This window comes from Pseudoliparis swirei, chromosome 16, assembly GCF_029220125.1.
Source record: "Pseudoliparis swirei isolate HS2019 ecotype Mariana Trench chromosome 16, NWPU_hadal_v1, whole genome shotgun sequence".
NCBI classification, from domain to species: Eukaryota; Metazoa; Chordata; class Actinopteri; order Perciformes; family Liparidae; genus Pseudoliparis; species Pseudoliparis swirei.
In genome coordinates, this window is record NC_079403.1 from 17,745,418 (window position 1) to 17,888,689 (window position 143,272).

The 143,272-nt window shown below is 44.2% G+C and overlaps 5 protein-coding genes and 1 non-coding gene across 9 annotated transcripts in view; 4 read left to right on the forward strand and 2 right to left on the reverse strand.

The window, feature by feature from the left end:
- Nucleotides 1-35,383: 35,383 nt before the first annotated feature.
- Nucleotides 35,384-38,135, forward strand: fzd8a (frizzled class receptor 8a). Its single transcript, XM_056433411.1, has one exon. It carries the CDS (start codon nt 35,774-35,776, stop codon nt 37,517-37,519), a length of 1,746 nt encoding a protein of 581 aa, XP_056289386.1. The 5' UTR covers nt 35,384-35,773; the 3' UTR covers nt 37,520-38,135.
- A 6,088-nt stretch (nt 38,136-44,223) lies between these two features.
- Nucleotides 44,224-47,826, reverse strand: gjd4 (gap junction protein delta 4). The gene is made up of 2 exons (XM_056433412.1): nt 47,509-47,826; nt 44,224-47,386 (listed from the first exon to the last, which is right to left on the reverse strand). Exons 1-2 carry the CDS (start codon nt 47,570-47,572, stop codon nt 46,188-46,190), a joined length of 1,263 nt encoding a protein of 420 aa, XP_056289387.1. The 5' UTR covers nt 47,573-47,826; the 3' UTR covers nt 44,224-46,187.
- Nucleotides 47,827-54,392: 6,566 nt separating this feature from the next.
- ccny (cyclin Y) lies at nt 54,393-97,647 on the reverse strand. Of its 4 annotated transcripts, XM_056433413.1 has the most exons (12): nt 96,907-97,647; nt 66,014-66,088; nt 64,033-64,053; nt 63,010-63,044; nt 62,892-62,915; nt 62,193-62,293; nt 62,041-62,076; nt 61,558-61,615; nt 61,242-61,361; nt 57,977-58,143; nt 56,278-56,440; nt 54,393-55,901 (listed from the first exon to the last, which is right to left on the reverse strand). In XM_056433413.1, the coding sequence occupies exons 1-12, from the start codon at nt 97,058-97,060 to the stop codon at nt 55,785-55,787; spliced, it is 1,071 nt and encodes a 356-aa protein (XP_056289388.1). In that variant the 5' UTR covers nt 97,061-97,647; the 3' UTR covers nt 54,393-55,784. The 4 variants fall into 4 exon arrangements, with proteins under 4 accessions (XP_056289388.1, XP_056289390.1, XP_056289389.1 ...); XM_056433415.1 differs by lacking the exon at nt 62,892-62,915; XM_056433414.1 differs by lacking the exon at nt 64,033-64,053 and having other exon boundaries at nt 96,907-97,646.
- A 9,775-nt stretch (nt 97,648-107,422) lies between these two features.
- On the forward strand, nt 107,423-119,480 carry cul2 (cullin 2). The gene is made up of 21 exons (XM_056434533.1): nt 107,423-107,576; nt 108,747-108,883; nt 109,156-109,258; nt 109,379-109,473; nt 112,796-112,901; nt 113,446-113,528; nt 113,845-113,941; nt 114,170-114,280; nt 115,374-115,536; nt 115,661-115,785; nt 115,880-115,987; nt 116,114-116,173; nt 116,269-116,397; nt 116,515-116,601; nt 116,689-116,841; nt 117,025-117,102; nt 117,216-117,282; nt 117,441-117,643; nt 117,718-117,819; nt 117,912-118,028; nt 118,692-119,480. The coding sequence occupies exons 2-21, from the start codon at nt 108,765-108,767 to the stop codon at nt 118,821-118,823; spliced, it is 2,238 nt and encodes a 745-aa protein (XP_056290508.1). The 5' UTR covers nt 107,423-107,576; nt 108,747-108,764; the 3' UTR covers nt 118,824-119,480.
- Nucleotides 119,481-121,151: 1,671 nt separating this feature from the next.
- On the forward strand, nt 121,152-121,223 carry trnaw-cca (transfer RNA tryptophan (anticodon CCA)). The gene has a single exon. It is a non-coding gene; the product is annotated as a tRNA-Trp (tRNA).
- A 3,932-nt stretch (nt 121,224-125,155) lies between these two features.
- Nucleotides 125,156-143,272, forward strand: part of pard3aa (par-3 family cell polarity regulator alpha, a) — a 337,003-nt gene continuing 318,886 nt past the window's right edge. The window contains exon 1 of the mRNA XM_056433473.1: nt 125,156-125,661. Within this exon, the coding sequence (XP_056289448.1) occupies nt 125,542-125,661 (120 nt within the window). The 5' untranslated portion in view covers nt 125,156-125,541. The remainder of the gene's footprint in view (nt 125,662-143,272) is intronic.

Sequence of the window (143,272 nt, forward strand, 5' to 3'; positions counted from 1 at the left end):
CATGTCCTGAGGCTAGCTAGCTAGCTAGCTGGTGCAATTACAGTGCTGTCTCTGAGCATCGGGTATTATATGTGAGAGGGTTTGGCCTGGTTTCTCTTCGCCCCAGTTAAAGTTCCCTTTTCGCTCTGCCTGATTCGACAAAAGCAGTTCTCTCCTGTGAATCTTATCAGCCCCACATTACTGAGGTTTCACCGAGGCTCTCATCGGACAGACGCAGAGCTTGTATGTGTGGCGTTACTCAACGTCGCTGGGGAAAACAGCGCATCACATGCCCCTTGATTGACCATTAAAGTTGCACGTTCCTATTTTAACAAGGAGAGACCATATCCCGCTTTGACAAAAAAGGACCTTTCTATACCAACAGATGCAGCTCTGTTCATTATCTATGGAGGAATGTCATGAATCAGATCTATGAAAATGCGATTTGCCCAACGCTGTCACACACTCCAGGACACTCCACGAACCAATTAAACCAAATTGACAGGATTGTTCAAACCGGTCTGATTTGTCAAGCCCACACACACACACACTGTCCTTCCCCACTCACACTCTGCATGAGATTATTTTAAAAGCGATACTGACATTGTTTGGATCATTCACAAAGTGCCCGTGTTTGCTTTTTCAGTGTAAGACATTAATATGAACCAAGGCTGTGTCAAAGCTTTGCTGTGGTTTATTTATAATCAATAAAAGAGAAATGTTCATGACTTTTCTGAATTTTCACAGTCAGCATGCTGAATTTAATTGCTAGTTTTGTTTTTCTTTAGCATTGTTTAATATTCAATCATCTTAGCATATGATGTAATTAATTTGTTTGTATATTACATGAATGAGTAACATGTCAACCTTTAGCCTATTGCACCCATATGTTCATGAATATATGACTGGATCACATGCTTCTGTTGGGGATATGCATTTTTAATGGCATGTCAATGCTCATTGGTTTTACATACCCACTGGGGTGCGAATTAACTTTTCAAATTAAACTTGCTTTCTGGGTTTTTTGGGTTGAGAATATTTAAGTATGCTATTGGATCTCCGCGCTGACGGGGCCTGAAGAGATTATTTTTCCAAGAGCACAACCTCAGGGCGAGATGTTTATTGAAAATTAAATGAAACGGACCCGTGCTTAAGGAGTCAAAACAGCCTCCAACACATTACGAATTAAGTAGATACATATTTGAATCTGCTGTTGCACTCTGAAGGGGTTTCATAACACATTGATCCATATACAGCGAGACAATGAAGTTATTGTTTTGACAAAGGAATTTCACTTTCTATTTAGATCTTCTCTCAAAACAAGCTCACAAATCACCTCTGTCAAAGAAAAACAGAGATATGCTACCTCACGACCTTTCACAAGATTACAGCGTGATGAGAGAATACGATGATTTGTCTCTTTAAAAACAACTCTTAAGCAATATTTCAATGCCAGTCAACTTTTCCAGTCAGACAAATCCCAGAGCATCTCCACACAAAGTAACATCAGCCTCTGCTTCACAGACGCGGGATTTCAGCTGCGGTCAGCTGTGTTTTCCACAGTCTGCAGCAGCTAATAAGACTATTTCAGCCTTCTACCTGCAACTGATGGCTGAGATGCACTTCTCAATAATGCATTAGACAGGTTGGCTAGCACCCCTGGGTCCCTCCCCCTCTCTTTCTCACTCTCTCTCCCCCTCTTCACATACTGTACAGCTGAATACAGTGATGATGCTGCCTCTGCAGCCTGACTCAAAGGTGGGTAAGGCATATTGATTTGTGGACAGAAAGCACCACTTCTCATCTTCTCCAGGCCAGGCTGCAAAATGGATTTGTAGTGAAGAGGGTGGTGGTGTTTGTGGTGGTGGTGGTAATAATACAAAAAAAACCAGGGGGTAGATGAAGAGGGCAGAGAAGGGGGTGTGAGGGTGTTGGGAGGCGGCCTTAAGGAGACACAGAGAGGGAAACAAACTGGAAAAACAACAGAGGCACCGGTGCTTTGTTACCCTTTCAGCTGCGGTGACATCACTGTGCATTTCCCCCGGAGGACGGAACAGAGAGAGGGAGGAGGAGTGGGGAGGAGGAGGAGGAGGAGGGCAGAAAAATAGCAAAGTTGAGAAGTGGATATTGCTCTATGGAGCTACTTCCGTGGTCTTCTTCACCTCTTGGGGCATTCTGCAACGGAGAGAGTTTTAACCCACGACGTTTGTGATGTGTGGCTATTTGAGCCAGAGGAATTGTTTCTGCTTGTCTGACATTGTCACCAACCAAGAACCTGAGAGCTCAGTGCTTTGCAACTTAAGAAAAGACATTTAAATACACATTAATTATCTCAAATTCAGTCAACACAACCAAATGCAAAAAAAAGTTATAAAGACAACACATCCAAAAAAGCACATGACTGAGATTTCTGATGTTTCAACATTCTGATCTTGCTGTACACGTTGTGTATGTTACGTTATAGCAAGTGTATATCACAAACAGTCAAGGAGTGAGCCACAAATAATGAATTTCTGTTAATGTAACAGTATCAACTTTATTTTGAAACTTCTGTGCAACTTGTATTTGCTTGTCTTTTCTTTTGCAGCACATTTCTGAATCAGGTTGCTTTCAATGCATTTGTTGTCTTTATTTTCAGTTGATTGTGTTTTCTGTATATAATACAGAACCGATTGAAGCTAATGCAATGTTTTTTAAATGACGTAGTCTAAAATCTGCTAATTCTTTCATGTAAATCTGGTTTAACATCAAATGTACATGCTCTACTTTTGTAAAAAATATTAAAAAAGTCTGAAAAACAGTCATGCCAGTAGAGTGAACCAGAGCGGAGCCGAGATAAAGAGCATTGTCTCCTCATTTGTCTCTGTCCACCGGTGGCTGCCTAAGTGGACGCGCCATTGATAGCTACACAATGCTCCCCTTCCCACGCAACAAAGGCTCCCTCAACCAGATGGCAAATTAGTGCCAATTGTCTAAAAACAATGTGGACGACTGATGACAGACGCTCAGGGCGCACGGTGGAGACAGCAGCAGACCGTTGTTTGGACAGAAGATATTTTTTTTTTCATTCAGACTTCCCCTTGCTCCGCACTCCGAGCGAGAGGCGACCGGGAGTCATTATTCAGTACTCCGGGGGCCGGCCCGTTTAACACACCTCCGCCAAGTTCAATCTGCTGCATTAGACACACGGACTCGTGATTTCTCTTTAAGCGAGTTAGTGGAAAACAGATGAGGTGCTGCGGATGCGCTCGCTCGAGAACAGTTTTGACAGCTTTTTTTTTGGTGTGTGCATAATCTGTCCACGCCTCCGGTCATTAAAGTAGCACCATCCTCAGGGCACGATATTATATTATCAGGCTGACAACTGCCGGTATTAGTTCGCTCTTCACTTGCTTTTTAACTCGTGTTTTATTTTTATTTTTTATTTGAACATTTCCTCGCTCTCCGTCTCGCCACGTGTCGCACTTCGCTGGAATAAAGCAGCGTGTAGTTTCAGGCCTTTTCTAGAGGTCTCCTCGGTGTTAATGACTTCAGCAGTGGAGCTAGTGACACATTGCTGACACACTGGACAATTCCCACATTCGCGAGGAAAAGCTGGCAGAAGTGGATTTCGATGATGAATTGGACCGCTTGCCCAGTGGCGTCTGGCTTTGAGAAAATGAAATCTGTCAATTACTAATGTCCCGTAGAAGTTTCCAGGGTCTTTTTTTCTTCTTTTTTTGCCCCCTAGTAAATTAAAATGTGAAAATGCATGTGTTTGGATTGGTCAGCTAGTACAATGGCCCAAGTAGAGTAGGATGAGGTAGTGGTGTTCAGGATTCTATTTAGAGGGGAACAAAAATTGGAGCTCTGCTGGAAACCACTAAATGAAGAGGCCACAGCTTCTGTTCAAACAAGCATAACAAACCAAGACTTTTTTTAGCCTCGCTGGCGAGCTGTCCAGAGGACACGCGCTTCAGAGCGGACAGCTGCGGTATTTACCAGAACCACAATCTATTACCATTAGATGATGAATCTGAAATAGAAAACAATGCCAAGAATAACGACCATAAAATAGAACAAGATCACCCCATTACAGCATAGCTTGCATTGAGAGCATGCAATTATTATGTTGTATTATATATGGCGTGCTGTTAGTGTAACTGAAGAGAGGAACATTTTTAAAAGCCAAATAGGACAAATTGGCAATCATAGAGGACTGGTAGGTTTAGTTATTATTGTTCCATAAGAGAGTTGTTTGATCTCGCTCCCCGACTGACTTCACCACCAATGACTTGGACTGGAGCCTTTTGACTTGAAAATACTTGATTCTTTCCCTCATGCCCAAAAGACTAGACACTATGTTATTTAAAAACTGTACCCCCAATCAGTCAATACCCTTCATTTCCTGAATCAACGTTAACGTTGTTCATTCTCAGCAAGTCAACACTGAATTACCTATACTTCCACTTTGTTTGAACCAAACAATGAATTGAGACTTGTGACTTAAAACAATGTATCCTCTTTCATGTCAGTCCATCCAATAGTTCTCCAGAGTTAAAATGGAAAAGTCACGAGATCTCAAAGTCACGACGAAGTCTCTATGGTTTTATCTTCTGGGAACCATGAATGTCTACAAAGTTCGGAGTATTACCAAACTCATTTGAATGTATCCCCTAGGAAACTTGAATGTTGACAGCAATCTCTCCAATCACTATCAAGACATCACACTCTGAATCCAAGTGCTAAAGGGACCAACAATATTAGGATCCATCCTCTGGGGACCCCAGAACATGTGATGGAAATGAAGCCAGTAATGCTGTTAGCGTGGCTAAAAAGGACAAAACACCTGAAAGGCGCCTGAATGAGGTCACTTTAGCTCCATGCTCAGACTTTATGAGACCAAATATTCAATGAACTCTCGGAGTTCCACTTTTACGTTTAACGTACTGTATGTTCTCGAGGGGTGGGAGCGCAATCGTGTCTTCTCCTCGGCCTAACTGAGAAACTCTAAAGGTGCGTTCACACCAAAAGCGATGCGATTTTTCTCGGCGCCCAAAACGCGCGAGTTTACTCGCTCGACCATTTGCCGTGTTCACGCCATAAGCGTCCAGACGCTCCGCAAGGGGCGGGACATCTGTGTCTCGTCTCCGTAAAGACCGTTATCATCTCCTTCACCCACCACGGAATAACTAACCACTAGTTCTGCTTTATACTTGTTGTGGACGTCCCACACACTAACGCCCTCGTGTTTGGGTTCATGACATTAATATCATGTATATATATATATATTAATACATGACATCACCCGTTGGCTCACTCAGCTCGGTCACTTTCACCGATGAAGTTACTGTTACGTCTGGAAGACTTCCGCTTCCAGCGCTACGAGAGCGGAACATCTCAACGCTGTTATTGTGTTCATAACATTATAATATATGTTATTGTGTTCATAACATTATTGTCCGTCTTGTTCTGATTCAACAGCGGCGGGACAGCGATGACGCGCGTAGCAACTCAAGAGCTGATTGGCCAGAGTTGCGAGATTACCGCCTCAAAGTTGAAATATTTCAACTAGGGGCAAAAATTGCGCCGCTCAAAACGCGCCGCTGTAAACGCGTCGTCCACATCGCGTCGCCCGGAAAAATTTCACATCTATCGCAGCCACACGCGTCTGTACGTTGACTTTTCATGGGATTCGGTCGCGCGAAAAAAATCGCATCGCTTTTGGTGTGAACGCACCGTAAGCCTGAAAAATATCAAATCACCTCCCCTTTCATGTGAACCAGAGGCATGCTCCCAATTCAACATAAACACTGTGAATCAAACACCTGTTAGTGACGATGCAAGATGTTCAAAGAGGCTCTGAACTTTAACGTTTCCCCTCTTCGCTCCTTTTAGAGCACTGATTTATAGCCTGACTTCATATAAAACGTGATAAATAGTGGGGATGTCGGTACAGGGAGGGCGTCCTGTGTCTGAATCAACAGTGAGAAAAGCAAACCTCCGGGGGATGACGGAGGAGTCGACGTGTTCAAGCATGTCGACTTAAAAGCAGGTACAAGGAGCCCCTCAGCGTGTCCCGGCGCTCCAGTTCCTGCCATTTGTTCTCCGTCTCTGAGATAAAAACCAAGCTGAAAGCACCGGATGTTGGCTGTAGACAGCGACCTTCGTCTTGGACACGTTTGTCAGCAATTATCGTCTGAGTTCTTGCTTGGAGAACATGTGATGGTATCCCTGCTTCCCCTCCGTTTCCTCTTTCCCCTCTGTTGTTTGTTTTACTTTACCTCGGCCTCACTGACTTCACCTGTAAAGAAAATCAGCCAGTCATACGAGACTCCCTCCCTGCCCTGGCTGCTGCTTCTTCTTTGCGGTTCTGTCTGTCATTTGGCCTTCGAATCATCATTTGGAAATCTACCCCGCAATTAAGTCATTTTCCAGGAATTTGGCTGCGCCGTCTCGAAACGCAAGACGGAGCCGGTCTGGTCGGGGCCGCGCAAAGCCAGGGCTGGAGTGTATTTACTCTCCTCTTCCTCCTAAGTGTCATTTGTCATGTTCTTGGCAGACAAAATGCAGCTCCGGAGGAGACAAGCGAAGGCCTCCTCCGCACTAGAAAAAAGAAAAATAGAAAAGCGCCGTCATCACTCTCGGGAGCCGCAGCAGTGTAAATAAATAGCTCACCTGTCCCAACACTTCCATTAGACGTGGCGAGGCTAAATCCCCCCGCTCGGAATCAAGCGGCGGCGATCGGTTTAACAACAGCGGCGGCCCTCCCCTGTCATCCCGCCTGACATCTGTGATGATAACAGAGTTAATGCTAAATCCTCCCCGCCTCATCTCCCCACTCTCTTTACACGCAGATTAATTTCAGCTTTGGTTTGACAGATACACAGATCGTCGAAACCTGCCCCGCTATACAAGGTTACTGAGTCAAGGCTGGCATCACGAATGTGCATGCACCTCTGTGTGTGTCTGTGTGTGTGTCTGTGTCTGTGTGTGTGTGTTTCTGTGTGTCTCTTTGTGTCTGTGTGTCTGATTGTCATCCTCCTCCACACTGTCTGCCAAAACCACTTCCTTAAACATGCAGGCATAATTCTGCCATTGCTGGAGGGGAAATAGTCAAGGCCGGCAGGCAAGCGATTCGGAGAGAGAGAGAGAGAGAGAGAGAGAGAGGATAAATAGTCCCGGTTATATGTCCAGGTGTGGCTGTCTCCACCACACACCTGTACCGAAGGCATATTTAGAAATATGCAGACAAACCCAGTGTTCGCTGGCATTTATGGAGCAGGGTGTAATTTTAAGAACACAAAGCCACAGGAGCCGTGGCTGGTGGATGTGGTTTGAGGTGCTCCTGTGTTTTGGCAGAGATTCTTGCTAAGTGGAAAAACACATGTCAACTAGCCCTTTTTCTGGAATCTTGCACCTCGTTCCATTTTCTCACCAACGTCGGTTTCAATTCCAAAACCAGACTGTCACCGTGAGCGTGCAGGGTTTGTGTGCGTCTGGTAACCGTGGAGGTGATTTGGGTCGTTTTTGGACACCGTTTGGTTGCGATAGAGTTGGATTATTCAAATAACAAAATGAAATCTGATGACAGACATCTCAATAACTAAATCCAATGGGACAACAGACACGAGCTGCACACTAGTGCACCTGGGATGTTGATGATTGTACCTCATTGCACTGGAAATCTGTGTTGATACAACTAACCAAAAATCTGTCGATCCCATCTGGTCTCAGCCGTTATTTATATATATTCAATTACAAAGCTCAGTCAGTTCCTGCTTTCAAGAACATTAACCACCAAGGATCGAGAATGCAACCTAAGCAAATTCACTTTCCAGATCCTTCCGTTGTCAACAAAGTGAAATACACCCTTGCTGTTTTTTCCTCTTTTTATTTTCATTGCATTCCCAGGTGGCATTAATTAACTAAAGAAACTATAACCACAACTATGAAAATGAGACGTAAATCCAGGTATAATTTACTTCCGTAAGTACTTACTCATAATTATAGCAACAAATCTTTTTCCTAAGACAGTAAACACTATGTACACCATGTCATTGAGTAGGGACAAACCCTTCCCATAAGCGGAGGACGTCAGGTGACAAACCTGTGATAGCATTTGTGTATATGGAAAACAACACTAACGTATTAGTTGTGTCTGCTCCTGTCACTGTGTGTCGCACACACGTGCATCAATTCCTTCCGGCAACTGCATGAGGTGAAAGCGTGTCCCGCCCACGAAACGACACGGAGGCCCCCGATGTACGAGGGAACCGACAGGCTGGCAGGAAGAGATAGAAGATACCGTCCTCAAAGTAAAGAAGTCGGCCTCCCCATCCCATCCGTCACCGACGCCAACCTGCCGCTGTCTCCTCCGACTGCGGATTGTCTCGGTACCCTCTGCCTTCCTCCGTTTGTGTGAGCGAGCCAGATTTCTTAGTTGCTTTGCATCACCAGGAAGCACATGGGAAAGGCTCAGTTTGACAAAGAAGGTGACATAACAGATTGCACATGTAGGACGGCGCACAGTGACAAGCGAATGGGATGTGAGGCGAAGGGGACAGGTGCAGTTTGTTCCCGTTTGGCCCCTGGTTCACCAACATGGTCGGCTGTTGGGGCTGCAGCAGTGGCCGTGACATGTTCATCAATGGAGGGAATCGGGGTACTTCAACCCGATTCTCTGAGTCATCATACATGTGACGAATACTTTTCATTTATATAATTATCGCCAATGTCCATTGTGAATGAATGTCCATAAATCATCTTAGAAATTGTAGAAAAGCAAAACTTCTCACTTAAGAAGTCCCCTGTTTAATAGCTAAGTTGGCACACTAAATGGTGCTTATTCTACCAAAATGTTAATAAATACGCTTTGCAACGCCTTAATTCCTGTGTAAAGCCCCTAAATTATGGTAACTATAGTTGCAAACATTAGAGCATAATTATCCTCCTATAGAAAAGGAGTGGAAAAAAAAGCCATACATATGGATATTAATATAATAGAGAGAGGGGGTCAGACTTTGACCATCCTATACTGTTCTTACTCAATGGCAACGATCCGGTCAAGACTTCTGCTACACATTTATCAAACCAAATCTTCTCTTACACAGAACATGAGCGATTCGGTTTTCATTAGTTTCTTTACTGTTTTCTCTCACGCAGTCCAGGTTTTCTGCTTCCTGACTAAACGGAGCAAAGCATTCCGGCACTTCTACCGTGCAGCTGTAGTCCAACATTAACAAAGCCTTCCGAAGCATACATCACCCTTCCATGGAATTCAATCTTTCCCGGAGGTTAGTTCTCCCCCAACCAAGACTGGAAGTAGCATCTGTCAATAAAGTAGAAATGAAGGCTTGATTATACAGCTGGCTGGCCGGCAGCCATCTCTTCGAAGACAGGAGAGGAGAAAGAGTGAAAGAGAAGACGAGGGAGAAAAGTAAGAATTTGGTTGTTTTACTTCGGCCGGGCCCTTCCTCGCCCGCGTGCAGCAGCTGTAAACGCAGCAGTCAAAACAAACCTGGGATGCCAAGGGCTATTCTGCTTTTGTGCACACGCCCCGACTCCACCTATGCACACAAACACAAACCTGTGCGGTATTTCTTTACCGACTTCTTCACTCCTGCGTGTGAGCTTCATGAGATCGCTCGGCCTGTGGCAGAGTGCAACCCTCGCTGGCTCAGTGAGCGTTGCACCGCAGATTGAACTTTCTCATGTGGGATCCAAACACAAATAATCCCTTCGTGAACAGTCGTGTTTGGTTTGAGAGCCGATGGCTACAGCATAAGTTCCTGGAATTTGAAAAATAAAGGGGCGGTCGTGGAGCTCCGTTCATATATATACACTACCGTTGAAAAGTTTGGGGTCACTTAGAAATGTCTTTATTTTTCAAAGAAAAGCACTGTTTTTTCAATAAAGATAACATGAATCAAAAATACACACTATACATTGTTAATGACTATTCTAGGTGGAAACGTCTGGTTTCTAATGAAATATCTCCATAGGTGTATAGAGGCCCATTTCCATCAACGATCACTCCAGTGTTCTAATGGTACATTGTGTTTGCTAATCGCCTTAGAAGACTAATATCTGATGAGAAAACCCTTGTGCAATTATGTTAGCACAGCTGAAAACAGTTATGCTGGTGATATAAGCTATACAACTGGCCTTCCTTTGAGCTTGAAGAACAAAATTAATACTTCAAATATTAATCATTATTTCTAACCTTGTCAATGTCTTGACTATATTTTCTATTCAATTTTCAATTAATTTGATAAATAAAACTGAGTTTTCATGGAAGACATGAAATTGTCTGGATGACCCCAAACTTTTGAAAGCCACGTTGGGTCAGTGGCTCACTTCAGACCTGCCTCATGATGAAGTTTCAGAGCAAAGCAGTAACTAAGAGATGATGCACGAAGCAGAGCCCGGCTGTAAGACGCATCTAAATACACACAAACAGCTTTAGAGGAGACAAGACAGGTGGGGTTTTGTGCTGAAATGACTCTTTTTATTCTCTCATGGGGGCTGCTTGAAGGCTTGCCAAGCCGACCGTTCGAAAGCTAAGTGTGTGTGTGTTTGTATGTGTGAGTGTGTGTGTGCGTGTGCTCCTCACCCCGTGGAGTCAACTGCGCAAGCCGCACGAAGCGCCTTCGGAATCCCACCTTGCTAAATAAACGGGCCGATTGAAAAACAACTCACAGGCCTAGTTCCACTCAGGACCTACACCTAAACTTTTCCAGTGCTTCCCCCCCCTCTCAACTCCACTTCACCCCCACCAACCTCCTTTCTCTCCCCTCCTCTCGAACCTCCTTTCTTCTTTTTCACATGCTTTTACAGTGAGGTACGCTGAAAGCTCTCTTTGTTGCCACGGTCTGTGGCGTTTGAATGGTACCAAACAAGCGCCCAAGTGCACCGAGCCCCCAAGACGGCCACTGAATAGAATTCTTCTTCTGACTTCTCCCTGGCCGAGCGACAATGAGTGGGACCACTCCTTTCTAGTCAAGCCCGCACTAATGGCTAAGACAATATTTGCAGGAATGAGGGGGATTTAATTTGCATTCAGGCTGTCTCCATTTCTATTCACAGGACTTGGGCCCTGCTCAGTTCAACTGTGCCGCAGCCTCTGAATGTACGAATTCGGCCGATTTCACTTTGATTTTTTTTTTTAACCCCCCCTCCACTGACACTGAACCCCCCCAACCTAGTCTTTTTTCTTCTTTTTTGGAAGGGGGGGCGGGGTCTTTGTAACACAATTTACTGCCTTGTGCTTGGTTTTTCTGATTCAAAACGGAAAAGGAGAATAGAGGGTGTGAGAACGGGAACAGGTGTGTGTCACAAATTCACACGGGTAAACTCAAATGCAGAAGAAACGTCCGACTCTGGGTTTGAGGAACAAATGTTTTCACTTGAAACCAGACTGGTCATGGGACTAATGATGAAAAATAGCCTCTTGGCTAACTCTGGCACATTTACTGCAATGTTTTTATCAATGTGCACTGTCCCTTATTAAATAAACCATTTTTTTAAAATTAAAAAATGAGCGAATTGACACAAGGGGCAAACCACACAACAATCTGGCAGGAAACAAATCAAAGACTGGGAGAATATATAAGGTGGGGAAACACAGGTGTGGGACATCAGGGATCAGCGAGACGGGAGTGGCTGGGGCAGGTGACGGGAATGACACAATCAGGAGAGGCTGAGGGCAGGTGCAGGGAATGACCAATTCCTGGGGAGACGGACACAACATTAACAGGGTGTTACAGTCAGTGCGTTTACATGATGGTATAATTCGAATCTTGCTTTAGTCGGACTATGCTATCTTTTGGGGGATCTGCTGTTATCCCAATATACATGGCAGTGAGTAATTCGAATCATTGGCCGAAAGCATGTCATATCCGATACGATAGGTGGCGCTGTTTTCATTACAACTCGTGGTGATACAGCCATTTCCGCTTGACCTCTTCACCACCACCAACAACAACATTTCGAGAAAGATGGCGAACAGAGAGCGAGGCGAAGCTACATCCCTCTACTATTCTTCCATGGTGTTAATAGGAGTACAGCGAATGCAAATGGCGCTATTGGCTGAGTTGATAACGGAGAGAAGACGCCGTCACCGAAGGTACACGGAGAATTTAATTTATCGTCTCTTTCGACTTCCGGGTCAGGACATGGGAGGGAGGGAGGGCGGAGGAGGGCGGCGGGATCTCGAGCATGCGCAAAGACGCAAAGTCCAGTTCCGAATCGAATTCAGAGTTACATGCCGCGAGAGTCGAATTATCAACTGGATCGGACCGAGCTATCCAGGGGTGTTAATCGGACCGAAGTCGGACCGCACATAGTCCGACTAAGGTGTTTACATGAAACGGATAATTCTATTTCAGTCCGACTAAGCCAATAATTCGATTGCATGTAAACGCACTGAGTGTGGGTCAGAAAACGGAGGGTATGGTTTTGGGGATATTGCGGCAAAAATAATTGAACATTGTGACCGTCGTGATTTGTTTTCTTAAATAATCTCGTCTCCCTTGTCACACTAATTGCATTGCTTTCCAGATTATCCTCAGGTGCAATCAGAGTCCTCCTGATCTTGAAGGGTCCACATGAAAGTGAGACTAGAAATTTGTCGATGAAACATCCTCCAGGATTAACTATTTAAGATGTTTTATCTTCAACTGATATTAGAAAAGCTATTGTTACAGGTTCAAAATGAGCTGCGGGCTAGGAAAATAATTCCTTGGCCGCCGCCTGATTAAATAAAGTAATTAGCAGAGTCATTTTAAAAGGAAGGTGCTTTAGATTACAAAAGAAAATACAACAGGCAAAAACAGTCCATAATGCTGACTGACAGCAGAGAGAGAAGTAATGTGGTAAAACACCAAACTGTGTTTTTACTCCAGGCTTTTTTGAAAGTCTTTTTAATCAGCACACACACACACACACATATTAAGCTACACACACACACAGTGCTAATTATCACGCCTGCGTTTCTTTTTTACCCATTTGATGCTGAAAATGAAAATGTTCCTGAGGATTGTTCACATAGAAATCACCTTGGAAAATGCCTGTCGCATCAATTGCCGCCGTATAAGTGACTTTCTTGGGAGGGTTTTGTCGGCCGGCAAGAAGCTCAGCGCGGTAACAAAAGGACGTCGGAGCGCGGCGTCAAGTTGGGTATTAAAATGGAATTCAGCCGCGAGCCATCCATCTACCGGCAGACAGTCGGATCGTTTGCATACTTAAGACGACAGTGAAATCTATATTTGGGATGCTGTGGCTGTGAAGCAGTGATCTGCCGCTTGTTTATTTTGCTCCGCTGGGAGTAAACTCAACAAACGAGCTGGACATAAAATGAGATTATCTGCATCCAGGTGGTTTTAGTATGAACGGAAAACCTTGAAACTTATTACTTCCTTTTTAATTCAGATCTTAAAAATCATAGTTTGACTTTTTGCGTGAAACGCTCCAATTGGCATTCTTGCTGAGAGTGAGATGAATAAATCGAGACCATTTCTACTCGATAAATATGATAGCAGTTAGCTTAGCTTAGCATAAATACTTTAAACATCTCTTCTGGCTCGCCTCTAAAAAACACAACTTGTAACACGGACAGTAATATTTTCATTTACGAGCTTAAGAGGAAGTGGCAGGTGGATTTTAGACAAAGCCAGACGAGCTGTTCCCCCCAGCTTGCAGTATTAATGCTAAGTTAAGCTAACAGTCTCCTGGCTGCTGGTTCGTATCAAACAGACAGACGTGATAGTGGTATCAATCTTATCATCTACTCTTGTTCAAATAAATAAAGTATATTTCCCTAAATGTCAAACTACTTGCTTTAACATGAGCTCTACCCACGAGAGAGAAACATGGAGATCCTGGCTGTGGGGGTTTGTTCACAAACACCATCTTTCACAGGGCGGTGTAACTTTGACTCTAATGTGTCCTCTGAGGTCGCTAACATCGATCCTGCCTTTTTCTAAAGCAGGAACTGCAAAATGCTGTTGTTTTAAAGACATCTTTCAGCAGGAAAAATGGATGAAGCCTCCGTCGAGAGGTTTGCGCCTCTGGGAACGTGAGATGGTAAACAGACGTTTGACAGCGCTGTTCACACACCGCAATAAAGCAGTCTGTGTTCGCGTATTCTCTTTGAGTTGTCTAAGCAGGGCTCGACGTGGGGAGCGCTCGCATTTTGCCTGAAATGTGTGTGTTTTAGTCATAAATATTCAGTTGACAAAATGAATGATAACAGGGGTGGATACACATAACAAGGTGGGGTTGGGTCTGACCCCGTGGATGACCTCCTCTCTTAATTATTCACTATCAGTTACTGGTATTGTTTTTTAAATTATCATTATTATGGTTTCATTTTATTTCGCTTTTCATTATGTCACGTATTAGTCACCTGCTCCCAGGAAGGAAGTGCATGTGGTGTGTGTGTGTGTGTGTGTGTGTTTGTGTTAAGACAAAAGGTCCTTCCTCTCTCGACTCCACAATGGACTCTTAATCATTACTCCTCTCCAAATTGCCGCGATGGAACTTTTGATCAGCGTCCAAGGAAAAAAAGAGAGGTGGAGAATGTCGGGTGGGCTTTGGAGTTGGAGGAGCAGCGAGGACATAACAAGCACCAAACTCCGGTAATGAAAGAAGCTTCTTTTTTAACTCAAATCCACCGCTTTCCACATTCTGCTCTGCGGGGTCAGCAGAGAGGTGGAAAAGAGAGAGCATCTGGTTGACAGAATGCTGTGCCACACACACACACACAGACACACACGTACCATCACCACTCACCTTCACATAGTAATGAGGAAAAAAAAAGCTATGTACATCTTACAGTAAAAACGGGGAAAGGTTGAGAGAGTTGGGGTTGGTGCATTGGGATAGAGGAGCTGGAAAGAGTTGACTTAAGCTGAGGGAGAGCAAGTTTTGAAATGGGCATTGTACGAGGCAGAGGATGGGGGAGACGCTCACTCATATTAAATGAGCGCCTCCCGAGCATGTTTTTTTGTTGTTGCCCTTGCCAGGTCTCAGATTGAGGGGCACCAGCTCCAACACAATATTTTTTCGCCCGCGGTCATATTGACTCCAGCCAGGCTGTTGGGTCTGATATGACTGCAGGCTATGTGTGGGCCTGGCTGCCTCGCTGCTCGGCTGGTTTCTCCGTGGACAGAGAAGAGGGGGGGGGGACCCTTCGAGTGTGTTTAGTTTTCCACAGGGCAGATATACTCGCGCTCCCATCTACCAAATTAACGAGATGAAGTGCCGACGATAACGATTCTGACAGCACGTCTGTCTATCTGCCTCGTGAGAAGGAGCCGCTCGCTTCTGTACGTCAAGGAATTCCAATGAGCCCAGTCCGAGGACTGTTTTCATTGGTAATTGCATTCCCAGAAGCCGGGTTAATGAATCTGAATTGCTGAAATCTTTACTCCTGATGAGTTGATGTGTCGGCTGGGCATTGGCTCGTTACACCGGTAAAAGTTGGAGCCCCGGGGAAAAAAAGTAAGCAATAAAAACAGGAAATCTGTCACAGTACACATTCCTGTTCTCCCTTATATCATTCTGTAGAGGGCTTGCCACAGGTGACGTACCCTTATGTTAGAGCTATACTTATCGAATGACAGGTGTCCACCCTCACTGTTATAAAATTCTGCAAGAACTCCCGAGTGCAGCTCTTTTGATTCATGACTCTGCTCTGAGAATGTGCTCGACGCTTTACAGCTTCCTGTCAATTCAATTTCGGAGGTGAATTATGATGACTGTTCTTTAAACAGCATATTCCTGCAAAGATCCTGCGTCTGTCTTTCTCTTCTCTCGCGTCTCCGTCTTTTCTCAGCACGACAGGCTGACAGGTTCCTGATTTTTAATCACAAGCTTTGATTTAACTGATTTGACCACAGAAAAACACACACACACACACACGTCCAAGTTGCAATGAGTAAATGTAAACCGAGATGTTTAGAATTGCAAATGGTGCATTCGGTCATTCAAAGGGAGCCTGTGTTTACTTGCATCAGGTTCCAAACCAGCCAGTGGCCAATCAGATAAGGGACTACCCCCACTCATTTGCTTCCTGCTCTCACAAACACACACACACACACAAACACAGCGGATTCCCAGCTAAAGAGGAAACATTAGCACCCCGCTGGTGTCTATTTCCCTCGGCACCTGACGATGTTCTCATCCAGAAAAGTGCTTTTGTTCTTGCCCCACGTGCATTGGTGGAGCCCCTCAGTGTGCCCTTATGATCTCAAATGTTTCATAGGGGATTATCAAAATGAGGATATGTCAACAAATGGGACGCGCTGCCATCTCTGCTGGGGGTGAGAGTGACTCTTGAGAAAGACATTTGTGACAAGTACAAACATTGTGGTTTCAGGAGTGACATGAGTCCATATCCTCCATGCGTATGCACACGAGTACATTTAACACACAGTTCCCTTAGTAAGAGAGTTGAACTCAGTATGTCCATTTTATTTCCTATCTTTTTTGGTTTGGGGCAGTGGATTGGTATTTTTTTCAGGCTCTTGAAAACAATCAATTATTTTAGTGAAAATCATTAAACTGTGAAGCAGCTGGCGTTACATAACACATCTCATCATAATGTCCATTTAGTAGCCCATATCTTCCTTAACAGCTAATAATTTTTCGACTATTGTCTTCAAGGTCAAGAATGAACTTTTCATATCAATTTATAAGTCAACATGTATGAAAAGTCCTTATAGTGCTCAGTGAAAAGGAGATTTGAACACCTACATACACATCTTTACCAATAGGAAATCAGATTCAGCAGATACACATTTTTGAATGCACACTCTACGTGCAATGTGCAAGTGTCAACACATTTGATACATCCACATTTCACACAAGGCGATGCACAGGCTTCTTATGACTCCTCGTTCGTCCTGGGATATGCCCGTTAAATGCAGCTGCAGCCTTTTATCACGCTGCCAAGTTCTGGAAGAACGACAGCGAGATCACGTCTGAAACTGAAAGGATTCCTCCAGTGCCTCCGTGTCTCAAATCAGCTCAAAGAACGGAATGCTGTGAAGGGGGTGGGATACAACATGACGAACAGCTGTCCAAGGCAACGCCATCCAATCCAACCGAAATAAATAATGTGACAAGTTTAATGCTTTTGGCATTCATTTGTCAGAGGGGTGGATTTATCCAGGGTTTTGAACTTGTTTTACTCAAGTTTGAGTATTTGACATTATTAAAGCATCACTGAGCTCCAAGAGCCCTTCGTCGAGGCAACAATGAGCGCTTGTTCTCCAGCTGTCAGAGCCCAGTTTAACTCCTGGTATGGTATGTATTAGAAATGTGTGATTTTCCACAAAGTATACACTCAGTGCGTTTACATGATGGTATAATTTGAATCTTGCTTTAGTCGGACTATGCTATCTTTTGGGGGATCTGCTGTTATCCCAATATACAGGACTGTCTCAGAAAATTAGAATATTGTGATAAAGTTCTTTATTTTCTGTAATGCAATTAAAAAAACAAAAATGTCATGCATTCTGGATTCATTACAAATCAACTGAAATATTGCAAGCCTTTTATTCCTTTAATATTGCTGATTATGGCTTACAGCTTAAGAAAACTCAAATATCCTATTTCTAAATATTAGAATATCATGAAAAAGTATACTAGTAGGGTATTAAACAAATCACTTGAATCGTCTAATTAACTCGAAACACCTGGAAACACATTTTCAAATGTTTGATTTTGTTTTGCTGTTATAAATCTTTTTTTTTACTTGGTCTGAGGAAATATTCAAATTTTATGAGATAGGATTTTAGAGTTTTCTTAAGCTGTAAGCCATAATCAGCAATATTAAAAGAATAAAAGGCTTGCAATATTTCAGTTGATTTGTAATGAATCCAGAATGCATGACATTTTTGTTTTTTTAATTGCATTACAGAAAATAAAGAACTTTATCACAATATTCTAATTTTCTGAGACAGTCCTGTACATGGCAGTGAGTAATTCGAATCATTGGCCGAAAGCATGTCATATCCGATACGATAGGTGGCGCTGTTTTCATTACAACTCGTGGTGATACAGCCATTTCCGCTTGACCTCTTCACCACTACCAACAACAACAACAACATCAACATTTCGGGAAAGATGGCGAACAGAGAGCAAGGCGACGCTACATCCGCTACATCCCTCTACTATTCTTGCATGATGTTAATAGTGACATTATCGTCTCTTTCGACTCTTTCGACTTCCGGGTCACGACATGGGAGGGAGGGGGGAGGAGGGCGGCGGCATCTCAAGCATGCGCAAAGACGCAAAGTCCAGTTCCTAATCCAATTCACCGTTACATGCCGCGATAGTCGAATTATCAACCGGATCGGATCGAGTTATCCAGGGGTGTTAATCGGATCGTAGTCGGACCGCACATAGTCGAACAAAGGTGTTTACATGAAACGGATAATTAGATGTCAGTCCGACTAAGCCAGTTAGTCGAATGCATGTAAACACGGTCACGGTATCCTAAACAAGTTAACGAGCTGCCGCGGTGAACACGTGAGTCCTTCAGAACAACAGCGTGCTGCTGCAGTCCTGGGCTGTCAACAGGTGGGGTTGCTGAGCAGCAGACGGGTGCACTTCATTTTATTGCAGTGCAACGGGATACCTTTACTTTGTATCTTTAAAATGAATGGTGAATTAATCAGTTTGAACACAGTTATGATCACACATCATTATGGATTCACAAAGCAGCTTTCGCTCTCGATGAGACCGAAGAAACAGACACGCTGGAGCTCCACCTCTGTGGTTTCTAAGACATGGGTTTCACACCTATGATGTGGATATCTGTCTTTTATAAGTCATGTTTCTAGAGTGTCGAGCAAGAGGCCACCAGCGTCTATTGTGCGCGTGTGGGAGTGAAGGTTGGCCGGGGTGGTCCCGGCCCTGAGACAACAGCTCAATGTCCCGGTCTTTGTGCGAATGGCCTCGCTGAATTAGCCTCTGCCACCTCTCACTGCCCCCTCTGCTCCGCCGCATTACCATGAAGAGATTTCCATTGTTGCGCCGCAAAATGTAACAATTTCATTACGACGCTACTGCAAGACTCACAACCCGGCCCCCGGCAAAGGCGGCGTCGGTGGCGAGGAAGACGGCGTCCAGGGGTGCCAGGATGCAGCGGTGGCCGGAGCAGGTTACCTCTGAAGCCTCCAATTAGACCCGATTGGATTGCGAGTCATCCCTTCAATTACCTCGGCTAATCGGGTTTCCCGCTGTCAGACAACTGTGTGAAAAATATATTAATAAATACCGCATTCGAGGTGTGAGGCTCTGTTGTTTCACACTGGGGGAAAAAAGCTCAACAAAAATACCAATTAAAGGGGAAGCCTGGGCATCAGATTCAACAGGAGAGAAAGAGAAAGAAAAGAGGGAAGCAACATGACATGAGACAAAGACACAACTAAAAAGGTAAAGGAATGTAGGATTTGCCTTCCCTACGATTGAATATTTCACGAAGCACATGGTTGAAAGGTAACACAATGCTCAGGCATTGACATTCCTATTAATTTTTAACAAGCTGAGCAGGGTATTCAGCGGTTTTGCATATAGAACCGGGATGAGGCATGAAATCAAGGAATTAAAAAATTAATCAAACGTCCAATTGGACATGTCGCAGCATTCAGATAATGTGTGTGTTAGACTGCAGATACATTACAGCGTTTATCAACGAGCATTAAACAACGGCTGTTGTTTGGAGGGATGTTAGCCCCTGCTGTTTGTGTGTGTGTGTGTGTGTGTGTGTCCAGCGACCAATGAACCAGAAGATATCCTAGTGACCTCGACTTCGACACCATCCCTCCCCTGGCTGCAGGTTTAGTTTTTTACAAACGCCTGTGTCCTGACGCTGCGAAGGGAAATGCCTCAAGCAGATGCAATGAGATACCTCGGTGTGCTGTCACAAACAAGCAGGTCAGCCAGAGATGATTCAACAGGCGGGAGAGAAATAGAAAGCTCCAGGAAGTTGAGAGTTGTTCCTTTACAAAAAGAAGAGAAATTCAACACACTTTTAACTCGATTGGATAGTTTTCAGGACGCTTCTGCTGCAAATTGTGTGAAACGTCCTCTTCGATTTCTATGCATCGCTGATTCAGAGAAAGTCAGGGCAGTCATGCATTTATCAACTATTGTATGTAGACATGGAGGCTAAACGCGTGCAGCACAGCCCTTTTCAATCAAATCAAATCTTCACGCAGCGTGGCAGGAAACTTTGGCCCTCGCCACCGAGGGAGAATGTCTTATCCTGATAATTGAAATGGGATATAGAGATTGCGTTGCCACAGGGCGGAAGTGCTCCCATTGCTTAAACTTCTCAGAGCTGCAATGGGCTCGATGAGCCAGGCAGATGCAGTCGGACTGCGTTTGATCCTCGTGGAAATGGGAGTAAATCGGGCACATCCATGAAGCGCTGAAATCCCATTCAAGCCTTCAGCGCTCGGGAACATGCGAGCTTGGACGGACATGTGTACGTAGCGGTTCATGAGAAAGGGCGGCTTTAATTGAACTGAAGCCTTATAATGGAAAGGGCCCGAGAACCAAGGAGATTTTCTTTGGATTCTGTAAATGTGTAGAAATTTATATATATTTTTTAATATCTATTTGCCGGCTTCATTTGGGAGGCAAGAATAGCCGAAGTTATCGCTGCACCGGGCAGTGCAGGAGGAGTTGTGCAGAAGGTTCTTTACGTAGGTCGCACAAAGATCTGCGCTCTGTGTAAACTTTGCGTTGGAGAGTTGGCAGCGCGATCCGTTCATACGGGGCGGCAACATCGGCATGACAACGCGTGATGTTTGCAGTGTCAACCGGAGCGCTTCGTTAACACTCCTGCTGATCGTATGTTTGCACTGGCAGTCAAACAATCAGGAAGAGGGATAAGGAAAAGGTGCTCCTGAAATAAACTTTGCCTGATTGTGTTTTTTCAAAACTAATTTACACATTAAAGTCTCTTGGGGAGTTCAACTGGGGTGGTCAACTTTTTTTTATATTAAGTGCCATTTTTAGATGTTCTTGTTTATGAGCGTGCCGTATCACTGTCCAGACACCACATATACAGTATGTCCGACGGATCTGTGGAAATCCACATCATTTTTTTAATAAAAAGATATTTCTCCCATAATCATGACATTGTAATCATATATAAGAGCTGATGTTTGGCAGGTTTTTGATTTGCCACGTTCATCATCTTGGTTGAGCTTGTAAGCATGCTCACATTCTCTGATTAGCTCTAAACCTCACAGGGTCCATTGGGCCTGGCTGTGTCTGATGCCTCCTGCCTGGTGAGCCGACCCCCTGCCACGGCCCTGCTAATCCCCCCCCCCCCCCCCCCACCTCCTCTCTACCTCTTTCTGTTTCATGGATTTCATGCCTATTATGAACTATTCATAAACTCTGTAATACCCATTGAATGTGTTGTAACTCTGTAATGATTCCTTCTGTACACATGACATCTATTGCATCTGTCCATCCTGGAGAGGGATCCTCCTCTGGTGCTCTCCTGAAGGTGTATTCCTTTTTCTCTGTGAAAGGTTTTTTTCTACTTCTTGGGAGTTTTTCCTGATCCGATGTGAGGTCCTGGGACAGGGATGTCGTATATGTGTACAGATTGTAAAGCCCTCTAAGACCAATTGGTAATTTGTGATATTGGGCTATAAAATAAACTGAATTAAATTGAATTAAACACAGCTACACAAGTGACGCTGAGGTCGACTGGAACATCTTTCGTGTTGCAGGTATCTGGTCAGAATCCAAAGAAAGAAATTTGACCTGATTATAAAAGTAAGGGATGGCCCATTCACCCCAATGGAGACATGAATGTTTGAACTTCTTGGCAATCAATACAGTATTTGTTGAGATATTTCAGCCTGGGCCAAAGAGGTGGACCGACCAACCGATCAACATTGCCAATCCCTTCAGGTGAAAGAATAAATAGTGAGCATGCAGCTGTCGGGTGGTGCAACATTGGATAAAGTGCGCATCCGTGGATGTTAGCCAGAGGCAACTGGATGTTTTCCTGACTTTTATGTTCCAGCGTGGAGGTGCAGACAGCTAGGATGTCAAAATCTGGATGAGGAAATTATGTTTATATATGCATGGTATGATGTAGCCATTCAATGAAAATAAAGTAGTGCATAAGCGGGAGCTCCTTTGCTCACGCTGCCCACTTTCGAGTCCGCAAAACCTTTTGAGTGCCCATTTTTGTTTTCCCTTGATATTAATCCATGTTACACCGAAAGTGAGATCTCATGTTTGATGAGGCGACAGTGTCAACGCAGCATCTGTTTGCCACTCAGGCCGGTGTTCACTCGTGATGCGGCTGCCTAATGAGGCGTGGAGGTCAGCTTGTAGGTTATGGGAACCGGGGCCGTGGTCAGACCCTGGAACCATGGACAAACAGGAGGATGTATACAACAGGTGAGATTTGATACCGGCCCCATTCACTCCCAAAGACCAGGAGAGAAGACACTACAGAGGCATGGAAACCAAATCTTTGACCCTGATGTCACTTCCTCTTTACTTAAAAGTTTCAAATTACCCTTACTTCTTATGTAAACCCCCGAGTAGCTAAACTGCTCTGGAATGATCCAACCCAAACCATTACTCCCGACTGTATCTGTTGGTTTCCTGAGAAGGAGACTTGTTATTTCCCTTCCTGTCATGCCTCGCTTTCCCATATAAACACCGATGAGGAGGGAGAGAAAATATTACAGCTTAAAAGCAGTTAATGTCTCCATTCACTTAAGCAAAACCTACATCTTCTGTCAGTTTGTGCTCTCGGCTGCAGCTCTGCCTGCTCTGGATCCCTGCCTCAGTGTCAGATTAGGAGCGAGCTGTTCATGAATATACAGCCGGTTACCCTCATTTCGTAACATTAGTCCCTGTTTGGCTTAGAGCCAGTACAGTAGGGGTAAATAGAGTAAATACTGACAGGCCTTGCAGATGCTAATGTACTTAGCGTTAGCGGTAAACAAAATGAGATTACTGGGGAGGGAAGGCAAACTCAGAATTTGATTTACTCAGGCTTAGCGTAAACAGCTTGTCAAACTCCTTCTCTGCTGCAATAAAAAGGCTGCAGAATGTGTGTTTGACTAACAAGCACAGAAAGTGTTTCTTGCTATTCATGAAAAATTACAGTGGCAATTGTCACTGTAATTGGGAGTCACTGGAAAGAGGAAATGGAAATGATAGTTCACTTTTGTTGTTGTTCTCCTTCAAATTGTTGTTGTTGTGTTTTTGAGGCGTACGAGTTTGGGATCAATCTGTTCAGTTATTATGATAATGGAATATGAATCAGCATAATGCTGAACGAAAATGGAGAAACACGTTTAGCATATAGGAGCGTACAGCAGGGAGAGATCACCTCAGTGTTAGGCGCCGTGTCTCTGCAACATTAACATAATCCACAGAATAATCCAGAGGCGGCCTCTCCATAACAAAGCAGATAACAAGCGCAAGACACCACTTCCTTATTGGAATAAAACTCAGCTATATGACTTGGAACCAGTTTTTTATTGTGATTAATAGGATTTTCCAAGTTAAAATTTTTCATTTCTTTCCATACTTTCCCACTTTTTTTCTTCTCTCTTTTTTTTGTTCTGATGACTACGCATTCATATTATTTCTTCCCTCTAGTCGCCAGGAGAAAGTTGTCAGCGTTCCTCCAAAAAATTGGCAGACTAATTGCATGTCAATAATTCAATGCTTAATTTTAATAACCAGGAGAGTTCATTCATTCTCCGTCTATGCTGCCTGACGATGTGATAAATAGGGATGAAAGATAAAGCTTGCAGAGGGGAGAGGGGGAGAGCGGAGAAGGACGAGTGATAAAAGGCAAGGGGATAGATAATGTAAGGATATTCTATTCTCTTCCTCCCTCCACCCTTCCCAGATGGCAGAGAGGTCTCGCAGACTGCTGAGTCGGCAGTTTGGAGGAGCGTGTGGCCTTCCGGGGCACATGCCGAGCAGGAGGGGGAAGAAGTGGAGGTGGAAGAGGGACGGCATTTCTGAGAGCCGCCAGTCAGGATATTCTCATTTTAAAAGATGCTTTTATTGCACTTCATCCTAACTATTGATTGAGACATACCATAAGACAGTCCAGCAGGCAACACGGTGTGGGAAAAATATCATCAAAAGATTACACTCAGGAAATCCACTGTTGATTTTGCATAACCACTGTTGATTTTGCAGGCTGCAACCTTTGTTTGTATGAAAAGCTGAAGGTATTCTAGATGCTTTATTATGAATATGAACAGTAAACACACACACCCTCCCCCTCCCTCATGGATTGGAAGAAGATCAAGGCATCACAGACCACTCCTCACAATGGAAGCACTTCCTCCAGGCCTAATGGCCTCTGAGCCTCAGCTTTTGTCCCCTGATTAGCCAGCCTATTCAGGGATCAGCCCCCTAATTGCGTAGCCTGTTTAGCTATCCAGCATTACAGTACGAATTAATGAGACACAATTACTGCACCCAGGAAATATCCCGTCCCTGCGACCAACCCGATCTGCAGAAGAACTTTCGCTGAATAAAACCTCCTTGAGTCTAGAATTCAGCCTACTGTCATAAAAAAAGTGTAAGCAAGGTTTTTTTTCCCTTCCTCGCAGGAGAAAAAAAAATACATGTATTTATTCGAAGCGGTCTCATAATTAGGCCCTAGAGTGAATGAGTGATTGAGGGAGAGCAGGGGAGGAGATGGGAGAAAGAGGGGAGAGAGGGGTGGGGGTGGGAGAGAAGAGCGGCATTCAATAGCAAAAAGGCCCACAGATACAAAAGGCAGAAGAATGACAGGCACAAGAGGGAAACCTGCTCCGAGAAATGAGGAGGAGGGAGACTGGAAGGATGGATGAGGGGGTGGCGGGGGGGGAGTCAGATTCAAACCTACGGTTTAGCTACAGATAGCATTTCATCACTGTGGCTTTGTGGGGAGGCTGAAATGTGGAAGCAGCCCGAGGTGAGCAGCCCAGTCGGTGCTAATGGTGCTCGGTGACACTTTAAAGAACCTTTTGAGATGGGACAGCAGGCTTGGGAGTCCCATCCACGTGGGAGGAGAGTTATTGCTTGGAGCCAACACAGGATCCGCGGCCACAAACGAGACCGTATAGTCCTCACATGTTATACAATTCTGACACACTCTCGAGCAGTTTTGAATAGGTCACAATTTTCTGTGGCTATTTCCATTAAGCTGGATGGGTTGGGGGTTGTTTCTCAATACTGAGGCTGATAGAATGGAGTTGCAGTTGTCAGTCCTCGTGGTCTGCTGTTCATTGAGGAAACACAAGACAGGCTGCCAATCCGTCACATCGCTGACACAAACAGAGAGATGCACATTTCCCTCTGGGAAAATTAAGGAGTGACTGATCTACAAACTAAATATGTTTGCACAGCACAAAGAGAATCCAGGACAAGATGTGACTGCAGCAGACATCTGAAGGGAAGGAGTGGAAGTATAGGTGAACATAATGAACCCTTGTGTAAAATGTTGCTTTGGGGAATAATAACATTGTCAATAGTTTGAGGAGAAGATCGATACCACTCTCATGTCTGTTGGCAAAATATGAAGCCACAGCTGGTTAGCTTAGCTTAGCATAAACACGGGCACAGTCAGCCTGGTTCTGTCCAACGGTAACAAGAATAACCTAAGACTTGTCCAGATCAAGTCATCCGTGTTTAGATGTGCGGGATGCTTCATCATGTTAAAAATACTCCACTTAGCCTATTTCTCTCCATGAGCCCCCGCGGGGAAATGTGTAGGCCCTACTCTGCATTTGACTCATCCAAACGACTTAAGAGAAATGGACCAACTCCACTGCTGAGGTCTTGAATCAAGAGCGCTGCCAGGAGCATTCCCAAAACCTAACGTTCATGTATTTTGGGGATGGGAGGAAACTAGAAAATCCCAGAAACACAGGTTAGGACATAACGGGAGACCCAAAGGTCTCAGTCGTGAGACAGCAGAGCTGTAAAGGGGGCCGTGTCTGCTGTAGCTCTTCAGCTCTCGGACAAGAGTGGACCAGTTCGCCAGATGAGATAAGGCTGAAAGGTTGACAATTTCTGGCAGCAATTAACATGGACGTCTCAGTCACTCATCAACATTCCGTCTGCGGCACTTCGCTGAGAGGTCCTAATCAAACACAAAGCTGATTGATTCCTCGCACGGAGTCACGTGGCCCACACATGCCGTTTGTGAGTGAGCGAGCGTTCGGGGTGGGGGGGAGCTTGTCAAGTCCTTCTGTGGTTTGTAATCTCTGAATTTGCCCAAGATTAGCCGCCAAAAAGAGGATTACTACTTTCCTGGGGAATATTTTTCAACACACGCCGTAGTCATTTCAGGAATGTTCAGTGGGGCTTTGGGAGCATTGTGTTTACTCATCTGTCAGTCTGTTTTCCCCTCTCCGTCGCTGATTGAAACAAGCCACACACCTCACACTCCCTGAGCACTCATTGCGGCTGAGTCTGGTGGTGTTGACTGTGCAAACGCTAATACATTAGCCTCGGTGTTATCTGCACTGGGAGCCTGTCCGTCTCAGGCCTCGCTCGGAGCGGTTTACCTGAATGGCCTCTATTTCCTGGTGACCCCCCCCCCCCCCCCCTTAGAGCAGGTCGCAGCCTGAAGCCATCCCACCCTGGATCTTGGCCCTCCTCGGGTTTCCCCCTGCTCTCAGAAAAAAAGGAGGGAGAAGAAGAGTGACAGAGAGTTGTAAAAAAGAAAGAAAGAAAGAGGTCAGAAGCTCAGGTGAGTTTAGCGTGTAGCCTGTCAATCAGACATCATACGGCGTAGCTCAGGGGAGGCTCTCTCAGCCACCGCAGTGGCCCCTCTCCTCAACCTCTGGTGCTCCGTTCACCTTCATAGGTCTTTCACGGCACATTAAAAAGTACTCTCATTCAACCAGAGTTTTAGTTTCTCACATTTTCCCTTCCCTTTTTCCCGTAATAGTGGGAATCTATAACAGTTTCCATGCAGCCATTATTTGGCATCAAGCATTGTGATACATAGCCGGAAACTGACACACACACACCTGAAGACTTTGTATGTATATATATATATATATATATATATAACTTAGTAGACTTATGACAATACCAGAGGATGCTGTGTTGATTTTGACAATGTTTGCATGTCAAATATAAGACACCGCGAGATGACAGTCAGAGAAAACACAGATTAACAAAACCCATTAGTTAAAATAGCAGTAAATGCTAACTAGCAGGTCAGTGTAAAGGCACACTAAGAATGTGGTCTCAGCCCTCTTGTTTATCCTGCCTGATTGCACAATTAGTTTAGCAGCCTACTAAGCACACTTGCATTGTCTGCAGATGCCAATCTTAATGGTGTCATTGGCTGATAAAGACGTCTTCAGTCTACATGGAGGCTGGAGAGTCGAAGCGTTATTACGTGGCGCCTTACCTGCCTGATGCAATCAGTGAAAATAAAGTGCCCTCAAAGGGGCTCAGTGAAGTCTGCGAACCTCATTTCAGCAACACGATGATTTCAATTGATCCAATTATGTCGGAGGCGGAGGAGAGTGTCAGGAGGGCACCTTTATCTTGCCGTACTGTTGCACATTGCACAGTTACATCGGGAATGGACGGAAAGACACCACCATTGAATCAGATGGAAACAACATTTATTGCGTGAATGCATTTCTTGTGGCGAAAGGTGATCGGGGGGGGGGGGTGGTAACAGATAAGGTCACGTGTGTGTCACCACTGTAAAAAGTTATTTATCTTTAATGAGTTGTCTGGTTGAATAAAAGAAAAATGCAAACCCAGTGTGAAGAGTTGAAACTGACTGCTAATGAGCGGTAGAGGACGCCCAGGGTAGCTCACCAGGGGCGTCGCTCCGCCTCTCTGATGTGCACAGTGAGAGCGATCGCGGTGGGTTTGATCGGAGCCCGCCAAGAACAAGACGCAAACTCCACAATGTCGTTGGTGTTTTACACATCTGCTAACTCGCAGCCTCTCTGTCTCTTACCCTCTGGATACGGTTTCCCACTTCCGTACCATGTCGGTTTTTTCCGCCTCTTGCGGTGTCTCTCTCTCTCTCATTCCATTCTGTCTGGCGGTCATCCTTGCCTCGCCATCTGTTTCACAGAGCGCCACACACAGACGCGGTGGGAGGTAAGGAGGGAGACAGTGCTAAAGAGGGGATAAGTGAGGAAGGGAAACATGAAGGGTGTACAGCACATGATTCCACGGACATTTCAAAAGTCTCCGTGGCTTGTTTTTCTTTGTGTTGGCGAGAGTAAGAAGACACGATCTGCTCTCAAATCCGTCTGTTAAATATGAAGCTAAAGACAGCGGCTTGTTAGCCTAGCTTAGCATCAGAGGTAACTTGTTTACTCTGTGACGGGGCACATTTTATTATCGAAATGGTTTCTTCTGTTTCAAAACAAACTGTACATTTGTGGATGTATTGATCTGTTCTGTGGCCTGTAAACGTGCTTTGTTTTACCTTTTGGTTTGATTCTTACAATGTTACAAACAATTATGCATAACCCATATCAGACTGGACTTATACCAGTACCAAGGCTGTCTTAACTTTAGCCACCCACATGTCTTTTTAAACCAGCACCTTTTATCCGCATCACAAGATTAGCCGTCGTTGCTACCTCCAGGACGTAATGCTGGCTAACCAAACGGGATGCTTGTTCGTCCGCTCTGGTTTCATGTTTGACGCTAAATCCTCGGGTTTACTACCAAACGTACGTGTGTGGCCTAGTGCGGACACCACGGATGCGTAGTAGTTCAGTTTATACTGGCCCACTTTGAGGACCTGTTCCACACGTGCCCAGTAGATCTCTACACTACCACCCTAGCATAGAGGCTAGGAGGACAGGTCCGGACATGTCCGTATCGTCGTAGCTACGCACCGAGCCGATGAGTCCACTCTGTGACGACAACATTTACAGGCAACTTATTACTCTGTGATAGAACTGAATGATAATCCTCAGAGTCCCATCTGACAATGCAAGGAGTATAGTAATAAGTATAGTGATGAGGGAGTTCACTAGCAGGACTCGCTGCCTCCTTTTTTCCTATGGAAACAATGCGACCCCTCCGCAGTCTCGTCAGAACCGGCAGAGGCAGCCGGGCCGACCTCTCCACGGCATCCCACCGCTGTGTGCGCTACAACAACGACGAGCAGCGGAGCACGAAGGAATTACTATCTTCAGGATCCAAAGACAAGTGTTCCACCCCATGTGTTGGAACCAGATGGCAGGTCTACCTGTTTAAGTGCCGTCCATGTGTCGTTCCAGGCACGCAGGCCTCATCTCCGGTTACACATGGGGGTTAAAAAAATCAGTTCCCGGTATTATATGGGCTAGTGTGTGTGTGTGTGTGTGTGTGTGTGTGTGTGTAAGTGTGTTTCCTGAGTTGGAGAAATCTCTGTAGGCTCACTTACCTTTCTGGACGGAGAGAACAAGTCGCATGCTGTTTTACAAGAGGGGAGATAAATCTTACGGGAGTGTCAAGTAGCAGGCGTCATAGCAGCCAAAAGCAGACCTCTGCTGGCTGGACAGATTCTTGTGGCATCGGATGGCTGAAAACGCCAAACAATCACACGATAACAGATACACGCGCACTTTTCTTGGCTCGGGGACGGCAGCCAACAGTTCCTTGGCTGCAGGAGAGATTCTCCTCACGGAGGCCATGTTGCTTTTTAATGAGCTCCGTAAGCAAATAGTGGATCTGCTTTTCTCCAGATTTCCACCATAAATGATGGGTCTGTGTCGTTATGCAACAGGTTTGCATCGCTGCTTAGCAACTTCTATTCAGTTTCACTGATTATATACATTTTTCAAACTAAATTTCTACTCGTAGGATTAAAACCGCATAATTATGCTCTGAACAATGCAAGGTTTTATCAGCACTAAAGAGCCGGTCTCACCAAATTATAGGAGTTTCACCCCTCAGCCACGCAGATATAGTTTGAATTTGCCAAGATCGGGAGATATTTATCAATCTCCAATATTTTTGCTGCCGCCCAATGTGACAAATGGCCGTGAGCCCGGTAACATCGAATTACAATAGATTGGAGTGAAGGGGATTCATCCAGATATTTACTTTCTTGTACCACACTGCCTTCTCACGAGCACCTTTATTTTCAACTAAAATGGTCACATATGCAGTTTTTTTCTAAGCACGAGAAAACCTGCTAAAAACAAAGACTCCTTCCTCATTGCCAGTAGACCAGTAGGCCTTTAGTTTATTTGTTCTAGTGTGTTACATTCGGCCAACATCGTAAAGAAGGGTTATTAGTAAACACTGAAAATTGTTCACTGGTTACTCTTCTTTTTTTATCTTCCACTTATTCAGTCTCTTTTTCGAACCCTCAAACCAGAGTTGGTGAATATTGGTTAGTTTTATTTGGTTTCTGCCCAGTTTGGACGACGTGTCAGCAAGGTCAAAGTATTGTTTTGTATGTGAACAAATTGTCATAATTCTTCAAGCCTGTGTTGATTTTGTATATTATTCTTATACTTAAAACATGAAAAGGGGCTTAAAGTAGCACGTTCACCAGGGTGTCATGTTGCCACCACTTCCAATCTGAGCTGATAAATATCCATGACTTCTGCGGAGTCATTTGTCCCCGGGATGAATGCCCATTGTAACCTTTTCCACTGAAAACAAAAGCCAAACGTCAGAGGGGGTTTTGTCTCGTGGGAGAGGGGCTTTAGTGGCCTGAACCTAAAGATACGACAGGAAAATACTTTAGTATCCTTTTAAAATAGTGACAGTTGTTATACTTGCAAGAAATTATTGAAGATGCAAATACCTTTTGCTGCTGAGCAAATGAATAGAGGAAACCCTGCAGACAGGTTACTTTATTTTAGTTACGCAGAAGTGTCCAGCATCAGTAACATCAATGCAATGTTAAGAAAGCAATCAATACTGAATCATGTCAACAACCTCAGTTCTCTCCCTTTCCTCTCACTAATGCTGTTCTGCTGACAACATCGTTGTATTCTGAAAAATAAGGCTGGAGGTTAAAATAGGCAACGGCATCTCTCTCGGAGAGATGTCGTTGCCCCCCCTCCCCCACATCTCATTCTGTGCCAGCTGTTTGGAGCCAGAGGAGTAGGGCTCCTCAAGGCTTAGGGGGTCGAGAGGGTTCCTTGTGAACAAAGTGTTGTCTTCTGATGGAAAAACCCAATCATCAGTCAGAGCGATGCAGTGTCAAACCTGTTGAATGTTAAAGCTCTTTTTTTGCCTAATTAACCTCTATCCACTCTCACTGTGGATCTCCTCGTGTGGTTCCTCCCTTGGAGCTCCCGTCGGTGATGACAGACCGGGTATTGGAGACACAAGGGTCAAATAATCGACGACCAGCGCTGGTTCCTCTCTCTCCTTTTCTGAAGCCTACTGCAGGCTTGTTGTGGTTATCTTTTGGGTCTTTTCTCATCTTGTTTCTGTAACTCCAGGATATTATCTAGCCTTCTCCTCATAAAAGGGGTCTGTAAGGCCTCCTGAATCTCGCATCAATGTCACTATGTGGTTGGTTTTGACACCATCTCCATAAAGTTTATTTTCCTAAACAACAATGGATTTTTTTCAGATGATCCAATGGCGTTTTAATGAGAATATAGTATGAAGAACTTTTCTTTGAACAGTGATACAATGTTAATCTTTGAGTAAACACCCATGGGTTATTGCCAACAATACTGCAGTAATTTAAGATAGTATATGTCATTAAAAAAAGAGTGCTAAAAAAAAAAGGGGGAATTAACAACCGAGCAATTTAAAAGTTATTAATGAACTAGTAAGTAAGCAGCTACAAGTTATAAACCTCTTAGTGTATTTTCAGAAAACAGGACCACTTTTAATTTGGTAGTAGTGCTTTGTAAATTGTCTCCAGCAGAAACATCATGCTATCAGTAAAGCTGCTTTGTGCTGCTTCAAGACGAGACTTCATTGTCTCACTTGGTTTTCATAGTTCTTACTATACATGCAAAGACACACACACAGGTCCTCCCTGGACCCACAGAGAGGGACAGCAGCTGTAAGGAAGGATTTACAGGGGCCGCCTGTCCTCCCAGCAGTAGGCTGATTGGAGGGGCTGGCTGTGTTTGTTAAGGTAATGGGCCCTAGGTGAGCTAATTCACAGGGTACACGCTCCACGCTCTGCCACCTCAGGAGAACCCTGGTGGAAAAGGAGTTTGCCAGCGGGGGCTGGGGCTCGTGAGGGAGGAGGTTTCCGGCTCCCCCGAAAATCCCCTCAGCTTTGCTCCATCTCCTCCAGCTCCACCTGAAAGTGATTACCAGGCCAGCCGTGAGCAAACAAGCCTCATATGGAGTGTCTATAGTGGGGCTGAGGCTGGGAGCCTGGGGAGCCCTCCTCCACCTCTTTGGAGAGGAGAGGCCTGAGCAAACACGGCTAATGAAGTCTTAACAAGCGGCCGCGGGTTAGCGCGAGCCCGCTAAATGCCACCGAGGCTCTTGGAATTGTGTCCAGCAGATTGGTTAAATCTCCTCGAAGCTTTCTCTTCACAAGATAAAGTCGCATTAGCATATCTCAGTCTCGCCTTCTCGGAGGTAAGTCCGGGATCTGGCAGTCACACTTGATGGGCCTTCCGCTTTCTTCAGTCGGGAGCACTTGATTCTCGACAGACAGAATGGTGCTTTAAATTGAACACATTGACTCGGGATCCCGACTTGATTCCGGGTTTTATTCATCGGTCACAGAGTGTTTCCTTCAGGCTCACAAGCATGCGGCTCTGCGTTGCAAACAGGAGACGAGAGGATTTCCTCTTCGTGAACCACTTTTCGGGCCCTCGCCTCACCCTCCCTCTGAAGCTCTCCCGCAGGTTAACCACCACCTTGACCTCACTCCCTTCTTACTGTGTCCTTTTCTCACTCAATGCTGAACAACGGGGGTTTGTTATCGAGAAAAATAGCACACCGTCCACCCTGTGCACAAACAGACACTCGCTCCAACTCCACGGCGCTGGCCGTAGCCAAACTCTTTTCTCCTAATCAAAAGCAAACAGCCATTAACAGAGCTCCTTCCTTGTTATCTCACACCGGCGACTCACTTAATCAATCTGGGTTCCCATGATGCCCAGATCGCTGCGGGGCCATTTAATTCGCTCTGTGTTTCGAGGTTGTTTCATGTGATAAAGAGCTGGCTCCGCTCCAAACGCAATACAAATAAACTTCAGCACCAGCACAACGTTGCATTGTGTCTCGGCCGGGACACTGAGAGGAAGATGCCTGCACTGCAAGACCACACATTGGCCTCAAGGCAGTTCTGTGTGTGTGTGTGTGTGTGTGTGTGTGACTCGAGTTTTGGACAGATGTGGCGGTCACATGGTTGGCTTTCTGTACAGTGTGCTGATAGAGAGAGCTGCGTGATGATAGAGTTGTCATTCTCACGGCAAGGAAATATCAGTGGTACATGTTTTGTGAGTTTATTGAGTGTTTTTGGAATGACAAAATAACTTGTTTTAATGTCACAGAGAGATTATTATGTTTAACCCATTCAGCGTTCACCCTCTGGGTTTAAATAATGAGCATAAATATTATTATTATTGTGGAATATTTCAAGCAAAGTTTAGTTATAGTTAGTTAGTTTCATGTATGAAAGCATTTTAGCATGTGTGTTATAAATATTCAGGTCATAGTACCAATACCAAGGACACGTAATTATAAAGTTACACTCAAAGAAATGACTCATTGGATGAACTCAATTAAATTGTTGGCAGGTTTTCCATCCAATAATTATATGCAACTCCAACTCAAATTTAGCACATCAGTGCAATACAATGTAATTAAGTTAGTCCAACTCATTTGTATCAAATACATCTAAAATAAAATAACAATATTCATTAAATTAAATTAATTTGTGTTTGTCCAACTCAATATATAAACTAACTAACTAACTAAGAAAATATGCAAACTTCACACAGAAGGAAAGCACCGACTGGGAATTGAACCCAGACCTTTGGCTTTGAGGCGACGGTGCTAGCCACTACACCACCATGCAGCCCTGAAAGTGTCTTCACCTTGTAAACAACTGATTTTCAGCTGGCGCATGCGCAAAGGGTAGTCCTCAATGAAACACATTTATTTTGAGTTGATATGCACACCATCTAACCTAAATAAATCTAATAAATGAAAGAACTCATACATTTTGTGTTCCACCCATTAAATATAAATATCTATTTTTGTAATTGATTTATTTAAATGTATCAAACAATATTTAAATGTGTCACCTCGAAGAAGGGCTTGAATCGTTTTTGTGAGTGTAACCTAAATAAATCTAATAAATGAAAGTATTCATACATTTTGTGTTACACCCATTCAAAATAAATATCTTCGTTTTATAATTGATTTATTTAAATGTATCAAACAATATTTAAATGTGTCACCTCTAAGAAGGGCTTGAATCGTTTTTTTGAGTGTACAGACGTTGATGAATGATCAATATCAGACATTAAAAAAACACTACGATGAGATGTCAAATAACAGATAGAGATCTCCACACGCGCAGTGTGAGCATGTCACGGCTGATATGAGCGCTGTGCCGCAGTCTCTCCCCGCGCCGCGCCACTCGCGCAATTACGCCTCCCGCGGAGCTCTGTGCGAGCGTTAAACGAAACATTAGCACCTCATTTCAAAAATAAAACGGGCCTTTCACAAGGACAGACAGCTCCCTGGGTAGTCTTATCATGCGCAAATTAGCCAATTTACCAAACGGCTCTCTCTCTCTCTCTCTCACACACACACACACACAGAAAGACTGAGACCACAATAAAGTAAGTTGCAAGACGGTCAGTCGCAGAACAGCATTGTGACAGCAGCTTGTGACTCCTAACAGCTCCTCTGGTCTTTCTAATGACTTTATAGTTTTATGATTATATGATCTTATCAATGGCACGTTGGCTATTTGAAATAGGTTGTGGATGGTATTGATTGCAGAGTTATTACAGTTGATTTTAGAGACGCCTTGGCTTTGGACTGGACATATTATCATAAACACGCTGCCTATAACCTATTATCTGCGCTTTTATGAAAAAAGTGCTGTGTGGTCAGAAACATGCATAAGAGTAGTTATGTTGAGCTCTCCGTGTAGTTTGTTTGATGTCGCATCAGCTGAAGGTGACAGTTTGCTTTCTGCGCACCACCCACAGCAGCACGCCGCCACTGACACACTACAGTGTGGTCGTAGTGTGGCAAATACATCTTTTCAGAGTATATAACAATCGATCCACTGCTGGAAAGCACCGCCCTCCCCCTCCCGCCGCTCTGTGATTGGAGGAGCGGCTGTGGGGGGTGGTGGCTTGCGCTGCGTCTGGTTTATATCCACACCGCTTGGTCTCCCAGCCGTTGATTTGTATGGGAACCAGGTCTAAGGTGGGACAAGCCGACTGGATGTAGTCGCTGTGTTTTGGAGAAAGAAACAAGGCCCACATTTTCATGTTGACAGCAATCGGACAGCCGCAGCACGTGGGTTGTTCTGTGTTGTTGTTTCTTTATTAACTGACTGTCTGAGTGAGGATACTGAAAGCAGTTTCCACAAGAAGGTGGATTCTCCTCTCAGCCATCTTGACTGCTCGCCGCCCTGAAGGCTGCCTCCTCCTCCTCCTCCTCCTCCTCCTCCTCCTCCTCAGCTGAAAGTAAACACGGCTTGCACATTGCTTGCAACTCCGTGCAAGACCCCGAAGAAGCGTGATGGGCTCGCTGCGCAGCGTCTAAACGGAGCGGAGGCGAAAGCAGACGGCGGAGAGGATTTATCGGCACCAGAGCAGCAGAAGAGGGGGGGACACGACGCGCCGGAGGGATGGACCTGATTGGGATTTACCTGCTTCTCTCGCTCGCTCTCCTGCCCCGATCCAGCTGCACTACGGCCAAGGAGATCACATGCCAGGAGATAGCCGTGCCCCTGTGCAAGGGGATCGGCTACAACTACACCTACATGCCCAACCAGTTCAACCACGACACGCAGGACGAGGCTGGACTGGAGGTGCACCAGTTCTGGCCTCTGGTTGAGATCCAGTGTTCGCCGGACCTGAAGTTCTTCCTGTGCAGCATGTACACACCGATCTGCCTGGAGGACTATAAAAAACCTCTGCCGCCGTGCCGGAGCGTGTGTGAGAGAGCCCGAGCCGGCTGCGCTCCCCTCATGAGGCAGTACGGCTTCCCGTGGCCGGACAGGATGAAATGCGACCTGCTGCCGGTTCAAGGCAACCCCGACATGCTGTGCATGGACTACAACAGAACCGACTCCACCACGGTGTCCCCGGTGCTCTCCAAACCCACCAACCACCCCGCCAAGGGTTACAATCCCTCTAAAAACAAGCCGAGCCGAACCGGCGCGCCTGGGAAATACAAGCCGCCCGCCGCCCCGTGCGAGCCGGGCTGCAAGTGTTTGGAGCCGATGGTGTCAGTGAACACGAACCGCCACCCGCTCTACAACCGGGTCAAGACGGGACAGATCACCAACTGCGCCATGCCGTGCCACAACCCGTACTTTACGCACGACGAGAGAGCGTTCACCGCCTTTTGGATAGGACTGTGGTCCGTGTTGTGCTTCGTGTCGACTTTCGCCACCGTCGCCACTTTCCTCATCGACATGGAGCGGTTCAAGTATCCGGAGCGACCCATCATCTTCCTCTCCGCCTGTTACATGTTCGTGTCGGTCGGCTACATCGTGCGACTTATCGCCGGACACGAGAAAGTGGCGTGCAACCGGGAGTTCGACCTGGAGCACATCCACTACGAGACCACCGGCCCCGCGCTCTGCACCGTTGTCTTCCTCCTCATTTACTTTTTCGGCATGGCCAGCTCCATCTGGTGGGTCATCCTGTCTTTGACCTGGTTCCTCGCGGCCGGCATGAAGTGGGGCAACGAGGCGATCGCCAGCTACTCCCAGTACTTCCACCTGGCCGCCTGGCTCATCCCCAGCATGAAGTCCATCGCGGTGCTGGCGCTGAGCTCCGTGGACGGGGACTCCGTGGCCGGCATCTGCTACGTGGGGAACCAGAACCTGGACAACCTGCGGGGCTTCGTGCTGGCCCCGCTTGTGATTTATTTGTTCATCGGCACCATGTTCCTCCTGGCCGGGTTCGTGTCCCTGTTCAGGATCCGCAGCGTCATCAAGCAAGGGGGCACCAAAACGGACAAGCTGGAGAAGCTGATGATCCGGATAGGGATCTTCACGGTGCTCTACACGGTGCCGGCCACCATCATCGTCGCCTGCTACTTTTACGAGCAGCACAACCGGCAGAGCTGGGAGATCACGCACAACTGCTCCAACTGCCTGCTGGAGCGGGACCGCAGCAGCCCGGACTACGCCGTGTTTATGCTCAAGTACTTCATGTGCCTTCTGGTGGGCATCACGTCCGGCGTGTGGATCTGGTCCGGCAAAACTTTGGACTCGTGGAGGACTTTTTGCACCCGCTGCTGCTGGGGCAGCAAAGGCACCAGCGGCTCCATGTACAGCGACGTGAGCACCGGACTGACGTGGAGGTCGGGCACGGCCAGCTCCGTGTCCTGCCCCAAGCAAATGCCATTGTCGCAGGTTTGAATGTGAGTCTGTGTGTGTGTGTGTGTGTGTGTGGGGGGGGGGGGGGGGGCAGTTTATGAGGACTGCTAATTGTTTGGGAGATAACCCATCACTCCCTGTCTTAAGCAATTTGCATAGTCATGAACTGCTGCTGCTGAGGTGACCCCCCCCCCCCCCACTCACTCATTCCCCCAAAACATCCACACACCTCTGTGCTGACAGTGTACCTGCATTCAGGTGTGATTCCTCCCTGTTAGTGTGGATTAGGGGGACACACCTGTGGCGTAGAGAGAGACCGGGTTGCTCCTCACTAGCTGTACACAAAGAGTATTTGGGTCCTCGATGTTGTTCTACACAGTGCCAGATGACATTGTGTCAGCCAATCATGTCAAAGATGGTTTAAATTAAGCCTTAATAGTGCCCAAGTGTTTTTTTAATTTTACGGGTCGTTTATTTTGTAATTTTTCAGAAATGTATTTATATAAAAGTTCTGTAAGAAAAAAAAGCTGTACATTTGTGTATAAAAGAAAACTTTATAAGCTATTGTAAATTTGTACAAAGTGTAGATGTCTCGTTTTGTGAGAAAAACAAATACGAGCTTTATTTTGACAATAAAAATGTTTTTGATCAATCGCAACTGCCTGTGAACTTTTGCAGTGTTTGTTCACCCTGATTTGCAAAAAGAAGGTTGTCCAAGCACATATTTAATCTCTTTGTGGTGGGGTCCTCGTGTTGACGGTGGCAAGCAGCAATGGAAGCTTTTTGAGAGTATCCCCCCCCCCCCTCCCCTGGCTAAAAAGGAAGCCCTTTTTTAACCATCAGAGACCGGTAATTAGAGGCAGGGGTTGAGTTGGAGCATCTCCATAATTGTTGAAGTCCTCTTCACATGCCTGCCGAAGCCCGCTTTTCTTAATTTAGCAAAAGAGGGAGTGGGTGAATGGGGATATAAATGCAGGGAAGGGGCTCTTTTCATCTGCAGAAACTTTGATCTTTCTTTTTTAACAGCCGAGTATAAAGGTGGTGTGTATTAGGAGTGTCTGTCTGATGTGCCAAGGTTCCCTCTAAACGTCCCCATTTGGATGCTTTGATGGACGTCCTGCAATTCAAAGAGCATTTTGGGACCCCCTTCGCTTTCCTGGGTTTATCAGAGCTGAAACCTGCCAGAGCCCCTGCGTCTTGTGTTTGGGGTGATGTTTTTTTCTTCTTCTTCTTCTTCTCTTTTTTCCGCAGGGGCCTGAATTGAAACATCTTCTCCCTCGGATCAAGCTGTGTCAGCGAGTGCAGGGGCCTTGACATGAATGATATTGAAATAGCAATGAAAGCCCCACAGGTGGTCTGTTCACATGGTCTCACATCTTAGGGCCCCCTAATCGAGGCATTTTCTCTCTTTTTTTGTTGTTGCTACAAATGTATCTGGTTTGGTCCCAATTAACCCAATGCGCTGGCATAAGATGATACACTGTAACCCGGGGAAGAAATGCCTTTGATTTGTAGGTCAATGGTGACAGTGGGCTTTGTAGTGACTGCTTGGTTCCCGCTTTATTCCTTTACACTCAGACTGTAGACGTGGACCTCCACACACACACACGCACACACACAGCTTCTGTTGCTTCTGTTAGTAGTGTAAAACAGCCATATAAATCTTGCATCAGCGCTGTCAGCAAAAAGACACCTGGCAGTAAAGATGGGAGTCGTAACAAAACTTTTCTCCCAGATCAAAAAGAGCGGCTCCTTGAGCATTTCGCTTCCGTGTGGCTCATCAGAGTGTGTGTGTAAAGTTGGTACAGATCAAGTTTGTGAGTTTAACTCTTCGGCTTTGACAAAAGAAAAATGTCAATATTGCTCTGCTCTCTGTTTGGGAGAGATGTAGCACGCAAGTTCGTGCTCTGAATCATTCGTGGTCACAGTTCCATCAAATAGTCACGGTAGCTTGGGAGGTTCTTTTTTTCTGGTGTTTACCTCAGAAACCTCAGTGAGCGGGAGCAGCTCCAGCTGCCACTGGCTCCCACTGCCAGCCGCCCAGCAGTGGCATCGATGTGCAGCCCCCCCCCTAGTGGTGGAAGCAGAACTGCACACCTCCTCGCGCCTCCTGGTTTTGCTCTTCATTCTGAGTGTTTAGAGGAGGTCTCGGCTCCCAAACTAACACAGGAAGTGTATGCTGAAAAGCTGAAGTTACAATACTCGTGTACTCACACACCACGAGGACATGTTCACGTGCTAGTGGGATTCAGTGTGTAATGTGGCGGCGAAGGCCGAACTGGGAAATGCAACAGAGTGTGAGCATCCAGAGTCATCATATTTGTGGAGTTTTAGAAAACAAGACCCAAAACAAATTGTTAAACAAAACTTCTAAACAAAATCAAATCTTATATATGAGTTACATAAAAACAATAATTAAAAACTATACTGTAGACAAGTATCACTTAAAATTACACATTTATGAATAGTGTCCCGAACAGCACGTATTGATGTCATAACAGTAAAATAAATGTATTATAAGCTACTTGAGTCAGGGCTTTTTGTGTGCAAAAAAAAAGAGTCCTGACTTTAACACTCAGGAGTCGCTGCAGTCAGACTTTAAACTGGACTAAAAGTTACTTTTGGCTTCTTTATCACCCCATTTTGATGAGATTTTTATGACCAAAGTTGGAGTTTAGGACCACTCTTCAGGCCACTTATTAGACATTTTTAAACTGACATTCTCCACGAAACACATCGCCCGGACTCCCCAACGACCCGGCTCCACAAAGCAACTGTCCAGCGTCTCAAAGCAGCGTGTCCTGGCTTGTAGTTAACAGGTAACAACCCGTTTCCTCCGCAGGGGCCACCGACCCAGTTCACTGCAGTGTATAGGAGAAAGTATGCGAGTGGCATTAAGGTGACTTTCACACGGACAGGGTCCGTAGTGCGGCTGGGTAATAGTGCAGGTCTCGATTTTATAGTTTAGTTTAACTCGGTATAGTATTTCATGGATCTGATCTTGTCAGGGCTTGTTCATGGCCCGGATATAAACAACTGTTTTCACTGCAGGCCACATCGGAGCCAAGTTGGGAGACCCTTTCTAAACAAATCTATTGACAGATAAACCCATCTGACCCGAGCACGAATCCAGAAGACGACCTTCCACGCAGCTGATTGAATCGTCTCCGTATACAGATGTTCAAGCCTCGTCCGTGGGGTCAGGAGGAATGTTCTGACATGCTCGAACATCTAATATTGATGTGAGGCAGACACAGAGGGGAGTGGAGAGTACGATTGGCAGGCCATGCCTGATGCTACTATTGATCCTTACGATACATCTGGGAGAAGGTTGGTTTTTATTTCATTTCTGAATGCACGAGAGGAGGCACCACAGATGTGGACAGCATCACGTCCCCTGCATGAGACACTTTTGTATTAAAGATTGCGACAGACAATTTTATCAGGCCATATTTGGTGTTTCTAATGTGTCTGACAACAGAAGTTACACAAACGTGACCTACAAATGATGTTCAGAATACAATGTGCCCTCAAATTTGATGTCTCTTTGACAGTTTCCTGTAGCTGTGGAAATTTATACATTTAAAGCCCCCTCATGTGATTACGTTGGGATTCATAAATACGCCTGTTACAATCATTCTTCTTTATTTTCCAGATGACATCAGTGGAAGAAGAACATTAGCACTAAAGTTTCCGTGAGTGCGTGACTCCATGCGTGAAGCATAACAGTGACCGTTGGTCTCTGTGACCCACTTCCATTCCCGTTGGAGCTTGTGACCTCCAGCTCAGGCACATTATACCCAGTTGGCCACTTGAGACGGCAGATGTTGGAAAATAGAGGGGTTTAGGGCTCCGTGGTTACGGTTTCTAAGGGGACTCCGACGTCATCGATGCTGTTGCTGTTTGGTAAAAAATAAAATAAAATGTCGTGTTTTTTAACCAATAAACGCTTCGCTTTAGCAGCTACGATGGAGCCTCACGGGAGATATCGGCAGTGGCCGGCTCCCCGTTGGCACAGCAACAATGCCCCTGTGGTTTAGTAGTCCTTACAGTGCACCCCTGCTGCCTCTTCCAATCCAAAGACCCCACACCCACACACACACACACAGAACACTGTGTTCCCTCAGTTCTTCACTGACTGACTGACATTAACACAAAAGGGAAAACTTCTTTCATCTGAAGCGCAGAGTGTTTGCCAGATTCCCTCTGGGCTAGGGTCGCATTGGATGGAGGGGGGTGTGTGGGGGGGGGGGGGGGCTTAAACCAACAAACGTCCCCACATTCATCATTGAAAACGGGTCTGACGTGTCTGTTCTGATAATAAATAAATAGCAGCAGAACAATCGGAGGATGCGCGAGAGCGATGCTGCTGTTTATAGTAATACCTCGACGCACACACACACACTCTGTAGCAGCGTGCCATGTGTTAAGTCACACACAATGTAATCATGATTTTAGCAATATCCTCGCAGTCACAGAGGTCAACACTCTTTTCAAAAATGCAACCATTTGATGTTATTCAGCAATGTATGGAAACGTTTGCTGAGAGTCACATGTAATAAAGGTATTAGAGGGCAAATCTTTTAGCATTATTGCCTCCATCATGTCGGTATGAGCCAAACTGAGTATAATATTGTTCGGCAAAGACATCATAATGTTATTAAAATATACATTTCATTGACAGTGTACCATTTTACAGGCAAATAAGTCTGATGAAACACTATACCAAACTCACTAACTTAACTTAACGCCCTTTAAGGCACATTTGAAATGTGTGATGTTGGGCAATATAAAATAAACTGAATTGAATTGAACTCAAGACATTTAGACATTTCCCCCATCAAGCAGCTCGTTTCATACTGCTCATCTTCCGGAACACAACTATATTAAACGCAACACTCCGTTCGGTCCACTAGAGGGAGCCATTATCGCACATCTCCGACTGGACAATATCATATCGAATTTATCAGGACGCAGTCATTTTCACATGTTGTCCCTGTAAAGACGAATGTAAGACTAATGTAATTTTTCTTTCACTGCATTTGTTGGATCATTGGAAGTTATTTGGCCACTACTGTGTGTCCCTGAGTTGGACCTTCATGCGGTAGGGTCAGGGCCCAGAGTGGTCCCATATGGCTGTCCTTCATCCTCTGGAAGAGCAAGAGTCCCATCCAAGCCAGACCCTCTCCAAGACACGTACAGTCAGTAAGACATGAGCATTTCTTTAGAGTAGAAGACAATCTACGTCTTGCAGAGAAGAGCATGAAGGCCATCGGGCTAAGCAAACACTCCCTGCTCATTCAGGAAGTTTTTATATCCAAATGAAAGAATAGATGCCAGAAGGTTTGAATCACAGGCTGAAAGTAGAGCAGAATCCATCTTCACTGAAAAAGGGGCCGTGATCGCCTCCCTGGAAAGTGAAAATTAATCTTTGGGGATTTATCTCGCTGCATCTCACATATAAATCGCACTTTATGTGCACGTCGCACACCTTATCAAATTAATTCAGACACGTTTCGAATAATGGGAACAGAGTCGTACAGCTGTAAGGGAAGATTAACTTTCTGTGAAGGTGGAAATAAAAAAAGACATGTTTGCTGCAGGCAAGTTCTGTGCACAATAAAAAGGTATTAGAAGATATTCCGAGGTAAAGCTTTTTGTCAACGCAGTTTTCCTTTTAGAAATGTTTAATGTGGGTTTTAAAGGCTGTGTTTGTTGTTGAAACAGTATTAGCCAGACTTGCTCATCCCCCATCAAAGGATTGTGAGAAGGAATGCAGGAGGGTCCCTCACTGGAGGATGCTGGATGTCACAGCTAGAAACTGAGCAGGACTCCTGGGGCACAAAGAAGAGTGTGTCTGGATAACTGTGATGTGAGGAACATTAAGTTAAGTTAAAAGCTGGACTGTTGGAGTGTTCTGGATAATAATAATAATAATAAAGAAGCCTGAAGTCTGTTTTAACTACTTAATGAAGTAGATACGACCAGCACAATCAGCAGCGTGACACACCTGTGACAGCGGGCATGCTGCATCTCTCTACATTCCATTGTGACGTGCAGCAACCTGCACACAGCCCGAAGAAAATGGCACACACATGTTCACTGTTGTGGTGGCTAAGGGCTGACTGACCACTGCAAATAGTTCTGCAAACTAAACGGGGCATGAAGGGGGAACAAACAACTAATAATCCACATTCATGGCCGACTTGCCAGAAAAGGACAGAAATAAATCTTAAATGACGCTTGTACTTATAGAAATGTCAAATAAAATGAGTGCTTCTGTACTCGTGGACTTAGTGCAAAGATGTCACGACGCTATTAGAGTGGACCCAATAGCACGACTCAGACAGGAGTAACAAAGATTACTGTCTTTGGTTGGAAACAGGCTGGGTCAAAACCGGGAGATAAGTCGAAGAAGCAAACAAGTCCAAAAACGGGCAGGGCAGAGAATCAGAGGTCAGGGCAGGCAGGCAGGGTCAGAACAGGCAGGTCAGGAATATACTCTAATAACACTGGAGAACTTGGCACGAAAACACAAGACAATCTGGCAGAAGACAAGTGGAAGTGAGGGAGCTAAATAGTGAGGGACTAATGAGGGGATGGGCTGCAGGTGAGAAGGGCGTGAGGACCAGGTGAAGGGAATGAGGGACTAACGAGGGAGTGATCAGAGGCAGGTGAGGGGAGTTGGATTGACGAGATGGTGTGACAGGATGAAAACAACTATTACAAAAAGGAAGGCGTGGAGCTAAACTGTTACAAAAGATCGGGGTTTAATATTGAAAAGGTTATCATTGACTGTAAACACAAGACAGACTTTATTAAAGGAAAGTGTCACGACCAAATGTTTTATGAAGATGCAAATTTTCACATATGAAAATCTGTCACCACAAAAGGCGTCTGAATTCAAGTGTTGGATTAAATATATGGCAGCATTTCATATTTACGTCACTGGAGGGCAGCATGATTTCAAGCTACAGCATTGTTAAAGTGGCTGCAGCTCAATGAACTGGATCAGAGAGCAGAAAGTAACAAACATTAATGTCACAGACAAGTCAATGAGATGAGAAACAGAAGAGATCAACCTCTCAAAGATTGTTTTACTGTATAAAGAAACAAACTAGTGTATCAAACCGCATATGTATTCAATTGATATTGTATCGGACGATGACTATAAATTGCATTTGGAATATGACTTTTATTAAGAATCAGGCACTCATTGTTTTCAATGAAAAATAAATCGCAATATAAAAAGGAAATAAGTGATCATAAAACATATAGATGATTACATGTTTGTATATTGAATACTACAACAAAAATATCACTTTTTGAAACAAATAATGAAGTGACTTCCTTATGGCTTATTTACATGAACAATCACCCAAAAGTTACACAGTCTATGCAGACTACACAAGTGTAACGGAGTCCACTGGGTGTATTCTAGAAGGTGTGTGGCGATTAGACCTGCAATGCCCTCCTGATGACCCCCTGTGGTCACCCTCATGACGGGCAGGGTGCAGCCCTCAGTCGATAGGTGAGACATGAGGCTGAGGAGCTTTTGTTTGTCGCCTTCAAAGAGACCACAAGAGGAGGAAGATCAAGAGCTATCCGTTTACACAGAGACCGGCCCCACAGCTACAGAGCGGCAGGTGCAACTGTGATGATTCACTGGGAGTCTCCTCACAGTCATCTGTGTTCAGTAGTCCGGAGATTTCATGAAAATAGAATGACCGGTTGAGAAAAACCTGGAAACATTTCAGGAAAGGTAAATGACAATCAAACGGTACAGCAACCCGACAATAAACAGTGTCCTGTCTAAGATTGACGTGCGTCATGCTGGGAGTGTCTGACCCACATTAATCTGAGCTTTGATCAAGGTGAAACCAAAGCCACAGCGAGCAGGCAGCACATATGCTGAAGGGCAACAGGCAGCGCTGCTCCTTTGCTCTATTTCTAGTGACAGTGCATGTTCAGGCTTGTGTTCATCCTAAGCTCTGCGAGGCCCTGAAATAGAGTGACAAGCCGTCTCCATAAATACAGAGACCCTGTGGGGGAGCATAATTGCTTTGTGAGCCTATGTAGGCTTTAGGGTCCTTCATAGTGTCCTTCGCTTCTGACGGAGGAATCCTATTCCATTCCTTGAGTCCGATAACACCACCTCAGACAGATTATTGCCTTTTCATTTGGGCCTGACCTACTAATTCCAAAAGGTCACCCAAACATCCAAGAACAGGGCCTGAAGGCTAACCATGTCCTTTGACCCCAGTGACCCAAATACAAAAGACACGGTGGTATCATATAGAGTGGGGGTGCGGTTATATATGTGGATCAGGTCAAGGTCTGCCTTTGTTCATGGACAGTGTGTCCGGGGAAGAAACAGGTGCACGAGGTTGAGGTTTGTTCGAGGGCGCTGAAGGCCAGAGCGTCCTGTCATTCCTGCCTCGTTTAGAGAGTTCCTCTTCAGGCCTTGACTTCTTGTCACTTGTCAGCACTCGGCGAGCGTCTCTCGAAAGGCAACGTGCCTTGTGGGCGTCTTGTGAATGCATTGCGGTTGTGTAACCTCCTCACGTGGCAGTCCAGTGTGCATTTTCAAATGAAGGATGGCATCTCTATCAGCCACTCCATTATCTCTGTCTGTTTATCACATTGCTTCCACAGCTATGGGTCCCATTCTTTTGCTCCAAAATAACCTGTAAGTAAAGCAATCAAACCCTCACACCCACTCTGACCTTTTCTCTTCCTCATTGGTGTGTAGCTCTGCGCCGCTAGCCAGCTCAACCAGCGTATACTGACCCACCCTTCTGGCACACATTGCTGTGGGGACATCTCCAAAGGGCCCTGCCGGCTCCCTGGGGGAAGACCCAAGGTCCCGTCTGGGCGGAGGTGGCGGTTTGAGCCGACCGCGTTTGCTAACACGGATGGATCTGGGTGTCCCTGGTGGCTCTGGGGGGCACAGAGCCACTTCGCTGCCATTCCTTTCCAGTGCTTCCTCTTGGGAAACAGAGTCATTGTTTCCGTTGGTGTTGTAGCCTTGGTTTCTTGGAGAGCGTGGAAGAGAGGAGCGCTCCAGGCAGGGGGCTTCCTGACCTAAAGCAAGCCCTCCATAAGAGCTCTTGCTGCTTCGCCTTTTCCGGAAACTCCCTTTGTGACCAGCCTCTGCTTCTTGTTCCGGCTTCGCCGGTGAATCGTTTGGTTCTAATTCTCTTGAGACTCCCGTCCCTGAAAGGAAACACTGCTCTTCCTCACATATCTTCTCCACCACCATCGTCTTGCTCTTGCTCTTCTTCCTCACCGAGCGTTTGATGGTGCAGATGAAATCCAGCACGTTCAGGAAGAGGGACAACGCAGCCCCGCCGAGCATGAAGTTGAGCATCACGGTTTTCTCAGTGGGCCTGGAGATGTAGCAGTCCACCTGGGTGGTGCACGGTGGATACTGGCACAGGAACCTCCTGGGGATGTAGAATCCAAACAGATAGTAGTGAGCTGCCCCAAACCCGGCCTCCAGCAGCGTTCTGACCGACAGATGGAGGACGTAGGCTCCCGTGAAGCACCGGGCCCACCCCCCCTCAGCCATCTTGTTCACAGAGGTCTTGCTGAACGGTTCTTGGCGGATCTTGAGCACCGGGAAGGCTTTCGTGTGGCCAATGGGGTTCATATCCACGGTGAAGCCATTCGAGACCTTATGGACCACGTAGATGATGAAGACGACGTAGGGGAGACACAAGGTGACGAGCTGCACCAGCCAGAAGCGGAAGAGAGAGATAGGAGAGAACAGATCATAACACACGTTTGCACATCCGGGCTGAATGGTGTTACACACAAATCGCTCCTGCTCGTCCTGGTAGAGAGGATAACCGGCCAAGAGGAGGATCAGGATACGGAGGAAGAACATCACAACGAGCCACACCTTCCCTGAAAAACAAGCACGTTGGTATCAAAAGCGGGCTTCCGATTTCACTTTTTAGAGAAAAGCCAACAGATCTCACAGCACAAACATAACACAGAAACCCGTTAATGTGTCAGTGTCAACTCACCCATCAAAGTGATGTTGTGAATGACAGAGATAAAGATGACCTCAGAGGCACTTGATCCCATCATGCTTGCCCTGTTCAAGGCCCACCAACGTATTCCAGTTTCAGGCCACAAAGTGAACCCCTGCACCTCGCTTCCTGTCCAGCCGCCCCTCCCCTACCCTCCCGAGGGGCACATTGGCTTCCAAGTGGCACAATAACCTCCAGGAAGACGGACACAAAGTTCCCTCAGCAGTCTCTCTCCCTCTCTCCTTCTCCTGGAGGGATTATGTGCTGAGTTCCGGGATGGAAAATCCAGCGTGATCCATTTGAGTCACCCAAATCTCGGAAAGACCCATGTGAATACTCTGTCTCGCCTCTTCCTCTGTTCCCTGCAGACAACAGTCTGTCCTCAGACAACAGAAGACGGGCGCTAGCCCCATTGTGGGTCTATTCTTAACACACTTCCAAAGGCACGTCCCCTGGCATTGCAGAGATATTTTGGTGCCGCTGGTCGTCCTTCCAGGAGAGAAACAAGCCTGCAGGCTTACTCACTCTAAATTGCTGTTTTAAGTTCTCAAGCACAATGGAAAATGTGTTCAAACTGACTGCTCCATCAAAATACAGGAAGTTACTGTTGCATATTCCAGTGATGACTTAAGGTAGCAGGTATATGTGCAGAACTGTAGATTGGATTAGCTCCCATGAAATGTTAGTAGGAAGTAAACTGTGTTTTCCCCCAGCCAGGGGTGGATTGTGGGGAAAAAAGTAGCCCGGGAGTTACTGTCGGACCGGCCCACTCAATACATGACGCGTTGCCCACTCAGTGCATCGCATGTATCAACCAGTCAGTGGCCTACTTGGAAAAATACCCATACACTTAACATTATTTTGGATGATTACAAACAAATTACATCATGTGTTTTTTTTAAACATTTGGATCTGCCAATTTACCTGGATGGACACATGGAATCCAATGATACTGCTACTGTAACACTCCAAGTTAGGTATTGCTAGACGAATATGCTAAACTCTGGGCTAGTATCAGATGGTTATACGTATAACTACAGAGCCTCAAGGAATGAATGTCAGCAGAGAAAGACCACACAATAAAGAAACTGGAATCAGAGGGTAGAATTAGTATAAACTATATTATAGAAATGATCAGAACAGAACATACAATGGGGTGTGAATATCAGTGGTAACAGTAGTGTTACATGCTGGGTGTGTGATTGTGTGTGTGTAGGGATGTTGAAGGTGCATAACAAAACAATAAGTTAGGTAACAGAACCTAAACTAACTCTGCTGGCCAAGGTGAATTATAGTCACATGGTAATAAAAAAACTAAATCAGTATAATCATGTGTTATTATTACCTCACTACATGAGTAGTATAGGTGCTGTGGGGAGAGTGAGCTCCTGAGCCTGTGTTTGATATAAAAAGCTTTGCTTGCATGCTACCTGTGTGACAGAGGGTAATCAGGAACCTGAATGCAAGGCCTATGATGTGGTATGCATCTGTCAGGAGTTTGTTCTGCTCCAGAACCCGGTAGCAACAGATTGGACAAACAAGATGAGCACTTTTTGTAATCCATCTCTGCCTCATCTTCAGCATCCCCCGGCCCGGGTTCTGTTGTCTCTGTTGTGTACTCCTCAAATACTGATGCCTTCAGCCTATCCCACTGTCGTGCCAGACTTTTGAGCTTACTTTGTAACTCAGCCACTGTAGCAAACACTTGCTCAACTCTTGGAGTGTTGACTCTGGGAAACTATCGGCGTAAGATGTTACCTGGATGAAGTTTTTCGGATCCAAGTGCCAGATCAGCATACAAAGTGCCATTCTTGAGGAAACGCTGGTGCGTGCCTTCTGCGGCTTAGTATTAGTAATTTAATGTATAACTTACGGTGTACCGTAAGTTGTACTTTATATACTAAGTATACTTTTTTGTTCTAAGTACATGCAAGTATGCTTTTCGGTACTATATACTGTACGGCCCTGGGTCTTATCCTGGCTCTGGGGCCCCTGAATCATCAATCTAGATAACATATTAACATTGTTTATAATGTTAGTGTTGTGTGTAACGTGATTTCAGCATAACAATACAATGTCAACAATTGTCTTTATTCTGGTTCTGTAATTTCATAAATACTACAAACTATAGTTTTTTTATATAATATGACTATTAGTATGGTTGCTGACCCCTGCCATAGGGGATACTCTGGAAATCCCCAGTAGGCCCACCTCTGCCAGATTATTATGTCATTATGCCACTGTCTAGTTATTTAATATGGTTATGCAATTAAACTCTTTAATTATTAATCTAGTGTACAAAAGGATTTAATACCTGATCCAGAAACCAGATTTACATTGTTGTAATCTTTTAATATAAAATTAGATTGTTCTGTTGAAAAAGTAAATCATATGCAAAGTTGAACTTTTGGCTTGAGAAGAGAAATGACGTTGCACATAAAGGGTGGTAGATGTTGAGTGGCATTGGGACAGTTTGAAAGGGTTAATGATTAAGTGAAGGAAGGGTTTTATTAGTAATTTATATTATTATAAATAATGATGGGTTACAGGTTAAAAAAAAAGTAATAAACAAGAAGGCCCGCAAAAGCTAAATAACCCCAACATGTCACTCACCACAAATGCCAGCCTTATTTAACCTGGAACATACCATCTACTGACATTATAGCGGGACACAATTACCCAATAACAAATAAATAACTACTTCAAGTTACGTAGTCAAAGTTCAAACAACATGTGCAGTTTGACTACTGGTACACACAAGCACAGCAACTTTAATAAGGTGTCATCAATTGAACAGGTTTACCCGTTTCTCTCAACTACTTGGGAGTGCTCAAGTTCCTGCTAACGGGATAATCAGGCACAGCTGTTTTCAATTTCACTGATTGAATATAGTATTCAGTGTTTAAAAATCAGCAATTAAATGTTTGAACATTTGTAATACTAAATGTTTGTCCTCATTCAATTGTAAAAAGACTATTCTTAAGTATATTACATGTTTACACTATAAAGAAATATATCATTGACGGGTTTGTACTCAATGTAACAAAAAGCAAGGCGTCAAGAACTCGTCCTTATTTGCTGTATAATCTGCTTTTACAAAAAAAGATGTAAACTGCATGAAAGTCAAAAAAAATTTGTTTTGAGAGAGGAATAACTGCGGTTCAATTTATGGAGTACTGTACCAGAAGGTGAATACTCTTTATGGCTGTGTTAGAGGCCATATTGTTAATATTAGAATTTAAACAATTAATCCCACTCCCTGTGCATACTAACCACTCTCTCATACTAACTCATTTCAGAACCTGCCATTCCCCAACTATCCAGCTGTTGCTACTTGGGTCATTTCCAGCCTCAGTCTTTACCTGATTCTCCACCTGATCCCACAGCTGTTCCCCATTCCCCCCCATAAGCGATGTGTCTGACACACACGTCCCAACAGAATCTCAGAAGGTTTTCAGAAGACAACAAACTGCAGCACATTACATGATGAGGGTGATTTGGTTTGACATTATGATGCAGATGGAGAAACAGCTAATGCCTTTATGCATTGGTTCTGTTACACTTCTCTCTATCAGGGTTTCTCTCTCATTCACTGTTCATCTAATTCGTCAACAAAGGACCACAGAAAACCCTTTGATACTTTAAAAAGATGTAAGAAGTGGGTGATAGCTATTTTTCTCTTTCCTTCGGCTCGCATTGAACACTGTACTGTCTTAAAGGAACAGTGAATAAGATTTAGGAGGATTTATTGGAAGAAATGGAATATAATATTGTTCATTGTATTATCACCTGAATATGAGAATCAGTTTTAGTTTTAAGTTGGCTTAGAATGAGCCCTTCATTTATCTACAGAGTCCGCCATGTTTCTACAGTATGCCAGAAGGGACAAACCAAGGACTGGCTCTAATGAGAGACTGCCACCATGCTACGTTACCTGAGGACCACTTTAGTTCTCCGACCCGCTTGGAAAGGGAGGCGTGAGCTGCATGCAATCTGCAACCTCGCCACTAAATCCGACACACTGCTCCTTTTTGAAAGGATCAAATGTGGTTTTGTCAGCTTAACGCTGCACTAAATAATCATTTTAAATGAACAATGGGTAAAATGAAAATGTGTAGTATAATAGCAGTCATTCGGAAGGATGATTCCACACTCGAGGTAGCACTTTAGCGTCTTCAAGACAACGGTTTTCGCTGAACACTACCTGCCCAGCAGCAAACGGGAGACACACAAAGTTATGATTTAGCTGGTGATCTTTGTGGTGAAAAGTTTTGGTCCAGACCAAAACGGAGTAAGCGAGAGAGTCAATATTGGACTTATATTTGCCAAGTAGAACCAACGTGGTTCACAAGAAAAATATTTAAATATTCCTAGAGTTACATCTTAAAGAACACATTTAGCCTAAACAAAACATTACCTACATAATTTAGGTAAAACAGCCTACGGAGGCCTTCCAAGACTCTTAACCTGTGTTTTTTGGACCAAGATGCAAAGAGAACTAGAACGGGCACTCGGTAGAGCGTATACCTTCGCATATGACAAGATTGGGCATTGAATTATGAACATTTTGGCATTAGTTGCATGCCAATTGGATAGAAATTGACCGCGCTATAGTAAAAAGAAGATTTTGACCTTTTCATGACCTTAACCTTGACCTTTGACCCAATTGATCCCAAAATATAATCAAATGGTCCCCGGACAATAACCAATCATCCCACCAAATTTCATGCGATTCGGTTTAATACTTTTTGAGTTATGCCAGTAACACACATATAAATAAATAAATAAATACACTGCGATCAAAATATAACCTTCCGCATTTTCAGTGCGAGGGTAATGACGCTTGAATGAAATAGACAAGATCCTAAGGTGGTACGCGTCTATTAACCCACAACGTGGTTTGAAAAGGAGGTTTGTGTGTCTGTGTACAGTATTTCAAATGTACATGTATGATGTCGCTCTCTCACTTAAGTCCACAGCAGCTCTTCATCGCATCAAATTACCAGAGTGATTTTAAATGCAAATCGAGGCTACCACGGAGGATTCAACGTGTCCCTCAGTGACGATATGGCAGAGTGTCATCTCTGTTACCGCTTGCTCTGAGCCTTTGGAATGGTTCTTTCTGACGGAAGAAACCCAGCTCAGTCACAACACAGCACACATGGAAACCTCGTGATGTCAGCATGGACAACAGTTTGAATTGGGTGGGCTCATGCATTGAGTGAATTCAATTGGTCCTTTTTAGTTCAAAGAAGAGACATACACTGGGTTTTATGCAAGGTTTTAAAGTTTAATTCGTGCACATGTTTTACTAAACATTGCTTCAGAGGAGTAGAATTGGGAGCAGTTTCTTAAAATCATAGTTGAAACGTTCAGGACGGAGAGAGATCAGTTTGGCAAAATAAATGGGAATGGCTGACTCTCCATAAAGAAAATAATATATTGACGATAACAAACATAACAGAATACGGCACATGTTGAAAATATGAATATCAGAGAACAAAAAAAGTCCCAACTACAGCAGGAAACCGGATGTGTGAAAAGACTGAACGTGGTCGTCAAAGAGAGGAAGAGAAATGAAGGGCAAAGGTAAACTCTGCAGAGGGAGAGTTCAGTGGACCCTCAGGCCATGTGGGGTACCGACTTACTTCTGGTTCTAGAAAACACCATTCTGTATGCACACACATACAATAAATAGGATATACAATCTTTAAATACCTCTAACAGATCCGACTAACAACAGCACTCCAGTCACGGTACTTTCCTAAAGATGCATGTTTGCACTGTATTCTGCACTCATCCAAAACAACAGTCCTCCGTCTACGTCCACACACCTTTTTGTTCTGTTTCTCGACTTCACGTGCAACGTGTGGGCCGGGTCAGGGCCACACGGCCAACAGGCGCGTCCTTCATTCCTCCTCGACTTCGGTTCCGTCTTTTCTCACGCCTCGCTGGTCAGGCTTGGACCTCTCACCGGCGGTCTGACTGACTGGTGGCTTGCCAAAAAAAACACGTAAATTCACAGATATGAATGCACCAAACAAGCGAGTGGCTTGGAGTTGGGAATTAGAACCTTCATCTGATGTTGTTATGAAGAGAAATGTATTAAAAGCCTGGAAATGTCCCATTGTGATATTCTGAAATGTATTATCTATTTAAGGATTTAGTGAAGCAACATGTGGGTCCAGTTGATCTTAAGGCAAATAACCACTATTGTTAAGTTTATAAAATAAAAGCATTACTTCACACTCGTATCAACCCATTCAGGTGTCAATCATTTTAAATCATTGTTATCGGTTTACCGTGTACATTTTCCTGTTTCTGATTCAAGAGATATCAAGAAAATGCAAATCAGTAAGAAATGTCTTCAAGAAACGAAACAAAAGGTTCCAGCTAATGCCAGACGCTGTGGTGCCCCAACCCTGATAAACAAATCGGAAAAGTCAACGTTATAACTGAATACATGAATAAATAATAAAAACTATCAAATTGCACAGGAAATCTTGCTTCAGGGAAACGGGGGAAACAAATGAGTTAATGTGTGCCAAGACCGACAAATGTAATGAGCTACAGAAGAGAAAGATGGAGACGGAAAAATAAATTACGTGTCACTTTATAGCTCATTTCTACAGCCATTTAAATAATTGAATTATATTTATTAATGTATTCAGTTATACTGCGTTTTTAATGTGCCTGATTGTGACATTCTTCTTTTGCGGGACTTCAGAGTGGGGTAAGAAAATAAATCTTTTTAAAAAATGACATCATAAAACACGCCTGAATTGTCTCGTAATTCTTAAGTTACCATATAAAAACGTGGCATTTTCTGATGTGAAAAAACAAAATTATAACAAGAAAACAGACAAAAACATCTTAAGTGGTGTCTCCCGTTAAAATCGTAATACTTTATCTTTACTTGATTTGCCGTAGGAACATCCAAACATATTTACCATCCCCCGTGTACAGTACAAACTGATCCAATAGAAGTATTCTATCATCATTCCCTTTTCTTCTAACGATGTCAGTCGACAGACGTTGCACACCGGCGCTGTAACTACACTGTACAAGAGACGACTTGGCATGACGTATACAATCTAACTTAATGCTTTTTTCTTCTTCTGCCATTTGGGTTCCTCTCCCGAACACCCGGAACAAAAATCATGCGTTTAGTGGCTCCTAAATGTTGATATTCCACTTTGTGCTGTTTCGTTGTAAGCTGGAAGAACCGTACAAAATGTTAAAGAAAGGAGAGAAAGAAAAATACTTCAGTTATTTGTTCTATTCCTCCAGTAGAAAGGGGAGAAGTGTTAAACTAGCTTGTTACAGGCACCACAGGTCAGGGCGATGGCAGTGAATGAAGGACAACACAAGCTCTCCAGTGCGTCTCCTGTCTGACGGAGTCGTGGGCCGCTGTCCTCCGCTCAGCCTCCCCCCCGAGGATGCATGCTTCATCGTATTTAATCACAACAACCGAGCAATGCGTGAATATTGCTTTCAGTGAATATCTGTGTCTGGATGTTGGCTGGATGAACTCGCTGCGATGGTATGATTTGAATTCCCTGGTCCCGTCACGGCGACCCTGAACAAAACGCTGACCCGCCCCTTTTTCAGCATTGGCCCTCTGAATGAGAACTTCAATGCAACGGCTGCGATGTAAATGAGTACGATGAGATGCAGTCATCAAATGTGTCAAGTGTACGCCGAAGCCGACGAGAGGAATATACATGTCTTGTCCTTTGTGTACTCTCGGATCTGCTCGGGGATGCAAAAACGCTGAAACTACATTTCCAAATGTGCCCCGTCAAAAACACAAAAATTATTCTCATGCGTCAGCTCAGAAAGTGACTGAACCAAAAGATTAAAACGAATTGGAATGTACACATCCTCCCTCAATAAAACGAACGAGCGAGTGGAGCCTCACTATATGTATTGTGTGTGTGTGTGTGTGTGTATATCATGCCAGCTGTGTTTCTGTTTGGTCTTTTCTTCTGCAGTTGAGGTCTTCGTTCCAACAACTTTCACTCACGCACTTCAGTTGGTGCAGCTGAGCTCCGTTTGGTTCAGTGCAGGCGGCCAGTGGAACTTCTTTTATGTACAACAACCAGAGGGGGGGGGGGGGGGGGTGTGTGTGTGTGTGTGTGTGTGTGTGTGTGTGTGTGTGTGTGTGTGTGTGTGCGTGCGTACTGATCCACAGGGCCGCTGCCCGCCTGGTTTGAAAACCCAGTACAGTATGTCTGACAGGTCTGTCTCCGTGATGCGGGCAGCCAGCGTTAGGAAAGGATGGCTGGACACCACCGCACCGCCGCCAGGTTCTCGGCGCTCATCGACCGCTTCTTCATTTGTTTCCTCAAGTTCTTGTAAATGTCATCACACAAGCGCGAGATGGCCTGAAAGACAAAACGACGACAAAAAACAACAACAATGAGAAGGTGAGGCGTACGCTCTGGTGTATTTCGTATTTTTTTAACGGGCTGGCTGAGGTCTTTGTTGACACGTGTGCAATATGAAAGACGGAAAAGAGCCACTCGTTTATTTTGATGTTGTCCTGTCTGAACCAGATCTGATGGCTGGTCAAAAACACGCATTATGTGAGGGATGCTCACAGCTGCAAAAACAGTGGAGCCAATTACACACGCCATCCTGGTGCTGACGCTCAGTCCATTTATACCACAACCTCAGGCTCCAACAAATTGGGTTCAGATTTTGAGATTTCTTTTTCTATATGACCTGAACTCTAAAATGTTTTGCACGTGTGTCGCTCACCTCTAGTTTCTGGGCCTTCTCCCTGCTGAGGGGTTCCAGGGGCAAGCTGAGGTTGTTGGCCTCAGCCAGGGAGCGCAGGTCAAAGTAATACTTGGCGTAGACACTGGACGGCACGTTGATGTTGAACTGCAGCAGCTCCAGAAACTGACGCTCCAGCTCATTCCTATTTGGTTTTGGTTTTTCAGAGAGAGAGAGAGAGGAATGTACAATCAGATATTTAGCAGGGAACAAGAAGTAGCAGAGATTGACAGAGTTCAAATGTAATCGTCTGTAATTGTCTTGATCCCACGTCCTGAAAATGCCCGGGCGGATTTCCTTTTTGTGTTGTAACCTGCACAAGAGGCAATATCCATCTCTTCTTTGGAAGCCTCTGTTCCCCGCCCACGCACATGTACAGGCATGCAGCAACAGGCCGGCTAAATTTAGCCTCCACTGGAGCCAAACCCCTGTCTGATAACACCGTTTCTTTTTCTATGTGTCCGTGCCACTCGTTCAGCTATTCTCATCCATTTCTTTTTATGTTCCTCCGCTCCTCACTGTTCTTCCCAGACTGCCCTGCAGTCGTTTCACAGTCAAGCTTGTGTCTGTAGGTGGTGGAGAGGGGGAATTCAGCAGGCTGTGTTACAGAGTAAAAAAAAAGATTCAAATTGATCTTCCGAGGAAAATGTGCGGTCAAGCCACTGTCAAGTAAATCTCCCCTCACTGGAGAAGAGTGTCGGACAGGTGGATTAAAGTCACTGTTCTGTAAAATCAGATGCCTCAGGACAAGAATATACAGCCACCGGTGCAGAGGGGTGTGAATGCAGCAGAGGTCAGAGGTCAACTCCAGCATCGCGTCGTGGCCTTTTTATAAAGATTTATACAGATGAATGTGGTTTAACAGACAGAGAGGTGGGTCCTCGTGCTCAACATGATTCTTCCCCGTCTCACACAGGAAGTACAAAAACAAGTAATGTTTTTAGCTCGGTGACTCCATGGCGTGTGGATTTATACTATTGCTTAATGGGAAAAAAGCTCGAAAACCGAGATATAAAAACACTGATACCAACAAAGTTCAACCTGTGCAAGCTCTGTACAAGCCTGCATGCACTAATGGCGCTCGAACAAAGGGCATACAGCATCTTCGTACTTGGATCTCATCAGTTCTAACTGGGCCATCCTGCTGTATCACAGCTTTCTTGGGACCAGTCCAGGAGTCACGGGTGTCGCACAAAGCGGACCACCGCACATGTGACTCAGAGCACCTCTTGAACCCAGACCGGCCTCACCAACACAGGCCTTTCTCTGCATACAGCTTTTTTTAAGCAGAAATACAAATCACCGGTAGAATTTTGGGCTGAACCAATTATAAAGTCAACTAATTAACTGTAGCAAAGTTATTTTGGCTTGCCCTCAATAGATCATGCACTGGAAATGAAAAGTTGACCATGAACATTGTCTTCTTAACTGTGATTGAGATGACATTTTTAGCACAGACATAATTAAACAGAGCTCCCGCCACCTTCATATCACAGACATAATTATCTTTAACACATTTTCACATTTGGTAATTATAGTTATGCAGAAAAAATGGAGCTGGTTCAAATGAAGAAACAAGCCTGCATGTTAACAACCACATTCAGAGTGAACTGACCTCAGACTACTGGCCTTTCAGCTGAGAAATACAACATTTTGGGTGGGTGTTTTTGCAGTAACTCACATGTCCTCCACGGTGATATCCTTGAGAATTTGGCAGTAGTCGACATTCCAGACCGCCTGGTCGTCCCACACCTTGGATGCCAGAAGGATGGCTCCGAGCACGATGCGCTTCCAGTTGGCAGGGCTAATGTCGATCTCGGCGTAGGTGAGGAGCCTCTCCAAATACACCTTGGGCCAAGACACGTGTCGCATGTTAATATCTCCCAACATGTTTTCCTCTTCTTTGAACAAACGAAAGTCTACACCTGGCTGAGATCCAGGAGGTTTTTCTTCCGTATGAGGAACACTTACTCAGAACATAGACAGAAGCTTGTATTATCGTGTTCGCCTTAAGCCTCGACTCGGAGTGTCGACATTGCAGAGTTAATTTGCTGCTTTACTATTTGTCTCCCTCAAACTACTCCTCCAGGTAACAACAACAACAACAAGGTGGCAGAAAACTGACCCAGCCTCTCCGGAGCTCGCTCGTTAAAATATCTGTGTGGATGGAAACGCTCCGTCTCTCTGCCTCACTCCCCAGTTCTAGTTCCCTCTCTCTTTTCCGGTAGCCAGACTTCCCCCAGTCGACAGATCGCAAAGCACACCGAGCCGGCGGGCACCTGTTCTTCCAAGCTGGAGTGCTTGTGTAATGCCGAGGCTCATTCCCCTGATGGTCATTGTGCTAGAGAGTGCGTCAACGCTGCAGTGATCCACTGCAAGGAGTCAGCTTTTTACTTTTCTTTTATATTTAAATGGACACTTTACTTTTAGTTTTCAATATGGGTTTTGTACTTTTATTTAGTATTCTTATGAAATACTGTAACTTCAGTTTCCTACAGTCTAGTTCATTATTTTGTATTTGTATTTTGAACATGTCAATTGCTTAACTTTGGAACAGATATGATCTCATACGGTCTCAAACAATTAATCTTATTCTTGTAACATTATTTTCTTCCTCGGTTTACTCAGAACTACATTTTTATTGAATTTTATTTCCACGAATAAAATGTTCTGCAGACTTCAGAATTCAGACCAGTTGCAGCTTTGAAATCTGTCATCTCAGGTCACAAGTTTGACAACCAGGAAATAAATCCGGTCTGCAGAGATGCTGTACTTTCCATGGCAGATTGAAATATACGTGGGCTCAACGAAACTCATAACTCTGTCTGCATGTGCACTGTGGCTCAACTGTCAGCATTATGTGGCTTAAAAGCCTAAACAGAATCCTGATAGACTGTTGGAAAGCAGAGATGATCAGTATTGCCGTCTAATTACTGGACATGAGAGGCTACCTTGTGGTTTGGATAAACAGAGAGGACGAAGAGCGGAGAAAAACCCACTTTCATCCTTTTCTGCAGCCTGGTCTGAGCTGCCCACGCAGATGCCCCGCAATACTCTATTTTATTTGACTTTGTTGAAGTCATCCATGGTGGTGATTTGCATAAAAACACACAATTCAAATGATTAGAAAAAACAATATTATTTTTCTATTGATAATAGATAACAACACTGCACTGAATGAGTCACATCTATCAATTATAACAATGGAAAACCAAAGCATGAAGCGCTTGATGTACAGTTGATTGTTCACTCGGTAAAAGAGAAGAACTAAAATGACCACATTCCTGACCGGTGGTTGTTACAACGTCTACGCCTCATTAATCAGCATGCCCAGTATAAACCTCGAGCCATCAACATGCAGTGTTCCACGTTGAAACAACCAGTAAAACACATCCTGCTGGGATCGTTGACAATATACAGAGCCAGAGATTATGGTACATGCTGGTCTCTACCTGCAGGTCTGGACGGGAGGGAGGTCAAGTTTCTACAAATGGGCAAAATATTTCAAGACTAATAGTTTCCGTATGACACACCATTTAATGACCTTTGCCCCCTGGAAATGGCTTGGGTATTGTTAAGAGTTTGAGCCGTAGCTCCACATGTCCCAAAGCGTTCATGGTGTCTGCTACTGGGAATCTTGAGCACGGTACGTCTTCCCAAAAGAGGAAGTTTTCAAAATCCCTGTCGTCTGGATCCCCTCCGCCTTCCCTCTCCTATCCAATGATGTGATGATTGGGAGGGGAAGGAAGGCTAAAGTTAGCTGTGTCAGCTGAACTAACCGCATAACCACCAGCCAACAGCCCTGTTGGATTACTGACAGCATGCCAGACTTGACTCTGGGAGACTCGTCCAGCCATGTGCCAGTGTGTGTGTGTGTGTGTGTGTGTGAGAGTGTGTGTGTGTGTCTGTGAGTGTGTGTGTGTGTGATTTAGTCAAGTCTGACACATCGTTGTTGGAGTACGCCTGTACATGGACAAAGACACAGGAACACAGATTCCTGCTTTCCCATCACTGACACAATCCCCCTCCCCCATGCAGTACACACATGTGTGCGTCTGTAAAGAAGCAGGGCAATCCAATACAAGGCCACCAGGCCAGCCTTATTAACCCTTTACATTCCCGTCTCTGGGGACATTGGTGTCGGCCCGATCGACGAAGTGTGGAAAGAGAAGTTTCTGGGCAGATGGGAGGGGAGGGAGGGACTTTTGCTGGATTTCTTTGGGTAAAACAGCCAATTGAAACATTTCAACTTAATTAAAACTGTACTGCCAGGCTTTTAACCAAAAGAAGGAATAAAAAGCTAATTGCCCTGATTTGAGCTCCACTCTATTGTGTCTTTTAGAATAGATTTGAAGGGCTTTTTACTTGTTTTGTAAAGCTCCTAATTGTTTGGGTCTGGCCTACATTGTGGACGGTCTGGTGTTTTCTCATCCATTAGCAGCTCTCAGATCTTCTCCTTTTTATATTATACATACAATAAAAACAATTAACCGCAGCGCAATGCTCGAAAATGAAATGTTATCTTAACACAATAAAGATATTTCATTACTTTACTGAACACAAAACAAAATGCGAAAGGTACAAAGAGGAAGAGAGCGCAATGAGAGAATGGGGAGAAAAGATGTCCTTGTTTTCATGATGTTGTCATTCTGAAAAGGACACTGCTCGGATCAAACCAAATCATGTTCATCCTGTGAGAATTGAGTCACTTTTCAACTTTTTTGTGGACACAATCTCCAGAGGGATATACGTTCATAGGATTCAGGAGAAAGAAATGATGTCTGAGCACAAAGGAGAGAAAGAGAGAAGAGTCGGAGCAAGGTAGCAGCAAGAGGACAGCACGCGAGACTACGGAGGGCAAAGAGAGAATCAGGAAGCAACACTTCCTCCTGGTGTCATCCCTGAAACACACACACACACACACACACTCACACTCACACACTTACCAAGGTGACGATGGCGCACTCAGCGGTGAGCTGTGCGGCGCTGAACAGCGTCCTGACGAAGCGGTAGATCTGCTTCTGCTCCGGGTTGTGTTTTTCGTAATCAGGAGGAATTTCAGACTTCTAGAACAGAAGACAACAAATCCAAATGAAAACGACAGATTCTCTCTGTTCAACGGCATTTGATGGGATTGTTTAGCGGCATGGGAACTCAAGCTGCCGGCTCCATGTGTGTGTTTGCCCGCGTGGTTTGTCTCGCTGATGAGCCCCGACAGCTCCACAGCATTCACATCATGGAAATCTTCAGTAAAGGCCTTACCGTGAGCGGGTGCAGTTTCTCATTGAAAATGTCGACAAGCATTCTTCCGTCGACTTCCCTGGAATAACAAACAGATAAGGGGGGGAAAAGCAATACAAATAATAATAAATATAAAATCCAGATGGCATTTCATCCTCTGGGATGTCAGATTGCCCGTTCAATAAGCCCTTTTGGGGCATTTATCCGCACTTCAAAACGCAAAGAGCCACGGGATTCCTCCCAGTTATCGCTACGGAGACAAGGAGAAGGTCAAGGCCACACGTTACTCCAGCAGGATGTCCAGCTCACGCAGGAGGAGGCGGTCATCAGACCGACGGTCTCGATTTTGCCATTTCAACATGAGCTTTGAGGGGCTTTTTGTTTTCTGCCACGTTTTATTTTGGTCTGCTGTCCAGTGGCGCTGATATTTGACACATGATTTTGTAAAAGTAGAGATGAATGCAGGAACTAATAAAAGTATCATAAAGAAAACACTGTTCATACCTGTTTTTTATGTGGTAGTATATCGCGAGGGCGACGCTGTAAAGACGAAGAGGGAAAAAAAGCAATTAATTTCAAACTTAAAGCATGATGAAGAGACAGAGATTAAACATTAGATTGTAATTCATTTCCTGTTAGGCAGAAACATTTGTTACCATTTGATGGTGTATTTGAGGTTGGGCTGACTGACGGTACTGTCATCAAGGAATATGGTGGAGCATGAGCTGTACTTCCGTCTCACTGCGCCTGGATGATGCTGGAGTTCAAACGCACACACACACACACACAAACACAAACCAAATAGACATCCACATCAATCTCTATTCCAGTCCTACTCAGACCAGCCAATAGGCACCGTTAGCCCACAAACTAATGACGTCTGTCTATCAGCGCGTCACATGGTTGCATGCAGGAAAGGCATTCGTGGTGGAGTGCGTCTTCAGAGAACACTTTCATTCAATGGTGAACTTTATTTTCAATACGCTCATTTGCTCCTGGCACATACTAAACCAGAGATTTGTCATGCCAATTGGATTATTCCTTCTTTGTGTGTGATCAAAATCAAAACAATTATTTTCAAGATAAACACACCGATTAATCACGGAAATATTACAAATTGCTGTTGGGCCTAAAGGAGTGATGGACAAAGGATGAACTACACCGTATCGTGATGACGTTGTTGTTACTACATCTAAATAATGACGTGTAAGTGCATCTTCCAGCCCCCCCCCCTCCCACACACACACACACACACAAACACGTGACTACGACTAAAAAAGGAACGTGTGTAGCCTGAAGATGGGATGGACAGTGATTAAAGTAATTTTAAAAAGGGTCATTTTTGAGGACTTTACCTTGTTCTCCGAAATGTGTGTGAACTTGCAAGAAATACAAGACAGTACAATTACCATTTGCACCATTATAATATCCACAGAGTAATGTTTCATACACAGTGCATTGTATCTTACTTACATGGTTGATGTAAAGGCTCTTGCGCTTTTCTCTAACTGAAAAGGGAAAAGGAGAGAACAGGCGTGTGAGTGCAGTACTCAACTCTCACAGACAGGGGGCAGCATTTATCCAGGGTTCAGAAGTTCCCTATATCACTGTATCTTAAGAAAACATTGGAGGTATTTTTCCTCCTAATTATGCATCACTACATTAAACAAAGCATGGCAGTTTAAGCAAACTGCATTCTAAAAATGGAAAAAAGAAAAAGTGACGGCTTCTTTCAGGAGGAGGTTGTCGGGTTTTTTCTTCCCTCTGTTCAGACGGATGCTAATTCTGCTTAATGGCCTTGGTGATTTGTTAGTATTAAAGAGATTATCTCACTGAGTGCACGGCATAACGCACGCTCGCACAGATGTGCGTCGGGCGCTGGTGAAGTTGTGTGCGTTTGCGCATCCGTGTGTGTGTCTATAGGTGTGTATATGTGTGCGATGTAGGAGAACACACAAGATCGCAGAGCGCAGCATCATGCACACAGTGAGCCGTCTGGCGCTTCTCACCCCGGCACTGTCTGCCTCTCACCTTTCTGACACTGACACTCCCTAATGCACACGTGTTGTGATGTTCTCCTCTGATGTGACTGTGTGCGCTGCTCCGTGTTTTAGTGAGGCTAACAATCCTGACAGCTGTGATTTCTGTATCGATTTCTGAATAATAAGATAATCATGTCATCGTTTTTGTTTTTTCTCTCCACACATCAACGCCGGCACATTTGATAATATAATGTGTCAAGTCACAGATTCATACTCCCGGTGGAATCATTCACACATCCTCTGAAGAAGAGATGTATTAAGCGCCGTTGGTGTGCTCTTTTAAAAAAAAAAAAAACATGCACACACCAGCAGTGGATGCACGTCTCCAGCTGACCAGACAGATCCAAGTACAACAAAAACAATAAAGCTTGAGACCACATGAAAAGTGAAGCCCAAAAACACACAGGGCGCATAGTGCGAGACGCCTACAGAGACCAGACGCATACATGCTTACCTCTCTTGTTGGGCACAGCAACTGAAAACACACAAAGTCCAAGTTGTCTCTGCATTGGTATTTATTCATTCATTCACAGATTGTGGCTCAGCTGGATCTCAGAAACTAACGTCATCACATTTCACTTGATTACGCCGCTTTCCTATCAGTCTGAGGGGTCCAGGCTGCTCCAGGATCAGTCTATCTCTGCCTGGGAGAGATGATCAAAACACTGACGTGTGCCTTCAGTCAGACGCTGAGGCAGCTGCTTTAAACATCTCCACTGGAGCCGTTATGGTCGCTAAACGGCTGTTGATCAACGGTACTTGTGTATGGCTTCCCATCTGAAACCCTTCCTTTGCCACAAAGCGGGCGGCCATTGTTTGACTCGCATGAATTTTGAAACGTTAAAGATTTTAAAAAATGTAAATGATTCTTTGCAGACAGGCTTAAATGTGCAATCTGCCACGTGGATGGTGTTGGGTTGAAGTGGATTTTATGGACACTTGCACATGAGTCTTATGTCTGAAAATAATGCATATAGAAAGATGATTTACATAGGGGATATTATGAGGAATATTCTGAAGAATGTATTATAAAGCATAGACAAGTATGGTCACTGCATTATATTTTTAACTGTAAAGTTGATTGTATGATGTCTTATTGTTATCATAACTAAAGGGTGTTGATTGTATGAATGAGATGTACGTTTCTCTTGAGAGGTCGTGGCTAAGAGATCCCTGTTAAAGCTCTTATTTTGAAGGGTCTGAACTGGAAGTAGAACTCCGCCGAACTGGTGAACAGCTGCTATCACTGGAGGCGCGTAGCTCAAGGCGTTTATCAATTCAAGAACACCGAGAACAGACTTGTGTTCTTTTGGAGTTGGACTTGGGAGTTTAGTCTTGAGAGTCCAGATTTCAAAGGACGGGAGGACCGGAGGACCAGAGGACGGTCTTTCTGCGATTGGAACAGCAGCTGACTTGATGACGTCACCACATCAGCTGTTCTTGCTCATGAGTTTACTCCAATTATTCACTGTAAATTATTGTTTACAGTCAAACAAAATATGACATCCCTGCTCTTTCCCTTATCCTTTAAATATAATTATTTTATTTTGAATTGTGTGTGTGGATATATATATATATATATCCACACACACACACACACACACATATATATATATATCTCCACATATATCCATATATATTTGTGAGACGTGAGATAGGTCCTTTACAGGTTTGCGACATAGCAAACTTCCTAAGGACTTTCAGGAGGACTATGGCCTCGTGATTCGTGAACACGTCAGGAGTGGTGAGCGTGGCTGGGCCTTAAGGCAACCAGAAACGTTATGCTTGTTAATGTTAAAATAAATACTCAAAAGATGCACCCCTGGCTTTGAGACTTGTTCTGCAAACACCGAGCTCCCTCAGACTCTTTATGAACCTTTTCAATGCGACCCTGCTCTTTGAATGACTTGGTTGTTGAAGACCAACGGCAGCTGATAACTCACACACAGCCAACATGAATGTTCAAAAGGGCCCTGAGGGAGATAAGGGGAAGAGAGGGGATGTAAAGGGGCGAGGCAATGGAATAAAAAAATATCTTTGATGGAAATGAGTGTGTCGAATGCATTTTATAGAGATGCCCACATGACTGTCGACTCCATGATCTGCAGTTGAAAACTGTGTGAAATGATATCCATCACTTATTTTTTGAGTGGACGCACACAGCCATCAGAGGGGTACCTAAGAATTGAATCAACTAAAAGTAAAAGCCATTCTTTCCAACTCTGTGGATGACACGACTCAAAAGAATCCTTCCCGTTGCCCCACACTGCACTGGCCTCTTTAAAAAGGTCTTGTGTGTGCCGGATGCAAAGAAAGAGTCAGACACATTTAACACGCGAGTTTTCGACGCGCCACTCGCCAACAGTCCCTTCACATGTTTTTTTCCGGCCCTGCACTTCAGAGTGGAGGTTTCAAAAGAAGCTCCCGGTGCTCACCGTCAGTCTGGGACTTGCTGAGGAAGAGGGTGCTGGCCCGGGGATGATCAGAGGGATTGTACTCCATAGGCAGATCTGAAGAAAAAAGGGGGAAATAAAACATTCCTATTTAAAGCATTCACATTTGATTTAAAGAGTTTGATTCCAAAGTGATTTGTATACCATTAAAAAGATAAGTGTATGGCACACAACTAATTTCCCTCTGAGTCTGCACGTTTGTTTAGTAACTGAGCATTCTCAAGATGTCTTCTGACAAAATCACATTCAACAGGATCATCGGTATGCTAGGAATCTCAAGCCATGAACATGAGGCCGTGGTGTGTGTTACCAAAAGAAAAAGAGAGAGAGCCCAGTGTGGATGTTCAATGTGTGGGATTGGCTTCAGGGGTTAACCACTTCTTTTGGAACGACCCAAACTGAATGAAAAACAATCTGAAGGCCAACAGTTTACCGTTTGAAAGGCGGTTTGTGAATCGATGTGCTAAAGCACAGCAGAGAGGTATGGATTCGCTTCAGATGGGCGTCGGTACACAACACGTACCACCGAGGAACGGACACCAGATCAGACAGGACCTGCCAATGGGCAATGAATCACGAGAGAAAGATCTCGGAGCTGCTGAACTGTGACAGCAGGTCTGTACCACATCTGTCCTCAGAGTCTTTTCTGACATACAAGTGGAAGAGAATAGATTTGAACTGATGTCCAATTAACGGCGTTAAACATGAAAACACATGCAAGTACGATAGGATAACCACATTTCAGACTGAAATTCTGTATTAAATTGCATTTATTATTAATTTAAGCAGACATTTTTTATTTAAAAACTCAGAGATACAAGATTACATTTTCAGATTAAAAATTACTAAATGCCATAGACGAGTTCATGGTTTTCTCCATGTCTCAAGTCTTGTAAAAGAATACATTTGTGGGAGTGTAACGGAGAACCCTGGTTGTTTGAACAGCTGATTGGTTCTAGATCTCCACAGTTGCTTGAATTTTTTATGATGAAGAGATTTAATATCCTGCTGTTGACATAAGGTTGTGATCATTATAATATACCGGTCAAGGTTAATCATTATCGACGACTGTAATACTAACTCTGTAATAACATTAGCGAGGAAACTGAAATAAACGACACACACACACACACAATTGTGTGAGTCGGTGACCCCATCGGCGGCTTCCTGGTTTCTTGGATGATGTCAGTGAGACAGGAAGTGTAAGGAGGAAGGGACCAACACCCAGACAGACCAATTGAGAGAAAGAGAAAACAGATGCCAAGAGAAGCGACGGGATGGAAGAAGAGTGATGTGCTGTTAATGAGGGTTGAAAAAGGACAAGAGAGCGTGAAAATGAAGTGATTGGAGAGATGATAAAGGGTAATAGAGAGATGAGAGGGGAAGAGCCGAGATGGGTACATGAAAATGGAAAAGAGAGAGAGGGATGAGAGCGGAGAAAAAGAAGAAAAGGTCAACCAGCTTCAGTATAAAACCTCGTGGAAATGAACGTGAAAACTAGTTTGGATCTAGGATTAAAACACACCACAGAGCATAGCTCAGATCACACCGCAGGTTTCACATGCAACCAAACGCTATTGTTGTAAGGTTCTGTTCTATGTATCCTCTGTTTCCTTGATCGTTTCATTGCCTGCACCTGCCCTCAGCCTCTCCTGTCTCGTTATGTCTCATGTCGTACACCTGTTTCCATGTCGTACACCTGTTTTCCCCCCTATATCCTCCTATATATTGTGCCACTCTTTCCCTTGTCTGTTGCTGGATTGTTGTCTTTTTCCCGTCGTCCTGTCTTTCGTACCTGATCCTGCCTGCGCCTTTTGGACCTTGTGTTTTTTGTTACCCTTTTGGCTTCAGTAAAGTGTTTTTTGTTCATCTACATTGAGTCCTCTCGATTCCTCTGCGTTTGAGCTCCTGCACCTCGCTACCTGTGGCGTTGGCCCTGACAATTGTGTCCAAACTACTTTGAACTACTGTCTGTTTTGTGTTTGAGAACCACTTGAGGAGCCTCAAAGGACACACACACACACACACACACGATGAAGGAAGACGTGACCCACTGTGCTGACTAAAGTGTGTGTGGGAAGAAGCAAAGAGCCATGAAGGAGAGCTGAAGGTGGATTAATGATGCACTCTTCCAGTGTGCACACTCGCATGTTAATCTATTACAAATAACTTCAACACAGATGTTTGTTTTGGCGAGATAAAAAATACGTTTATACCTTCACAAAAATAATTTAGAGAGTAAAACTGTTGTTTCGTTTGTAATCTACCGGTGATGTCACATTTGTAACACAGGAAGCTGCCTGTGGGGGAGAAACAGGGGAGTGTCCTTCTGCTTTGCTGTCGCTGTGTCAGTGACCTTTGCTGTGGTTCCACCCTGCCCAGTGTTCTCCAAACTGGGGGAGACGAAAGCACCCAACTTCCTGCGTTTCAGGAAGCGGAGGGGAAATTAAGTCGGGGGTGAAGGTTGCACATTGTTCTCAACAAAGAGTGGAGGGAATGGGTCAATGAGTGGACTTAAGCCACATGTGTTAGCACTATTTATGCAGAAAACCCACAAGCACGCCGAAGTAAAGATGGAAGCTGGAACCGAAAGAAGACAGCCACTGAAGTAGCCCCTCTTCCCAGAGCTCTCCTCTGATCCATTCCAATTAGCAGTGAGGAATAATGCTCCACTGTGTTTCTTTTAGATTAGATTATCATTCATTAGTCCCACAGTGGGGAAATTGCCGGATCACAGCAGCGGGTGCACATTAGAGCATTAGTAAAAGATAAACAAATAAAATACAAAATAATATTAAATATACAGAGGAATACAAAATATATATACAAGATAGTGATTAAAGTGTATTGTCAGAAGGTTAAAGTGTCCAGGATGAAAGTATTGAGTGTGTTTTAGTGGTCTACTAGTGGTCTACTGCAGTTTGTTGTGCAGCAGCTGAAGGAAGGACTTGTGGTTCCTCTCCCTCAGACACCGGGGATGAATCAGCCGGTGGCTGAATGAGCGCGAGTGTCCTGCATGGGGTGGGAGGTGTGGTTCATCAGGGACGAGAGCTCTGCCATCATCAGTGTTGTTAGCTAGGCTTTCTTTGTCAACCTTTTTAAAAGGCAAATTATTCAACGTGGTTTCGGTGGATTCCCATCGCGCCATCTCTCTTCAAAACAGCATCAGCCTTTGTTTTGAGCGACGGGCACATACTGGAGTGTGTGAACACACTTGAGCTTGCACAGTCGGGCGTGAAGTATAACGTCCGCTGCAGGCTGTGGTTGTCATGGTTGCAAATCGAGTGCGGCCGCTTTAGGTATTTCTTTAATGATCTATGCATCGATGTGAAGACGTACTTTAATTTTTAGAACACCATCTAGTCATTTTATCAATAAACAGTGTCTTGGTTGATTTTTCCAAAATCTTATTATAATACAAGTAGGGCTGCAACAACGAATCGATAAAATCGATTATTAAAATATTTGGCAACGAATTTCATTATCGATTCGTTGTGTGGCGCGATTATTACGGCCCTCAATAAGTCGCAGAGTATTAAAAAAAGTTGAGTTGAGCGCAGAGCGGCGCAAGAGAAACCAGAGCGGAGCGGAGGGAGAGGACAGAACGCTGCGTTGTGAGAGCCAATCAGCGCTGAGCTGCTCCGCTGTTGATGAATCTAATTGGCTGCTGCTGCTCTCGTGGCGCTGGATGCGGAAGTCATTTACGTAGTCGGAGTGACATTCACGGAGCTGTGAGCGCCTCCGGGTGACGTTATGAACCCCCGACACCAGGGCGCTACGACGTGTGTGGCATTTCCACAAGAAGTATAACGTAGAAAAAGTGGTTATTTATTCCGTGGCGGAAAATATTTTTCCATGGAGAAAGGCAACGGCGATAAGCCCCGCCCCCTCACCGTATGAGGCGTTTAACCCATAAATAGCCAACTCAGGAGAGTAAAGCGCTGTCAGTCTGATTGTGACGGGTTCATACACATTCTGACCAATGAACAGGGTTCATACACATGCTGACCAGTGAACACCACTGTAAAGAATCTTGGCGTTATCTTTGATCGGGACTTGTCCTTTAACTCCCACGTAAAGCAAATCTCAAGGACTGCATTCTTTCATCTACGTAATATTTCAAAAATCAGGCACATCTTGTCTCAAAAAGATGCAGAAAAATTGGTTCACGCGTTCGTTACTTCGAGACTGGATTACTGCAACTCCTTATTATCAGGCTGCTCTAATAAATCTCTTAGGTCCCTCCAGTTGATCCAGAATGCTGCAGCTCATGTTCTCACTAAAACTAAGAAAAGAGATCACATCACTCCTGCACTAGCTGCTCTGCACTGGCTCCCAGTAAAATCAAGAATCACTTTTAAAATTCTTCTCTTAACCTACAAAGCCTTGATTGGTGATGCTCCATCATATCTTAAGGAGCTTGTAGTACCATATTGCCCCACTAGAGTGCTACGCTCACTAAATGCGGGACTACTTGTAGTTCCTAGAGTCTTAAAAAGTAGAATGGGAGCCAGAGCCTTTAGTTATCAAGCTCCTCTTTTATGGAACCAGCTTCCAATTTCAGTCCGGGAGGCAGACACAGTCACCTCGTTTAAGAGTAGACTTAAGACCTTCCTCTTTGACAGAGCTTATAGTTAGGGCTGAATCAGGTTTACAAATTAAATACATTAAATAACCTGTAATATGTAAGGCTTTGTCCATACTTACAATTCATAATTAAAAGGGGTTACTTACATTTATATATTTGGTAATTTTCCATTAATGATGGTGCAATTTTATCAGTGCGAGTATAAAAATAATTGTGTTTTTATGATGTATAGGCAATGTTGCTCAAATTGTTGCACAACACTACCAGTAATAAAAAATAAAAAATCTTTCTTCGGTCAAGACTAGCCAGCCCAACTGCTTACGAGCTTTCAACTACATCATTGTTGTCTCTCCTCTTGGAGAACATTTATATTGGAAATTAATTAAAATACAAGATTTAGTAAGTTGGTTGAAATAATTCAATTCAATTCAGTTTATTTGTATAGCCCAATTTCACAAATTACGAATTTTAAATGTGTCCTCCTCTGGAGCATTATATTTAGCTGCCACACTTGCGTCACAGAAATCTTTCCAATCCAGGTTGGGTAGATCCGAGTTGCCACCGGTGCTGTAACCCCCCGTTAGTTCTGTGTCTGTTGATGCTTCACCTGCCCTCAGCCACTCCTCTGTCTCTCTGATTGTCCATGCCCTACTCCTGTGGTTTCCCCCCTTTTACATACTGCCATTCTTTCCCGTGTCCCCTGCCAGATTGTTGTCGTTCATTCCTCTTGTTTAGTCCCGTCGTTAAATCCTGTTGTTGGTTCCTGTAAATTACCTGTGTCACTTTGCCTTTCTTCCTGTTTGACCTTTTTCTCAGTAAAAGAAGCAGTTTGTTTCACCTTACATGGACTCCTGCCTGTTGCCTTTGTGCTTGAGCCTTTGCCACAAAAAAACACCCGTGACAGGTGCCTCATTTTGAATTCGGAAAGCCCTGTGACGTGCACCTCGACCAGCCACACCCGCCGACAAGAACGAGAGAAACGCGATGCCCCTTTGTATCGCCTTGGTTACATTGTGAACAGGATTATTTGTTAGCAGGGCTCCAGACTGCGACCAAATGGTCGCATTTTGCGCCTAAAATTAGACACAGTGCGAGTAAATTTTTCATCAGTCAACATGGCCCTTCACTACATCCTCCAGCATCTGGACTCCCGAGGAACCTACGCCAGGATCCTGTTTGTGGACTTCAGCTCTGCCTTCAATTCCATCATCCCGTCCCTGCTGCAGGACAAGCTCTCCCAGCTGCACGTGCCCGACTCCACCTGCAGGTGGATCACAGACTTCCTGACCGACAGGAAGCAGCACGTGAGGCTGGGGAAACACGTCTCAGGCTCCCGGACCACCAGCACGGGTTCCCCCCAAGGCTGTGTTCTCTCCTCTGCTGTTCTCCCTGTACACCAACAGCTGCACCTCCAGTCACCAGTCCGTCAAGCTCCTAAAGTTCGCGGATGACACCACCCTCATTGGACTCATCTCTGGCGGGGACGAGACTGCCTACAGGTGGGAGACTGACCACCTGGTGACCTGGTGCAGCCAGAACAACCTGGAGCTCAACGCTCTGAAGACAGTGGAGATGGTTGTGGATTTCAGGAGGAATGCAGCCCCACCCGCCCTCTCATCCTGTGTGACTCCGTCGACGCTGTGGAGTCCTACCGCTTCCTGGGCTCCATCATCTCCCAGGACCTCAAGTGGGAGCTGAACATCGGCTCCATCTCCAAGAAGGCCCAGCAGAGGATGTTCTTCCTGAGGCAGCTGAGGAAATTCAACCTGCCAGCGAAGATGATGGTACAGTTCTACACGGCCATCGTTGAGTCCATCATCTGCTCCTCCATCACCGTCTGGCACCCTGCAGCCACAGCCAAAGACAAGCGCAGGCTGCAGAGCATCATCCGCTCGGCCGAGAGGGTTATCGGCTGCAATCTGCCCTCCGTCCAGGTCCTGTTCACTTCCAGGTCACTGAAGCGGGCCAGAAAGATTGCCTCCGACCCCTCCCACCCTGGACACTCCCTGTTCGAGTCCCTCCCCTCGGGGAGGAGGCTGTGGTCCATCATGACCACGACCTCCCGCCACACCAATAGCTTTTTCCCACGGCGGTCGGGCTCATCAATGGACCCGGGACTGACTGACTGTCACCCCCAGGACTACCACCTCTTCTTCCACCTTCCTCTCTCCTCCTTCTTCCCGCTCCTTCCTCTTCCTCCTCCTCCCTCTTCCTCCCACTCCTCCTCCCTCCTTGCGTTGATTGTTGTTTGTCATGTCCAAATGTTGCACCTTCCACCAAAAAAAATTCCTCGTTTGTTTGTGAAAACATTCATTCTTTGGCAATAAACCTGTTTCTGATTCTGATTCTGATTCTGATCAACTCGCGCATGCGCGACCAGTAAATTAGCAGATTTCTTTTTTTTGTTGCTGACAAACTTGTTCTACACTTCAGCCCACTATAGTTAGCGGTAATGCCTGAATGACTGGTTTGCTAACCGACATTAACTCCAGAAGAAGAAGAAAGGACGAAACCAAGCAGAAGGCTGGCAAGCTAATGTGTGAAAAGAGGCGCACGCAGCGGAGACACAACGAGGCGAGGGCCGCAGAGTGAGAGGTCCACGAGGATCCTCACCACCGAAGCGGCGTCCCGTCCCCCGAGTTGAATCTTTGGGTCAACTCAGCCGACTCTCACATGTCTGCCCCTATACACTGTCGCTCACGGTAAACGCATTCGATCGGGAGCGCGAGGATTTTGATAAAGTTAGCGGAAGGATCTAAGTGACAACATCCGGTTTTGCAAAGTTAGCGGAAAGAACCACGTGAAACAACATCCGTTTATCAAAATAAGATGTCGACAAATCATACACGAACATATAAAAGTAAACAATGAACTGATGTATCTTTATAGATCATTTCTGAGATTTAGCTTAAATTATGCTAACATTAAAACATTTTTACTGGACCAAAGAAGACTTTATAAAAATTAGTCAGACTTTTGTATGTTAAGAAAAGTCCTGTAAATAGATTTCCCCAAGAGTTCCAGGAAATGAATGATGCAGATGTGTTCCATACATATCTGAAATCCCCTACAGTAGCAATCAAACAATTGTAATGTATCAATTAGGACATTTTCAAAGTAAAAGTCCTAAATGTTTAAAGAAATCTGTAATTTCTTTAATGTTTGAGTTGCTTTATATATGTATTTCCTCATAGTCCTAGGCAATAATGCTACACAATAAATAGAATGCTTCAATCGACTCGGTGATCGGTATTATCGGTGATCGGCAGATACTGATTTCGGTGATCGGCACCAAAACCTGATCGGTGCATCTCTAATCATAACATCATCAAACCCTAGATGGTATTGAAAGAGAACGTGCTGCATAGTAATATTTATTTTGATTCCGTTTCCTAAAAGAAACTGCTTTCTATGAATGCATTCAATCAATGGGTGGGGGTGGTGAGAGTGTGCTCACCGTGTGCGCGCATCACGGCAGAACTTCGATGTCGGTGCGCATCGCTCTGTCACGAGCCGAGAATTGTTGACGGGGAACCACTGGAGTTGATAAGCGTGTCTTCTTGTCTGATCAATACACAACTGTGAGGTGCGTGAATGGACAGAGCGGCCAGCTGCTGATCACTCACTCAATAGCTCGACCTGCATGAATAGATTTGTGCGGCAGCCAAAAACATTTTTGGGAGCACCAAGACCCATTTTGACCCAGGAAAACCCTGTGTGCGCCCCTAAATTTTCTGCTTGCGCCCCTAAAATTTTAAGTTAGGGGCCACTGTGCTCCTAGTAAAAAAAGTTAGTCTGGAGCCCTGGTTAGTGTGGTTAGCTGCTGGCCCTCTGCCTGCCTGCCTGTCATGAGGGTGGCTTTGGGTCACAACATCAGCCATGAAGGCCCGTTGCTGTGTTTTCAGCTGCTTTGCTGAGGTGCCAGCCTGAGGGGATCCAGATGACCCAGCCCGGCGGTCAGCAGCCTGCTATCAAACCATTCGCCCACACAGCCAAGAAAAGCAGCGCGCCGCGCATCTTGTGATGGAGGCTTTGAGAAGATGTTGCTTCTTTTACTGAATTACTTTTCTTATTGTGTCATTCAATTCAATTCAATTCAGTTTATTTGTATAGCCCAATTTCACAAATTACAAATTTGTCTCGGAGTGCTTTACAATCTGTACACATAGACATCCCTGCCCCAAAACCTCACATCGGACCAGGAAAAACTCCCAAATAACCCTTCAGGGGGAAAAAAAGGGAAGAAACCTGGAGGAGAGCAACAGAGGAGGATCCCTCTCCAGGATGGACAGATGCAATAGATGTAATGTGTACAGAAGGACAGATTTAGAGTTAAAATACATTCAATGAATATGACAGAGTGTATGAATAGTTCATAGTAGGCATATTCCACGATGGAGACCTCCACGATCCATCAGGCAGATGGCGGTGGGGAGGAGGAGGGCGGAGTCTCAACAGGACAGTGGCGTAGTCATGAGCAGGAATTCCACGACCCAGACGATCCATCAGGCAGATAGGATCTATGCCGTCTCATAGGGTCCGATGACCCCATGAGACGTAAAGTCAAAAGGACTTCCGGGAGAAAGCAGAGTTAGTAACGTGTGATTGAGAGATGAAAATTCATCCTTAAGGAGAGAAAAAGAGGAGATAGGTACTCAGTGCATCCTAAACGTCCCCGGCAGCTATAAGCCTATAGCAGCATATCAAGGGGCTGGACCAGGGCAAACCTGATTCAGCCCTAACTATAAACTCTGTCAAAGAGGAAGGTCTTAAGTCTACTCTTAAACGAGGTGACTGTGTCTGCCTCCCGGACTGAAATTGGAAGCTGGTTCCATAAAAGAGGAGCTTGATAACTAAAGGCTCTGGCTCCCATTCTACTTTTTAAGACTCTAGGAACTACAAGTAGTCCCGCATTTAGTGAGCGTAGCTCTCTAGTGGGGCAATATGGTACGACAAGCTCCTTAAGATATGATGGAGCATCACCAATCAAGGCTTTGTAGGTTAAGAGAAGAATTTTAAAAGTGATTCTTGATTTTACTGGGAGCCAGTGCAGAGCAGCTAGTGCAGGAGTGATGTGATCTCTTTTCTTAGTTTTAGTGAGAACACGAGCTGCAGCATTCTGGATCAATTGGAGGGACCTAAGAGATTTATTAGAGCAGCCTGATAATAAGGAGTTGCAGTAATCCAGTCTCGAAGTAACGAACGCGTGAACCAATTTTTCTGCATCTTTTTGAGACAAGATGTGCCTGATTTTTGAAATATTACGTAGATGAAAGAATGCAGTCCTTGAGATTTGCTTTACGTGGGAGTTAAAGGACAAGTCCCGATCAAAGATAACGCCAAGATTCTTTACAGTGGTGTTGGATGCCAGGGCAATGCCGTCTACAGAATCCACATCACCAGATAATTGATCTCTGAGGTGCTCAGGGCCGATTAAAATTACTTCGGTTTTGTCTGAGTTTAACATCAAGAAGTTGCAGGTCATCCATGTTTTTATGTCTTTAAGACATGCTTGAATTTTACAGAGTTGGTTGCTCTCCTCTGGTTTTATCGATAAATATAGTTGAGTGTCATCTGCATAACAATGAAAGTTTATGGAGTGTTTCCTGATAATATTGCCCAAAGGAAGCATGTATAAGGTAAATAAAATTGGTCCAAGCACAGAACCTTGTGGAACTCCGTGATTAACGTTGGTGGTTATCGGCGTCATCGTTTACAAATACAAACTGAGATCGATCTGATAAATAGGATTTAAACCAAATTAGTGCCGTGCCTGAAATGCCAATCGACTGCTCCAGTCTCTGTAACAGGATGTCATGGTCAATGGTGTCGAATGCAGCACTAAGGTCTAACAAGACCAGGACAGAGAGGAGTCCTTTATCTGCTGCCATTAAGAGGTCATTTGTAATTTTCACCAGTGCCGTCTCGGTGCTGTGGTGTTTTCTAAATCCTGATTGAAATTTCTCAAATAAACTATTATGATGTAGAAAGTCGCACAACTGATTTGCGACCACTTTCTCAAGGATCTTGGAGAGGAAGGGAGGTTAGAGATCGGTCTGTAGTTAGCCAATACCTCTGGATCCAGAGTGGGCTTCTTCAGGAGAGGTTTAATAACAGCCACCTTGAAGGAGTGTGGTACGTGGCCTGTTAGCAGAGACACATTGATAATATCTAATAGAGAGCCGCCAATTAAAGGCAAAACGTCTTTAAGCAGCCTCGTCGGGATGGGGTCCAAGAGACAGGTAGACGTGTTCAAGTAGAAACCGTTGAAAATAATTGGTCACGGTTGATAGGAGAAAATCCCTCCAAATATACACCAGGGCATACAGCGGTTTCCAAGGCCATTCCACTTGAGGACAGATTGGCACTGGTTATGGGCAAGAGATTATTAATCTTGTCCCTAATAGTTAAAATCTTTTCATTAAAGAAGTTCATAAAGTCATTACCACTAAGGTTTATAGGAATGCTCGGCTCCACAGAGCTGTGACTCTCTGTCAGCCTGGCTACAGTGCTGAAGAGAAACCTGGGGTTGTTTTATTTTTCTATTATGGATGAGTAATAGGCTGCTCTGGCATTACGGAGGGCCTTCTTATATGTTTTAAGACTATCTCGCCAAACTAAGCGGGATTCTTGGAGATTAGTTGAACGCCATATGCGTTCAAGCTTTCGTGACGTTTGCTTCAGTTTGCGGGTCTGAGGGTTATACCAGGGAGCAAAGCTCCTCTTCCTCACTGTCTTCTTCTTCAGAGGGGCTATCGAGTCCAGTGTCATTCTCAGAGAGCCTATGGCACTGTCAACAAGATGATCAATCTGGGACGGACTAAAGTTAGACCAGGAGTCCTCTGTTATATTGAGACGTGGTATCGAATCAAATACAGAAGGAATCGCTTCTTTAAATTTAGCTACAGCACTATCAGTTAGACATCTAGTGTAGAAACTTTTGACTAACGGAGTACACTCCGGTAGTATAAATTCAAAAGTTATGAGGTTGTGGTCTGACAGAAGAGGATTCTGTGGGAAGACGTTCAAATGCTCAATGTCAACGCCATAAGTAAGAACAAGATCAAGCGTGTGGCCAAAGCTGTGAGTGGGTTGCTGTACTCTCTGACAGAAGCCAATCGAGTCCAACAAGGAGATGAATGCAGCACTAAGGCAATCATTATCAACATCCACATGGATATTAAAATCTCCAACAATAATAACTTTATCGGTTTTAAGAACCAAACTTGATATAAATTCTGAGAATTCAGATATATACTTTCTTTGACTTCTCCAGTGCATTTAACACCATCCAGCCACTGCTGCTGAGTGAGAAGCTGCGGGTGGCCGGTGTGGACGCGTCCACCATCTCCTGGATCACTGACTACCTCACAGGCAGACCACAGTTTGTCAGAATGGGCCGTGTGCTGTCTGGAACGGTGGTCAGTGATGTTGGAGCCCCACAGGGAACTGTTCTGTCTCCCTTCCTCTTCACCCTGTACACCAGTGACTTCCAGTACAACACGGAGTCATGCCATCTGCAGAAGTACTCTGATGATTCTGCAGTGGTCGGGTGTATTAGGGATGGACGGGAGGAGGAGTACAGGGCAGTGGTGAGTGACTTTGTAAAGTGGGCGATGAGAACCACCTGCGGCTGAACGTGGCCAAGACCAGAGAGATGGTGGTGGACTTCAGGAGGAAGGCGACAGCTCCTACACCTCTGAGTGTCCTGGGAGTGGACGTGGACATGGTGGAGGAGTACAAGTACCTGGGCGTCTCCATCGACAGCCGACTGAACTGGAAGGCCAACATCAACGCTGTGTACAAGAAGGGGATGAGTCGCTCTTTTCCTGAGAAAGCTTCGATCCTTCAACGTGTGCAGCAAGATGCTGGAGTTATTCTACCAGTCGGTTGTCGCCAGTGTGCTGCACTTTGCCATTGTCTGCTGGGGCAGCAGCATCGAGCCGGTGACACCAGCCGTCTTAACAAACTGGTTAGGAAGGCTGGCTCCATCATCGGCTGCCAGCTGGAGCACCTGGAACAGGTGGTGGAGAGGAGGTCGTTGAAGAAACTGGTGTCCATATTGGACAACCCGGACCACCCTCTCCACCACCTCCTACAGGGACAGAGGAGTACTTTCTCCAGACGTCTCCTCACGCTCCGCTGCCACAAGGAGAGATACAGGAGAACATTCCTGCCGACGGCTATGAGGCTCTACAACAGTTCACCTCTTGCCAGATCACCCTAACCCTTCTTATATTTTGTGTTTTGTTTTTTTATTCTTGTGTTGCTGCTACTGACTCGACAAATTTCCCCTTGGGGATTAATAAAGTATATATCTATCTATCTATCTATCTATATAAACTCTGAATATGGACCTGGTGGCCGGTACAGAATCACAAATCGAATTGGCTGTAGTGTTTTCCAGGTTGGATGTGAAAGACTAAGAACAAGGCTTTCAAATGAGGTGTAGTGTAATTTTGGTTGAGGATTAATTAATAGGCTCGATTCAAAGATGGCTGCTACTCCACCTCCTCGACCGGTGCCTCGAGGAATGTGAGTATTAATATGACTTGGAGGAGTCGATTCATTCAGGCAGACATATTCTTCATGGCTCAGCCAGGTTTCAGTTAGGCAACATAAATCAATGTGATTATCTGATATTAAATCATTCAGTAACACAGCTTTAGATGACAGAGATCGAATATTTAGGAGACCACATTTAATAGACCTATTTTGTTGCACTGCTGAAATAATTGTGTTAACTTGTATAAGGTTATTGTGTACGACTCCTCTTCTGCTTACTTTTGATTTATTTAATTGAAGTGGCCGTGGGACAGACACAGTCTCTACTCTAAAGTCAAGGGTGGGTAACTGCTCGAATGGAAGAGCAGAGAAGGGTGTTAAACTACAACTCTGCTCCCGGTTCCTGATCTGAACCCTGGGTTGTCATAGATTAAGTCCGTGATCAACTTGGTCATATTCGCAGAAATGAGACGCGCTCCGTCCAACGTGGGATGAATGACGTCTCTCCTCATCAGATCAGGTTTTCCCAGAAAGTCTTCCAGTTGTCTCGTAGCCCACATTATTCGCTGGGCACCACCTCGACAGCCAGCGGTTGAAAGACGACATTCGGCTATACAATTCGTCTGTCTGCAAATTTGGGAGAGGGCCAGAGAAAATTACGGTGTCCGACAACGTCTTGGCATAAAGCACACACCGATTCCACATTAATTTTAGTGAGTTCCGAGCGGCGGGCTCGGCGTCATTACCACCGCGTGTATTACAATCTGACTGTATCTCCGCTTATCCTTAGCCAGCAGCTTCAAACAAGACTCCACGTCGCCCGCTCTGGCCCCGGGTGGCACACGACTCTGGTCCGTGGCCGCTATTTTCACGTTCCTGACTATAGAGCTCCCGATAACCAGGGTGTGTTCCTCAGCGGGTGTGTCGCTGAGCAGGAAAACTGGTTCGAAACGTGAAGTGGTTGGTGCACAGCGGGCTTCTGTGTAGACTTACGACTCCTGCGAACAGTTACCCAACCATCCGGCTGCACGGTTACCGCGGGCACAGCTAACAGCTGACTGTAGCTCCGCCCGACTACGGGTGAGGGCGGGCTAACTAGCATAGCTGTCTGAGCTTCGATAGCGCGGAGCCGTGCATCTAACCCACTTAGACCTGCCTCCAACCTAGCAAATAAACTACACTTGTTGCATGTATCGTTATCATTAAGGGAGGCAGGGGGATAACTATACATGAGACACACTGAGCAAGAGGGAGCGGGAGGGAGAGAAGAAGAAGTCATGCTCGCTGTTGAGCTGGCAACCAAAGCTTACCGGAAGAGTGAGATGATGCGTTCAGGAGCAGCTGGGAAAATCAGACTTCATTGTAATCTAAGGAAAGTTAAGTCAAGCTGTCCTTCGAAAAGCAGCATAACAACTAGAATGGGCACTCGGTAGAGCGCATACCTTCGCATATCACAAGATTGGGCATTGAATTATGAACATGTTGGCATTAGTTGCATGCCAATTGGATAGAAATTGACCGTGTTATGGTAAAAAGAAGATGTTGACCTTTTCATGACCTTGACCTTTGACCCGATCGATCCCCAAAATCTAAACAAATGGTCCCCGGATAATAACCAATCATCCCACCAAATTTCATGCGATTTGGTTTAATACTTTTTGAGTTATGCGATGAACACGCATACAAATAAATATAAATAAATACACGGCGATCAAAACATTACCTTCCGCATTTTCAATGCGAAGGTAATAACAACGTATCACAAAAGCAGGTTGCATCGAGGACCACTGTTGTTATTGTGCAGATGTACTGTTCAACAATTTAAGCTCTCCTCCATTCGCTAACTGTATCGCTTTATGTCTCGGTCACACCTCGGATCTCGCCCCTCTTCTGGTGTAAAATAGCTTCTCGATTAAAGTTTCGAGCAGCAAAGCACAGTTTTCATCCAGTACTTCTGTCAGCTCCAACCGTATGACTGCTGCGCCACCTGATACTGGGAGTTGGCCCTAATAGCACTGGTGTGTGTGTGTGTGTGTGTGTGTGTTGTAATGTGAGAATGAAGGGCAGTAATGCATCAAGAGGACAGGAAGCATGGGCGCATTGTGACTAAGTCAGGTACAGGCTGGCACCGTGAGGCAGAGAGCAGATCTTCACCCTGTGGCACCAACGCACTCAAAGCATCGGCTGCGCGCCTTTCCGAAGCGCACCGATTGATTTCAATGGCCGACCGCACACCAAAAAGCCTTTTGAGTTTGTCACAGACGCCTCTCCTCTGCCCTCGGGTCGATTTTTGGGAGCGTCAAATGAGGCCCGAGCTGTTTTTTCTGCAAGGAATAAAAAATCAAAGCGATTTGTTTACCTCATAGGAGGATCGTTTATCAAATGAATAAATAATGAAGCAATTCTAGTATTTTTTAAGTCCTAAAAACTCAGTGATATGTACAGTATTCCATGAAAAGGATCACATGACGCCAATTTGCCATGAGATAAACCTTCATTAATATCATATAAATAATTCAAGAGGTAAGTGTTAAGGGTTGTCTGCATTACACACCAATGTCGCCTGGATATTTAAGTTATCCTCACGTAACTATCATGAAATGTCAACACCATTGACATTTCATGAGCGCCAACTGCCGTGCGCCAATGAGGGGCGTCATTCATCGCCGCCGTCAGTGCGTTGTGGTCCTCTTTAAATGGTTCCCACCTCCGGATAACAAAACACTTGGCACCTCTGGGAAAGTTTGCTATCTGCGTTACGGCGTTCACCGATATACCACTTAACAACACAGCCGCTGGGTTTACATTTGAACAGAGGGAGATAAGAGGGAGCGGGCCAGAATTGAAGCTGCACTGATAAGATTCTTTTATGTGGCAAAACCACTTAATAGCAAGATCAGATCTGCTCACATTCCACAGGTTTTAATCAGGGACATTTCTTCTGCATGAAAAGATGAATCAAATAAACTACCACCTCAATCCCTGCCACTATACGCACATCGTTGGAGTCGTATGCTGAACTCTGAACGGACACAATTCCAGTTTCAGCAACTCAAAAGAGAGGCAGGGTTAGAGGTTAATAGAGAGACGGAAATGAATAGGATACCAAGTGATGGAAAGATGAATGCCTCCTTTTAGCTATCGCTCACAGACAGAGAGACAGCATCTACCAAACCCATTGGGTGGGAAAGAACCAAGCGTCTATCAAGGAAAAGCCAACAGGGACAAAGGGATGGAGGGGGAATGATTCTGGGAAATTTCACTTCAACTACACAGAAAACATATTCCTTTTCTGATGACTTTAGCATAATTCAATCACAGAATCACATCAAACAGAAATGAAAGGCGTTCTTGTTTCTCTGTATTTCCACATTCTCACAGAAATGTGAAGGAAACTGAGTGAAAAATGTCCATGCTACAGGAAAGGTCACACATTATTCATCATTATATTACAAATAATAATAAAAGAATATCTGTGCCCTCTCTCACTGTCCCATATATATATTATGAATACTAAACTAACATTCACTCCATGCACATACATAACAATACTTCTTGCAATTGACATATAGAGTAAACATTACCCTATGCTTCATAACACATTAACAACAATATCAATATTCTTCCTAATATTTCCTATTACAATATCTTTCTAGATGTATTAATTTAAAGCACAAGACCTCTCTGTACATGTGCAACATCAAAATAAACTATTACAACCAAACAATATATATATATATAAGCTTACATTGACTGTATTTCCATTTAAGGTCAAAGTACTATGTAGACACATGCCACTCCCCCCATCTGCCTACTCTGACAGCGAGGGACTTCCCAGACTCACAGGACCTTGTAAGGAGATACAATAAAGTACGGCCCTTACTTCTCTTTGTCAAGAGCACCACATTAAAGCATCCGACCAACACAAAAGTCCAACAATCCATCACAGGGACTTGTCACGGCGACTTTCCCTGGCAGCGCACCTGGCTATGTATACTGATGTGGAGCACCGCTTCTGATTACTCTTACATGTGACGGACGGCTGTAATTAGGTGACGGGAGAGTGAAACAGGGAAGAGGAGTATGGAGGAGGACGGGCTTTCCCAAAGAAAGAATACATAAAAAAACATAGTGAAATTCTGTAAACAGAGCATTTACAACAAGATACAAAGATTTGTTTTTTAGTTGAAACCTCTCTCAATACATGCCGGAACGCCATGTCGAAGGAGGGGGGCGGGGCTAAAGAAGACAGCGGAGAATGACGTTGCAAGGATATTATTGACGACGTTCACAAATTGTTATCGACATTTCATAAAATGAGGCCAGTAGTAGCTCGTATATTGGTTTTCCAGGCACTTAAGTCTAATGGTCTCGGTCAACATAATGGCACGGCAGCATCCGCCGTGACGCTCCCATCTGCCCCGCTGGCGCTCGATAAGTAACTTAAAACGTGGACTCTGACGATTTCTCTCCTCTCAATCGGCCTCCACTCGCTGGTCATGTACGCCTTTACTTTTGCCCAGAATAGAAGAAGAAGAAGAAGAACATTTCTTCAGCAGAAATGCAGGAATAGACACGGCGTGTTCGCGTGACTTGAGACGAGCGCGGCGGGCGAAGACACAAATGGAAACGGAGCCACAGACGGAGAACTTGGTGACAGAAACACCGTTTAATGAACAAGTGCTTTCCCTGGAACATTACCCCCCCTTTAACAAAGGTGCATGATCATGAAGGTGCGAGTCACACGTCTGCGTCGCTCTGATGAAATCTGACTTTTCGCTTGCATCTGTTGTTCATCTGGTGAGAACTCGGATCAGGGCGACATCCATAGATCGCTTATTCCATTAATCTGACGATTCTTTCGTTGATTAATCCTTTCACCTTTAAAGAAAAGTGACATCTTCCGATATCCTGTTTTGTCTGACCAACAGTACCAAATCCAAAGATATTGGGTTTGCCGTCATGTTTGACAAAGACGAGGATCATGTCCTCATGTCCGAGCAGCTGGACACAACAAATGTTCATCATTTAGGCTTAGAAACTATCAAAATAGTTGGCATTTAATTGTCTGTCGATCGCCAAATCCGTTAACTGAGTTAATGTTACAGCTCTAATTGTTTCATAACACACACACACACACCAATTAGGGGTTGGAGAGTCCACGGGGCAGGGAGAGGACTCATTTACTCTGCACCCAGGTGAGTCAGAAACCCACCATTGCTCTCTCACTCCCCTCCCATCCCTGCATCCTCTGCTCGCTGTAACTAGGCAACGCAGGCATGAAACGATTCAGATGGTGGAGGCGGGCCCATCAAAGGAAAAGGGCCTGCTTTCTTTGTCTCTGTCTCTGTCTCCCTCCCTCTGAGGTCAGGGACAGGAGGAGAAGAAGAAAACAAGCAAGCATTCCTCAGATATGTCGAGGAATGTAGGATGTAGTTTTACGACAATTTGAAAATATTCCGCCACAATTATCCTGGCTAAAATACTTGCCATCTCGGTAATCATAAAGAAATGTTTAAAACTCCTCAATGTTCTTATTTCGTCACAGATGGGACACACCTCTTTTATTTAGTGAGCATCCTTTTTCGTGGAAAACCAACAGACGATAATACATCATGATATAGAGCATGACTGAAGAAATGGTTGTGTGTGTTCAGGTATTCAGCTGTGTTTAGCTGCAGCCGTAGTGGGAAGTAGCCAATCAAATGCTGCATTAAATCAAAGAACGCTTGCGGCGAATGGCTGCCAGCAAAAGCAGTCATTATATTCTAGAACCTCCATAGAGCCAGATACCCATCCACCAGGGACCGACGCTTCCTAATCACTTCTTCTTTTACTTTGGCATTTAGAATAACATATGCAGTAGCCATTTACATGGCAGTCAAGTGTTGTGGAGACTGGAGAGTGTTATCATGTACACTACCGTTCAAAAGTTTGGGATCACCCAGACAATTTCGTGTTTTCCATGAAAACTCACACTTATTTATCAAATGAGTTGCAAAATGTATAGAAAATATAGTCAAGACATTGACAAGGTTAGAAATAATGATTTGTATTTGAAGTATTAATTTTTTTCTTCAAACTTTGCTTTCGTCAAAGAATGCTCCTTTTGCAGCAATTACAGCATTGCAGACCTTTGGCATTCTAGCTGTTAATTTGTTGAGGTAATCTGTTTAAATGTCACCCCACGCTTCCTGAAGCACCTGCCACAAGTTGGATTGGCTTGATGGGCACTTCTTGCGGACCATACGGTCAAGCTGCTCCCACAACAGCTTAATGGGGTTGAGATCTGGTGACTGTGCTGGCCACTCCATTACAGACAGCAGACCAGCTGCCTGCTTCTTCCCTAAATAGTTCTTGCACAATGTGGAGGTGTGCGTTGGGTCATTGTCCTGTTGGAGGAGGAAATTGGCTCCAATCAAGCGCTGCCCACAGGGTATGGCATGGCGTTGCAAAATGGAGTGATAGCCTTCCTTATTTAAAATCCCTTTACCTGGTACAAATCTCCCACTTTACCAGCACCAAAGCAGCCCCAGACCATCACATTACCTCCACCATGCTTGACAGATGGTGTCAGGCACTCTTCCAGCATCTTTTCACCTGTTCTGCGTCTCACAAATGTTCTTCTGTGTGATCCAAACACCTCAAACTTGGATTCATCTGTCCATAACACCTTTTCCAATCTTCCTCTTTCCAATGCCTGTGTTCTTTTGACCATACCAATCTTTTCTTTTTTGGCCAGTCTCAGATATGGCTTTTCTTTGCCACTCTGCCTAGAAGGCCAGCATCCCGGAGTCGCCTCTTCACTGTCGACGTTGACACTGGCGTTTTGGGTACCATTTAAAGAAGCTGCCAGTTGAGGACCTGTGAGGCGTCTATTTCTCAAACTAGAGACTCTAATGTACTTGTCTTCTTGCTGAGTTGTGCACGGGCCTCCCACTTCTCTTTCTGCTCTGGTTAGAGCCCGTTTGTGCTGTTCTCTGAAGGAGTAGTACACACCGCTGTAGGAAATTTTCAGTTTCTTTGCAATTTCTGCATGGAATGGCCTTCATTTCTAAGAACAAGAATAGACTGGCGAGTTTCACATGAAAGTTCTTTTTTTCTGGCCATTTTGAGAGTCTTACCGAACCCACAAATGTGATGCTCCAGATAATCAACTAGCTCAAAGGAAGGCCAGTTGTATAGCTTCTCTCATCAGCAAAACAGTTTTCAGCTGTGCTAACATAATTGCACAAGGGTTTTCAAGGGTTTTCTAATCATCCATTAGTCTTCTAAGGCGATTAGCAAACACAATGTACCATTAGAACACTGGAGTGATAGTTGATGGAAATGGGCCTCTATACACCTATGGAGATATTTCATTAGAAACCAGACGTTTCCACCTAGAATAGTCATTTACCACATTAACAATGTATAGAGTGTATTTCTGATTGATTTAATGTTATCTTCTTTGAAAAATAAGAACATTTCTAAGTGATCCCAAACTTTTGAACGGTAGTGTATTTAAACTCCATTCCTGGGGTAAGAGGAAATGTGAAGGTAAAGAAATATGCACATTTTAATATAACAGACATGTAATAGTTAAATAGTCCCCATCCAGTGTGTTTTTTGCCCAGAAGGTTAGTCTTTCTGTGACTGTCTCTCCCCGAGTATGATAGGAAGGGCTTCTGTGCTAAGCTCTGTCATACTTCGTCTATGTTGACATTTCCACACAACACATGCATGCAGGCAAATGTTGGCATATACACACACAAATACACACACAAATACACACAAGCCCCCACACAGGCATGAGCAGCCATGAATAAATCAACACAAACACAGCTGAATAACAATGGATTTTGAGAGTTGTTTAGCTGACTGTCAGCATTCACATTAAGTGTTCTAGGATAGGCTCCTAGATGTGTTCTTACTGGAATACTCGGACAATTCTATATTTTGCAACTATCGACCTCTCTCTGGTTTAATGACTTAAAAAGAAAGTCCCTTTCCCGTAATAACACTGCAGCAAGCCACTGCACTACTTCCCCCGCTATATCAGACTTGATCTATTCGAACATGAGTTGTTTTCAATAGGAGAGAGCATCATGTCACAGGAAAGCTCACATGTGCTTTCAAAGCTGGCATGAATACGGAAGGTTTGCCATTTGAAAAGCAATTCTTGCCATTATTCGTTGGAGCTATCAGACAGAAGAAAACTGCTCATGCTGATGTTGGGGTGTCGACCTGTTTTTCCTGTGTAATGATAGCAAAACATACATTTTCAGTTATATGTCCATAGTACTACAAATTATATTATGAACAGTGTTTCCCCTAGGTTTACAGCTTCAGGGGGGCGGGGACTAGTGCCGCTGCTAGCCATGTTGGTGCCCTAAGCTTAACTCCTTCACAATGCCCCCACTGAGATAGGAAAGGGACCCACGGCGAGCGGAGTCGACGGGGGACGGGGGACGGGGGGGGTGCTAGTGGGAGTGTGCTCACCTCGGCATCGGAGCTCTGCGACGCGCGAGACGGAGAGCCGAGAAGTGTTAACGCGACACGAAGAGACAGAAATGACATGCTGGTGTAGAGAGACGATCAATAACAGACGTTTAGTTTAATAAAAGAACAAAGGCGTCTTTCAGAAAAGGACCTGACATTACTGCTGCTGCTGTAGAGAAAATTACAGGGTGGCGGGCGGAGATTTCAGGGGGGCGGGGCGCCACCCTGTTAGAATGGTAGGGGAAACACTGATGAAATAAAAGGGCTGCAGGCCTACGAAGTTGCTTTGCAGGGGGGGGGGGGGGGGGGCTTCCCCACGCATCCATTTATCCCATGAATTGCAATTTACTGGCAAAGCAAAGAGCCTTCGGTCATTTTTCGAGGGAACATTATGCATGCCGTTTCATCCACACACTGCAGTGTATTCAACAAGTCCAACAGCAGCTGTTGAAGGGCTGATGTAATGTCATGAGAATGGATGCGTGGCTCTGTGCAGCACGGCACTGTGGGTCTGGAACAACAGCAGCAAAGAAGTTGCTTTTTCTCAAAGTGAGGGTTAAACGACTCATTTCATCCAGAATTAATTTGGAGACTAGCAATATATTATGAAATTAGACATTACTATACACTGCCCACTGCTTTTTTCAATAAATGGATCATTATCAACAGTAAATAAGTGTGTTTAGTCAGATAAAGAGAAAGTCATACGATTAATTAATAGTTTAAACTTCAGCATCATTGTGATCCCACCAGTATACCACTGGTCTTATAATGCTAAACCCACTACAACGTATGCTCCGTTTTGGCTTTTTAGATTGGATAATGAGGCATGTAAAAAACTAATTGTCTGGTTCAGGCACAAACAGGTCAGCTTTTGGTCAGAAACACTCTGTGTGTCACTTGGTCAGAACAGAGTGTGAGGTGTTACATGTAGATCTTGAATCCTATTGTGAAGAGTTCAGTGAGGTCAAACCCAGTGGTAGAGGGAGTTGAAAGCACCACCAGTGGCGGCTGGTGGATGTTTTTTTTGGGTGGGGCCATCCAATCAATTTCAGCAAACAATTCAGTGATTCAATGCAGCAAAGGTTTCAAATACGCATTACTACTTTGCAGTTAAATATCTAACATTTAATTCAAGACATTTATATAATAAAGGACATTTTACTGATACAATTCAAAAAGCCAAAGTTCTTCTCTAAAAACGGGTCTTGGCGGAGGGATTTTAACGAGTTAGGGCCGGGTCTTCTTGGAAGATCAGTGCTCAAGCTTGCGCTCGCCATGGTCATGTGAATAAAATGGCGGCTTCCCTAACAAGATTCCCAAATTCTTTTGGGCAAGATGACTTTAGCCCCAAGCTGAACCTATTGGCTAAATTGTATGTCACTCATTTATATATTTAATAAATAATTGGCTAAACTGATTCTAAGACCTGTGGGCACAAACGATTCTGCCCCAGCTCAGCTGTTACAACCAGACAGGCGGAGAGGACCTGGAGGAAAAGCATATATCCTAATTAAAGAAATATTACTGGGTATATTCCATATCTCAAACACAAAAAATGACAATTTGTATAATTTATAAATAAAAATGTAATTAAATTATAATCTTGTTTTCTCTTTTTTGTGGCTACAGGTGGGTGGGGCCAGGCCCCGTGGCCCTCTATGGGCCAGCCTCCACTGAGCACCACTCTGCCAAAGCAAACACACGGATTGCATTATGCAAGCTGATTTCTGAGCACTGATGGGAATGTAATAAAGACACTTAAAAAATCCACACATTTCTGTTCTTCCACCTTACAAGAGGCGAACACTCTTGGAACGCGCCCCAAACAATTAGGATGGAGACTCGGATCTCAGAGGCCATTACCACGGTTTACTATGCAGCTGTCTGGAAAAACCAGAGCTTAACATTTTGAAAGCACAGAACCAAAGAAAAAGCAGAGGTGGAACCATTTTGCCAAGCCCCCTTTAGTCTCAGGAAAGCACCCGTTTGGCCTTCCAACACACTGATTAATGGCTCTGTGTGGACAGGTCTTCTGACGCCCTTCTCTCTGTTGACATTCCACATGCAGCCATATCTGTTCTTTCTATTGTCGAGGGATGACTTTTCTTTAGAGCCTGAGGTTTTCTTTTTTTGCCTTTACTAATACTGCCGCAAATGAAGCACAGATAATCTACCATATCAATTTGTCGGGACAAAAAAACCTTTTCATGTTGTGCCTTTGTAAAATCCTGCTTTGATTGTTCTTTGTCCTAGTCTGAGAAATAAGCGCAATGCGAAACCAACAACAGCGAGAAAAAGAAAAGCGTATCACACAATGGTAGCATTATTCTGTAAATATAGACTGTCCACATTTGAGCTCAACTGTGAATAACTAACTCCAGTATCAACTACATCCCACTTTAACCGCTCTACGTATGCTCCCAACCCCGTGATCTAACCCCAGACAGTGTTTAAGAGGTTGGATAGGTGTTACGACTTAATGGCATTGAAAATGAATGGATGTCTTTCTTCTTTTAATGGGTATTCCTGATCAGTGGACCAGAGGCTGTTCTCCGCTCTCGCCACCAGAACAGGCAGAAGACCAACGTTATGTCCATTTCTCAGGAGACGGCGGCGAGGGAACGCGTGAGCAGGTAATTTGCGGGCAGCCGATGCATCTTCCCCGCTCGTAGGCAGAGTCCGGCCCAACCAGACACCAGAATGAGATTGTCACAGGCAATTGGGTTTTCATTACCAGTCTGTACATCCATTCATTTGTTTTTGGAATGGAAACGATGTGTTGCTCATCTCGGAAAGAATTTGCCCTTTTTTTCCGTGAGAAAGGATACAAGAAGCAGTCCAAAGGGATGAAATGGGTTTTATCCGGCAATAATTTGATGAAGCTTAGGCCGACATGATTCAGAATTTCACCACCACTTGTGCTACTTTTTATTTAATGCAGCTACAAAGGAAAAGAGTTTTAAAATAGGCCTGCTGGTTGTGAAGTGAGGCTTGCCATTTGTGTTCTGGGGTAGAGATGAATTGCTATTGATGACGTAGCGCCACAGAAATGATCCATCCTCGTGACCAAACCATGAATCCAGAGAATACTTGTCAGATTATCCATATTGAGAGTAATCGTCAGTTGCAGCTTTGAAAAGAAGTCAGTGTCTACGTGTTCGTAGAAAGACTTTTACCAATAAAAATCAGCCAGCGTGTTTGAAAATAATCAAATTAACAACAAATCAATGACTAAAATGCCACGATCACATCATTACCGAGTGAATAGAAGGTACTTCGACACATTTGACACCTGCCTGCCCTCACCAAGGCTCTGAATCTTTAAATAGTTCCTATTCTGACATTCATAATCCTATCACCAACTATCCAAGAGGAAAGGTCCTACCTGACCCTGACTGCTCCATGTAGGCATGCCAAAAACAATTAGATCCATTGTTGAAACATCTGCCTATTATATTCTTGATTAACCATAAGTCTTTTTGAGAAAATGTTTACCAAAAAAAACAATTATTATTTTTGCTGACAATTTCCTTGAGCCCAAGGTGACATATATGGACTACTTTAGTTTCACAGTAGCAAACCTACAACTATTCAATTTACTATTTCATACAGAGAAGAGCAGCAAATCCTCTGTCCAATGGCTGGCCTTTTTGTTTGAAGATTAATTTTCTGACCACTGATTTGTCAATATGCCAACGTTCCCTGAAGCGGTATGTGTGCTCTCACCCTCATTTACAATGGCTTCTATTTCCCCAAATACTTTTGCTGGGTTGCTTAAGGCATGTTAGACTTTAAGACTTTTGTTTTGACCATTTCCCAATAAATAAATAAAAGAAAAACATCCCACCCGTGTTGTTGGTTTTGCTATCCTGACATGCTGCAACGCAATAATATAACAGACATTCTATAAGATTTTAAATTGCAATGTCAGGAAAAAATAGAATTGATTAATACAAATCATACTTCCCATGGCTTAGCATCTGTAGACCGTTTCGAAGGATTGATTTAACCAACTGTTAACCAAGTTTATTTTGTATAGCCCATTCTCACAAATTACAAATTTGCCTCAGAGGGCTTTACAATCTGTACACAGAGACATCCCTGTCCCAGAACCTCACATCGGATCAGGAAAAACTCCCAAACAACCCTTTCGTGGGAAAAAAGGGAAGAAACCTTCAGGAGAGCAACAGAGGAGGATCCCTCTCCAGGATTGACAGGTGCAATAGATGTCATGTGTACAGAAGTAACAACACATTCAATGAGTATGACCGAGTGTATTGATGTATTCATTGAGTATGCATGAATTTGCTGTTGTCAGTATCGACAGAGAGGGCAACAGTGAAAGTTATGTTGCCAGCATTGGTGACACCAAATTGAAAAGAAACCCAAACAGTTATTTCTGCCTTCTTTATGGTTGACTTTGACTGTGACACCAAACTGTGACATATGCTGCCCTGTTTTCAGCCGCTCATCAAACTGTGGTCAGGGGCATTCTGAAAAGAGCTGGCTGTCTTGATTTAGTTCACATACAAAAAAGACTTTGCTAAATTTGTATTTGGCTCTTCAAACACTTCAATGCTTAGACATTTCGAACTAGCACGAGGAAAATGGCAAAGTATCCACCATCCGCTCTACTTAGCCAGCTTAATGCTTCATATATTAATAATGTCCCGCTAAAATGAGTAAAGTTAGTCAGTAAATTGAGAAATGTATCAACTGAATAATCGATAAGGAAAACAATCGTTAGTTGCCCCAGTTTACATTGCTTTTCACCTCAGAAACAATCCAAATGGAATCGGATCATACCTCGTTATTCTAGGTCAACTCGTCTGGAAGTCATATTTAGAAGATTCCCCAGGCTCACCAACCGGCCATGAATAATCCATGTGCAGATTTCAATTAGCCTGCAAGCAAGACTCATCACTATGTGCGTGCTCCAGAAATAACTAACTTTGACACACACACTGGTTCGGAGCCGTCGCTCATTTACAGATGTCCAAGTTAAGTAAAACCTAAGCAGGGTGAGATATCCATCTGTTTCATATTCCGTCTCGCTTTCCAGTCTCTCTCTTATTTCTGAGGCATCATAAGTGGCCTCGGTTTTCCTTTACTAAGAGCGGCTGTGCAGCAATCCGGCATTGCAACATTCTCTGATCAAATCGAATCTAAAATTAGCCCCGCTGTCCGTGTGTGTGGAGGGTCTGGAAGTTGCAAAGAGTGTCTCTCGCTCTCTTCTTAGCGCTGCAGAGACGCTGAACCTGGTGAGGTTGGGCCCTAACGCGCACATGTCGATGTCAATCTGTCTTCTTCCTCTCTGATCCCCCTGCCCCCCCATAATGAGCTCCTGTTATTCTTCCGGTTATCTGTATCTATCTGCGAAAGAGGCTGTTTGTTGCACACTTTCTGTCATGACGTGTCACGGATGTCGCGGCGAGAGAGGACCCAAATGCCGACATAACTTCTGCAAAACCAATATTTAATTTCCACAAACTAGACAGGACGACAAAACGCGGACCAAACGGTACGAAGCCACACTGGGAATGAGACGAACAGGGTTTACATACACAGGCAGGCGGAGGTGATTGGACAACGGGGAACGAGACACAGGTGGACACAATGAGGGCGGGGCCAGCAATCACACAGAAGGAAACAATCAGGGCCAGGGCAGACAATCACAGGGAGACAGACGACACAAGGACTTCAAAACAAGACACAAAACAAGACACAAATTCCGGGTCGTGACACTTTCCCTTGTTTCAAACATTTTAATAAAAATGTAAAAAGGAAATCGCTCCCCTGAAACTGAGATTAGAATATATAACATTTGGATAAGATTGCCCCCACCCCCATATTTGTCTATTTACAGAAAACAATTAATTAAATTACAGTGCCACTACCTATTGCTGGCTTTGTATTGTTTACAACGGTTTGGTTTGGCACTTTTTTACCAAAGCACTGCTGCCAGCACCCAATATCCAAAAAGCCTTTTATAGACTTTAGAAAGCACGTCTTTATTTAACTCCCTAAGCATTTTTCATATCAAAATGCATTTGGTCTGGAGAGCATCTCGGTGACCTCACAATTCAATTCAATTCAGTTTATTTGTATAGCCCAATTTCACAAATTACAAATTTGTCTCGGAGTGCTTTACAATCTGTACACATAGACATCCCTGCCCCAAAACCTCACATCGGACCAGGAAAAACTCCCAAATAACCCTTCAGGGGGGGAAAAAGGGAAGAAACCTTCAGGAGAGAACAGAGGAGGATCCCTCTCCAGGATGGACAGATGCAATAGATGTAATGTGTACAGAAGGACAGATTTAGAGTTAAAATACATTCAATGAATATGACAGAGTGTATGAATAGTTCATAGTAGGCATATTCCACAAGACCCCAGTCAAACAGCACAAGTGGTTTCCTCCCTAAAGGAATCAATGACTTAAGCGTTGCGTTGATAGCAACCATAAAACTCAACTACCCCTCAGGTAGTAGATGTGCTCGTCGACGTGTCCTCCGGAAAGACCCTTTCGCACTCGTGAGGATGGAAGGGTGTGCGCCCGTGGCGTCACCAGTCAGCAGTTGCCATGGCTAATTATTGTTTGGGGATTTTTTTGTTGGATCACATGCTCAACACGCGCACACACGCAGGCACACACACACACACGCATACAAATCTGACTTCAAATCTAACTTATGAGAAATGATCAACACAAGAGAAGAAAAACCTTCGGCAACTATTTTCTCACTTTTTCAAAGGACAGATAGCAAATCTCACTGCATCACACTCTCCTTGAACATTTCCATTAATTACTCTTTCGCAAAGTCCTCAAGATTATATGCCCTCCACAGTATGTGATTTTCCATTGCCTTCACTCGCTATAGAGTGTTATTCCTCCAGAGGACGGGCACAAGCTCACTCCAGCCAGCTCCCTCTCCGCTCAGACACAAACACCGCACACACAACCTGAGACACAGCAGAGGCGGGGGCAGCATCATCACCCACACAACACGTTTCTCCAACAGCTTCTTCCCTGCCACAGTCAGACTGATGGCAAAACAAAACTATTGAAAAATGTGTAAACAATAACCCAACACCACCTAGCTCGCTTATCATGTGCAATATGTGAAATATTACAATTATTATCTGTGAAAAATTTGCAATATTCTAATCTGTGCAATAGCCCCACATAACCTTCCTCCACCTCTTGAAATGTCCAATATCCCCATATAACTCTCCCCTTTCCACTCTTTTCTTTTCACAAGCTAGGAACAGCACTCAGGGCGAGCCTTTTTATGAACATTTGCCCTCTCCTTTTTAAGTTGAGAACCTGTTTTTAAAATTGTATTTAATAGTGTACATACCTTATGTATAGTGTGTTTTTTGTATTTGTCTTATGATAGTGTGTTTCTACCTCTGTCTGGACTGTTGGCCTATGCACAAATGGCAAATAAAAAAACCTTGAACCCTTGAACAAGCGTCTTCCGGCTGTGGAAAAGCCGTTAGATATACAGTGACAAGGTCATGGGGTCATTACCTAAAGACTTGTGTAAATAGCTTAAACAGGACAATCCCTGCCTCCTCCTCCCATTGTCACATTTACTCTCAGCGTGGTCATTTCGACCTCCTGACATTTGGATGAGCCTCGTCACCCACTGGCACAAGTTGCTTCAAACCACTTTGAAGAACTATTGTCATTCATCATTGATTTATTGTCAGTTAGTTAATTTTTCTCTATAAAATGTCCAAAAAAGAGTTAGAGCTGATATATTTAGTTGATTGATTGTTTCTTCTTCTTCAGCTGATCATTTCTAAAAACTACTAACACGTGCTGATTCAAGCTTCTCATGTAAAGATGTACTACTTTTCCTTGTTTTGTATCATTGTAAACTGAATATATTTAGGTTTAGTTCATTTGGTCGGACAACACAAGACATCTGAGGATGCTTTTTAGGATTAATAGACCAACTGATTAATCGAAGGCATGGTTCCCACTCTGGATGATTGAAAGAAAAGGATTGTGGGCTTGAGCAACACAACTTGAGTTTCCATTGTGACTGGTTTCCCCCCGTGAGCAAGCTCGGAGCAGAACTGCTGCCGCTTCTTCGGATGGAAAGATGAAGGCCTGGGTGATTCGTACATCGGATGAGGATGCCTCCAGAGCCTCCCTGGGGAAGTTATTTCTAGGCACATCCAAATAAGAGGACCCCTCTGGGTAGACCCGGACCATGCTGGGAGAATTATCTATATATATTGGACGGACTGGGAATTAGTTAGGAAGTAGCTTAACTGAGAGGGATGTCTCGGCTGCTTCCCCGCTATGTACATTATCTTTCTGTAGCATGTATATCCTAAGTGGCATTTGGCCTAGTTTGTTTGTGTGTGTCAATAATACACAATTAGACACATTTTAGAACAAATATTTGCGCTGTTGTCCGATTTATTCCGGTAAATAACAGAGCAAAGCATATTTAGTTACCAACAACTGTGTGCATGTTTTACAAGCCAAAATCAAAACTAGTCCTCGTTTTGCTGAGGGAAAACCCCCAAACATCACCGATGGGCCCTGCGGGCGTCAGATCTAAAATGTACAGTAGAGTGCAACTGCTGGCCCGGTAATGAGCACTGATATGTGATGGCTGCGTCATTTCCCATGCAGAGCTCCGTGTAGGAAGTGAACCGACACCCTGCTATGAACACTGCCCATCATGATCACATCGCCTCTCACTGGAGCACACATTCACACTCGCCCTTCAACACACGGGGCCAACCTCTCTCACACACACTCACACACACACACACACACACACACACACACACACTCACACACACACACACGCTCAGGACACCAAATAACAAGGCAGCACTAAGCTGGCAGCGATCTAAGTCAATGTGTAATAAGGATGGCATAGTGAAACTAATACGAAATTACTCTCTAATAGTACCGTTTCCCCAGCTAAAGGTATGTGTACTTTAGCATCCCGGTTTGGAAACCACTGACATGAGTTACAACAAACTGGAAGCCCCAAGAGAAGGAAGCCTGCCGTGTTGTAGCTAGTTAGTGGCGTAATGGGGGTGGGTGGGTCCTTTGCACAGATGTTGCAAGCTGTCGTTAACAGCATACGTCTTGTAAAAGAGCGAATCACCGCAGCGATATATTACAACACGACTACGATAACGAGAGTAATAATATACCTAAGCGTAATGGCTATGTGTCATTTGACTTCTTCTTGTACATGTTATTCAGACACGACAGTAAACATTGGGGGGTTGGGGGGTAGCTGCATCTCCATCTTACCGTCTAGATTTTCTCTGTCGCTGATGTGCTGGAGGTTGCAGCCCGTGTCCTCCCGGCTCAGCTCCGGCTCCGGCCGGTAGGGCTCGAGCCTGGAGTGGTTGTTCCTCCGGTGTTTGGGGCTCGAGGACACGCAGCAAGAGGTCGTATTCCCCATGGTGTGAGCAGGTTTTGGTTATAGTCCAAAGCCCCCTTCCACCCCCCCTCGACTGTATCTTCAGCCTTCTCCTGGCCCTGCTGATAACGCGACTACGAGAGAGACAGAGAGAGAGCGAACCAGAGAGAGAGAGAGAGAGAGAGAGAGAGTCCGAGACAGAGGGAGAAAACGGGGCGGTAACGCGGAGAGCCAGACCTGGTGCAAACTACAAACCCCGGTATCCGTTAGCGCTACACGCCCTTCCCCCGTGTCCACAGCAGGCTGCGCTGAGCCGGTGAAGTTCGGACATTTAAAAGGCTGATAAAACGCCCCGGTAGGCTAATAAATCGGAGGAGTAGCCCGACGTCCCCGGCGGTCCAAACGTCCAGGCGAGGTCAGATAGTGCCTCTATTTCACAGCCGTCGACTCCCTCGCCTCGTAATTTCCGTCCGAGCGTCCAGTTATCTCCGCAAACGCATATTAAAACACTATTTCTTCATGACGACCAGGATGAGTGTGAGGACATGGTGTGTTTGCTCGTCGGGGGGGAGGTATTTTAGCTCTCAGCACTACATTGTTGCCGATGTACTGTAGACTGCTGCTGCTACATCCGCTGTTGTGTGGCTTTCAGGTGCTCCCCATAAAGTCGAATTTTCGACACTTGTGTTAAAAGATGGCTTCGTACTTTTAAATGCATGAAGTAAACCTTAAGCCCAGTCGTTTTTAATCCACGGAAGTCCGGGAGAAAACCATAAAAACCAAAAAGAAAGATAAACCTGGGAAACTAACCGCCTCATTTGATGTCCGAGGTGTTTTATGATTTTGTGGCATTGTTTGTCATTTGCATGTTTATATTTTCAAAGAGCAACGTACACAATAGTAGTATTCTTTTTTATACAGTTACTCACTCTCTAATCCTGCTGTTTGTTATTTTGTACCAAGTCGGCGACGTGTATGCAATTTTACACTGGAATATCCGGTAGCACGTAAACACACCTTAAACAACTACATTATTAATGCTATGAGGAACGGTTCCGGTTCAAGTGGGTCGTTACAATGTAATAAAAGGACAATTGTGACAGGCTCTTTAAAAAAAGGGCTACAATTAGGTATTACATATATCAATATAAATTCTAATTGACGAAAATATGTTCTTAAATGGATTCAGGTGGGTTCTGAAGGCCGTAAATTATTCCTTCCATTCCACTACTGTTTATCTTCAGGCAGTAACCTATCATTAGAATAATAATCAGATGTATTGGCCATGTTTCCGTTGCTCTCAGGATATATACACATACATGGACACATAAACAAGGACAACAAAATAGAACAAAGGTAAGCATAAACATTGACCTACTATGTGTACGCACACACACACACACCCACGCGCACGCACACACGCACACGCAGGTGCACGCACACACAGATATATTAAGTGCAATGATGCAGATTTCAAGGATGATTGAATAAATCTAGAAATATTGTCAGCTGTGTGTCTCTAACATTTAGTTTTTTAATAACAGTAAACTATGGTCTACCGAGCAAAACAGGTGAGCTGGTGCTTTATTTCAGTGGGTTACGACATGGCATGGACCCAAACATGGACATCTGTCTTTTCTTTCTTTCTCATATTTGTGAGTGCCAGTTAATTACAGGATCTTGACTCATGACGGACATATCCACCAGGGCTTTGTGTTGCCTGTGAATGTGTGCTGCTCATACCAAACCTATCTGCAGGATTAAACGAGATTAGTGGAGGTCATCGTAAACAGAGTGAGGTCCCGAGGAACAGCCTAATCCTTTGAGATGATATCCATGACAGGCAAGACAATATGGACACCGTGATAGCGTTGAAGAATGTATGGCTATTGATTGGCTTTTTGTTTAACACGATCACGTGTGGTGCTGCAGTGCAGCCTGCTGGTACTGCACCTATATTGCATTAAATGAGAGAACAATGCAGTCAAGAAAAGAAAAGACTCTTTTAAAGCTGTTTTTAAAATCTATAAACAATGATCACAGACTGAAGCATTTAGCATGTCATAGGCTAACCAAACTATGTATTATACAGTGACTTCACAGAGACAATGGCATGGTGTAATTGCTGTCTGGAACACAAAGCAGCACCACCTGCTCTCATTAATACAGTAAGATTTAAATGTTGGGTGTAGTCAATTCACTCGGGACAGAATTTCCTTTTTCCCTACTGGTGCATTCCAAGATGTGATGTTTGTCTCTGGCAGGGTGGACATTGACTGTGTTTTGTTATTGACAGGACAGGAATAATGTTTCACAACAGGCACAGGTGCAGCGCAACTCTCAGGGGTTTTGGATTCTTTAACACTTTTAAGAATCTGTCTACTTTCGATCTTTTGTGTGTTTGCACAAATGGAAGAAGTGACAATAAAGATGACTTTGACTTTTGATTCTTGCCTTGTTGTTTTGTTTCCATGATGTGACCCCATCAAAACTGCACATGCGGGGGGGAGTGAGAGAGCGGGGATCACCGTGAGCAAACCATGTGCACATCTTTGATTGTTGAGTTCCACGTAAAAGATAATTCCAATAACAAAAGATGAATTAGTTCCTCATTTACAAAATCAAAGAATGCCATCACTGAGAACGAGGCACTCACATGGCACTCACAGCTTATAAACACTCATAATGGGAATATGCTACTGTTTCCTAAATCTATATATTAACTGTGTGGGAGAAGAAAAAATACACGGAGCGACTGGCAAGAACTTTATTGTGTACAAAAACAATGTCTGTCAGAATAGATCAGATGATGACATGACAACATGGAGGAAATAAAGCACGACTGGAGAACTGAAACAAACTTCTAAATTCAGCCACATGAACAGTAAGTTAATTTAATTCCACAAATGGGTGTTAGTTGAACAAATATACACTTATTTATGTTAACATAAATACTTTTGTCCTTTTATAAATTGTTGCACAAACAAACTAACTATATATTCAAAAAGAGAATACAGGGTAAATCTGCACAAATAAATATGAATGTCACAACACATCCTGCTAGGTCTTTACCTTAAATAAAAGGGCAGATGTGATAAATGCCATGGATGTTAATTCCTGGGCGTGTGCTCGAGTCACAGGTTCCGAAGGAGAATAGCATAAAAAACGTTGACCCGATTTCCTTTGAACCGTTGGCTTCTGGGAGCATTTCCATAGCAAAGAAACCCCTCAAAAAGACACTTAAATGATATATCATTTTAATTGGGCCAAATTATGTTTAGTAGGTTGAGTTTAAATGTTCAAGCTTCCCAATCCGATTTTTGAGCCTTTCCACGAGATTTTCGAGTATGTGCACGTGATTTTCAAGGCTTTCGACGTAATTCTTCTTCTTTTGCCGGCTCACACGAGCAGCTTCCCTGGAAGCAACAGCAACAGTTATCATAAAAAAAATAATAAAGCTTCTTGGCTCTTCTCCCAGATCCAACAGGGAGCCAACCGTGAATCAGTGGACACCAAGGGAACTGAGAGAGCTCACATTGCAAGGGATACAAAAGGGGCACAGAAGGTTTAAGACAACGGTAATTACATTCTGGTGAGGACGGGAGTCGAGGAGCAAAGGTGGAGAAACCTATACCTACGTTGCCTAAACCTAACTTCTCGTGAAAACAGAAGTTAGGTTGTTCATAATGAATAAATAATTGCAAGCAAAACTAAGTTACCTGGAGCGTCAATCAAGGGGCGCCGACCAAGCGGCGGTATTTGACAAGTTGGGAGTGACAATTTGTTGACTTGTCAGTGTTCTGTTGTAAAAAAAACTATTCCCCCCCCCCCCCTCCTCGGTTTCCAGTATTTCTGCCAAGCAAACTGCTAATTGTCTCATGGCTGTGCCTCATATTCAGCGTGACCACATGAGAGTTCTCATCGAACTCTCAAAAATGTTAATGAGCATATATCTGAAAATGTTGAGACGTTTGGAAAAACAAAACATGGAGAGAAGCCTTTACCTATTCTTCAGCAGACGACGCTCCTTCTTCAGGTAGGTTTCCACTGATACCAGCGAGCTGTAAGCGGCGGCCTCCGCCGCCTCCTCGGGGAGGGTGGAGCTGGTGTTATGCAGCTTGCAGGCAATCAAGTTACCCGAGTTGCCTGGGGAGACACAAAACAACACGTCTGTCAACAGGGTTGGTTTGGACCAGCTGTTTGCATGTTCCTTATGAACAGCGCTGTGGTGATTGTTGATGAGGTGGGTGTGTGTGTACGTTTCTTGTCTTTAGTTTTTTGGCCACAGTAAACAACCAGAAAAAGACACTGTAGGTCTGCTCATACTCTTGCAAGTCTACCTTTTTTTCATAATTTTTTTTCTTCATTCGATCAGTTACACCTGGCGTGTAAACATAAGGACGAATTTAAGGAGATCTGTCAGTCAGTGTGTCAATTATTTTCAATTCAGTGACAGATACAGCTAAAACGCACACATACATATGACTCTAGTTCTTTGACACCAGACGAGAATGTCACAATAATGAATACTTATAATTCGAGATTTTGCAAGATTGAATTCCACATTTCATTCTCTCCTCTTCCATGCCATCAAATCAGTGTGTGACACTGAAGAAGGCGAAACGGGTGTCGCTCTCATCTACCTCTTTTGTTGATTGTTTGCTCAGCTCCAGCAGAGCTCACTGCCCCCTCATATCAAGGAGCGCGTTGATGATTAATTCTGTGATATGTTGGGAGTCACAACAAGAGGGAACTGCATTCAATTGCAGCGTGGCGAGTGGCTGACGTCAGTTTACGTCACATTTCACTGGTTTGCATTTACATGTCGCTGCCGGGGGCTTGTTCCAGGAAAAGCAGTGACGTCAGCCACTGCTGCTATGTGCTCTGAGTGGGCAGAGTATCGAAATGTTTCACAGAGATACGAGTGTGTGTGTGTGTGTGTGTGTGTGTGTGTGTGTGGGGGGGGTAGCATTACTGAGGAGACAAGCAAACCCTGTGAGAATGTTTCTTATCGGTGTGAGCTTGTTGCTACAGATATTGCAATGTTCTTTTGTTATTTTTAAGAAGAAATTATTGAGCTCTTTAACCTGATTTGGGAAATGTGTAATATCAAAATCTAAAAAGCCAATCGCAATCATCCAGATAACTTTTATTTTACTTCCATATGAATATACTGTACATTTTGCCAAACTGAATGTGGACATTGACAAAATCACTCAGTATATTTTCAGAGATTCCTAAATGAGTATTTCAACTGTACAACTGTTGAGCTGAATCTGAGGGCCGAGTTGTGTGAGACTACATTTCCCAGAGTGCAGCAGCAGCAGGAGCAGCAGCAGCAATCAGTGTTGCTTATGAGGAGCACCTGTGGGGATGCTCTGATGCATTTTGTAAAGACAAGCAGTAGAGAGAGGACGCTTCAGGTCACTCCACGGTTCAACCCAAAGACGGCAATGGTGAAATGATTTGTTTAATTTCATGGTGTTTAAAAATGCTGATTTTGTGTTCAAAGAATATTTCATTTTGAGTTTGGTAAAAATGAAAAATATAAAATGTTTAATTAAAATGTGTTATTTAAAATGTAATTCATGTTCTGTCTTAAAGGTTACAACCTAATTCACTGGCAGGAGCAATCAACGAACAAAATAAAAATAAAAGAAAGATTAAGTCAGTAATTTGAGTTGTCTTCACGTCCTTTGGAAACGGTGAACAGGAGCTGGACTTGACAACAACATTCTTTCTTTCTTCTTCTCCACATCTGTCAGTGAAAGAGATGATGACAAACGTCCTGGGTTTTGTCTCCACAGCCATGCTGTCTCCTCCCTGGCTTCTCCAAGGGAACCCGTCCCCTTCAGAGTCTTCTCTCTGACTGAAATGTTGCCACAGCCGGTTTATGTGTGCAATTTACAATTAGTCACTGACATCACCATGACATCACAGGCCCCCGACAAAGCGCTGTGAGTCAGGTGCTCTGTTGTTTGTGTTCGGGGAGGAATGCTCTCCAGCTGGACTGCTGGTTGAAGATTGACAGTCCTGAGAGGCGTCGGTGCTCTGGAATCTACTCACTGAAACTAGAACTACAAGGTGTGAGCCAGATCAAACACTTGACGACATGTTGTGTATTTTCGTTGCTATAATTCCAGTGGAAACGTGGAAATGTAAGTGCTTCCCAATTGAGCTAGGTTTTTCATACATCCATGTCATGTGTGAGGAGTCACCGTCACAGCCAGACTCATTATCTCTCAAATGACTCATTCCCTCCCCAAAGCGAGGAAAGAGCTGGCTCCCTCTGTGGGCTTTACGGAGGTAAACAGAATACCTACTTTTTTGTCAGGAAATATGACGCCGCTCCATGTTTTGTTTGACAATTTCTCAGCCATTGGAGAAGAATTCTGAAGCAGTGATGGAGAAGATCATTTTACTTAAAGGTACAGCTCACCCCCCAAAATCAAACACATATTTTTCCTCTCATCTCGAGTGTTTTGGTGTGAGTGGCCGAGTTATCAGCCAGAGAGATGTCTGCAATATCTCTAAAATAATGGAAATATATGACACTCGGCTTGTGTTGGTCAAAATGTCAAAAATAAATGTATTTGAAGAACAGCAACAAGTTATGACCTACAGGCCTTGTTGGGAGCAGTTTCATGGTGGAACTATTTTCTGTCAACCACAGTTCTTTCATGAAACCGCTGACAACAATGTCAGACATCTCTACATCTATATTTAACACCAGGTAAATTCCCACAGTAACAACCTAGATTGGTATATAGCCCTACAGGTCGTGTAGTGTTCCTTTAATTAAGTAAAAGCAGCGATACCACACTGTGAACTACAAGAAAAGGGTCCTGAATTGACAATTCAAAGTTTGTAAATATATAACGAGTAAACGTGCTTCAACTGTCTATCATGGTATTATTACATAAATATGTGGTAGAAATAGGCAGCATTTTACTATTTTATTTGTTTTGGAGCTTTACAGTATACACTTAAAATAGCTTGAACTTTATAATGTCATCGTATGACAAATCTTAATTTGTAAAGTAATTAGCTATCTCTGTCATGCAGCTGGAAGTGTAGAGGGGTAAACATTACAATATTTCCCCTCTGAATTTGAGTGGATTTGCATATAAAGTTGCATGAAGTGGAAGTGCTTGAGTTAATGTATCAAATGAATAAAGAGCTTCATACATCAGGTTTTTTACCAACCGATCCTGTTTAACATTATGGGCCAGTGTACTCACAAAACATGTCACAGTTTCTCTGTTATATCTCATCCGGTTCACCTTTTCAATGTATTCATTGTTTTATCTTGTACTTTCTGACGTAAGATACTCCATGTACATTGCTAGCATGCAACAACGATCCTTAAGAAAGTCCCACCCTTGAAAGAACAAACCTAGTTAGTGAAATGTCACCCTACCTCATGTTTCAAATAGATATAATGCACATTGCTGCTCATAAAACACATGAAGAGCATCCCTATCATGCAACACCACCAGGGGTTGTGTTGCTGGAGGTGGTAAAGTGCAAAGCGAGCATATTATGTAATGAATATGCGTGTCTAACAGATGTAGTTAACGTTGGCCTTGCTCATCAAATATGTGGCTCTTTCCGTGCCCCTTATTTTTTTTTCTTGAAGTTGAATTTAGTTTCATGACAGGATAGTCGTATCCTCTGATATTGACGGAGGGGTTGCAAAAAAAAAGAAGGTACGGTTACCAAGTTAACGCATGAATAACCTTTTTCTCTTAGGCCTAGCGTTAGTATTTGATTTATACGGCCTTAGTTATCCTTCATATGATATAGCGCTGAGACCATTGCCTCGGTTCTGGGCGATGACACCTTCCTCTGAAGAGACTTGTCTCATGTTGAAGAACGCATTGGGAATGACACAGGCCGAAGGGGAGAGGGCAGACCACAAGCAGAGGAACAACAGTAACATTCAAACCCTGCACTCTCTAACCGGTAAAGCACCACGCTGCTACTGTGTGTTGTTAATGTGACACGTCTATGATGCACACATAAATTGTTTTTTTTAAGGGTCACCTGGCACTGGGGTCATCTTCCTCCCGTAGCTTTTATTGGCGTGAGATTGCAGCTGTGGGAGTGGCATTCTGGTCAGACCCAAAGACGGCTGATTCAGTATCTGCTCAGGTGGCAACATGAGAGGAGGTCCTGTAAAGAATTCATCTGGGATGGTAAAAATAAAATAAAAAGGCTGAATAAGTATAATTAGAGATCAGGTAATTTAATGACACAATCTCTGATTGTAGCAACAGTAAAGCATCTACTCTTTGTATCCAGTGTGTACAGTTTATGAGTGTATAATATTCACACAAGGAAATAATTCATAAAATGAAGGCTGGTAATGCGTTTGAACCCCTAGAAAACTAAATGCCTGGGTATTTACCTCAGGAGTGGGAAAAGACCCAAACAGAGCTAAAAGGACGATGAATATCAGATTGACGATTGACGTTTTGGACGCAAACACAACTCTGACTCGATGGTATTGCCGCTTTTTGTCAGCTGGATGTGAGCGTTGACAACGGCTTAATGACGCGTCAGCTATAGCAACTTTACAAGCCAGGAGTCTGGTGGCGGCTGTGTATCTGTAAACTTGTTTTTTAGTTATTGTATTTTAAACAAAGGTCATTTTCTATAAAGTTTTCATAAAATTTTTCGACCAGTTCTATTTTTTATTTATGTAGTAGTTGCACTGTTAAAAGGGTGGACGTTGTCACAGCTACAGTAATAATGTCAAAACTGTGCATAGAGGCTGTAATAGGGCAAACTGGAGAGAAATGTTTTTTTAGGCATGCTTACTCTGGCTGTTCTCCTGGTGAGCAGGTGCTCCAGGCTGATGGTTCTCCTTGACCTTCAATTGCTTCATTCTGACTGGCATTGACTGGGGCTGCTACTCACTCTGTTGGGGATCAGAGAGGGTTACGGTTAGGGTTTTCTAATGTGTACACTATGTTGGGTACAGCGAGACACTCCAAATGAGAGTTACTCCCTGAGCTGCCACTCGCTGCTTTGCCACCTCTTACTCCTCTTCCCCGGTTTCTCTAAGAAGTTCGTATTTTTTCTTTTCTTCACTTGCTGGTAATATAATGGCTTGATCGTTCAAATTAAACCAATCACTTAGGCATGATGCATCAACCAGTTCCCAAGAGTTTGTGTGACTCTTCACTTTTTCTCCTCAGTGCTTTGTCTGCGTGCAATCATGGAGGAATAGGGCAGGGCAGCTTACAATCAGCCACCAGTGCTGCCCAACATTATAGCAATTTCTCCATTACACAAAATGTTACACGGGATTTGTGGTGGGGATTTTAACACAGTGTCATTTCCTGTTTGAGAAAAGTGGGCCTTGGATGTCTCCCTCTGGTGGTTAAGTCAATTAATCTAGTTAAGGAGTCAGAACTAACTAACTGATGAAGGTTATCTTCTCTGGTTTATTTCTAGGTTGGGTGAAAGTTTGAAAAAAACGTACAACTGATAATAATTGGCAAACGATATACATGTTGCAGTTAGATAATAACAAAATAAAAGCACATTTATGGATGATCTAGCTAGGTCTAGCTACTTGAAACGGATATTTGTCGCTAGTGTCTAAATTAGCTGGGTAGTTACACTTTAAATTCCTCATCTCGACCAATGTTGCCTTGCTTATCAAAATTTCCCAGAGCTAAATATGCTAATGCACTCATTTATACTGGGATACTCACATGAAAGTACCGTGTACCTGTTGTTTCTAGTAACCTGGTGAGCTTGATCTTAACAAACACGAAGCTTCAGTTAACGCTACGCTTGACAGTGTGTTCGTGTAACCTAGCGTTACAAACGTAGTAGGTTAGTTATGTTGTTTAGAATCTAGCTAACTCCAAAGAACGTTAGGCAGCCGTTTGTTGTGCTTTCTTCTATTCCTGCGAGTTAATATGACACAATCATAATGCCCCCTGATAGTTGTAACTCCTTTTTTGGTTTTAAAATGCTATTGTTTGCCTATTTTAATTTTGTTGTTGACATTTCTCTCGCATAACTGTCATGCTTGTTGACATTTATGGTGGGTATTTAAGTAAATAATATCATAAAGGGAACAGAAAACTAAAACAGCTGCTTGGTGAATACCCGTGGTTAGATATATAAAGTGTAATTATTATTTACGCTGAAAAAAACAAGTTTACCCTCTCTCATCAAAACAGAGATGCAGTACATTATTAGACTATAACCGACAGAATATCCTAAAATGTTTCCGTAGTTTTAGGCGATACCATAAGCACACACGGGTGTTCTTATGGCGTGGACCCGTGTGTGTCCGGCGTTTTGCACCAGTATGCATGGATATAGAATACGTTCTTTACAATCGAAAACGTCTCAAATACATTATAACATAGTAAAGAGCCGCAAAGCGTGACGACCAAATTATACTTGTGCATAACACCCCCCCAGCTAATACAATGGTATAGTCCCTGAGGTAGGAAAGACCTGTAAGTGAGACAAATCAAGCCTGTGACAGCGGAGAAACTTGAGTTTTATAACAAATAAATACCGAACAGAGGTACGTACTATTCAAAAGTCCACGCTCGACCTCAGCAAGCCGTTTTGTTTAACAACAGCACTATGTTCTGCCGAGCTGTCAGTACAAATGTGGGGAAATTGCAAAGAAGATAACCATTTGAGCTAACGATAGCTGAGCTGCCGTTAGCTCCCTGCTAGCTGACTAGCAGCGAGCTACAAGCTGCTGCCTGCGAACTGATGGGACTTGAGCAGGAAGAAGTAGCACGCTAGCTAGGAGCTAGCTAGCCATCCTATTTTGGGATTGGCATTCCGCTAGCTAGTAACCCTAACTTGGCTGCCTTTATCATGACTGTAAGAAGGCTGTGTGTTTAGTCAAGTTGACTGATTGTTTTGAAGGAAAGGACAGATCTTGGCATACGTGAATTATGTAGCACAAAAAGCTGCATGAGGATGTTGCAGTGTTTTCACTGACGTGAAATCAACTAGTATGAATGACGAGAAACAACACAGGGCCTAGTTTCTCATAGTTGCAGGTGATCTGTGATTCATTCTTCTGACACAGATTAAGAAAGCTATATATAGTTTATATATGCAGCAGTTTCCTGGTAAGTTGCACAGCTGACGTTAGTTATTGATACCTGATGGTTCTCCCAATGTGTTCACTGTCGATGAGCGTTAGCATTACCTCCATGAACTTGAGCACACTGTGTATCTCATCTGTTGCTGTTATAGTAATGTGAGCAGCTGTTTTGAAGCAGGCACGTTATCAGAGTCTTATTTATGTTGATGTGCATGTCCACTTTGCCCTATATCGTGACATCTATTGAATATACTTACTCTTGATTCATGTGTTTCTCCCCTCACATTGTACTCATGCATGTTATAAAACAAACAAACACATTGTTTCTTAATATTTGTATTACTACATACAGTGCAGATATATAGCGATAGAGAGAGCTTGTAGTGTACAATGTTATTCATTATTATGTGTGTGTCTATTGTGTCACCTTGCTGAGGATGCCTGTGTTTTTCTGTTGTTATGCTCCTGCTTAAGCCGGGTTTACTAATTGGACCGTAAGATTGCCTTAACTGGTCCAAGGTGAATGGTTTTATGATAGCATCGTTATTTATGAATAGAATTGAAGAGCCATGTAGTTTCTGTGTGTTTTAATTTCACTTTATCATTTCTGTATTCCTGTTTTTCTATCAGGCTGAAAGAGAAACTACAATGTCCTTAAAGCCGCGGGTGGTAGACTTTGACGAGACATGGAACAAGCTACTGACGACAATCAAGGCTGTTGTGATGCTTGACTACGTGGAAAGAGCCACGTGGAATGATCGTTTCTCGTATCCTATGCCAACTTGCTCCATGTTGAAATTGAAACTGCAACACAAGATTTCTGCACATTTTTCGAGCAGTGTTTGTGGACAGAAAGTCATACAGCTGCTACTTCTACTCGCTTGTACAGAGTTGTATGTGTTTGACTTTAAACACCAAATATGTCTAAATAAGAAAAGCAGATCAGTAATCCGTACTACATCTTTATTAACTGTATATAAACATCTATGCATAATCAAACCACATGTGTTCTAATTTGTGTCCTGAATTCCGACACCAGCGACATTTATGCCTTGTGCGTAGCATACCCAGAGCCTTTGGGTGAAAGATTATACACAGAGACCAAGGTGTTTCTTGAGAATCATGTTCGGCAGTTGTATAAGGTAAGTACTCAAGAAAGCTCACCAAAAGCTGGCAAAGAAAACCAGTAAGGTATTATTATAAAGCATTGTATCTATACATTTTTCTTTCCATAACACGTCATGCTTGTGTGTGTATTTCAGAAAGTCCTGGATTCAGAGGAGAAGGTTTTAGTGATGTACCACAGATACTGGGATGAGTACAGCAGAGGAGCCGACTACATGGACTGCTTGTACAGGTAACATTGCTATAACCTTGCTTACATTCACAATGATACTCTGTTATGATGTTTATTCTGGCATATTTTTCAAGTACAAATGAAGGACATATCTGTAGTGAATCTACTGTTGGCTGTTTTCCTTGTGGTGTGTTAAAGAACAGCTTTTAGCACAAGTTGTGGGCCAAAGGTGGTGTCTGTCTTTGTCATCCATGGCTCTTTTAAGTTAGCTCTGTGGCTCAAGGTCCTAAGATGCAGGATGGTCTCATTCTATCTTAAGTTTACAGAAAGTTTTTGCACACAAAATTACCTTGAAAGTGCCAGTGGCAGCGGGCAATTCTTTTTTCTTGATCCATTTAAATTCAATACTCCCTTGGAGAGCTTTCAGATCTATTTTTAAATTACCAGACTGTCTGCAATGTGTGCATACATATGCCTTTGGTTGGATTTATTATGTCAGCGAGTGAGAGAGAGAGAGTGAGAGAGAGTGAATGAATGAGAGAGAGAGAGAGAGATGCTCTTGGCTTTAGTGGCGACGTAGTTATGTTCAGTTCTTAATATGGAAGTGTACCGCCTATTATCTTAATCTCATGTGTGTGAATATACATGTTTATGTTTGCAACCTGTCCAACACTAATTCCCCTGTCGTGGAGGTTGGACTTGCGTGCCAACCGAATCAAGTGTTTCTCCAGCAGTTACGTTAGCAGTTCTTTGAAACTTGATGCTGGCGTTTCATGCTCCTCAAATATGGATGTTTGAGAGAAATCCGGTTGACTGTGATTGCTGTACTGCTGGAGGAGGGTGCAGTGAGATGAGAGGTTTTGTTTATAACTTCTGTTCCCCGAAGGAGAGAACAATGTACAACACATGTGATATGGGATACCCATGTGTATAATATGCCTGAAGACACCTGTATTTTAAGGGAAATGTCCTTTGGTGACGTAGGTGAGGCCCTGTTGACACCAGTAACCGTGGCTATCCCTCAGATTCGATAGCCGCTCTTCACCAAGCCCAGCTGTGCAGCGGGGCAACCCGATGTTGTACCTTGTTACGTTCCCTTCGGGAACAGAAGTTAGTGACATAACATTTTTTTCCGTTTCAGGCCAGTCAGTCGCTGTAACACATGTAGTGAGGGGGCGTATATTCACTCCCTGCAGACAAGCCACCACACTGGAGTCGAACCTCCAGCACACTAGTGCATCAGAGACCCAGTCAAAAGGACAGAGTGAGGTCCCATCCAGACTGTTAGGTCAAGCAGAAGTGTGCAGCAATGACCAAACTGGCCTAACTGGTCCAGATAATAGTCACAGAAACCCCATTCTACCAAACCCATCATGCTATGCCCCTGGTCAAATGCACCCTCACAGCTTGAGGCAAGTGAAGTTACTCTTCTGCCACGGCTCCTGAGGGACCGTCTAAACAACCACAGAACATCATTGAATTGAGAGTACATTTCTGGCCAGACACCACTGCTCATATGGCCCCAATACAGGCGTCCCTTTCGTGCACGATGCCCTTACATTATGCCGTCATAGTTAGGGGCTGACCCTGAGCTGTTGCATTGGACTTCTCGAATGGTTCGCCAGTAACCACCAGAGCACGACGGCGATCGTAGACACGATTCAGCCGACTAGCTGCGAAAAAACGTAACAAAATGCGCAGTTTGCAACCCAACTGAAGCTGAGCAACGGTGCTGCTGCCTGCTTTCCTGGAGACGGGCCAACATGCAAACGCTGCTTTCCTAGAGGGGAGCTAACGCTACCTTTACACATTTGGTGCAGGGGACGGCAGCCCCAGTTACGCCAAGGCTATGCCTTTGAATGCAAATCTCAGGAACTGCCCGTGGTCCAAGTGTACCGCTACACAGGCGTCTGCAAGATATCTGGCTGATACCCAATCCCTCGTCTCAGGGTTATGAGCATTTTGAACTTGTATTGTTGATGAAGTATGTGTTAGTTTAACATTCTCATGTCCAGATTAGGACCTAGTCTTCCCCCCCAAAATAACGTCTGTACCAATTGCCTCCAAAGCTGGAACCACTCGTATCGCTCTCATGCTCAACAGTGTTTGTTCCCCCCTACCCCTCAGTACCGCTGCGACCTCGTCCACGACAGCCGTGTTCAACGCAGAGGAGCAGAGCAGAGAACGCAGGACGTCTGTAATCAGTCTCTCTGCATCTGAATGACGCGAAGCGCTTTAATATGCTATCAATGGAGGGATTGGATTTGATATGATGTTCATAATAAAGTGGATCTAGCCTTTTCTTTATCAGGTGGTGAAGTAAACATTTGTGTGGACAATGAGTCACACAATGGTGGGATTTATACCTAATAAGAAGTTATAGTAATATTACCCTTTACAATTTCTCAAAATATTATGGCTTCATTCTCGAAACATAGAAAACACAGATACGTGGGGAATGTTTTGGATGTGCAGAACGGTTTAAAAGTGAGAAATCTTGCTGAAAAACATATGAGCTATTAAAATCCACGAGTTAGTACATTAGATCAAATTAATTAATGATTAATCACTGACGTGAAAGCGTGCCACATGCACATTTAATAAGATTAAATTAAAAAAAGAGGGAAGAGTAAATCATGTCAAGTGGATCTACAGGAGATTAAATATTTGAAAGCAATCCAGAATGTCTGAGAGCCTGACTGGATTGTATTTCCATTATATTTTTACTTTTGGAATTGCTACCTAGCTCATGATTGTTCTTTTTTTTGCTTCTTTTAATGAATAAATACTATGACGAATATAAAATTCCCATTACATTATATTTCCACTATAAATAGATGAAAGAAAGGAAGTTTCTTACGCTTAAGATGTTCTGCTCATTCATTGTCCAACAATTCAGGAGATTGGTTTGCTTTCATCAGAATCAGAGCCTTTTATTGCCAAGTGATCGGGTAAGAAATTGTCCTCGGGATGCCAGAGTCAGTCAGTGGGCGACCCGGGCTCTGATCGCGAGCCCGACTTACAACGGGAAGAAGCTGTTAGTGTGGCGCGAGGCCTCCCGCCTGTAGGCGGTCTCATCATCATCAGTCCAATGAGGGTGATGTCATCCGCAAACTTCAGGAGCTTGACGGACTGGTGGCTGGAGGTGCATCTGTTGGTGTACCATTGGCTAATCTTAACGCTCAACGGGCACAGTGACCAGTTAGGGTGACCAAGAAATGGCCTTTCCACTTGTGCCCCCTGGGACACTTCGGCCAGTGTCGTGGTCTCAGGGTTTTTTGAAACGCATCTCCACACACAAATATTAGACGACGCCCACTTTAAAGTCTTCTGGATGCAATTGATATCCTAACGTCCTGACCTCCCACTCCATTGTGTTCAGGTATCTCAACACTCAGTTCATCAAGAAGAACAAACTAACAGAAGCAGACCTACAGTACGGCTACGGGGGAGTGGACATGAACGAGCCGCTCATGGAGATCGGAGAGGTATTGATTCCTTTTCTTTCTTCCCGCACTGGTATTCATTTATTTTTAAATGCTACTTATTTTATATCATTTACATAATTATTTTAGTAGGGCTAGGCTGATTTACCTTCTTTCAATGGAATCCCATCCTGATGAAATAATATATTGAGTTATCATGCTACACAATAACGAGCTCATTCTAACTGATTATCTTTGCACTAACATTTTTAATAAATGGGAAAATATTCAGTGTTTGTCAAGTATTTCATTCACAAGAGTATACAAAACCATGCGGTTACTTCTTAGGTATTTTGTATTAATTGATCAACCAAACAAAATGCTATATATAGACATATATCTATATATTGTAATTGAAGAATGAAAATGACACACATGGTGTTATAAGATTGTGTCCATATCGCAGAGCCCCAAGTCAAAGTAAAAAGAGCTTAGATTGATTGAGTTGCAGCAAAGTCAATCTTTCACTGGACACTGCCCAACTTCAATGACCTCACAGATCTGTTCATACCGTTGTTATATGCCGTCTTTTCAATGGTCTTTGCAGTTGGCGCTCGACATGTGGAGGAAGCTTATGATCGAGCCCCTGCAGGCTGTGCTCATCCGGATGTTGCTGAATGAAATCAAAAAGTATGTCTTTCACACAAGTTGAGCCACAACTGGTGACTACGATGAATGTTTCTCTGCAATGGTGGAGACAAGAGGAACAGTGTATTTAGTCCTGGTATTCCTATTGCACCCTAATGTTTGAAATTAGCATCAGTGCGATGACACATCTCTTGGCTTTCACACTGTTAATATCTGGATAAGCAGTCCCACGGGGCCACAGTGTTTAGCCTACACTCAACAGGGTTCCCTCCATGCCAACGATGTCAGTGCTCACGACAAAAGAAAAACAAAAAGACACCAGCATCGGACCTTACGGCAACTTCCTTGTGTCTCACAGTGACCGCTGTGGCGAGAACCCTAACCAGAAGGTAATCCACGGCGTCATCAACTCCTTTGTTCATGTTGAACAGTACAAGAAGAAGTTTCCACTAAAGGTGAGACCGTCTATACATTCCCCAGAGGATTACAACTGTTTGCATTGTCTTTTAATATCTGTCTATTCAGTCATGGTAGTCAAAGTTCAAAAGGGAAACACAAATATCATTGTCTGCTTAATGTGTTTAACTACTGTTTGTGTCTTGTACAGTAGCCGTTCATTTAGGTCTGTGTATCTCAATGCATACTAAATCCGACACTGGCCACGCCCTCTTCCTGTGTTTCAGTTTTATCAGGAGATCTTCGAAGGGCCATTTCTGACAAAAACAGGAGAGTATTACAAACAGGAAGCCTCCAATCTCCTGCAAGAGTCCAACTGCTCACAGTATATGGAAAAGGTAAGAGGTGTGTGTGTTTGTCTGTCTGTGTGTGTGTCCAGAACATTTTTCTCTAAATTCTCATCCACTAGAAGCAAAGTGCGCATGTCAAGGGCCCCATTGATTCCCTTAACTAGTCATTATCTCTACCAGGAGGATCATGCTGTGTGTGTGTGTGTGGGTGTGTGTTTGAGCTGCCACGTGAGCTGCTATCACAGTGACGTACCCTTGACCCTTGTTATGAGTCATTTGTGCTCTTGCAGAGAAGAACTCCAGACATATAGCTTTCTAGATGGTATGTGTGTAGAGCAGCATCCATCAGATGAGTACATCCATCCAGGGGTGTGTGTGTGTGTGTGTGTGTGTGTATGTGTGTGAACTGGCAGGTCATGTCAGTCCGGTGACATAATAGTTTCAATCTGAGTATTAGCTCGACCATTAACTCGCTACGGCTGAGATCAAAGACCCCTGGACGACTTTAGCTGCCATGACAGCTCTCTGTCTCTGTCTCTCTCTCTCTCTCTCTCCCGCTTTCTCATTCATTCGTTCTTCATTAATCAGCTTTCACTGATAGATTTATCCCCCTAGTGCGTAAACAGGATCATTATTAAAGCGTTTTCCAGGCATTAGGGCCATATGTCGTGGAGCCGCCCACTGTCTGGACAGTTGATTATCGGACCCAGTTTCAACTCCGAGGAAGCAACTTTTTCTCTTGTTGCCATTGTCATTTTTAATTAGTGTGCGTGTTGTTAAATCTGAAACAAATCAAAGTTAAATCATATTATTTTGCTTGATGGTTTGACCCGCACATTGCTTCTATGCGGAATATTGGAATCTAATCCTACAAATAGTATTATACTAATAATACCGTAACCTAATATTTATCTGCAAGTGTGCTGAAATATTGTGTTGGAACTGAATGGATGAACACGCTGCAGCGCATTCGAATGTTGATTTAGATTTCAAATGCTTCGAGCTATTCGGAACAGCCCGATACAGGTTGCATTCGAGGGATATTATTGAAATGGTACTTTTTGAAACCTGCAGACACATTGTCGTCGCTGATTTGTCATTTGACAAACTGACTCTCGTGCCCCGTGTCCTTTCCACCCAGGTTTTGGGACGGTTGAAAGACGAAGAGATGAGATGTCGGAAGTACCTTCACCCCAGCTCCTACTCCAAAGTCATCCACGAATGCCAGCAGAGGATGGTGGCAGACCACCTGCAGTTCCTTCACGGGGAGTGCCAGAGCATTATTCGACAGGAGAAGAGAGAGGGTCAGTTCCCCCACGCGGGGGTCTGTTTTTTGCAGGAAGGAAACTTTCCTGTTGACACATTAAGTTGCGTCATTTTTTCTAAAAAAAAAGTTTAATCACACTGGGTTTTTGTTTTTTCGTCCAGACATGGCCAACATGTACACCCTGTTGCGGGCCGTGTCCAGCGGGCTGCCCCACATGATCCAGGAGCTGCAGGTCCATATCCACAACGAGGGCATCCGGGGCACCAGTAACCTCTCTCAGGAAAACGTTAGTGCCGCAGCAGCGCGCGTGTCCCTTCGTTGGAGATGCAAGCGTTTCTACTTTCAATGCAACTTTGTCTCGCTCTTCCGGCTCCCCCCAGATGCCAACCCTGTTCGTGGAGTCGGTGCTGGAGGTTCACAGTAAATTTGTTCAGCTCATAAATACAGTTCTAAACGGGGATCAGCACTTCATGAGTGCACTCGATAAGGTAATAAAGCCCACGCTCCTACCGGCTGCTGTCGAACAACAACGGTTACTTTGTGTGTGTGTGTGTTAAAGTACAACTGTAAACATGATGCTTTCTTTCACTGTTTATTCGACGTCTCGCTCTCAGGCTTTGACGTCCGTGGTCAACTTCAGGGAGCCTAAGTCCATCTGTAAAGCCCCTGAACTTGTAAGTGCACACACTCGCATACACACACACACACACACACAGTGTGATACACAGTGTCCTGACCAGGTCATGTCCCTCCTGGTGTGTCCGTGCAGCTGGCAAAATACTGCGACAACCTGCTTAAAAAGTCTGCAAAGGGAATGACGGAGAACGAGGTGGAGGACAAGCTGACGAGCTTCATCACAGTGTTCAAGTACATAGACGACAAGGACATCTTTCAAAAGGTGACTCGAGTTCCTCTTTTGCTGCAATGGTATTCAGACCTCCGGGAGCATATTGAGTAGCATAAACTCTCCAAAGAGACATTCTGTTTTCTCAAGTCTTGCTTTTCTTCCTCCCAGTTTTATGCCAGAATGCTAGCAAAGCGGTTAATACACGGTTTATCATTGTCGATGGACTCAGAAGAAGCGATGATCAACAAACTAAAGGTAAATATAAAGACTTTCTCTCACTTGTTTCCTTCCGTTCATATCGTCCTCCTGATTTTCTTTTTCTTTTCTTTTCTGTTTTAACAGCAAGCCTGTGGCTACGAGTTCACGAGCAAACTGCACAGAATGTACACGGACATGAGCGTGAGCGCCGACCTCAACAACAAGTTCAACAATTTCATCAAGACACAGGAGACTGTGGTGGACCTGGGTATCAGCTTCCAGATCTACGTATTACAGGTGAGGAGAACTCCGGTGGGGCTGGCACGCGCCACTCACACCGGGTATGAGTATTTATGTTCTGGTGCTTTTAGTCGCACCGCTACATTTACCTGTCTTCAGTTTCTACCAACCGCAGCTTCTGTTGCCTCGTCGTTCCCAGTCCAAATGTGTCATGTTGTGGTAAATGCTATGTGGTTGCAGGCTGGAGCCTGGCCCCTCACACACATCCCCTCCTCCACTTTCGCCATCCCTCAAGAGCTAGAGAAGAGTGTGCAGATGGTGAGTTTCTCCTCGCGGTGCCCTGCTGTATTGTCAGGTGCAGGTGTGTACTGAGTTAAAGGAGCACAGTGGGAACTACATCCGGTCTTCACCTCCCTTTCATGTGTTCACAGTTTGAGTTGTTCTATAATCAGCACTTCAGTGGGAGGAAGTTGACCTGGCTGCACTATCTCTGCACAGGTAACAGACACACAGGTGCACGGTTTAAAGCAACAGCATCACACCCAGACTGGTCTCATCATGGAAGTGACATATCATCAATAATCATTATATCATAAAATGTGGGTGGTTCTGTTGTACTGGCCGCCATTGAACCGCTTCTGCTCGTCTCTCAACAGGTGAGGTGAAGATGAACTACCTGTCCAAGCCCTACGTTGCCATGGTGACCACCTACCAGATGGCTGTGCTGCTGGCCTTCAACAACAGCCTGACGGTGACCTACAAGGAGCTGCAGGACGGCACCCAGATGAACGAGAAGGAGCTTCAGAAGACCATCAGGTCCCTGCTGGATGTAAAGATGCTCAACCACGACTCGCAAAAGGTGCGTGTTCTCATGCGACGCCCGTCTCATGCGCAGCCAGTGCAACGATGTTGATTTGGATCCTCTGCTCGCAGGAGGAGATCGAAACCGAGTCCACGTTTTCGCTAAATATGAGTTTCACCAGTAAAAGGACAAAGTTCAAGATCACAACGTCGATGCAGAAAGACACGCCGCAGGTAGGAGGAGCGCTTTATCCATCCATCTCAGTACTTTCTCCGGCGTCGCTGTCAAGCAGCGGTGTTGATGCCTGAACCCGTCTGATCATCAGGAGGTAGAGCAGACGAGGAGCGCCGTGGACGAGGACCGCAAAATGTATTTACAAGCTGCTATAGTGAGAATCATGAAGGCCCGCAAGGTGCTCCGACACAACGCCCTGATCCAGGAGGTGGGTGGACGTCGTCTCTATTCAAAGCCCTCGTAGTGATTGCTAGACGCTGTTCAGGGGAAACATCTATCAAACTCTCCCGAAGTAGCCGTCAAAGGGGATTTGCTGGGAATTTCATAATATGCCGTTCTTTTGATTTTTCTTCTGAGGATTCATTATTATTTGAAACAACTATTCTGTCAGCTTCTGTTTTTCAGGAGCTCTCTTTGAGTGATTTACACAACAACACAACACACTTCCAAGTACACACAGCAGTGTTTAATGTGTTTTGTACCTTTTGTATTTTGTCTTTGTAGTCATCCTAGGAGGGATATATGACACATATGAATAAAAAACACACAGATCCACAAAATAAATACACGCATATTTACATTTATATACTGTATATACTTTCATGTACCTTCCACATATCATCTATATGTGCAGTACACAGACATATACAACCACTTACATATAGACACAATAAAATAGCGTTCGCTCCAATTTACATGTTTTTCTTTTGTTATTCCAGATAAAGAATGTTTGCTTTCTATTGCAAAACCAAATAAACCTAACCTAACTAAACATGAGAGATGTATCAGGAGAAGGCAGCATTCTTGCATCCCTGTTTGTGACATTAGATTAACTGCTTGCCATGTTTTTTCTCATCGTCCCTGTGTGCAGGTCATCAATCAGTCCAAAGCCAGGTTCAACCCAAGTATCAGCATGATCAAGAAGTGCATCGAGGTGCTCATCGACAAGCAGTACATTGAGCGAAGCCAGACCTCGGCAGACGAGTACAGCTACGTGGCGTAGGCAGCGAAGCCGAGCCCCCTCCACACAAACACTCGCCTGTGTGACTGACCGACAGTCGCAGGTTTAAAACGCGAAAAATCAATACCAAAACAGACTCATTCATCAATTTTGGTTTGGGACTGTCGCTGTCCGCTGTGATTCTATGCGGTGACCAAAGGCAGGACTGGTGCCTCCATCTTTTGTGTCACGTCATGACAGCCACCTCCCACAAGACCCTTGTCCCGGCCCCGCCCACCTTCTGATTTTTAAGCTGTTTACAACATCACCAGTGCCACGCACCAGTGCGTCAAAAGAAAACGACACAAAGAAAATGCCTATCGCTGTTCGAGATGGAAGAGCCGATAAACCGAGTCCACCTGGAAGGTAAAGTTTAAAAAAAGAAAAGAAACCTGGGGAAAGAGTGCGTTGTGACACCAATGACACGCTTGGTGGCTACACATTAAAAAAACTAAAACTAAAAAAACATGCTTTCTTTTCTCACATTTGCAGTTGTGTGTTTTCTTTTTCATTCTTTGTTAAATGTACTGAAGTTAGGGAAAAATATTGTAATAAAACTGGTATACTGACTATTGTATCTACTTTCAAATGTAAAGAGAAAAACATGAGGTGACAAACATGATTCTGCTGCTTGTCAAATAAATAAATAAAAACACTGAACGGTTTTATGTAAACATTTGTCAAATGCGTGTCCATATGTCGGTCCTTTCTGGTGTCTGTCAAGGAGCGTGTGAGAGGCCGAACTTCGACCGCCAATGGACAAGTGTGGGTCACAGCTGGATGCTGCAACACCAGTGTAGCGACCAGGCCTTCACTGTGAAGCAGCTGCAGGCTGGGATGTTACATTTGATTAGGAACTTGACTTCACTGCGGCCGCACAGCAAGAAAAGCACTGAGGCTCCGATCTGTTTTTGGGTGAAGACTGAGCACAGGAACAAAGGAGCACAGTGAAAGTGCCAACAGCGACGGCTTTGTTAAGCGTTCGCTGTGAGACTGAACTGACCACTGGGACTCAAGTCATTTCATGGTGACATCAGCAGCGCAGCAATTGGCTATGGGGTCCCCAGCAACAAAACGATACCTAAACTGGCCGCTGGATTTGGCCCCCAGATAAGAGACATTTTTCCACAGCGAGCTTATTAAAGTAAACAATGTCTCAGTTCCGTTTGGTTTACCCAGTAAGCATGGACGGATTAAGAAACCACGGGCCCCTGGGCCTGGACGTGTCAAGGGCCCCCCCCACCCCACCCGCAAAAAAAAAAAAAAGTCACATTTTTTAAATTTATATATAACTTTGTTTTTTTTACATCGCTAACAAAACAGTCCGTATGGAACAACGATACCGGAGCTGAGCAGACAACATAACGCGAATTATATGACCATGACATGAATGACTTAAGCCTCGCATATACCGGCTATGGCGCATCGTGTCATATCATCATATCAATACAAAATTAATAACAGCTACTTCACGCAGAGGCTCTGGATTAGGGGCCCCCTGAGCTCATGGGCCCCTGGTGCCGGTAGGCTCGTTCGGTAATCCATCCCTCAGTAGGACTATTGGGGCCCTGTTACTGACATGAATGACTTAAGCCCAGCATATACCGGCTACGGCGCATCGTGTCATATCATCATATTCATATCAATACAATGTTAATCACAGCGACGTCACGCGCGGAGGCTCAGGCCCAGGGGCCCCCTGAGCTCATGGGCCCCTGGGCCTGGGCCCGGTAGGCCCGTTGGTTAATCCATCCCTGCCAGTAAACCGTGACAGTCACCAAGCATGCACTACGACCTGCAACTGAAGCAGCGAAATGGAATTCAGCGTGCATATAGATGAATACCATGAGAGAACAATTGTGTGAAAAAGCTTTCCCAGCATGCATCTCTCCAAGGACGTTTAACAGTGACTGGAATCACCCGGACCTCGATATCAAATACAGGAAAGTAATAGTGAGTGACTTCAGTTTCATGTATTTAAAAAACTGCTTCATTCGCGCATGCGCGTTCGGTACGCAGAGTGTATGACTGCTGCCTCAGTGCGCGGGGTGCGCCCCGTTGTTGCGACTGCTGTCCATGGTGCTGACGCAACAGCATAAGCGGAACACGTCATTCATATTGGGAGGAAGATGACACGGTATTTAGTGACGTATGTCCGAGCAGAGGGGTCATACCGATTGTTTCGCGCGTCGCAAATGAGCCATGTTTTATGTAATAGTAGTTAATTTATGGACCTAAACGGTGCACGCTGGAAGAAAGCCACCCCACCACCCCGTCCTCTTTTCCCTCGAGGTTTTATATTTTGTTATTATACTGTCTTCCACTGTACCGGACCTCGTGGCGCAACGGTAGCGCGTCTGACTCCAGATCAGAAGGTTGCGTGTTCAAATCACGTCAGGGTCATGTCTTTTCTATCAAATACATATATGTTTGTTTATTAACATGAAAACATCTACAGACGATACATCACAAAATACAATGTCTCGTGTCTTGGCCTCCATGTCAGACTATGTCTAAACAGCTGTTTACCTTATCGCCATCCAGTTGAATAGGAAACATAAAGCCATTGAAGTGAAACATACATTATAATTAATCTTCTTTCATTTCATATTCACCGTGCATGGACTCGCCGTAATAGAGGCATTGTCCATACTCCAGATGTCAGTGAGAGAGTTCCGTGAGTAAGTTCTCAATGTGGGCTTTCAATCAGAGAAGTGAATGTGTCCAACAAAGCACTATAGCTGTCCCATCAACCACTGCATTCAGGACTGACCCTGACATGATCTGAATAAGCAGCCTTCTGAAGCATCTTGCTCTGTTGTGTAATCTAATGAAACACACTAATGCAGCTCGCGTACTCACAACAACTAAGAAAAGAGATCACATTACTCCTGTTTTAGCTTCTCTCGCTGCAGTATGATTAAGAATCACATTTTAAGTTATTCTCGAGTCCTAACCTACAAAGATTGGTGATGCTCCATCATATCTTAAGGAGCTTGTAGTACCCTATTGCCCCACTAGAGAGCTGCGCTCATGATGCGAGGCTACTTGTGGTTCCTAGAGTCCCAAAAAGTAAGGATGGGATCACAGTTTTTCTGCATTCTTCCCGCTTCACTGCTCATTGCCATGACTCCCAACGTTGTTGCTGATGGACGCATCCCTAGTCCGGTATGAGGCAGAGGGGTTTTGGGCCCATGAAAGTCTGTTGCTGAAGGGAACACTTTCCGGTCCAGGATCCGGCCCTATGGCATGGTACAATCCAGTCCCATCTGTGGACATGAAAGTGTGGAAATGAACTGAATAGAGAGCGGACTCAATTTGAGACAAAGGTTTAAATTAGGGGAGCATCGGAGGCTGACGTATATGCTGTGCACACATTCTGTCAAAACACAACCATTGGCTCTGTCAAGTTCTATTTGGACTCACCAACTATAGATCCTTGACTTCCCCTGGGCCTATTTGTTATGTTGATGTAAAGCCGTGTTAGTAACCAAAATCAGTTTACTGGCATAATTTCAGAGGATTTGGGTATTAGAATTGGTCAAGGGGTGATATGTATATCCTGCCCTTGTCAAATAAGTGCCCCTAAAACCCATACTGCCAGAGAAATGAACCAGCCCTCACCTACAGGCTTCATACCACCATTGTTTAGTTCCTCTTCTTGCTCTCTATTTGTAAAATATGTAGGTTGTGCATCATCAACATTCTTTCACATATAGAGCCAGCAGCCCATAGCCCTCTGATGTGAGTCATAGATGTCACACATGGGACTGTTTATTCTAAGATCAAGAGCCAGAGGTGAAATGTCATATATAGAAAACAGGACGTTTTCCTTTTTAATGTACTTGCCGTCAGTGCTGGGCGACACAGGGATCAAACAGAATGTGTTTGCAAAAACTCAAACAAAACAGAAAACATCTGGCAGCATTGGCAAATGGTGTAAGCAGATGCTGACACCGCTCTGTGTGTTCAGTGTACGGCGGCCCTCAACGCAGCAAGTACCGGCTCTGAACCCAATCCCAACAAAAGGAGGTTCCTGCAAGCAAAGACAGGGTGTAATACTGTTAGGAGCCTGCAGAGGGAGCCATTTAGCTTTCATAAAGACGGGTTGTTGGACAAGTCGGTCAGTGAAGGGGGCATTTCATGGATCATGCACATATTAAAATAATACACAAAATAAATACAAACTTTTATTATTAGCTTGTTTGGGGATCCACCAGTGACATGACACTTGTTTTGAGGCTTGGCAACCATTGTTTTTCCTTGAGTTAAACCACTCGGAGTCGTAGTGTTGAAAAGGTGACTCAACTTTAAAGCCTTCTGATATACAGACACATATGGAAGCCCATTACGCCCCTGTAATGAGCAGATTTAGATCCTGTAAGTCATAATTATGAGATGCTAAATCCTACTTATGAGATAGTATCTCATATGACTGACAGGTAGCAGAAATGGGCTTTCATCAGGCCACACACACACAGTGGGTGGATGATGCATGACATGTCCCCATGGTGTCATGACGTTGGAGAGCGGGGACTCCAATTCACTTAAATGTAAAGTAGAGGCTAATAGGTGTGACCCCACCATGCACACTATACCTTTGTACACACAACGCAGCTGACCGTTTGAAGTGCACGTGCAGCGTGCCATCCATTAGCACCTTTATGACCGTCATGATGATTACAGGGAACGTTAGCTGCAGACACCAGGCCAAGCTGACGACTTGATGAATGTTACTGTAGCCTTCACAAGCCCACACGCAATTCTATTCAATTCAGTTTATTTTGTATAGCCCATTCTCACAAATTACAAATTTGCCTCAGAGTGCTTTACAATCTGTACACATAGACATCCCTGTCCCAGAACCTCACATCGGATCAGGAACAACTCCCAAACAACCCTTTCTTTGGGGGGAAAAAGGGAAGAAACCTTCAGGAGAGCAACAGAGGGGGATCCCTCTCCAGGATGGACAGATGCAATAGATGTCATGTGTACAGAAGGACACATTAGAGTTAAAACACATTCACGTAAGATGTGATGGGGAACCAAGAGGCATCTGTAAGGCCAAGTCACCTTAGGTCAACATCAAAGTGGCATGAGAAGGCGCTGGAGGAGGTAGAGGAGGGACGTAATAACTCAGCAACACACCTCTATGAATTAGATTAGATTAGATGTTCCTTTATTAGTCCCTCAATGGGGACATTGCAGTATTACAGCAGCAGGTGCAGCGCAATATAGGCAGTAATACAAACTAAAACAAGTTAAAAAACAAAAAAAATACAATATCAATATTATATATACAGACGGAATAAAAGTATATACAAAGTAACAATTACGTGTATTGAACAGTCAACAGATTAACGTGTGAATCGTTGTGGTGCGCGATTCTCTGGTGATGAGGGTAAGTCATGATGCGTCACGTCACGCCAAGAATGCAAAGGTGACCAAATATTGGTCTGAAGTCAATACATTAATGATGTAAGAGAAGAAGAAGAAAAAGAAGAAGAAAGAAGAGCTGGTTGCTGAAGGGCATCACACCAACAGAACATATTTGAGAACAAAGTGTGCGCTCCATCTTGCATCCTGCGCTGGTGTTCGTGTTCACTCTCTTGGACTGCATTAGATCACAAGAGCAAAGAGCCACAGAAAGGGCTCTAGTGAATTGAGTCATATACCGTGGATCCCGCCTCAGGCCCGGCTCTCTTTTCAGTGCTGCGGTGCAATCACTTATTACGTTGGGCCCCACGCTCGCTGCAACAGAGCTCCGGCCCTGCACCTGAGCTGGAGCCGCCCGGGTTCCCCGGATCCACCACACGCCGGATGTCGGTGTTGCAATCGCTTCCAATTTGCTTCCACAAATGACAACACAGATAGCCAGGGGAACAGAGGTGGTTTCTAAATGGTTTGGGGAACCGTGTGTGTCCATGTGTGTGTGTGTGAGGGTTAATCTGGATCTATTTGTGTAGGCCCCCTTGCTCTTGAATCTGGAATAAAGACACGGATAATCCTGAAAGTATAAATGCAAAGTGTGTTTTAGTGTCTCCAGTCTTAATGACAATCGATGATCCTTTCAAAAACAATCTGCCCAGAGAGGGCAGAGGCTTGTAAGATATCCACTAAAGTTAAACAACGAGTTGAGCCCACACAAACCCACGAACAATAACAACACACATCCAAACTGTTCCGTAACTTTCTGCGATAACAAAGCCACGCGATGTGAAGTGTCTCTCTCTTTCTCTCTCTCGATGGGGGTTAACCCCGAGCTACAGACCTGCACACCGCAGCCTATCTGGTGGTGTGTTTGTATGTGTGTGGGAGGAAAGGGGGGGGGACATTCTTCGAGCCTGCTCCGACATGTGGACGCGCTCGCGGTGGCAGTCCAGTGGTGCGCTCTCGCTGGAGAGGCTTCTGGCTGAGGAAGTTTCTGTAAAGTGAGTCAACGCGGCGCGCGCGCGCACACACGCACACACGCACACACAGGGAGGACGCCAACCCTGCTCCAGCCGCCTGCCCGGATCAAATGCTGGGCTCTCCACCCCCTCTCCCCTCGTCTTCCTCCTCCAAGGACGCCGCCGGACCCAGAGACAACTTCACTTCGACCTCCTCGTCGCAACCGCCGAGGATTTGAGTTTTGTTTTGTCCTTCGCACGCCGGGGACGGTCCCCGTCGCCCTGGCGCGGCTCTTCTTTTCCTCGTTGGGATTAACGCGGCGCAGGGTGCAATGAAAGTGACGGTGTGCTTCGGGAGGACCCGGGTGGTCGTCCCGTGTGGAGATGGGAATATACAAGTCCACAGCCTCATCGAGCAGGCGGCCATGAGGTACAAGAAGGCGATCGCGAAGGTAAGCCCCAGCGCGCAGCCCCGCCGCTTTGCGGAACGTCCCGCGGAGCCTCGACATGGCGCGTTTTTTCCCCTCCACAGGCAAAAGAAGGAAAGCCAAGTGGCTGCCCCGCTGTTATCCGGAGCCCTGTGAGGGACCCACAGGGGCCCCCCTGGAGGAAGGAGTGGGGAAACTATTCATTGCAATATCGAAAGTGACGCTGTGGAGGGCAGATTTCTCTACGAGGAATCCTCCCCACAACAACACGGTGTTGAAGCATATGGACCGCTCTGTGTGGGCTGTCAGGGAAACAGTTGTGCTGGCCTCAAAAGTGTGCAAGAGTGCACGGAGTTCATCCAGGTGTGTGTGTGTGTGCCAGTATTAGGCTGTCACCGTTTGGTCAACCACACACACACAAAAATAGACTATAGGTTATTCCTGAGTTACAAATATAATCTACTATCATGTAGGTACACTGTTGGATGCACATTGTAAACCGTATGTGTGTGTATCTGTGAGTGTGTGTGAGTGTGTGTCCTAATCCGTTGTTAGTTAAAACGTGCAAGAGGCCATGTGCATAGGTGGAGGAACACTGCTTGGGACTCATTGCTCTCGTTGCAGTTACACGCTGACCAGAAAATAAGTTTTAAAGTTTTAAAGCTCATCCAAGTTTGTGGACTACGGAGGTCGAGGGAACGCACAAGTGTGTGGAACCCCCTCTGCCAAGTTTGAATAAGCCCTGAGTATGACACTGATTGCTTTTCCCTTCATGTGGGTTTCTAGTGGCTGCGCTCCGAGGCCCATTAACTGACGAATGAATGACCTCAAGTGAGGCACTGTTCCCGTGGTTAGAGACAGCGCTCTCTCTTTGCCATGTGGTGTTACCGTGCAACCTCTTAGCAAGGCACTGGAGCACCTGCACTCAAAAAAACGATTCAAGCCCTTCTTAGAGGTGACACATTTAAATATTGTTTGATACATTTAAATAAATCAATTACAAAACGAAGATATTTATATTGAATGGGTGTAACACAAAATGTAGGAATACTTTCATTTATTAGATTTATTTAGGTTTCACTCACAAAAACGATTCAAGCCCTTCTTCGAGGTGACACATTTAAATATTGTTTGATACATTTAAATAAATCAATTACAAAAATAGATATTTATATTTAATGGGTGTAACACAAAATGTATGAATACTTTCATTTATTAGATTTATTTAGGTTAGATGGTGTGCATATCAACTCAAAATACATGTGTTTCATTGAGGACTACCCTTTGTGCATGCGCCTTCTGAAAATCAGTTGTTTGCATGAGGTGAAGATACTTTCAGGGCTGTACGGTGGTGTAGTGGCTAGCACTGTCGACTCACAGCCAGAGGGCCGTGGGTTCAATTCCCAGTCGGGGTGTTCCTTCTCTGTGGAGTGTGTGTATTTTTTTAGTTAGTTAGTTTATATTTTGAGTTGGACAACACAAATTAATTTAATTTAATGAATATCGTTATTTTATTTGAGATGTATTTGATACAAATGAGTTGGACTAACTTAATTACATTGTATTGCACTGATGTGCTAAATTTGAGATGGAGTTGCATATAATTATTGGATGGAAAACCTGCCAACAATTTAATTGAGTTCATCCAATGAGTCATTTCTTTGAGTGTGGACCGACCCCCTCTCTGTTGGAGAGAGACATCCCAGAGTGAGGCCATGGCATGGTCTGGGTTTGATGGAACACAATCAATGTTTTTTCCCCCTCTTCAGCACATTTCTCAGAGAGGCTTCACTTCACACTTCAGCTCCATGGCGACAGGTGAAATACCGTCGACCTCCTGGAAAATATTCCCATTGATTCATATTCATGCGTCGGCAGTATATCTTTACCACCGAAGCCAAACGGTGACAAAGTAGGTCGACGTTAACGCTTGTGCTTCAAGAACACTTCCTCCTTGCAGACACACACACACACACAGAGACACACTCCCCCCCCCCCCCCCCCCTGTTCACCAGTGCTGGTTGTGTTTTCCATGGTTCAGCAGAACGGAGGCGACTGGTCCATTGATCCATGCAGTGTAAATGTAGAAGTGTCGGTTTCCCCTCTTGGCTTCGGGGTCAACATAACTACTGTATCACAGGCCAAGACCTTTGGACTACAGGAAGATGAGTTCAGGTCACATCAGTTGTCATCAGGTCCAGATGGCATATCTGGGCGAGTACTGAAGACCTGTGCTAACCAGCTAGCTCCAGTGTTCACCACAATATTCAACCTCTCTCTCTGATCCTGGGTCCCCCATACTGCTTCAGAGATCAAGAGATCCCTGTGTGCCCAAATGTGCTAAAGCTTCTGATGATGTGAGACTGTGGTGGCCGTGGCCACCACCCTCATGAAGAAATGAAATGCTGAGAGGACTACATCTTCCTCCATTCTCCTTCCCCCCCCTCCTTCCTCCATGGACCCGCCTTACAGATCAAACCCATCCAGATGCTGTCTCCAGTGCACTCCACACTCACTCTCACTCTCTGCCTCTCCAGAGGGGGGGCATGTGAGGACTACTGTTCTGATTATTCATCAGCTTTCAACACCATAGTCCCCTCAGACGACTGCTCAGCTTGGCCGGCAAACTGATTGAGCTGCTGTGCTTGTGCTTGGATCCTGGAGACCCTGACCAGGTGACCAGGACACCAGTGGGGTGGATCCCCCCAGACTCACTCCCCCCCCAGGATCCCCCCCCCAGGGCTCCCCCCCTCAGCCTCCCCTCCCCACACATGACTGTGGCCAGGTTCAACTCTTCAACCAAGTTTCAGATCAAGTTTGGTGGTGGTGGTGGTGGGTGGGCACATCTCCCGGCACGGGGAGAGCCTGGAGGAAGAGGAACTGAGGCTGATGGTGCCAGGTCAACAGCCATGTCACTCTGGTGCCAAAACAAAGATTTCATCATGGGAACTTTAGAAGGGAGGAACAACAAGGACGGAACTGGGGGATCGCAGGACTACTGTGGAGAGGGTGGTGGAAGGGGTAATAAAGTACACACTGGGGAGAGGGGACATGGTCAAACATCACAGACATCTGACATCACCGGCAAAGTGAGGCCTCTACCACCTCACCTCAGGCAGCTCAGGCAAGTGAGGAAGGATAAAGTTCCCTCCTGGTCCTTCTCTCCATCTACTCTGAGAGTCGGAGCAGAGCATCACAGCCTGGTGCTGCTCTGCTCTGCTCTGACAGGAAGACTGCTCCGCACAGGGCTTTGCAGAGAGCACTGGAACGGAACCCCCACTGAGCCAGACTTAGGAGGTGCAAGGAGGTGCAACCAGAGCCCACCAGGGGAGAGCCATCCTCACCACACATCCACACCAGCTGCTGCAGACTGTTTCAGCTGCAGGCGCCTGGCCTGCGCTCACAGAGAGAACGCTGCAGACGTGCAAGACAGAGGCCATCAGGACATTTCAGGCCTCTCAACTCCGACCTCACCCCCACCCCACACCCACCACAGCACACACACACACACACCACACACACACACACACACACACACACACACACACACACACACACACACACACTTTGTAAATAATTTTGTAAATAGTGCTTGCACATTCTGCTGAGTTTGCACATCTGTGCTGAGCATTGCCACTTGCCCACATGTAAACATCTTGAATCTTGAATCTTGAATCTTGAATCTTGTATAACATTCCCGCAGTTTACGGCCGCTTCGACGCGTAATTCCCATGAAGGATCAGTCGTTCAGCTTTAGCATGAAGAACAGAGAAACATTTGACCAGTGAAGTAGGCGTCCGCCACAGTTCAGAAGCCTCAGATTGCAGAAGCATATTTTACACCTGAGGATTGTTTAACCCTCCTGTTACCTTAACATTTACTCACATATTTTACCCTCGGGGTCAATTTGACCGCAGCAATTAAAACCTCCAGAAAATTAATAGAATTAATATTGTTTCCCAAGTTTAAGTGTGAGGTACTTTATGTTTGTTTGTTGACTACCTAAATAGCCCTTTAAATATATAAAAAAGTTGATATTTCTTATATGTTTGACACAGTGAAAAACAGCCTGGGGTCAAATTGACCCCAAAGAACACCGACGTTAAACATTGAATGGGGTCAAATTGACCCTAAAGGTAACAGGAGGGTTAAAAGAAGAAAAGTGTGGGTGACGCCGGTTTGTATTCGTATGGGATACAAGCGGCACACTAGAATAAGTAAGCTATAAACACGAAGGACGCTTGTCGTTTGATTAAGGAGGGGAAAAAAGAGTTGCTTGGAACCGCACCAAACAGTGAAAGGTGTGAAAGCCCCTTTTAGAGGAACTCAAGATTGATCACCATTTTATCTGGAGACAAACTCATATAAGAAACACTGCCCCGCACGTCGGGCTTCAGCAACGACATCACGTCCGCCTTCTTCTCTACCTTCCTCCTCTATACTTAAAGCGGATCTCACGCCTCCACCTACACTCTGATGCATTTATCTCCCTCTCCATTGCGCGGGAACCATCTGGGGTTGCAAAGATATCCGTCACATGTGTTGGAGAGGCTGTGATGCTTTTTACATCATTTCTTTTTGCGGCCTGTAATCTCAGTTGTGTGTAAAACTTCTCCTTTCGGAATGAGCTCAGCCCAATGAAGACCATGTCACAGGCTGTTCCAGCTTACCGCATCTTCTCCGGGGTCTCCCGAGGCCTCCGTCACAGCCTGAGTGGGACCAGGATGTACGAATCAATCAAGCCCTGGAGCACCGTTACGCTCAGAGTCGATCTGGACTCCAGTATGCACGGTCATGAAGGAGTCGCGCCAATTGGCTTTTCAAGCTTCTCATCCTGCCTTTCGGTGCCCCATTTCTGTTGTTTTCAGCACTTGGCCAGTCAAGTAATAACTGAGTCCTTACCACATTTATTTGAGTCACGTAAGCAGGAGCAATATGACGATTTTTGTTGTTGTGGTGGGCTTTCCTTTTTGCCATACGAAACAACGCGTAGATGTGACTGGGAGGTTCGTCTGTTTTCCCATTTAGAGCACCGGCTGAGACGTAAAGCTAAATACTATTTGAAACATTCAGACACTGGATCCCTAATTTGTGGCTCTAACACTCGGACAGACGGCGACTCAGGATCCCATTTGTCTCCTACCTTCCCAAAGTTACTCAACCTAAATGGTGGCTAAGGCCTTCAAAACACATAAGTGGCCTTTCCCCCTCACTATATTCCACAAATTCAGGCTTTGTAGACGAGTCACAGCGAAGTCAAGTTGTTGAAATACAGATGGAGAAGACTGAAGCACTCCTCCTCTCTGATTACACGCCACATCAGCAGCATCTGATGAGCATGTGTCCTTTGGTTCCAGGATGTCTGAAGACAAGTCCACGAGGTTATCATGTATCTTTATAGCACGTACACATGCATCTGACCTCAATCATAATAGAGTAAAAGGTGGTAAACGTGGTTGTTTAACAGTCACCGTGTCCACAGCTGACAGAGTGATGTAACTGTTAAACCGAGATAAAGTAACAGTTGGAATCATCTGTATAAGCATACAGACTGGAAGCACGAATAGAAGTTTTTACACCGTTTTTTGGATGAATTAAACTCATTAGTAACATTTAGAGATGTGCTTGAATCCAGGCTAACTGCTTCCCCTTTTGTTTCCAGCATTTATGCTAAGCTAAGCTAATTGACTACTGGTGGGAGCTTTATATTTAGCGTACAGCAAGTAAAAGTGTTCCCCCCAAAAATGTCAAACTATGTTCAAGCCTTATTTAAAAAAAAAAAAAAGTTAACTTTGAAGTATTTGTTAGCATTAGAGTCCTGGGTAGACGTACTACGATTGCGGCTTAACAGCTGTGAATCTTTTATTTATTTGTTCATTTAAAGTGTTTTAAGTTAGAAGTGCAAAACATCCGTGTAGATTCTGCAACACAATACAAACAGAAATGGGGAAGACAGTCTGCCCCAGGGCAGCTGTGGCTACTGATGTAGCTTACCACCACCGGGATGACTGTGTGTATGACTACTGGACTCTGGACTCTGTAAGCGACTTCGGGTATTGAGAGAAGCGCTATATAAAATTGAATGTTATTATTATTATGTTAAGTGCATATTTTTCTTGTGCTGCATAAAGTAACAGGCCTTTTCCACTTCAAAGAACCAAATGGCAGCAACAGATGCAACATATTGTCTGACCAATGGCTGTGCAGTAAATCTTCCGTACATCGACTCGGAGCCGCGGCGTGGTCACGCTGACTGCACGCCTAGCCGGCGGCCTGCTGCTGCTGACCCCTCATTGTTGTCATTTCAAAGCAAGTTGGCTGTTGAGCAACCGTCTGCTCGACCTGGTGAGAAACAAACACGACGTTGGAGAGCCGCTCCCTACAGCAATGTCTTGAGAACGAGACTCTTGTCTGCTGCGGGGCAAAGCTAGGACAAGTTAGCATCTGTCTGTGACATGATGTTGGAAGCACCACGCTGATTGTTGATTTTGGAGTGGAAAAAAGGGAAAACAGGACACCCTTTAAAACACAAACATCTTTGTTTCCAGGCCTTTTCAAAGAAGTGACTATAGCAATGGCGTTACGTGGAAAGATCCCACAAGCACCACTTCTCTGTTCTGGGAACCATCAGCCTCCACCAAAAGTACAACAAGAGTGTTTAGTCCTCATCTATTCTCAGATGAGGGCTCAACAATAAAGAGCCGCTGCACGGAAACGCAGCGCAAAGAGAAAGTGGCGCTGCGAGGGTTGTCGGTGCTCAATAGCTCACGACGCTCAGCGGCTCCCTGCTTGTATAATGGCGAGGAGCTGCTGTGTGTGAGCGTGAATATTAGAGTAGTGGAAGGTAATTGGGGGGGTATTAAGTGAGTGGACTGTACAAGGCGGAGCCCTGGAGGGTGATGGGATGCACTGTGATTGATGGTAACTGAGTAAGAGTTGGTCCGGTTCAACTGTGGTCAAGCAGCAGCGATTTTCTAGAGTTTATCTCCATCTCAGCAGGGAACAAAGGATTCTCTTCTGGCCTTTCCCTTCAGTTTGCTATACCTTTGCTTCATCTCTCTTTTCTTTCTTCCTTTCTTCTCCTTTATGGTTTTCCAGCCGACTGAGCAGCGTCCTTGCTTTCGTGCTCACTCCTTCCAGGGGAATACTTGCCTGCCAGTCTTTGACTAAAACACCACACACCCGCTGCTCCCGAATCACGAGTTTAAGTTTTGCCCAAGCATCCCAGAAAAGATGTTCGTAACCCCCGGCCTGCGCCGCACGTCCGTTCTCATTGCTTTCAGCGGAGATCTGAGACAGAGGTTTACTCAATGTGAAGTTTCTTGCTTTTAAAACCAGCATGTCAAAGAGGGAGATCACCTCAGGTGCAGTACAGAATCTGTAGCAATAATACAACTTGCAGAAAACACATTGTACAGTGAAGAATAGCCTGCAAACCCGTGGAGCCTGGTACAGCCTGTTTATTGTTGTATGGTGGTGACAGTAAATGTTGGAGCAGACTAGTTGTTAAAAACTATTCTAAAAATAGAGATCTTCATTCCTTCATTGTAAGTATAGTTCAGCAGGGTAGAAACGTATACAGTACTGTACAGCCCACAAGTAGCTGGACAATGACGTGCTCTTTTGTTATTTTCCACCCAAGCACATTTAGAAAGGACTTAAAACAGACTACAGGGTTTATTTTTGTTGTTGTTCTCATTCATATTGGAAAAACGGTTTGTGTTGGTGCACAGTGAAGCACAATGATCGTAAGCATAAAGAAGGAGTAGTATGAAGTACTTGTTTATTGACGAATATTTGAGATATTCTTTACTGAAAAATGTATTTACAAATTAACCCTTGTGTTGCCTTCTGGTCATTTTGACCCGATTCAATATTTAAATAATTTTCTGAGATTTTTAATATAGGGGTCATTGATTGAGGGTAAATTAAAAATAAATAGAAAAATATAAGGGTAACAGGAGGGTTAAACATTGAATCGGGTCATATTGACCAAGTGTGAAGGAGAATGGTGAATTTTGAATAGATCAGAATTGACAGAAGGGCAACACAAGGGTTAATTTGTAAATACATTTTTCAGTATATCTATCTACAAATATTCATTTCATACTACTCCTTTATACTACTATTTATGCTATTGGATCATTGTGCACCACACGCAAACCGCTTCAAAAAGGATGATTTACAACAACAACAAAAACAACAAAAATAAAAAAAAGTCCTTGTTTTGCTTCCTTTCTAAATCTAAAAAGAATTAAGAAAGAGGCGACATGGTGGCTTGAGTGTTGACAGAGAAAAACATCGGTCCAAAATGTGTTGGTTGGAGGCTGCAATGTATTTGTAACCAAAATATTAAGCGATTGTTTGAGTTTAACTTGTCCAATTTAAATCTGGGGACTATGTACAAAAAGGTCCCTACACAGTTTCTCTGTTTTTTTCACAGACACAAACGCCGTCAAACCTTCGGTCTACGTTAGTGCGGCTTGAGAATTTGAGAGCTCTGCCGTACAACCTGCCTGGCTGGCGAGCTTCCGTACTCACGCGGACGGCATCAAGGACAATGAGGCGACGCAGAGGCCCTTATCTTTCCCAAACAGTGTCTCTCGTCAGGGCCAAGCCGAGAGGGCTTCAGGGCTTCCCCGCTGGCGAGCATGCATGTTAGGTGTACACACAGGTGCTGATATAGATATACTAAATGCTATGCACACCACACATGCATGCAAAGATGTGTGGCTGCTCAAGGCAAAAAGCATTAAACGTTCTCTGGACGCTGGATTGAAAGCATTGAGCTCCAGTGTTTCAGGCGACTTTTCTGACTGTCGCTGCTGAAGACAGCAATGCAAGCCGGCCGCATGCCATCACGGTAACTGCCAAAACCGGAGTAGGCCACAGAAATGCCAAGCCTCTGCGTGACCACTTGTCTGGCTACATGTATTTAATGTTGGGGGCATTCAGGGTCAGTTTCTGTTGTCGCCGCTGATGTGGTTTGACTAGTTTACTATTTTCTTCTGTTTACATTCTTTGGTTTGCTGTGTTTAGACATTGGCCTTGGTTCTACATAACAGAAATTCCCTTTTGTTGTCAAATCATTCACACATTCAGCAGCACCGAATAGCGTGGCAAGAAGCTCAAGGGGAATTTGTGGGTGTGTACATGGATTCCATAGCCATGTTTCCAATGCCGTCATATGCGTGTTCTTCAACGAGAATTTCTCTCCCGCATAACACGTTTTGGCCACACTGACACGTCGAGCACAGGCTCTCCCGGCAGCGGCCTTGTGACGCCTGGGACTCGCCGGTTCAGATAACGGAGCTACTGATTAGCCTGTACCGGTCGAAGCGAAACAATATCAGCACTGCACTGCACTTGATCTTGCGTAACTTAGACGTTTGCTTGTGTCGTGAGGCTTCTCGTCACAGCACCAGAGAGTCAGAGCCTCCGAAACGTCACGGCGTTCCTGTTTGTCCAATGTGGTGGTGAAAGTTGTTCCGATGAAATGTTGCAGCTGCTTTTTGATGCTCTGACAAAACAGCATTTTGTTATTATTGACCCAGACACACATTCTCCTGATCTGGAGGCAGCTGCGCACAACCGCTCTGCCACAACGGTGCAACAATAGCTTAGATTGTTTTCTTTTTTCTCTCATCTCTCTTTCTTATCACTCTATGCTTCCCCCTCTCAATCCATTCCCATTCACCTCTAACGCTCCCTTTTGTTATCACAGATTAGTCACCAGAAGATAATGGCTTTGCTTTGGGAAGGTTAGCATTAAGCTCCTTTCATGTAATTATGTTGACCTGGCTGGTAGCCACATATGTGGAGTCAGAAGAATTGGTTTTGCCACCGCCAACTGAGACACAGGAGAGAAAGGCAGAATAAGTGGTAATCTTTAGTCATACAAAAAACCCTTACGGATAAGGCTGCTCAATCTTAGAGGTTTATTGTTCCTCCTAACCCGTTTTATGTCCTCTGTCTTCTTTTCTGCTATATTCAAGATTCACTGCCTGTTGGTTGGGAGTTGAGAAAATGTAAAAAAGCTAATTTTTCCTGTGCTGTCAAACCAACCCTCTCCATATTCTGATACATATGGCTGAAAGTTGGACCACATAATCCATCTTTAATTTTTGGAGACATTGTTCTTTCATTGAACAATTGGGCAAGGTAACACGCTGTTCAAATTAATTGTATTTCATGTGGAAAGGTCCAACTATATGCTTGCTAATGCTGCTAAAATGGAAAAGCACTTTCAACCCAACACAATCTGAAAGGGTGTTTTGAAAGCTTCCACTGTCTACACGTTGCACGTCTTAACATGGCCCCCACCCCCTGTTTCTGCAATTAAAATGTACACAGGCATTACGTTTCCATTCAGTAATGGTATAGGCTTCTGTCGATCCACTTTTTACCCAGAAGAAGCTCCCAGATCTGACTCTGTGAAGAGGAGAAGCTTTCCCTCAGCTTTTATATATTTATATATATAGAGGGAAAATTACTCTGGCGACAGAAATAATAAAAATTGGTTCACTTAAACTACAGTGGGTGCAGCCAGGGAAACACAGCCCGGCAACCTAACGGTATGAATTATACAAACATATTGAAGGTTAGTCAGGGTAATTGATGACTTTTGATCATCAGCAATATTTCAGGTAGCGGCAAGAAAGAGAGATTTATGATCTCAGCCGCTTCTTGCTCTCTTGCTTTTACAACAGGCTTTAATGTTTCTAAGCCAGAATATTAATAGTTAGAATGATTCCGCAACATCTAACTCAACCACCAAGATTATTCATGCACTGAGAGCAGTTCGCCTGCTTGAAAAAAAAAGAAGAAAACTCCAGTCTACTCTTATTTCAGAGCTGTAGGACATGGATCGGTGGTTCATATGACATGCTTCACTGGCTGGCCGACCACATAGTCAAAGAAGTGGAGTGGTCTCCATTAACAACCCACCAGCCATGGTGTGGGGAGAGCCGTATACTGTACATTTGCTTAACTTATCCATGAAGTCTGTGTTGTTCCACATGATGACATAGTTGCATCGCCCAAGGAGGTTGTAATTTTGGTTCAGTTAGTCTGTTTTTCATTAGAGTTAGGGAAAATCTACGGGCTCGATTTGGTGATAGGGTTTCGTATCGGCAACAAAAGAACCAATTAAATGTTGGCGTAAATCCGAATCACGGGGCGGATTCACAAATATTTTTGATTCGGATAAGACTTAGGCTATTTCCATTTTCATTTTGGGTACAGTAGCCCTCTGAAGTGCCTCAAGTTGTTGCTCTTATTTTTCTCACCCCACGCCTCAGTGAGATGACAATTCCTGCCTCCAGCTGGATCCAACTGTGTGTGCAAGTTGTAGCAAAGGCCAACTATGTGGTTTGCGGTGTTTCGACATGCAGGCCACGCCAGGCCCTCCTGGGTGTGATCCACTGTTTTGTCAACAGCTTATTTCTGTGGCCACGATTGCAGTTACTGAAGCACAAGTGCCGTGTGTTTGTCGAGGAATTAAGAACAAGACATTGTAATGATTGTCTTGTAGATGGAAGACCTGAAACATTTATACGTAACCTTATGTATTGACAAGGCGATGTTCTAGTCCCTTTCCTTTTGCGGTGAAAGAATATTCAGTTTGTAGCACGAGGACAGAATTCCATTCATCTAGATACTTTATTTTTAAACTTTAATTGGATGCTTATTAAATCAATCTGTCCAAAGAACTGACACCCCGAAAAAAAGTCAACAACCCTAAATTAAAAATGAAAACAACTTTAAAAATCTAAATACAGTATTAGAATTTGAAAATGTTCTCAGTCTAAAAGCTTAAGCTGCAATAGAGACCTTGACTTTTAATGGCAAGCAAAGCACAGGTGGAACTAAGAACTTTTAACGAGGGCTATGTTCCATTGATGTGTATCAGTAAGTCATGACGGTGAGTCAGTGTTCACAATACCAAGCCCACAGAGCAAGTACACATGCATGGAATGCAGCCCAATGTTAGGCCATTAATTACCCCTCAGCGGTTATGACTAGTAATTTTTTGTGAAAAAGATAATCTATGTTTTTTCCCCCTTCTTTTTGGCCCTGAATTCGCAGAACAACTTCTAAAGGAGCAGACAGACAGAAAGCCTGGACATACTGTGGCTTTATTAATGAGGCAGCCAGCCATTGCTAGCTTGTTAGCACGCGAGTGGCTGTTTCACACCCAGCAGAAATTGAGCAACGTAAGCATTCATTTAAAGTTGTGTTTCTGGTCAGCTGACAAATGTAATTCCAGGTTATTTTAACTCTGTTTTATGAAGAAATTCATCTCGTAGCTTGCTCTACTGTCTTCACCAGCTAGCCATCTTACTGCTAACAGTTTGCGACAAACTAGCTCCCTGTTGCTGCGAATGAGCTAAAGATGCTAACATTATGCTTTTAGCCTTCGACAGTTGAGTGATACTTATTTGTGTAGCGTTATTTGTTGCTGTGAAAGAAATTGCCTTCAAACACGATGCGCAAAATAGATGAAAATAACCCTAAACTAAAGATGATAAACATGTTCTAAAAGTAGAAAATAAAAATAATTCCATAGCAAGGAATGCACATGTGGAAGTAAGAGCTTTAACGAGGGCTCTGTTCCACTTACCTGTAGCCTATCAAAGTCATGACAGTGAGCCAGCATTCACAATATACTAGACCCGCAGAGAGAGTAAATAAAGATGGCTGTGTTGTTTCTTCGTGTTGCTGGCCAGCTGACCAAAGTAAGTCCATCATTTATTGTCCTTGAAGCTCTGTTTCTGGAGAAACTGTGTGTGGCTCTTAGCTTGCGAGGGTCAACTTCCTTCTCCAGATAGCTAGCATAGCCTACTGCTTAATGGGTTTGCCTCGACCTCACAAGCTGCCTCTTGCTGCAAATTAGCTCAAGGTCCAAAATGCTGCTGTTAGTTGACAGTTCTACAGTTGGGTAATACATATTTGCGTGTGCTTGTTACTATGAGCGGCCTGTGTCACACTCACACTGTAATGGACTGTATTTATTTGTTCACGTGTCAAAACGTGAACAAAAACAAGCTTTAGCTTACTAAACTACTTTTGTTACTCTTGTGTCTATACTGTTTCACACAGGCTACTTTTACAAACACTGCTACAGCAGGTTTAATGTGCTACTCAGAACAAATTACATTTGTTATCTCTTCTCACCTCTCTTTCTTTTTGCTTTTCTTTGCCGTCTTTATCACAGATGTTATCTCTCCCTGCACGACTCCCTTCTCAGCCTCAAGGGAAAAGGTCAAAAACGGTCTTTTAGGTAATTTGTCTTTCTCTCTAACCTGACATGCACTATCTTTGAGTCAGGATATCCTTTCTTTTGATCGTGAGGTGCACACAACGAAGCATCCTAATCCTTCTGTGAAGGTTTTTAGATTATCTGTTGGCTCCATTGACTATGCATGGTGCAATAGTTTTAACCTAGAGACAGATATTTGTCAGAAGGGATATTAAATGGTAAGATTTTGCTTGAGTGCAGGCTTCCCCAAAACACAGTACCTCTTCGGGGATTCAGTGCAATGCTCACAACCACGTTGTAAATACCGATCTTGAGCACCATATGAAGAAACGCTGTCTGTACATGCTGTAAAAAAAATTCTGTTGCATAAGCATTATTAGTTTGGAAGTTTAGAATGACTTGATTGTGCAATATAAGATTTGGAAATAGCCTACAACTTCAAAGTGGTCCTGTGGCTTTGTCTGTCATTGGCTTTTGACCCCACGAATGCACTCTGGGCCTTTCAACCCTCGTACACGACACATGCACAGAGTCTTTCTTTCGGTGGATAAAGTAAATATACATAGTTGTGTTTAGGCATTTATAGTCCGTGGCTGCACAAAGCTTTTTATCAAACATCGTTCAACCTACATTTGATTTTGTTAGATGAGCTTGAATGACGGAAAACTTAATCAGCAATAGGTAATTCAGCATAGTTGTGGAATCATTGTAATTTTCTATCAATACTAGCAGAATACAATACTAATTTCTCGGATACTAGTATACTAATAGGACACTAAAATAGAAATTGCCAAAGTTGTCAATGTGTTGAGACTTAACAACTTAAGTAAAGAAAGTAAAATATCTAATTCCAAGAGGTTTTTCAGCCCAAATTTAATTTTAAATTGGGTTTGGCTTTAGGACTTTTTAACATTCATTATTCATTTAGTATTCATTATCAGCATCAACTTAATTGTTCATGCTGTTGTTACAGCAGTTCCCTGGATGCAGTTAAACCTGATTAACTTAGAGGTGCCTGGTGTCTTTCAAACCGCTCATCTATTGATCTGCCATAATTGTCCTCATGATCCATTCCCTAATGGTCTGGAATGTATTATTTTGTCTGTCAAGCTCAGGGCACTACTTTATTACCATTGCAAAATAACTGAATAATCTCTCCCGTGTGCTAAAGTCACTTCCTTTAGTTTCCATTGTTTTGCATACGCTGCAAACACATCTGCAACCAAACCTGCTCTTTTACGAAAAGTATCCGTCTGTTTGAAATAGGATATCACATTGAAACATTTTTGCAATATACAGGACTGTCTCAGAAAATTAGAATATTGTGATAAAGTTCTTTATTTTCTGTAATGCAATTAAAAAAACAAAAATGTCATGCATTCTGGATTCATTACAAATCAACTGAAATATTGCAAGCCTTTTATTCTTTTAATATTGCTGATTATGGCTTACAGCTTAAGAAAACTCAAATATCCTATCTCTAAATATTAGAATATCATGAAAAAGTATACTAGTAGGGTATTAAACAAATCACTTGAATCGTCTAATTAACTCGAAACACCTGGAAACACATTTTCAAATGTTTGATTTTGTTTTGCTGTTATAAATCTTTTTTTTTACTTGGTCTGAGGAAATATTCAAATTTTATGAGATAGGATTTTAGAGTTTTCTTAAGCTGTAAGCCATAATCAGCAATATTAAAAGAATAAAAGGCTTGCAATATTTCAGTTGATTTGTAATGAATCCAGAATGCATGACATTTTTGTTTTTTTAATTGCATTACAGAAAATAAAGAACTTTATCACAATATTCTAATTTTCTGAGACAGTCCTGTATACAGTTTGCACTATTGCTCATTGAAATTTCAAAACATCTGCGAACTAACATATCCCCTCAAACATCCATACAGAACTGTGAAATGGAAATAGCATGCTCAGGGCGACAGGAGAAACATAAATCCTGAATGTTAGATGTGCTTTGACGTTGGCGGGACAGTGGGATATCACAGTCATTTGGACCAATTTATTGGCAGTCTGAACAGAGGGATAGGAAAAGTTTGCTACTATGCTAAAGTGGATTCCTTTCTTTGTGAAGTTAATGAACGCAAGGGAAAATGTTTTGGCAGGTTTTGTGCTATGGAGCTTAAAGTATTTGAAATTGAAGTTAGGACATGCGGAGAATTCACTCTTGTGTGTTCTCACGGCATTGTGGAAATATACGAAAGCAGTCAGGGATTCAGTGGGGCATAATTGATGAAAGATCTTTTACCATAGATTGGGTTGTTTCTGGTGTGTTCCAGTTCAATAGTCCTATCATGTGGATGAGGAGGGTTTTGAATATTCTCACTTAGGACCCTCAGCTGAAAATCACTGATACATACTAAAGATGTTTGGCAGACATCTGGTAAAATTCATGACTTGCATACATCTAGTTTTTATTTGCTGATGCAATTTTTCCGGTTTGTTGCTATTAATTGCTATTCGACTTTGGCTGTAGCGTCACTTAGCACGGCCATTTGAGTAAGTTAATGAGTTCTTCATTGCTCTCCAATAAGGACAATTTTGTGATTGCAGATCAAGGCTACCAAGTTATTTTAGGGAGAAATTATTCAGAGATAACTCTGTCTTTTTGTCATGTCGCCCGAGATGCCTTTTATTTGAAATGACATGCACCTAGAAGAGCTAGAGTATGATGATGCATGTTTTTGTTGTTTGTCTCATGGACACCTGGGTGAGCCAAATCAAACACAAGGCTGCAAGGATGGCTCCACGATATGGTCAATATCTGACCGCAATCTGGCTTGGCGCTGGGACAAATTGAAAACAATAGTGAGTCCATGTTGTTTGATGATGTTGTGGTTTGTTGGTTTCATCTATGTTTGCCAGAAGAAAGCGAACAGCACAAACATCATGCTGAAAAATCAAATGATCTTGATTTGTTGAATTATAAAACCATATTATTGCTGACATTGCTCTATCTTTGTGCACTTAGTGTCGATAGACTGACATAAAGGTGCTGGTGTTCAGTCGTTGTGCAGAAGATGCTTTGGTGTGGAGACAGATGCACCAACGAGATCGTCCCCAAACGCTAAGCTGTGGGCTCAAGGCTAGACGTAGCATGACACCGTGTTTCTGCAAATGAGTTGTAAATTCAGCTCATCTGGTTTGGATGGACAACATAAAGATTTCACGGATGAATATGTTAAGACACTGATTTATCTGCACAGAGTAATTTCCTGCCCAGACGTTTTTTTCTGGTCACATGACATGTTTCAGAATGATAAGTTGTTACTTGGTCCTTGAAATGGGTTCAATCAGCACAGAGTAATGAAGTGCGGCTGGAAGACATGGGAACTATTTAAATGTGAAATTGGTGTCGGTCACAGTGCGTTCATGTGTTTGTTCTGACCTCTCTGAGTGAGTTATGATTCATTGGTGTAATCACTTTTTTAAATATAACTAGGAGCTTCACATTCCATTACCCTTGGACCAAGTAGTACCTGTGATAATGTCCTGCAGTCTAAGGAATCTCAAACAGTTCTTTTGACATTTAAGAACTTGTAGGACTAAAGTCTTATGGTCTTAAACCTCATTGTCTTATAACAAAAACATTAGTGAAAGTTAGCATGCTAAACATGTTTTGTCTTTATCGCTTCATTAGAACAATTGAGGCTTACTTGAAAGATGTCATGAGGAACCATGGGTTGGTATTCGTGTTTCTGCTCGGGCTACAGTACCTTGATAATAGATGGATCTGTGCTCCTCGTCTGTTTTCTGAGGCTGTGAGGATGCTGACTTGTCACTCACAGGCCAACCTCCTCACACCCTATGATTAGGGATCAGTAATGCCTCAGGGTAGGAGACTGCCTGTAAATAGCATCTGCTTCCTGCAAACAGATTCCCACATCTCCAAAACGTGCATAATGAAAGTGAACAGATATGATGCTGACTGTGCAGCGTTTGGTTGAGTGAAAATACATCGACTGCATTCAATTCTACAGATGTGTATATAGGAGGGAATGTATTTGCAGGATATAATTGTGCTTTTTCTCAATACAAAAAAAATATCAAAACAGTGTGCCTTTTTTGTGCATACATGTGCATTTATTAATAAAGAAAGTGGTCTATGCCTTCAGAGAAATGCAGTAGCCTAACTCTTGAAAACAGTCAGAACTTTACTGTGAGCATAAAAGGGTTCTCTCTTCACCTATGTCAGTTGTAGCTTTTCACTTCAGCCCAGTCGATTTTTTGCAGAATGCAGATTGTCTGTGGGTGTTAGGTGTCTTAGATTACATTACACCACCACAGCGTCTTCTGTCTGTTGTACGTCTGACTGAGAACTCGTGTCACACAACACATGTGTGTGTATGTTTGT

What these genes read in the sequence shown, in the direction of transcription:
- fzd8a (XM_056433411.1), top strand. Translation starts at nt 35,774, where the DNA reads ATGGACCTGATTGGGATTTACCTGCTTCTCTCGCTCGCTCTCCTGCCC.
- gjd4 (XM_056433412.1), bottom strand. Translation starts at nt 47,572, where the DNA reads ATGATGGGATCAAGTGCCTCTGAGGTCATCTTTATCTCTGTCATTCAC. An exon ending in TCACAACATCACTTTGATGG is followed by an intron (nt 47,387 to 47,508) that starts GTGAGTTGACAC and finishes CTTGTTTTTCAG; the next exon opens with GGAAGGTGTGGCTCGTTGTG.
- ccny (XM_056433413.1), bottom strand. Translation starts at nt 97,060, where the DNA reads ATGGGGAATACGACCTCTTGCTGCGTGTCCTCGAGCCCCAAACACCGG. An exon ending in CGACAGAGAAAATCTAGACG is followed by an intron (nt 66,089 to 96,906) that starts GTAAGATGGAGA and finishes TTTTTTCTTCAG; the next exon opens with ATCTGCCTATGGAGTACAAT. An exon ending in CAGCAAGTCCCAGACTGACG is followed by an intron (nt 64,054 to 66,013) that starts GTGAGCACCGGG and finishes GTGTGTTTTCAG; the next exon opens with TTGCTGTGCCCAACAAGAGA.
- cul2 (XM_056434533.1), top strand. Translation starts at nt 108,765, where the DNA reads ATGTCCTTAAAGCCGCGGGTGGTAGACTTTGACGAGACATGGAACAAG. An exon ending in TCATGAGTGCACTCGATAAG is followed by an intron (nt 115,988 to 116,113) that starts GTAATAAAGCCC and finishes TCTCGCTCTCAG; the next exon opens with GCTTTGACGTCCGTGGTCAA. An exon ending in ACAACGCCCTGATCCAGGAG is followed by an intron (nt 118,029 to 118,691) that starts GTGGGTGGACGT and finishes CCCTGTGTGCAG; the next exon opens with GTCATCAATCAGTCCAAAGC.